Source organism: Equus asinus, chromosome 5, assembly GCF_041296235.1.
Source record: "Equus asinus isolate D_3611 breed Donkey chromosome 5, EquAss-T2T_v2, whole genome shotgun sequence".
NCBI classification, from domain to species: domain Eukaryota; kingdom Metazoa; phylum Chordata; class Mammalia; order Perissodactyla; family Equidae; genus Equus; species Equus asinus.
Window position 1 is genome coordinate 92,476,277 of NC_091794.1, and position 118,677 is coordinate 92,594,953.

At 42.1% G+C, this 118,677-nt stretch overlaps 3 protein-coding genes, 1 long non-coding RNA gene and 1 other non-coding gene across 19 annotated transcripts; 1 reads left to right on the forward strand and 4 right to left on the reverse strand.

Annotated features, from left to right (window-relative positions):
• Positions 1 to 2,148: 2,148 nt before the first annotated feature.
• Positions 2,149 to 33,324, reverse strand: YTHDF2 (YTH N6-methyladenosine RNA binding protein F2). 2 transcript variants are annotated; one of them, XM_014853660.3, is made up of 5 exons: positions 32,950 to 33,299; positions 32,449 to 32,473; positions 31,795 to 31,874; positions 28,759 to 28,960; positions 2,149 to 4,233 (listed from the first exon to the last, which is right to left on the reverse strand). In XM_014853660.3, exons 1-5 carry the CDS (start codon positions 32,974 to 32,976, stop codon positions 4,205 to 4,207), a joined length of 363 nt encoding a protein of 120 aa, XP_014709146.1. In that variant the 5' UTR covers positions 32,977 to 33,299; the 3' UTR covers positions 2,149 to 4,204. The 2 variants fall into 2 exon arrangements, with proteins under 2 accessions (XP_014709146.1, XP_014709145.1); XM_014853659.3 differs by lacking the exon at positions 2,149 to 4,233 and adding an exon at positions 5,363 to 6,211 and having other exon boundaries at positions 27,374 to 28,960; positions 32,950 to 33,324.
• Positions 33,325 to 45,399: 12,075 nt separating this feature from the next.
• Positions 45,400 to 72,761, reverse strand: GMEB1 (glucocorticoid modulatory element binding protein 1). 8 transcript variants are annotated; one of them, XM_070510583.1, is made up of 10 exons: positions 72,637 to 72,761; positions 66,363 to 66,517; positions 61,284 to 61,366; positions 60,185 to 60,309; positions 58,475 to 58,578; positions 56,087 to 56,244; positions 54,080 to 54,211; positions 52,953 to 53,090; positions 50,577 to 50,699; positions 45,400 to 47,715 (listed from the first exon to the last, which is right to left on the reverse strand). In XM_070510583.1, exons 2-10 carry the CDS (start codon positions 66,488 to 66,490, stop codon positions 47,015 to 47,017), a joined length of 1,692 nt encoding a protein of 563 aa, XP_070366684.1. In that variant the 5' UTR covers positions 66,491 to 66,517; positions 72,637 to 72,761; the 3' UTR covers positions 45,400 to 47,014. The 8 variants fall into 8 exon arrangements, with proteins under 8 accessions (XP_070366684.1, XP_044626131.1, XP_044626132.1 ...); XM_044770196.2 differs by having other exon boundaries at positions 61,284 to 61,396; XM_044770197.2 differs by having other exon boundaries at positions 66,363 to 66,520; positions 72,637 to 72,756.
• Positions 72,762 to 88,387: 15,626 nt separating this feature from the next.
• LOC123285768 (uncharacterized) lies at positions 88,388 to 92,532 on the reverse strand. Its single transcript, XR_006527726.2, has 2 exons — positions 92,397 to 92,532; positions 88,388 to 89,356 (listed from the first exon to the last, which is right to left on the reverse strand). It is a non-coding gene; the product is annotated as an uncharacterized lncRNA (long non-coding RNA).
• On the reverse strand, positions 88,395 to 88,528 carry LOC123286208 (U11 spliceosomal RNA). Its single transcript, XR_006528477.2, has one exon. It is a non-coding gene; the product is annotated as a U11 spliceosomal RNA (small nuclear RNA).
• A 33-nt stretch (positions 92,533 to 92,565) lies between the features above and the next one.
• Positions 92,566 to 118,282, forward strand: TAF12 (TATA-box binding protein associated factor 12). 7 transcript variants are annotated; one of them, XM_070510586.1, is made up of 8 exons: positions 92,624 to 92,736; positions 101,957 to 102,097; positions 103,324 to 103,408; positions 104,141 to 104,392; positions 106,193 to 106,270; positions 111,309 to 111,423; positions 116,213 to 116,301; positions 117,805 to 118,282. In XM_070510586.1, the coding sequence occupies exons 3-8, from the start codon at positions 103,337 to 103,339 to the stop codon at positions 117,838 to 117,840; spliced, it is 642 nt and encodes a 213-aa protein (XP_070366687.1). In that variant the 5' UTR covers positions 92,624 to 92,736; positions 101,957 to 102,097; positions 103,324 to 103,336; the 3' UTR covers positions 117,841 to 118,282. The 7 variants fall into 7 exon arrangements, with proteins under 7 accessions (XP_014709139.1, XP_070366686.1, XP_014709140.1 ...); XM_070510587.1 differs by having other exon boundaries at positions 92,643 to 92,806; XM_070510585.1 differs by lacking the exon at positions 101,957 to 102,097 and having other exon boundaries at positions 92,618 to 92,736.
• The last annotated feature ends 395 nt before the right edge of the window (positions 118,283 to 118,677 follow it).

Consider the following 118,677-nt stretch of genomic DNA (forward strand, 5'->3'; position numbering starts at 1 on the left):
CTGGGGAAGCAGAAATCTGGAAAAGTCTGGGTTCTAATGCCGAAGAGGAACAAGGCTTGTTAGAAGCTTCTGCCAAGTTGCTTTTGATAATGGAGATGCAGGCCCTTGGGGTGCTGCTCACCCTAGGATCCTAGAAAGCTATCCATATTATGTTGTCATAGAAGAACTGGGTCCTCCTTTAGTCGACTAAAATAGAAAATTCAGAGGCCAGCCCTGTGGCCGAGTGGTTAACTAAGCGCACTCCACTTCAGCAGCCCAGGGTTTCACTGGCTGGGATCCTGGGCACAGACCTGGCACCGCTCATCAGGCCATGCTGAGACGGCGTCCCACATAGCACAACCAGAAGGACCTGCAACTAGAATACACAAGTATGGACTGGGGGACTTTGGGGAAAGAAGGAAAAAAAAATTTCATGGAATAGTGACTAAGGGGGGCAGGGGAACTCTGCAGATGGTTTGGCATTATTCCATTTTTGTAAAACAACTTAAAATTATGTGGATTATATATATTTAGGAATACACAACGCTATATACGCTGATTTTATGTCATAAAGCAAAAGTTCTTTAATAAAAGGTTTAGAAGGATAGCAAATTGTTATACTATTTACTTTTATTCTATATATGTAACTGAATTTTTTTATTAGAAAAGCACTACTAGTTAAAATGAATTTAAATCTCTGCAAAAATCATACAAATGGCTTCAGACATCACTTCCTCTTTCCAATGAAGAAACGTGTGCTCAGAGCAATCCCCTGACTTGCCCAACATCACACAGCTGGTTAATGATGGAGCAGAGTAGCCAGGAGTGAGAGCTGAAGCTGTGAAGCAGATGAAGAGGCAAGGGGCTCCTGTGGTTTCCACCGAGATAAGGAAAAGCTAGGAAGGAAAATCCAATAGAGAAAGAGCAATCTTCTGGGTAGATGCCTCTCTTCTCTTCTTACAGGACCCCATGTGTATCTCCCACAACTCCAAATCGTTACAATGTAATCCTTAAACTGAATTCTGAGAGGACAAGAATCTTAGTTCCCGTTCCCCTAGTGACCAATAGCACCAACAGGGGCTCACAAAATACAGGCTGAATGACTGCATAGAAGAAACAGATGACTACACTTACATGCAAAACTGAACCAACCAACAAAATTGAGAGTTTCTTCAGGGAGCTTCACCCTTAAAGTGCAACTTTTAACTTTTTCTTTTTCGAGCACGTGAACAGCGCCTATGGCCAGTAGGTGGGGCCAGAGTAATACCCTTCGAACTTTTAGCCATTATTTTTGAGCATTATTTAAAAAGGTAGAAGCGTAAGCCATGCTTGACACTAATGGCATCTTTGCCCCGCAGCAGGGTAGCTCGAAATCCCATTTCCCCGGCCCTCAGGGGACCTAGCTCACCTGTGAGGCTAAGGGGTTTGGGACGGGCACTGGCTTTTGCGCAGGTGCAAAAGCAATGGCAGACACCATCTTGATCCAGTTTCCCGCAGTAGAATAGGCACTCGGTCAGGCCAGGGGGAAGCGTACAACAGAGGGTCTGTAGAGAGGCCCCGCAGGCTGCAGCGGGCTAGAGTTGGCAGGGTCGCGGGAGCACGGAGAGCATCAGGTTAGCAGGGAGAGCTCCTGCGGGCCACAACGCGGCAGCCAACCACGCGTCTGAGGGCCTCGCGCACGCGCCGTCAGTCCCCGAGCCCCGCGGCCGGGCGGAGCCGGGCGGGGCGGGAGGTGCCGCCCTGAGCACAGGCCCGGAAACCCGGAAGCAGAGCCCAGCAGGTTTGCGGGACCTTCTCCAATCCACTTGACCTCGCTGTGCATGGCTTATCCCATAGCCATGTCAGCTTTCCACGTTGCATGCAAACCCAGCAGCTGTAATGAGTATTACAGTTCCAAGGAAAGGCTTCTCAGGGTTTCACCAGCTGCTCAGAAACCACTAGCAATGAGTGACAGTCATAGGAAAGTGGTATTACTTTACAACGAAAAAAAAAAACATTGTAAACCCTGTCAGATCTGAACCCTAGGGACACTTACTCTCAGTCTCATTTTCAGAACGAAGGGTCCTACATTCGTGACAGACATTTCAAATAAATCATTTTTCAATTAAAGATCAAAATAAGCAATACTCAAGTGCTATATTAGCTCTATAATAAACAACAGAAAACTTTAGTATATGACCATTTATTTTCTCACAGGTAGAAAAAGCTCTGAACCTCTAAAATAGTTGTGGGGTAGAAACTAGGACTTCCAACACCTTGGCTCTCTATTCACAAGGCTAAAGGTAGAAATTATGGAAGGGTGCAAACCAGGCCACATTCTTTGGGCCTCACTCTAGGTGAAGGAGTATGTCAAGTGAACGCCCTCTCCATGACTCCAGAAGATTCATACATGGCACTAGGAAACGGAGGAAGAACTGAAGTGGTTAGGTGCTCTGATTAGGCTAAATAATTCTGCACGCACATCAGTGATAAAAACCTCACTTTACAATCTGTTGCTACTTAAAGAATTGCTTTAAAAAAAAAAAAATCAAAGATGGTTCCTAAATATTCTCCCAAAAAAGGAACCTTTGTTTCTTGGAAAAATAAGGCTGGGGCAGGGAAAATATAAGACTAGCTAGGAAGAGAAAGTAAGGAAGGGCTCCAAAAAACACTGGGGGCATGTCAAAAAGACACAGGAGCCACCTTGCAGGAGCTCCCAATGGCCAAAGCTGGGACAAATTTGAGGAAAAAAATAAGTAACACTGTCCCCTGGAATAAAATATCCCTAAGTAAACACTGATATAACTGAATAAATAAAATGGGGAGAAGGGACAGCTCCTCCTCATAGTAGGATTCTAATTCTTATAAATGTAGAATAACAACATACACAGTGAATTAACATTTGGCAAACACCATGGTAATACTTGTTGCAGGCAATAACAATCCAAAGATGTCAAAATTAGAGAACCAAAGACTGATAGTTTTAAAGTATCTCTCGCCACGAGTTACTTATTAATTACAAAGGGAAAATCAGAAACTTTACAGTGGAGAAATTTGGCAAACACTACCTTAACCAATGATCAAAGTTAACACCACCAGTAAGAAGACATATGGACATCATGTATCCTGATATAATGCAGACAAGGGTACATGACTTTTGCGGTATTCTAGTCAAAAAATAATCTCAATCAATAGTATGAAATGTGAGACGAATCCAGTTCTGCAGTCTATAAAATAACTGGCTAGTACTCTGTAAAAGTGTCAAAATCATAAAAGGTAAAGACTGAAGAACTCACAGGTTAGAGGCTAAGGACAATTACATACAATGTGGGATCCTGGATTGGACGCTGAGCCAGAAAAAAAGACATTCCTTGGACAACTGGCACAATCCAGATAAGATCTGTTGATTAGTTAATGGTACTGTATCAATATTTACCGTTTTTGATAACCACATTAAGGTTATATAAAATGTTGACATTTGGGGGAAGCTGAGGAAAGGGTACATGAGAACTCCCCATACTATTTTCATAACGGTCTAAAATTATTCCAAAATAATTTTTAAAAAATGGAACATGTTGAGGGAAGATGGCCAGTCAAATATAACTAAGATTAAATTGAGTGAATGTAAGATTTATACATTTTGGGGCCGGGCCCGTGGCTGAGCAGTTAAGCTCACACGCTCTGATTTGGCGGCCCAGGGTTTCACTGGTTCGGATCCTGGTCACGGACATGGCGCTGCTCATCAGGCCACGCTAGAAGGACCCACAACTAAAATATACAACTATGTACCGGGGGTTTTGGGGAGAAAAACGAAAAACAGAACCTTTAAAAAAAAAGATTTATACATTTTGTTCATATTAAAGGTTTAAAATGCTTTGAATTGACACTAACGGTATGTGGTGAGATTATTCAGGTTCCCCTCATCTTTAACAAAGGAGAAAAATAAACAAACATGGCTATCCAAAGTCTTACATTCACAAATGACAGAAGTATTGAGTGCAAATAGTCAAAAGTCAACAATTTCCACTAGCAAAGCTGTCATTAGTAAATAAAAAAATTAGTTTAGCTGCATTTTGGGGTCTTCACCAAACCAACTTTTAGAACAAACTCTTTTTTATACTAAAGGCCAATATGTTCGGGTTTTTTGTTTTGTTTTTTTAACACACAAATCCAACATCCCAACCCCCTCAGCACTCAGGGAGAGCTAGACGAGCAGCCTTGTCTTGTCAGGGGCTCCAAATTCCCTTCAGTGTGCTCCCAAAGCCATACCAGAATCTGTGACATGAAAAGAAAGAGTGAGAAGCACTGACTTTAACATTCAAATTGCAAAAAAGCATCTTGAATATCTCCAACTTGAATGTCCAACTTGAATACAAGGTAGGAAAATCTAGGTAAAATTGCTTTTGAATTTGCTTTTCTCAGGATATTTTCCCTTTTGAAGGTGAAGTACTAAACAATTAAGTCCATGGGAGTCCTCTAGAAGTCACAGAAGTTTGAGTTAAAATTGAAAACACTGAATGTTACATTTCTAATTCAGAAACTGGGCATCTTCAAACTGATGAAAATACAAAGGATGCCCCTGTTTAATGGGAATCTATTTCAAAAAGCTTGGCAAATAGGAATAAAAAATTTAGGTGTACTGTACTGTGCCTCAAGCAGCAAAAAGTTCTCACCTAGACTATAATGCTAATTACAAATCAGCATTTATTACTTTTATCACACCCTTGATTTAGTAGCCTGGGATGTGTAGAATAATATGAATAAGTCATTTGAGGGCAAACACTATACAACAGTATTAAAACCCATTTTCAGAACCCCCTTTTATTATGTAAGTTCTCACACATTTAACTAACTCTCCAAAAGTGGGACATCTTAAGGGCTAAAAATCTTTAAGGCAGAGAAGCCTTAAACCTTAGAAAATAAAAAAGGATGAATCAAATACCATTACGGTTATACGGTTGGTTCACAAAGACCCAGGCCACTGCAATTTCTTATTCTTGGACCTGCATCCATGCGGAATCCTATCTAAATAAGCCGTATTTCAGATGAAACGCTTACATCCTTGATACTGGGCTCTAGCTATTTTACACATAAGCTATCTGGCCAGGCTTCCACACGGTGAGCACAGTGCCTGGCATCTAATAAACACAGTCAAATATCTGTTCAATGATTTAGCTCTACCTTCTCTGGGAAGTATCCAGAAATAAAGCATTACAAATTCTGGCCCACCTTGCTTTGCAGAGGTTATGGTTATCCAGCCTTGGGTACAAAAGCAAGTCTGAACTATTTTGTCTCAACAAACTTTCTAAAAATAGTCACCATCTCACCTCTTAAAGCTCCTTACACTCCAAATCCTTCATAAAATATAGCAAACTCAAATAATACTAAGAAATGGTACTAGAAGTGATGCTCAACAGGATCTCACGTTTATTGAGAAGTGATTAATGGTAAAAAGAAAGGCAATGCCCTTTCCTCATTGGCTGAACAAGAAACTGAAGAAACATTCACTACACGTTTTACAATATTTTTCTCTTCCAAAATGCATTTCTGTAAACAGGTTTTTACCACTGTTCTTAGCTTTGAAATCAAATTAATCCTGACTTAATCAGTATAATGTACAAGAACAGAACATTTCTTAGGACTCCTAGTACTTTACTTCGAGTAACAAAGGATCAGAGAAAATGAACCACCCTTAAAGACACAACCTTGGGTAACACTGTTAAATTCTCCAAGACAAAAATTCTTCATAAAAATGTTCTTCCAGTTCGGAAGGGAAAAACCAAATTCCCACTTTCTGGGGTGGAGGCCCAAAACCTTCGAAACTCAAGTGTTCTCCAAGTGCAAATGTCAAAATGGGGGGAGGAAAGGGTTTAAAAATTAGAGAAAACTGTATGCACTTACGGACTTTAAAATCCGGAAAAACATAGTAAAAAGACAAAAAACAAAGCATTATGCTCTGAAATCACAACCAAAGCCAAAATAAAAGGGACATTTTTCACCTAAGCTACCTAGAGGGATTTTTTGTTTAGTTTTTTTCTTTTTCTTTTTTTTTTCATTTTCCAGTTAAGTCCTATGTCTTTTGTGAAATTCCAATACTTAAACTGCAAGTCTGCAATCGTCTCTGAAGTCAATGAAATTAAGAAAAAAGTCCTAATTCTCTTGAAGGTCATTTTTTTCCTCTTAGGATATGCAGATGCAACCGTTGCTGCAGTCTGTGCGGAACTGCCTTTTATTTCCCACGACCTTGACGTTCCTACAGAGGTTAAAAAAAAAAAACCAAAGAATTAGTTAAAACTTATCTGAACAGTCTTGCTTAAGAATTAAAACTTCATAGAATAACAACAGAAATTTAACTATTTGTGCTAGACAGAATATAGTCCACAAAAATTGACTTTAACTTCTTATATTTTAAACCATAGTAGTAACACTCAAGCATCCCAATTAATATAAAACTATTTTTCTTCGACTTTAAAATTTCTTAGATGACTAAACAGAGTTGTTTTCCTATTATAGATGGTTTAGGCTAATACTTCTCAGTCCCTCAAAATATGGGCCTAATGGAAGTAATTCAAACATACATCAATAGCCTGAAGGAGGGAAGCAGCATATAAACCCTAACAGTATTACGAGAGTCTTCTCATACTAGTCCCAAGGCCTTAGATCCATAAACCTCAATGTTCTTGTTTGTAAACGAGGATCCGTATCTTACAGGGCTGTGGGAGAATTAATGAGCTGACATACAGAAAGCTTAGTCCACGACAGGAACATCATTCCCTTTCCCTAGGGAGAGGTTAAAATCCACTTAAGAGGTGGTTTTTGAAAACTGACTGCAGTACTTGTTTTCCCTGAAATAAATCTAACTGCTCATTTAAGAATCTCTTTTTTTTTTCTCCCCAAAGCCCCCCAGTACATAGTTGCATATTTTTAGCTGTGGGTCCTTCTAGTTGTGGCATGTGGGATGCCGCCTCAGCATGGCCTGATGAGCGGTACCACGTCCACACCCAGGATCTGAACCGGCGAAACCCTGGGCCGCCGAAGCAGAGCGCACAAACTTAACCAACTGGCCACGGGGCCGGCCCCTAACAATGATTCTTTATGAGCCTTTCATAAATTCATCCTAAACAGTCTTCCATTTCACACACTATCTCATGTATTGGAATTTTTAAAAATATGACTCAATTGACATGCTTTTTAAAAGCAAAAGCATTAAGTGGTTAGGAGCACACAGGCCTGAACTTACACTTGCTTCATCAATCTATTTGAGTAGAGTCATTTGCTCCCATCCACCCTATGGTAGCTATGGTTCTAAAGTTAAATATGACTCAAAATGAATGGGCTTCCATGTTCCAGGCACTGTACATAGTAATTTTTATAACCACCCTGTAAGAGCTGTATTATTCCTGCTTTAGAGATAAGAAAACTAAAGTTCAATAAAGTTACTTGAGCAAGGTTACCTAACTAAATAACAACCAAGATTCAAATGTAGAGCCATATGGCTCTTTCTCTACACCATGTTATTACAAACATTTACATAAAAGTCAACAAATTTAAGTGAGGCTTTCTGATGGACTAACTATTCTACCACTAAATTACTCCATGGACATAAAAACAGCAAATTGTTTATCCAGAAAGAACAGTCTTCTTTTTGTGATGTCCCACTTCATGTACCTAGAATTCAGGGATAAACTCACCAACACACCAAGATCTGGGATATTATTTTTTAAGTAAGCCATTTTGAAATTTCAAATTTAATAAAATAACTCACCCATACACTCCTATCTCTGGAAATCAAACTCAATTCAAGAAAAAAAATTCAGGGGCTGGCCCCATGGCCGAGTGGTTAAGTTCGTGCACTCTGCTTCGGCAGCCCAGGGTTTGGATCCTGGGCACAGACATGGCACCGCTCATTAGGCCATGTTGAGGCAGCGTCCCACATGCCACAACTAGAAGGACCCACAACTAAAATATACAACTATGTACTGGGAGGATTTGGGGAGGAAAAAAAAAAAGCAGGAAAAAAATTAAGAAAAGAAAAAAAAAAAATTCAGTCCAACATAAAAGAGATGTCAAAAATTTTAAAGTTCCTGGGCTGCGGTACTGATGCCCTCACCCTTTTTTTGCCCTTTCTATATACATTCCCAAAGTTTTGATAATGAATATATCATTTGTAATAGAAAAAAACATAATTTTAAAAAAATCTCTGGGGGCCTGGTCCCGTGGCCAAGTGGTTAACTCTGCGCACTCCACTCCAGCAGCCCAGAGTTTCACTGGTTTGGATCCTGGGTGCGGGCGTGGCACCGCTCATCAGGCCATGCTGAAGCAGCGTCCCACATGCCACAACTAGAAGGACCAACTAAAACTACACAATTATGTACCAGGGGGCTTTGGGGAGAAAAAGGAAAAAGCATAAAATAAAATCTTTAGAATGCTTCCAGCATTCTTAAAAATAAATAAAAAAATTAAAAAAACTGGAAAAAAAAATTCTGCCTATTATCACTTATTTTAATGTACTGTAACCCCAGGAATACAAATAAACTTACGTGCCCCAAATTTACCACTAAATTAAAAAACCCAGACTTTGCGAAATCCGTTTTTCCCTAAGCAACACACTTATATGTAAGTTCATTAGCATGCTTAATAATGATATTTAAAATATTTAGTCAGAATAAATTCAAAACAGCATTGTGGGGGCCAGTCCCGTGACTGAGTGGTTAAGTTCACGCACTCCACTTTGGCAGCCCAGAGTTTCATCTGTTCGCATCCTGGGCGCAGACATGGCACTGCTCATCGAGCCATATTGAGGCAGCATCCTACATAGCAGAACTAGAAGGACCAACAACTAGAATATAGAACTATGTACTGAGGGGCTTTGGGGAGAAGAAGGGAAAAGAAAAGACTGGCAACATGTTAGCTCAGGTGCCGATCTTAAAAAAAAAAAAAAAAAAGCATTGTGTAACTGCACTTACTGCGTCATCTTATTTTTTAAACAGAAAGTTTGTTCCTCTTTATAATGTGCTACTATGCCCCACAAATGCCTCTCTGTTCAATTTTGCCCCAAACATAACGTAAAACTATTCCTGAATCTTAAATACACAATGATACCAAGAAGGCAAGTACAACCTGCATCATAATGTACAGCCATATGCCATAAAGTTTCTTTTAAATTATGGAAATTATACAAGTGACATTAGCTGCCTTAATCTCCTGATCAACAACAAGAAAACATCACTGATAGAATTCAGCAAGCTGAATTGCTCTTCTCTTTCCAAATACAGTTTTGCTGTGTACATAAAAAATAAGCTTATATATTTACAAATAATAAAGATAACATCCATCTTCTGAGAGATTACAAAGATACTTAAGCATTTACATCCTTGGTTGTTAGTGCCATCGAGTTGATTCTGACTGCTAGCGACCCTGTGTACAGCAGAGGGGACCTCTTTTTGGGCCATCCTCTCACCTTCCGGCTCTATATCAGACAATGTTCCACTGCAATTCATAGGGTTTTCATGGACAAGTTTTTCAGAAGTGGGTGGTCAGGTCCTTTTTCCTAGTCTGTCTAGTTTGGAGGCTTTGCTGAAACCTGTCCACTATGGGTGACCCTGGTATTTGAAATACTGGTGGCATAGCTTTCAGCATCACAGCAACACATGGCTTTCAGAATATGACAACCAACAAACAGGTGGTTTGGTTCCCTGAAACAAACTTGGGATGATGAGGTGGTGAGAACACCGAATCTTAACCACTAGACCACCAATTCACATCACACTATCTTGAAAAATAAAATAAATTAATTTGGCATGAATAAAAAAAAAAACGGTAAATGACTCACAAGATTTTAAATATCAGATTAGGTTTTTTAAACATTAGTCTCATTAAAAGTATAGATTAGGGCCAGCCCCAGTGGCCTAGTGGTTAAGTTTGGCGCGCCCCACTTTGGCAGCCCAGGTTTGGTTCCCAGGTGTGGACCTCACCACTTATCTGTCAGCAGCCATGCTGTGGTGGCAGCTCATACACAAAAAGAGGAAAACTGGCAGTGGATGTTAGCTCAAGGCAAATCTTCCTCAGCAAAAAAAAAACAAGTACAGATTATAAACAGGATCCTCCCACTGCCCAAATGTGTGACAATTTGAGCATTATATAACTTTAAGGATAAGTAAGTAACAGCATAGTAATATCTGAACTAGGCTAGAATTAGCAATGGATGCTAAAACTGAAGGGTGAAAATTTGATGAAGAATAAGATATTTATACACTCTCTATTTTCCCACTTACTAAAAGGAAATAGCTTTACAGTGGAGAACCTGATGAACACCTTAAATAAGTGATCAAAGTTAACTGTCCCAATAACGGCATAAACAGACATCTTATACCTGCTAATGTGATGCAATGAGGACACAAAGTCGCTTATGTAGTATTCCTGCCAAAGCAGCATAATCTGAATGTACATAGTGAGGAAACCTTAGACAAACTGAGGGACATTTTACAAAAATAAACAGCATATACACTCATAAAACTTATATAATATTACAAACCAATGTTACCTGAATAAAAATAAATAAATAGCATACACTCTTCAGAAATGTCAGTGACATAAAGCGAAACAGGTGGTTGGGTGGGGTATGGGTGCATATAATCTTTGCAGATAAAGAGACATTGAAAACTAAAAGATCCTGTACTGGACCACAAAAAACCTGCTATCAAGGACATTACAACTACTGGTAAAATATGAGTAAGACCTGTAGATTATAGTATTGTGTCAATGTTAAACTTCCTGATTTTGATAACTGCACTGTGATTATCAGTGCATGTTCTTGTTCTCAGGAACTACACAGCAAAATATTTAGATGAAAGGGGTATGATGTCTAGAACTTGCTCTCAAATGGTTCAGAAAAAAAATTACACATAACAAAAAGAATGATAAAGCAAATGTGGCAAAGTATTACATTGGTAAATCTGGGTGAAGAGTATGTCAGACTTCTTTGTACTATTCTTGAAATTTCTCTAAGATTGAAATTATTTCAAAATAAAAAAAGTAGAAGGAAAAATGACAGTTTTTACTTAATTTTTCTGCAAAAATCAGCTGCACAAAATGTTTAACAATTCATAAAACTTTGAAATGTGTTTATTTTCTCAGACCTACACTAAAAGTCATCAAACACAAGGGTATTCTGGCAAAAATGAAAATAAAGCCTGCCTAGCAGCTTTTTACAAGTCTTTTAGAATGAGAAAAGATGACAGGGAGAAGGTTCTAACACAAGGATCAATATTTTTTTAACCACTTTTGGCTACTAAAAATCTTTTAGTTTCTTTTCTTTGTCCTCCTTCTTTCCAAAGCCCCCCAGCACTCAGCTGTATACTCTAATTGTAGGTCCTTCTTCTTGTGTTATATGAGACACCACCTGAACAAGGCCTGATGAGCGGTGCCACGTCCGCACCCAGGATCTGAACCAGCAAGATCCTGGGCCACCAGAGCTGGAGCACACAAACTTAACCACTCGGCCACAGGGCTGGCTCCATAAAACCTTTCAGTTTCTTTTTTCTTTTTCTTTTTTTTGAGGAAGGTTAGCCCTCAGCTAACTACTCCCAATCTTCCTCTTTTTGCTGAGGAAGACTAGCCCTGAGCTAACATCCATGCCCATCTTCCTCTATTCTATACGTGGGACGCCTACCACAGCACGGCTTGCCAAGCGGTGCCACGTCCGCACCCAGGATCCGAAGTGGCAAACCCCAGGCCGCCGAGAAGTGGAACGTGCGCACTGGCCCCAAAACCTTTTAATTTCTATAAAAATTTCTCTTACAGGTTTTCTTTCACTTTTGTGACTACTTCCTATCACCACTGAGAACAACTCCACTAAATGCTCTGACCATATTTATGGTCAAAGGGCTTCACTTATAGGTCAGCTGTATTAACTGACATTTCTAATCAACCAGTCGTACTCTGGTAATATTCAATAAAGAAACGGTAAGGGGCAGGAGAATGATGATGGATACACAACAAAGGGAAAAGAACAGAACAACACATAAAAGAAAACTTGGATCTCCAAAGAGTACAAGTCCCAGCCAGAACTGCCATAAGCACAACATACATTTGTGTCTTGTTGGACACTCCATAAAAATATTTGAAGATGCTACTAAGCCCCTGTAGCAGGGCAAGTGGTATGGCAAGTTGGTTTTCCCCATGGTGTTGTCACATGAAGCCTGCCTAACACTTTCTTAACCTAGTGCCCCTACAGCCAGGTACAAGGCAGCTACAGTGAGACCTGTGGTAGGAACAGGCTGGACTGGCCAGTCCAGATTAAGCTCCTACTACAGAGTGGCTATCCAGAGGAGCAAAGAGGTAAACATAAGATCCTCAAGCACAAACACGAAATTAATTACAAAGTCCCAGTTAACCAGAAAACAGCTCAAATGCTAAAGCGAAGGGAAGATGCATTCCTAGAGCTCAAGGATACCATGACGGTAATAAGCAAAGAGTAGAGGAAAACAGCAAAGCCAAGATTTTCCTGAATTCACAACCCACCCCAAAATTCCCACTAGGACATTCATCCAAATCTTCAAATCAGTCGACAATCTCAAAAAAGAAAGAAAATTAAAGTAAGTATAAACTAGGGTAAGAAGTTTTTAGCCTTCAATATCTGGTTTGTCACTTAAATAACTAGAGGCAAAACTCACACTATCCACCCTCCTCACCTCAGCCCCTCTCGACTTCACATCTATGATTATAAAATACTTCATCTCTAGAAGAAATATCCTAAAAGCCACAAGGTGGCAATGTTACTTAAAGTCTGCACATTTGAAATCTTTTCCTTTAATACATACAGTAGATCTCTCTGCTTATTTACTTTTCCTCTATTTAGCTTATGATCCTTTCTCATTTCTACTACCACCCCTCTCCCTCCACTTTTAAGTGGACCATAAAACACAACTGGAGCATATTTCTATTTATCTGTTGGGGATAATTTTATTAACTTTAAAACCTGATGATTAACCCCCCAAATTTAAATTTACTTATATAGCCCTCAACTAATTTTTCCTATGTCCCCATGGGCTTTGTTAGAAAAGAACACAAATTTTAGCGCCTCTGGCTAAAAATAAGAAAATGCTTAGATAGGCTAACATGAAAAAATGTGCTTATACTAAAATCACTCTCAGTGCTTTATATGGTTTATCAGATTATCTTTATAGTCTCCGACACTGTGAATAAAAGCTAAATGAGTATAATAGCAGAAAGACTGAACATATATACTATTCTGCCTTCTACAGCTGAGAGAACAAAAACATTTTCCATCAGTTCTCCAACTTAAAGTAGGACTGTGATATTTTATTCAAAATATCTTCTACCTTCTCATCCCCTTTTGAGTTTCCTAGGTGCAGAAATAAACATTCAACTGGAACAAATTTCTGGAACTGAAGTAGGAGCACCAAGATGAAGTAAATGCATTAATTAAGAACCTTTCCTACCATAAAATTGTTCTCCAAGACTGTTAATTAGTAGCTGAACTCGAGTATACATTTCACCAAAGAATCAGAAGTAAAAAGCCTGAATAATCCATTATTATCAGTACCTGAATAATAAATCTGACTAGTAACAGAACAAAGGGTAAGATAAACAGATACATTAACATTTTTCAGCTTAACTAAAAGTAAAATGAGAAAACACCAGTTCTAAACCAAATGAAATACTCTGACAGGCTGGACTATTCTCTGAATCACTCCTTGGCTCCCCGATAAGAACATGTGAACCAAAACTAATTTCACAAATAACACCAATTTCTCACAACACTTCAGGTAAATAAGGTTTTTAATAGCTTGTCAAATCCCCTACTCCCAGCATAAGCATATTCTGCATGTGACAGATAAGTTCAGAAAGAAACAATCAATCATTAGAACATGCTTTCCAGCTACCTGATAAATGATACTCTCTTTCAGCTCCACCTTCAAAAATTTCCAAAGGAACCCTCCTCAACACCTCCATTAATACCTCTCTAGTCCAAGCTAGTCATCTCTCACCTGGACTTTCCCTCAGATTCTTAACTGACCTCCCTTTCACTCTTGTGCCTTCGAGTCTATTCCAAGGATTGAACCCCAAAACGGAAACCCAGTAGCACTATTAAGTACCATGCCAAAAGTTACTGAAGAATTTGATGACTGATTCAAAGTAAATAAAGGTGTGTATATTTATGCATATATAAAAATACACATATATATGCCTTACGGATCATAATAATCATTCAGAAAAGACTTGTATGCAAACACTTCATTTATATATTTAATCCTCCTAAGAAACTGATAAGGTATTCTCCCTATTTTTAAAAAAATGCTAAGACTCAGAGAAGTTTACTTGTTCAAATCAGTGATAGTGGAGATAAGACACCAGGTCTTCTGGGGCTGGCCCAGTGGCCGAATGGTTAGGTTCGCGTGCTCCGCTGCAGTGGCCCAGTGTTTTGCCGGTTCAGTTCAAATCCTGGGCGTGGACATGGCACCACTCATCAAGCCATGCTGAGGCAGCATCCCACACGCCACAACTAGAAGGACCCACAACTAAGAATATACAACTATGTACCGGGGGACTTTGGGGAGAAAAAGGAAAATCTTAAAAAAAAAAAAAAAAAGACACCAGGTCTTCTAGAGCCCCGAGAGCCTTTCCGCTACTATACATGATATGTTAATAAGATCACAGAATCTAGGATTCATGCTCTATTGATAATATCAACCTAATATATACATACACCTACATATTTTTTAAACACCCATCATATGTAATATCCTTAATAGATTCCCTTCTCACATGCCAAAGAACTGACTACCTTTAAAAATCAGCCTTTAACATCTCAGTTTGAGCAACCTAAAGACAGCTAGCAGCCACTAAATCTTTTTTTTTTTTAAGATTGGCACCTGAGCTAACGACTGTTGCCAATCTTTTTTTTTTTCCCTGCTTTTTTCCTCCCCAAATCCCAATACATAGTTGTATATTTTAGTTGTGGATCCTTCTAGTTGTGGCATGTGGGACGCCGCCTCGACATGGCCTAATGAGCAGTGCCATGTCCGCGCCCAGGATCCGAAACCTGGGCCACTGAAGCAGAGCACAAAAACTCAACCACTTGGCCACGGGGCTGGCCCCAAAATTGAATTTACTGATGAATTTTTTTTTTTTTTTTGAGGAAGATCAGCCCTGAGCTAACATCTGCTGCCAATCCTCTTCTTTTTGCTGAGGAAGACTGGCCCTGAGCCAACATCTGTGCCCATCTTCCTCTATTTTATATGTGGGACACCTGCCACAGCATGGCTTGATAAACAGTGCCATGTCTGCACCCGGGATCCGAACTGGCGGACCCGAGGCCACCAAAGCAGAACGTGCAAGCTTAACTGCCGCACCACCAGGCCAGCCCCATCCACTAAATCTTATAGCTTAAAATTATCTAACCACTCTCTCAAATATTAATATGTTCATAAAAAGGAAGATACAATAAAAAGAAGACTAAATAGGGTTTGCCCAGTGGCGCAGTGGTTAAGTTCATGTGCTCTGCTTTGCCAGCCCAGCCCAGGGTTCACTGGCTCAGATCCTGGGCGTGGACCGATGCACCGCTCGTTAACCCATGCTGTGGTGGCATCCCACACAGAACAGCTAGAAGGACTTACAACTAGGATACACAACTACGTACTGGGGCTTGGGGAGGAAAAAAAGAAAAACACTAAATAATGTAAAACTTCAAACATTAATGCCTCTTAGAAGTAGCCATAATGCCTCTAAAAGAGTAGCTGATAACATGAAGTTACACGTGTAGGATATTAAGCCAAAGACAAGGCCACCTTTTAATGGACAAAAGTGCAGACAATTCACTGGAAGCTCATAACATTGACAGCTGATGGAAAGTAGGCAAACTATTCAAAGAACTCTTTTAGCCTTTATATAAGACACAGTACTGAAATGCACAGCCAGGCTTATCAGACACATGGTGAATTCTAACACTGTTTCTAAAGATTCAGTCCTGAGTCTAGTAGGTAACAGAAACTTGGCATGGGGGGGGAGGCTGGACTACAGTACAAAGGAAGAAATTTTAGAAAGAAAACTTAGAGGTAAAATAAGCATGAAAAATTGGAGGTGGGGGGCACACAAAACACTAATGACACACATAATCTAAGAGTTCTCAAACTTTAAATACAAGAGATCATCTACAAAGCTGATAAAATGCAGATTGAAAAGCCTCACCTCCAAAGATGCTCCTTTAGTAGGTGAGGGAGCACAAGAATCTGTAGTGTAAGTACTCTCAGATGGTAACTCGCACAAACTGAGGAACTTCTCGTCAAGCATTTCTAATCCTGTAAAAAATACCTAGGGAGCCTACTAAACAAAATTTCTAGTTTAGTAAGTCTGGGAGTAGAGCCTAGTTATCAGTAATTTTGTAAATACTTTCCAGATGACTCAAAGTTTGTTTTAAATCATTGTTACCATTTTTTTGGAGTTTATGCTCTGAAGCTCTCACTCAGGTCCACCCTACTCCCCCCTCCCATCCCTCTGCAGGTTCACGGACTCCAAGCAAAGCAACATTTGTCATAAATGACTTGGAATTACTCAAGAACTTGTCTGGGTTCTAGTTCTAGCTCTGCCACTAAAGTGGGTAATCTTGCAGTTTGTGTACAAAATAAGAGTGGGGTAGACTAAAACTTTCTCAATTTTATAATCTTTCAGAGTACATTATCCATTCTCCTTTACTTCTGCTGCCCGGCACTGGCAGCAACTTTCACAAGGTTAGGTAGAGCAGATCCAATTCACTCCATATTGATGCTTGTGATGAGGGAAGATTCAACCTGAGTGCTTAAATAAAGGTTTAAATTTCAATTAATTATGTTCTCATATACCCACAGAGACAACTGGCTACAGGCATCAGCAGATAACAGAACATTGTTGGTAGCTATTTTAAATGATAAATGTGAAGATGCAGCAAGGATAAGAACAAAAAAAGCTTTGGGGAAAAACAAATTCCAGCTCTTCCACACTTCTATAACCTAGCTAGTGATCTTGAGAAAGTTACTCCTTTTTGAATCTCCGTTCCCTAAGTGTAAAATAAAGATACTGCAAGGGATCAAAGATATGAAAAGTGCCTAGATGTCAAAAAAAACGGCTAAATACGGGCCAGCCAGGTGGTACAGCAGTTCATGCGCCCTGCTTCAGCAGCCTAGGGTTCGCCGGTTTGGATCCTTGGCACGGACCTATGCACTGCTTATCAAGCTATGCTGTGGCAGGCTTATAAAACAGAGGAAAATGAGGGGGAAGGCCCTGTTGTGGAATGGTTGGCAGAATGGTTGGGTTGACATGCTCCGCTGCAGCGGCCTGCAGTTTCACCAGTTCAGGTCCTGGGTGCAGATGTGGCACCACTCGTTAGGCCATGTTGGGGTGGCATCCCACACACCACAACTAGAGGGACCCGCAACTAAAATATACAACTATGTACTGGGGGGAATTTGGGGAGGAAAAAAAGCAGAAAAATAAACAGAGGAAAATGAACACAAACGTTAGCTCAGGGCCAATCTTCTGCAGCAAAAAAAAAAAGGGGGGGCGGCTAAATATGGGTAAATGCCTGAAATATTAAGGGGAAAAAGCAGGATAAAATAAATACTATATAGAATGATTGTAACTGTATAAACTACCTGTGTAGGTAAAAGATGACAAGGAAAAATGCCAAAATGATTAAGTTTTGTTAGAGGAGAGGAATTATGGATGATTTTTCTTTCATTTCCTACACTTTCTGTAATTTGGCTATATTTTACAGGGAAACAAATGCAAGGGCAAAATCTGCAAATATTAATATAAAATTTGCACATTGTAAATTTCTTACATGCACTTTAAAAATTCTACATGCTATCCACACCCTGATTACCAAAAAAAGTTCACATGAAGTCAAAAGGTTATAAAAGTCTACCCTTTTCTAAATGGCTTCATGTATTATTACACTAGTGTAATACATAGCCAACTTTTTAACTTTGACATACATAGCAGAGTACCAAATATCTCCTAAGACCCATCAGATATTAGAATAGCAGTAAGTGCAAATGAGTTGGAAAGAAAAGCAACTGCCCGCCTCTTCCCTTTCCCCTCCATATCCAACAGCTCAAACTTGGGGATTTAGCCATTTTCTTCCTTCATCTCTCCACTACCTTTTCCTATCTATCCTTCCAGACCCAACTCAAATCCAGTCTTCCAAAAAATGTCTTGACTCTAGTCATAACTGGTCTTGCTATTCTGTACTTGGTCTCATAGTATAACAGCCCATAATAACTAAATGAAAGCTGGTCTTACTTCACTAAATCTCTTTAAGGCTTGGAAGATTTTGTGGGTGGGAAGGGGCTAGAACAATAAAGAAACAAATACAGAGTCTGTTGAATGATGTGCGGAGACCAAAACCTTCAAACCCCTAACAACAAAGCACTCATGTTACTTTTATTCCACAGATAGCTGTTGGCATTTGCAATCCTCATCTGCTACCTCTCCGCAGTCTCTGAATAAACTGATTATACCCCACTGCCTGAAATTCTATTCAAAATATAGCCCTTTCCTTGTTCTTTCTAAAGCTCAGACTATGCCCTCTCAAACTCTCACTTGCTCCCTCTTTAACCCATGCTTTAAATTTTACTTCTGGGAGTTCTTTGTTAGGCCCTCTTCTCTCACTGTGTGTTGGCTCTAGAAACTCACTACAAAAGTAGGAATACCAGCTCTGCTTTCTTAGCTTGTGTGACTACTCTGCAAAGTTATTTACCCTTTTCTGTGCTTCAATGTCTTCATCCATAACATTGAGAGTTGCACATACTTCACAACGAGAATTAAAGGAAAACTTATGTACAAATATGTAAAGTATTCAGGACGGCTGTGTGATAGACACTGTACAGAATATTGAATAATATCAGCCATTTTTTATTACCAATACTCTTGAATAATCTTAAATTCTCCCATAACATTACCTATTTTGAGGGCTGAAAACTCCCAAATTTCTATCAACAGATCTCTCTCCTGAGCTCCAGATCTGTCACCTTACTACCTACTTTCACCTTACTGCCCCACAGGCACCCCAAACGGTATTTCCAAAAGCCAACATATTTCCACCCCTAACCATAACCTGCTGCTCTTCCCATATTCTCTAAAATTTTTCTAAAATAACTAATCAACAAATATGTGTACCACATTCTTCAAACCCAACTTCCCCATCCCCATTGTCTTGGTTCAGGTTCTCAATGTCTTTTTCTCCCACTATTGTAAAAGCCTCTCATTTTGTCTTTGAGCCATCTACACCTATCTCTCTTTATCAGATGAGTTTAGGTAAGTTGCTAACTTGAGTTTCCATTTACCTATCTGTAAATATAGAATATTGCCTCCCAGGATTGGTGTGAGGGTTAAAGAAAGACTATAAAAGCACCTAACAAAGTCAGTGCTCAGTAAATGTTTCATCCTTCTATCTTCCAAACTGTCACTCCACACTAACCACCCTCTCTTACAATCCAACTAAAATAAAAGTATAGGATAAAAATCCAAAGCCCTTCATATACTGGACCCAACCAACCTCTCCAGCTTTATCACTTACCATTCTTTTCCACATTAAAACTTCTCATTATTCTAAAAACACAAGTATTCACAAGACCATGTTTCTGAACATGCTGTCTCCTTTTCCCAGAACGCCCTTCTCCACACTGTTCTACCTGACAGACTCCATATACCACAACAGAAGTCCATGGGCTTTAGGGTGAGAGACTCTGTGGCTCTTTGGGTGTAGTTCCAACACACTTTCATTTGTCACTTACTTATTAAGACAAAAGTGAAACAACAAATACATATGTCAGAACTTCACTGGTTCATCAATGATTTTGAGCAACTTCTCTGCTAAAATGGATAATAAATTTTCAAATTCTAGAAGACTATTTCCTCAAATTTTTGTGTTATTCAAAATATGTCAGAGCTACAGACATGACACACTGAGTTTAACCTGCATTCATATTTTCTCCGTCACTTTAAGTCTAGAAAATAAACAAAAATCAAGTCCTGATTTGTATATAACATTTACCAATTCCTATTGTGTAAATAATATGGCTGAGCTCAAGCTACCAATGTGATGTTACTGAATGTGGGGTTGAGAAGAGATGTGCAATAGCACAGTTACTATATATTGATACAATAGATGTAAATAACCTCGAGTGATGATTTTGAATATTTATTAGTTTAATGGTAATAACAATGGTAGCCTAAGTTTATGTAGTTTAATTGTAATTTATAATGTTACAGACTGTAGTTTATAACATAAATTAACGTAAATAGAAAAGCATTTAAAACTTTTTACTACAATGTATTTGTTTATGTAATTTGTTAATAATGACTGTTAACAACCAGCTTGCTAAAATTCTTGAAAGCTCAACAGTTGGCTCCCACTTAGCCAGCTCCAGCACATCACCACACCTACAATGAAATACCAACTTCACCGCTTACTGTAAGACCTTGTATAAATAAGCTCTTTGAGCCTGCTTCCTCATCTGAGATATGAGAATAATATATTAGATGATAGCTAAACATTTTTGTGCACTATGTGCCAAGCACTGTGCCATCATCTGAGTGCTTCTTACTTATTCTATTTGGCACGGCTCAAATGTTATTTACTCCATGAAGCCTTTCTTAATTTTTCCAAATTTATCACTCTTCTCCATAAAGCCAAAACATTTCTTCATTCTCCTATTACAATTCTTACCCCATATTTTATCCATTTTGTTGTCCTCCTAACAAGAGTGCCTGGTCCTAGAGCAAAGATGGTGCTGTGTTGACCTGTTCTATCCCAGCAATTAACACAACATTTGTTGAAAGATGGATACAAAGGGTATGGTTCAAAGAGATTCAAATTCAGTGTCATCTACTCTCTTCTAGTCCTCCTTTAAGGAGGCTCAGAAAGACATTTTATCTATCCACAAAGCAAAGCAGGTAATGAGTAACACAAACTGAATTCCCTCGACATTTTGGCAGAGAGACAAGTACATTTGTCTGCAAGACAGAAGCAGACATAGCCTTAAAATTTTACGAAAAGTTCAGGTTTGCCATGCTAATTAAAACAGGATGCCCATTCACTAGTTCTGAAGAAGCAATTTAAAACAGCAATGGAGTGGGGAAATGCTAAATGGAAAGGAAAAACACCCCATGGTTATTTATTTCCTAAGGATTTAATAATAAGAAAACAATATATTTAACTCAAGTGATGTTTTCTTCCTGATATCTCTCTCTATATATTTATTTTTTTTAGTTTTTGGTGAGGAAGATCGGCCCCGAGTTAACATCTGTTGCCAATCTTCCTCCTTTTGCTTGAGGAAGATTGGCACAGATGGCAGCTCAGCAACAAACTTCCTCCATTTTCTAAGTAGGATGCCTGCACAATGTGGTTTGATGAGCAATATGCAGGTCCATGCCCAAGATCCGAACCCACAAACCCTGGGCCACTGAGGTGGAGCACGCTAACTTAACCCTATGCCACCGGGCCGCCCCCTTCCTTTCTGACTTTTCTATCACTAAACTTGGATATTTTAAATTTTTTCTATTGTAGAAAATAGAGCCAAGGTGATTACCTCAAATATTTCTCAACAAGGGACTAAATGTTCAAATTAAAGGGTTAAAGAAGAGCGCCAGCCCTAGTGGCCTAGTGGTCCAAGTTCAGCATACTCTGCTTCGGGCGGCCCAAGTTCAGTTCCTGGGTGCAGAACATCAGTCATCTGTCGGTAGTCATGCTGTGGTGGCAGCTCACATAGAAGAACTAGAAGGATACAACTAGAACACAACTGTGTAGTGGTGCGTTGGGGAGACAAAATAAAAAAGAGAGGAAGATTGGCAACAGATGTTAGCTCAGGGCGAATCCTTCCCACTGAAAAAAAGGGGGGGCTTAGGAGGAAAAAGATGGTTGTAGGAAAAAAAAAAAAACTTCCTTATAAAGAGAAACATTACTCGTGCCAACACTGTAGGAAAACTACATTGAAAAAAAAAGGAAACATTTCTCTTAAATAATCACTTCTATGTTCCTTTGACAAGTAAATCTCTAAACATCCTTGGTAACAATTTTCTCATTAATACACAGTAAATACATTAAAAAATAACTACCCATATATCTAACCTATACTAATATTCACTGGGAATCCACCAATCCTTTCTGTCACCCACGTCCTTCTAGCCTCAAGTCCTTTCTTATTTTTTATAAGTATTTAGGTCAGAAATTATAGAATAGAAACAATAACCTTCCTAAAAAAGACCTGTTTAGTAACATCAATTCCTCTCCATGAACCTCAAATATTCTGTTGGGCCAGCTAACTCTTCTCTTATCCTTGGTTTCTCTGGTCTACACTACCCCATATAAGAATCTTCTCTAGAACTTTTTTTTTTTTTTGAGGAAGATTAGCCCTGAGCTAACATCTGCTGCCAATCCTCCTCTTTTTGCTGAGGAAGACTGGCCCTGAGCTAACATCCATGCCCATCTTCCTCCACTTTTTATATGTGGGACGCCTGCCACAGCACGGCTCGCCAAGCAGTGCCATGTCCGCCCCCGGGATCTGATCCAGTGAACCCCAGGCTGCCGAAGCACAACGTGTGAACCTAACTGCTGCACCACCAGGCTGGCCCTCTAGAACATATTTTAATAAAAGTTCTTTCAGTCTCTTCTTGAAATTCTCCTGTGACTAAGAACTCCATTTTTAGAAAGTTCTCCTTTTCATTTACAAAAATCTTCCTCCTTATAACATCTACCCATTGGTTCTAGCAGTGTATTTTGGTAAGGAGAATAAACCTATCAGAATTTTAGAAGCATCTGATAACAGCTATCATATTCCCCTTCTAAATTCATCTCTTCTATGCTAAATACTCTGCTAAACACTAAGGCATATTATGATGAGAAATAAGACGGCTCCTCCATCCTGATTCAAATTACACCTTACTCCTCATTCTTTTAAAATCTAGTCCTTTTTTCTTAAAGCCAACTTTGTACCTGTCTCAGTAGATTCCTTCCACATCAAACTACATAAACTTTCCATTCAACTCCCTTTTCCTAATGTAATCTCCAAAGTTCCCTTTTGGGAAACCCATTCCACAAATACCAATTACACTTGTTCTTGAATTGTACAGAAATTCCTGTTCCAAGTTATCATCTATACAGTGTCACAGATTTGGGCTGTTCTGAACCTATCTTCACTCTTTCCAAAACACCTCTGGCTATCTTCTATACATCTTTCAAGGCTCAGCTCAGAGATCACTTCTTCCAGGATTCTTCTACAACCAATCCACCCATGCCCCAGGCTGGGTTAGGCAATCTTCAAGCTTCCAAATTGGTACCCTGTGCATACCTTGAGAAAACACTTTCTGTTTTGTACTGTTACCTGTCACTAATGTAAGGCTCCCTGACAATACACTCCTGGTTTCTCTGTAGTGTCTAGCACTCAGTAAAGTTGTTTGAAGAAAAGATGAATAGCTTCATCTCAATTCTTAACATAAAGCATAAATTTTAAGCATACCCAAACACACTCCAAGTCACTACTTTTAGATCTTCTGCCTGAAAACAGGAATAATTCCAGAGGTTATTTAAGAAATCCTGCTATTCTCACTTAATAGCAATGAAATTTTTAAAAATATATGCCTTAAGCTATTGTCACTATAATCATATCTTATCTAGATCTCACTCTCTCTCCCTACTCTCCCATTAGCTTTCCAATTATTCAGAAAAATCATTTACCCAAGTGCCTGACTGAGTCTAACATTGGGCCAACCTTTAAGAGAATTATACAGTCCTTAGTTCCCTCTACTACGTTCTTCTTATTTTTACCTATAGTTAAAAGGCTAGAAATGAAAGACAAAAATTAAACCAATATTAGTAGATTTATAAAAAGCCTATCATTAATGGAGGCAATAACTCTCCCTTTATGCCAGACTATTCCAAAGTTGAGACAAAGGGAAAACTCACTTTTCTGAAGAGCTGACAGTAATTCTCTCAAAAAATTTTTCAGTAAGAAAAAGGCCTATATGGCAATATTTAGCACAGCCAAGACCTTCTAAAAGCACACATCCCTTGACCCAGCAATAACACTAAAGGACAGATGTGAATCAATATTTATATCAAAGAATTTCACTGTACTGTTACTTTACCTAGAAAAATTAAAAAGTAGCTGATATATTCAACAACGGACTGGTAAATTATAATAAATCTATGATAGAATACTATGAAGCCATCAAAAGTGATGTCACAGAAGAACATTTAACCTTTAGGGAAAGGTTCTAAACAAAAGCAGAAAGCAGGTTGCAAAATAGTATCTGAAGTATACAATAGAGTAACCAAATATGGAAGATGTCACTAAATTTTGCTGGAAGTTTCAAGCCAGGCAGATCCAATGCTTGAAGGTTCTATGATATTGAATTAGATCAGGTGACAGAAGAAATCAGTAATACTAGGCAAAAACGGCTTTAGTTCCGGTTCAGGGTCTTCTGCCAAATACATGCCCATACACAGAACTTTAGAATAGCTGTGACGTTTTCAGGACGACGTTTAAGTTATTTCCGTACTTATCGTGTTACTATGCTCATTTGGCATTAAGATTTTTTGCAATATTATAAATACAAAAGAACACAAACACCCCACCTAAGGGAGTCTACTGCCTCAAAGAGCTATCAGTCCGTTCTCATGAAACTTGTTTTGTCTTGAAAGCCTAATAAAGACTGGAAGAACAGTTTACAGTCAGTTACGTAAGGATGTTAAGGATAATAGTGGGCAAACATAGGAGTTAAGGCAATACTGACTGAAACGGTAACTGGGTCTAGAAGCAATCGTAGGGACCTTCCTGAAACCTCAGCAAGCTCTTCTTACAGAAGGTAAACTAAAAAGTAATCTGACACAAGTAAAAATCGAAGTTTTTTTTATTTCTGTTTTTGGTGGTCTGTTTACCAGCCTCAGAACAATGAGGATATTCATTCATCAAAAGTCTTTATGGAATGGTGTTAAGAAAGATCCATTAGTTAGCTTAACAAAGACGCTAAACCTTGATTATTATCACAGTCTACGAAAACACCACAAGGCTGGTCAATTCCAACATATGAATCTTACACCTACTTATTAAGTTCAATTACCATTCAATGAACCACTCAAGCGAATTTAATACAAATACATACCTGATTAAAAGTTTACATAAATTAACAGTCCTCAAATGTGCTACTTGTTTTTCTTTTTTTTTTTTAAGGAAGATTACCCCTGAGCTAACATCTGCTGTCAATCCTCCTCTTTTTGCTGAGGAAGACTGGCCCTGAGCTAACATCTGTACCCGTCTTCCTCCACTACTATATGGGGGACATCTGTTACAGCATGGCTTGATAAGCGGTGCTAGGCCCACACCCAGGATCCGAATCAGCAAACTCCGGGCCACCAAAGCAGAGTGTGCAAACTTAATTGCTATGCCACCAGGCTGGCCCCTGCTACTTCATTTTTAAACCCAAGTTTCCTCACTAGTTCTAATACACCCAAGTTTATCTTAGTATCTATGCTGTGCATTCTTAAAAATATTCCTCTCTGCCTTTCTGCTTTTAATCACAAGATGCAGGACAAAACTTTGCAGATGAAAGCAAGCAGATTCTTAACATGGGATAGATATTATGCACGGTTCAAGTGGTTAAACCAAGCACTAGAATGCCCCTCACACCCGTTAATAATCTGTCATGCCACTACATGATGCCTAAAGGATCATGGCCTCCTTCCCTGTTCCCCTAGAAAGAGGAGCCTGTGAAGACATCTTTAGAGCCTTTCAGATGTCTGGTAAAAACAATCAGTAAACTAGCTTTTTCTGCAAGATTATGGCAGATTTCAGGTTAAACTGTTAAACTTTGGGGAAAGGAAGAAGAGAATTTAAAAGACAAAAAAGGACAAAGTTTTTTCTGACAGCCAACTTTTCAGTAATCTGGCTCCATATCCCCAATACTTTTGGCATCACTGACAAGCATATCTTCATTTCTCAATCATCTACACACACTAGAAGACAAGATGGAAACCATCCTACTTTAGTTAAACGACTATGCACCTGATTTTCTGTTCTGGAGGTGCAGACTCTACCAAAGAGCCCTCCTACTGCTCAAAGGAACACACGTTTATAGAGGCATAACAAGTGCTTCGGATCCTAAAGCAAAGATGTAAGATCCCTAGGAACTCATGACAAATTTAAGGAAAACATATTTATATAAGCTTGTTAGCTTTTGGTTTTTACTTTAGATTTGAAGCTAACTGCTCAGGATTCTCTCAACCACTAATATACAGATTTTTTTTTTTTTTAAGATTTTATTTTTCCTTTTCCTTCCCAAAGACCCCTGGTACATAGTTGTATATTTTTAGTTGTGGGTCCTTCTAGTTGTGGCATGTGGGATGCCGCCTCAGCATGGCTTGATGAGCAGTGCCATGTCTGCGCCCAGGATCCAAACCCGCAAAACCCTGGGCTGCCGAAGCAGAGTGCGCAAATTTCACCACTCAGCCATGGGGCCGGCCCCTATATGTAGATCTTTTAAAAAAATTTTCTCCTTGCCCATAATCTTTTCACCTACTTCCTACATTTAAATACAGCTAAGTCCTAGATAACATATGGTCTGCCCCAATATTTTACCATTCTCTAAATGGTAAAAGTTTACATTCACTCAATACTCAAGGACCCAGCATTACTAACTTTCAAAATAAGTTCAACTCTCTAGTTTGGACCTATTTTCCATCACTCCGCCCAAGATTACCACTTGTACAGAGGAAACAAAAGAGAGTGAGTCTTCAGGAATACAACAAAATGTTAAGAGCAAGAGGCCAGCTTTTTCTGATTATCTTGTTTTCCAAGTTTTATATAATAAACATTAATGGGAAAAAGGTTTTGAAAAAAGTAATTAAGCAGAACACTAGGAAGGATAGGAGCAAGGAAGAAAGTTCTGAAAAACATCCCCATAACACTGCCCGTCGTCAGAAAGCAGGCTCAAAAAGCTATGTCAGGACTTGGTGACACAACTCCTCTTGAAAATAACCACAGTACTCTAGGTCAAACGTTAATTCCAACAACACTTTCATCTTTTTCTATGCTATTTTACAGTCTCAATCTTTTCCTACTTTAATTTTCATTATTCTGTCACTTCGATTATTCCCTCTGCATTTCTTTCAGGCTCATTCTTCACCAACATTGTTTCTGCTTTCCTTTAAGCCCACATTTCTGTCCTCCATTAATGTTCCCACATTCCTTCACACTAAGGTTCAAACAGTTAAGACCAACTATACTTCCATAAAGGGTTCAACTGTTAAGTGATAGGTGTGTTGTTTACAGAGCTCTTATTAATGGTTCAGTATAATACCTCTCCTGTTCTCTCTAGTTCCTTCTCCTTCCCTAAGTCTTAAGAATGGTAAGCTGGTTACCTTTTTAACACTTTCTTCCTCCTCTTGGCGTTTCTCATAGTGTGAGAAGTCATCAAAAATGGAAGTGGTGTGCTTGTAGCTGGCTATGATTTTCAACACCTGCTTAGCCTTTTCCAGAGGCACTTCCTGAGTGTCCCTGGAGTTGGTCACTGGTTTATTCTCGTTGTTCTCTAGGCGAATATGTCGCAGTTGGCTATTGGGAACGTCCTTCACAAAAATCCATCTGACATCAAAACGACCCTTCCATTTGTCCTGGGACCACACACCTGCACATGTGTTGTAGTCCACAGCAGATTTCATTTCTGCAACGCCACAGAAGTGTCCACTGCCGTTGACACTGAAAAGTAAGTAAACGGGGCCTTTCCCGTTCATGGAGCGATAAGCAGCATCCAGTCTCTTGTTACCATGCTCTGTGCTGCACCAGATATTATACTTAATGGAACGGTGGATATCGTCCTCAGAGTAGCTCTTAATGATGAAAACCCGGCCATGTTTCAGATTCCAGTCAAAATCCTTGGGGTTATAGTTATTAATGGATCGCAGCTTCTCCAACACTGGGTGAGGTTCTGAAGGAGTAGATCCAGATCCGGCCTGAGACTGTCCTACTCCATTACCATCCACCCCATTATGACCGAACCCACTGCCACGGTTCCGAGGTGCTACCCAGCGGGTTGGCTGAGCTGCCTGTTGCTGAACTGAGAGCTGGGCAGGCTGTGGTGGAGGTGGGGGCAATGGCTGTGTCTGTTGCCCTACTGATGCCTGAGCCACTGGTGGGCTATTGTTAGCCTGCTGACCTACAGGCTGGGGAGACCCCTGGGTTGACTGCTGACCTATATTCTGAACCAAAGCCTGTGAGGGGGCTTTTGCCACAGGACCCTTGTTATCCCAAGTTCCAATATCCATGTTATGTTTTATTGGGGGTGGTGGAAGACTTGACCCTGCAATGCCATTCTTGGTCTTCAACTTAGGTTGCTGTTTTGCAGGCTTGCTAGCAATATCAGCCCAAGATGCTGGTTTTGGAGGAGCAATGGTAGCTGGAGGCAAACTATTGGAAGCCACGATGTTACTAGTAATGGACCCACTACCAACAGCAGAGCCTACAACTTTTGGAACATTGCTTGCAACTTCTGTGCTACCCAACTTCAGTGCTGCCATCCCTTGGTCTATGGTATTCATGCCAGGAGCCTTATTGAGGGTCTCACTAGCAAAAGCTGACTGTCCATCAATCATGGCTCCACCTAAGGAGCTAGGTGCATAAGCATAATTGCTACTATATCCAGAGCTCTGAGTAGACTGTCCCTGAGAACTGTTATTTCCCCAAGCTGAGAAGTCAATCCCACTGGGAAAGAAATTAAAACCATGCTGACCAAGAAATGGAGTGCTACCTAGGGCTCCTGGCTGTCCAAACATTGCATCTGGTAGGAAGTGAGGCTCTCCGTTGCTCAGCTGTCCATAAGAAGTTAGATAGGGCATGGCTGTGTCACCCCCAGTAGACCAAGCAGCTTCGCCCAAAGAATAGGGGAAGCCGATGGAGGGACTGTAGTAGCTGGGTAAGTAGGAATCTGACATGGCAGTATACGCGTTATTCTGTGGAGGAAAAAAAAAAAAACGGTAAATCAAAACTAAACACAAAAATAAATGAAACAATAACCAGGACATTTCCTCTCCCAATTATTTACACAACTCAAAGGTTTAAGCCACTAATATAAACAAGGAGAGTGACCATTTCAAACGGTCTCTTCCCATGAACTTGCTGGTATTTTTATATCATAAGACATTTTGGCTTAATAACTGAAACGTTTAAACATTTAAAGTTAAAATGACATACAAATGAATATGGGCCTTAACTTTAGCACAATTTGGAAAAGGGAAAAGCCATTATCTCACCAACAGAGTAAGTCTTGCTCTATAGAAGTGCTGAGATGAGGCTTTTAATAAAACCAGCATCTCTGGATTGAAGGAATGGGAATTTTGGCATAATGGAGGAGTGTTCAAAAGAGCTTCCTACCAAAACCATACTATACTAAGGAAGACAACAAAATGAAAAGAAAAGAACTGGAAGTTTCAAATTCTATCCCAAAAAACTGTGCAACCATTCCTCAACCATAAACCAAAATGCAAGGTTCACTGTATCTAGTTTAGCGTTAGCCTCTTGCCAAACCATCTGGGAACATCAGTAGATGACATTATTTAATTATAACCTGGAAAGGAAATGCACCATGGCTTCCAGAGGATTTAAAATGTTACTCACTGTTCTGCTTCACCTATGAAATTAATGACTGTAAGCTGAAATGTACTTAAAAATAGGAGTATAATTCTAAAGACACCATACAATCCGTATCTTTAAAAAAGGAATCATCCTAAAGAATAACAACCAGAAATATAAACTTACACCAACTAGTCTTTACATTAGAAGACATTACACTGCAAAACCCCCAATCATTCTTGATCTTTAGTTTGTGCTGAAAAGTATTTTAACTTTTTTAAAGCTTTATAGCTCAAAGAACAGTCCCTAAACAAGAAGTGAGAGGTACATAAAACTGGCCCCTATAGATGTAGATACAGCTCAACTCAAAAAAGAGAGTACTTTATCGTAACTTCAAAACAGCTCTGGTATAAAAGAATCCACTGACTAATCAATAGGGAATTCTGCTCTTAAGAGACTTGGATGACCATAACTATGTCAGGTCTTAAATCTGTACTGTCAAAGCCAACAGTACTTCTCCCTAGCCACTAAAACACATCTCTTGAAGACTGAGTGTTTCAACTGATGTGGTTTGATAAAACGGTGCTTTTCTCTGCTAATTTAAAATTTTCCTTAAACAAAGAAAAGTCTTTTCACACACTCTGAAGTTTAAGAGAAGTTATTTCTTGAAGATAATGCTAAAACTTTAACAGACCCAAACTCATTATGTAGAGAAAAGCAGTCTATAATCAATGGATTAAATCTAAAGGATTATTCCAACACAAGGCAATGAAAAATTGGTTAAAAAGTAGATGAAATACTCTTGACAATAAACTACAATGGACAAAGATTCTCAAGTTATTCATCTATTCAACCAAGATCTGTATTTTCCCCTCAAATTTTCAAAAGACATGTAAGCTTTAGCTTGAGAAATAAAAAACAAACACTTAATATCACAGGTTATGCCACTATATTCCTGAATGCCTACACCTTAACTGGCAGGTTCCCACATGCCCCTGAGCTCACAAATCTGAATTAATTACACAATGTTTCACAAGAACTACCTAGAATTCTGTTTCCAAATGCTCCCACTCTCCCTGTTATAACGATTATGTAAGCAAACTACTTCAATAGCAGGAAGCTATTAATAGTTCATTCCTTTACTTCCTTTCCTACTTTTCCTGATTAACTGGTTGTCTTCTGTGAAAACTTTTCTCCTATCACTTGCTTAAGCGGTTTCTGTACTTTCAGTGCAAAAAATTTTACATAGAGAATGTGAAAACTTTATGTAAGAATTAGGTCCAAAAATGGGCATGCACTATCATGTGAACTTATTCAAGACTATTATACATGTCAGACAGCATCTGTTCAGAATTTACACAAATGTTCCATAAGCTTCTTCACCTTTTAGAATATTTTGGATAAGTTATTGTCAATTTTCCTTTTGGTTTATTAGTCTGGAGAGTTCTATTTATTAGCTAAAACTTTGTGACCACGTCTTTGGGATCCAAGATGTTAATATGAAAGAACTGCCAAATCAAACAAGTTTCCACATGCACAGGTCACATCAACATATGAACTTATATGCAACTAATCTACACGTTGGACGACTGATTGCACTGCAAAAATCTCAATCTTAGTTTGTGCTAAAGTATTCTGTGCTTAGTATTTCATCTTCCTTTAACTCCATTTCGTAAGTCCTATAGTTCTCTTAAGTGAGAAGCCAGAGGTTTACAAAGTTGGTCTCTATAGATACAGCTCAACTCTACAACGAGCACCTAACTCCAAAATAGTTCTGATAATCTAAGAACCCGCTAACTAGTTCTGCAGCACCGAATAAAGTTCAGGTGATTTTATATCAGTTTTCCCAACACACACGAATCCAATTTTCCTAAAAGAAAAAGGGTTAGGGGATAAAAATTCAGAACACCTAACACTGGGAAGTATTTGTAAGTTTTGCACTCTTCTATTCTTGGTAAGGAGGAAGAATTACTCAAACAAGTGTTACTGTTACTACGCTGTAAAATGTTATCAATATTAGTCTCAGGATACAATGTCTGCTGACAACAGACGTGGGGATCTTAAAAGTCTATTAACATTTGTAACAACTGTTTTTACAACACATTGACTGGAATTAAGAAAGTCACCCCCGGAAATGAGATTTACTGACAGGGCGGAGAAGGTATAACGGTATACTAGACCCTTTGATCAGGCATGTAAATGGTTAACTACTCACTGGCCTTGCCTGCGGACTCAAGTAAGGTTCAAAATCATCATCGTTTAATCCATCCTTTTGATGTACAGATCCATTTTGTACTAAAGGAAAAAAACTCAAATTAGGAGTGTCTCCATCGCACAACCTCCCCCCCAAATTAATCAAACATATTCTAACCAGAGAAAAAAACCTTACTAAACAGAGCAAATCAGTTTGAATTTCAGAACGATAAAGACGAGAGCGAATGCTGAGCAACATCCGTCACTGAAAATGTCTCCCTCCACCCAGAGCAAGTTGATCTAAAAAGGTCATTTTATTGGCTCCTCTCGATTTCAATTCCCTCCCGCTTCCCCTCCCCCATCACATGTGAGTACTTCCAGAGTGCGATCCACGAGGATGAAAAACAAAGGCCTTCTAAGACCTACAGGAAACTAAGGACCTGGGACATTTCAAAACCGCATCCACCCCCACCCTTAATGAATTACTCCTTGTTCACTAAAAAGCTGTTGGCCAGCTGCAAGAACACACCAAAAGGGTCAAATACTTAAGTGGCAGGCACCTGCGAACTAAGCGGCTTCCGAAAGGTCCTCTCCCCGGGGCGCTTCCCGGAGACCCCGCCCCCACCACTCGGGGGCCCCCCTCCCGGCCCGGGGCCACCGGCGGAGCTGGGCTCACCTTTGTTTCCTTGACCTTTTGGTCTCTGCGGGCGAAGGAAACGTCGCCGAGCAGCAAGTCGTCCGAGGAAGAAATCGAAAAGGGAAGACAAATTAAAGCCGGGCCCGAAAGGAGATAAAGGAGCAGGCCTGAGGGGAGGCGTCAGGGATGGGGGCAAGGGGGAGGCTGGAAGCGGGAGGCGGGGGAACGCGCCAGGCCGGCGGGCCCGCGGAGGACGCGCCAGAAGCGCCGCGAGGAAACCGGCGCTTCAAGGAAGGGGAAGGAAACAAGGAAGAAAACGCGGCCCGCTGAGAGGAGGGAGCGCGGCGCGGCCGGGGGCCCGGAGACGCGGGCAGAGGCGGCTGAGCGCGAGGCGCTGGGTGCGGCCAGCCTGCGAGGCCCGAAACCCGGCCCGCCAGAGGCGCCGCCTGGGCTCGGCCCGACCGGGGGCGGCGGGCCCGGGCCTAGTCAGGCTCCCTCTCGCCTCACACAATGGCCGAGGCATGCGGGCCGGGCCTGTACCTGCTCCAAGAGGCTGCTGGCCGACATGGCTCTCGGATCCTCACGGGTGGCGACGGCGGCGGACTCTCCTCAGGGCTGCGGCGGCGGCGGCGGATGAGCCCCGGCGGCGGGAGCAGGCGGCGCGGCGGCGGCTTTTGTCCCTGACACTCGGGGGCCTCGGCGGACGCAGCGGAGACACAGCGCGCGGCTCGGGCTCCGGCTCCGATTCGGCGACGCTCTAGCCCGACAGCTCAACGCCCGTCTCTATGCCTTTACGCGCGCGCCCGCCCCTCGCAGCCGAAATAAGGGCGCCGAGCGGCGGAGGCGGGCGGCGCGCGCGGCGCGACGCTGACTCTCACATTCACTCACCCACGCGGAAGGGGCCCGGCGCGAAGCACCCCGGGAATGAAGAGGCGGGGCCGCAGCGCCCTCTGCTGGGCTGGAGGAGCGGAAGCGGCGTGCGCTGCCTCCCCGCCCCCACAGCCTCGGGATTGGGGCCTAGGAGGGTGGGGGCGTTCGGGGTCGCGCCGCGAGGTTTTGACTAACACCAAGAGAGGGTAGCTTTAGCCTGAGGAAACACACAAAAGCCGGTTTTTCAGTGAGGAAGCAATTCCCGAAGTCTGAGAGACCTTAAAATAAACCTTCCCAGCTACAGATGGCACCCCACCCCCATCTGGGGGGGAACCCAAAGAGGGGTCACAGAGCCCCTAGGGAAACGTAATGGGGACCCTGCCCCGAGAAAGACATGGTTGGGGGGCCCAGGGGCCTGATTATCTTCTTCTGTTAGCAGACTGCAAAAAGAGTGCCCAGAGAACAAAAACATCCACAAAAAATCTTGTCCCTTGAAAAGGAGATTCACCCTTTGGCATTGCACGGAGGAGAATCTACAATTCTTTCTTAGCCAAGTCACTGGCCTCCGTGATAATCTGTTAAACTGTGGGCTTTTTTTCCAAGAAAAACACACTTCATACATCTACACAAAATTTTACATGTACTTTCAGTCCTGAGAACCTATAAATCTATGGACATCAAGAGGGAATGTCCTTATTTGGGAAGGAGGAAATTTAACGCTATTTGAATACCTGCTGTGAGTTAGGCTTCCTTGTTAGGTGCTTTCAAACAGAGGCTTTCCGCATCTTCAAAGTAGCTAACAGTTTCTCCATTTAAAACTGGGGAAACAGGTTAAGTAATGTGCCCAAGGTCACAAAGCTTTTAAATAGCCGGTGTATCTGACACGAAGAGGAACACAACAGTGTCCCTCCACCCCCGAGAGACATCCTGTTTTCAGGACCCAGAATCCAGAGATCCAAAGGATGGGCAAAAGCATTGTTAATCAGAGGCAAACCCAAGTGAGGCAGGGATATTTGATATGAGGACAGCGCATCTCCTGGTAGCTTTTGTTATTGCAAATAGTAGTAAGCAGATAAATAATGCACTATTCAGGGTCAACCTGATACCATCCACTCCCTGGATACAGGAGGCTTTGGTGGACTCACTAGTAAAATAAATAACATAGCATCTTGGATTTTGCAACATAATTTTGCTCAAAGCGCTCAAAGCATTTTCTCTGCCCATGATCACATTTATGGTTGGAATGAATAAGGTCAGGCATCAAATGTGATGGACTTCTGGCAGACAGTAAAATGTCAAATTTCAGAACATAGATGCCACCAAGGGAATTAAAAAAAAAACCTAGTAATCCTTTTTTTTGTTAAGATACTCAGCCAGTTAACCCCACGGCCAAGATTTATGTATAAACTGGAAGCAGTTGCGTACACTTACCCTTGAAAGCAGCATGGTATGGGAAAAAAGAGGATTAGACCAGGAGTCATATCCTCGGAGGGGGAGGAATAAATAGTGGCCTCCCCACCAGATTTACAATACTAGGTAAATTATTAAACCGTCCAGAGATTCCCTCACTTGATAAAGGGGTAATAAAATCTACCTAACAGATTTGTTATGAAGGTAAATTTTTTAAAAACATAAAACAACACAGACATTAAAGTAAGTCTGGTACACTGAAGTTCCTTTCGTATAATCTCATTAAGGGATGATGGTGAACATTCCCTCCTTCCAATGATATCTTCATAGTGCCTGAAATTTCTATTCCTTTGGGATTACTCTCTGTCCTCCAGGAGCTCCCAGTTAAAATGCAAATATGCTTGGGAAAGGATAATTTCTAAACCTGGATTAGTTTACCAGACTGGCTTTAACAGGCTCCTGAACAGAACGCACGTAACTCATATATTTAATCACTGGGAGAGAAGAGGGAGAGGAAGTCTGGAGAGTAGGGTATCAGTTTATGGGGACAGACCCTTAATGGTTTGAGAAAAGAATACGATGCTGGAAATGGTTTTGGGTTTGAGTTTCAGCTCTGCCACTGGGTAGATACAGCATTCAATCCATCTTTTAACATGTGTTTACTGAGGGCCACGCAATGTGCTGGACAGAGTCTTAAGAGTTCACATCCCCTTGAAGCTTATAGACTAGTCAGAAAAACTGACAGTAAGCAAATAGTTATTCAAATAGTTATTCAATTACACTTGTGCAAAGTGCAAGGAGAAGGCATAGGTGGACCTGCCCTATGGCGGGGGGGGGGGGTGGGGGGGGGGGCAAGGAAGTTTTCCCTAAGGTCATGAGCTTCAGCTAAAACCTGAAGGATGACCAGAAATTGACCAGACAATGAGGGAAAGGAAATGCGAGAGCAATGTGTGCAAAGGCCCCAAGCAGGGAAGGAACTTGGCACTCATGAGGAACTGAAAGAAGGCCAGCATGACTGATGCATAATGAGAGACAGGGTGGCAGCAGGTAAGACTGGAGAATTGGGCAGAAAGGAGAAAAATACGAACGTTAGTCGTTAGCTGCAAATGATGATCAGCTAGTAAAGGGTTGATAGGAGCATAGCATTCCCAGGTTTATGTTTTAAGAATTTCACTCTCGTTGCAGTGCAGAAAATACATTTAGGGATAAAAGAGTAGATTAGGAGTTAGAAGAGCATTGCAGTAAGTCCAGGCAAAAGATAATGGTGTAATATAGTGGTACTGAAGACAGTGAGAAATGGACAAACCAGACATTTTAGGGGGTAAAATAAGAGGTCTTGGTGATTGGATTTGGGGGAGGACACTAAAGGAGAAAAAGGTATCAAGGATGATACCTGATTTGATTTGAGCTAATTGGGTGGATGAGGTGCCATTTTCTTTTTTTTTCTTTCTTTCTTTCTTTTTTTTTGGTGAGGAAGATTTGCCCTGAGCTAACATCTGTACCAGACTTCCTCTATTTTGTATGTGGGTTGCCTCCACAGCGTGGCTGATGAATGGAATAGGACTGTGCCCAGGATCCAAACCCATGAACCCAGGCCACCAAAGCAGAGCGCCTGGAACTTTAACCACTCTGCCATGGGGCTGGCCCCAAGGTGCCATTTTCTAATGTGGGGAACACCAGAGGAGATTCGTAGGAGTGGAGAAAGATTTACCTTTGGACATGCTGAGTTTCAGGAGAACATAAAACATCAGATAGAAACGTTCTGTAGACAAAGGGTTTGGGGCTTAGAGAGAAAAAATAGGGCTGGGAATACAAATCTTGGAGTCTTTGGTACAGGGATACTAGTTGAAGCCAAAGGAGTCCATGAGATTTCCTGAGAAGAGAGAGAGAAGAGCAAAAGACCCCACACCAAGCCAGAGATAGAAGGGGAGACACGGAGAGTAAATCATTTCCTCACTCAGAATCTATTTCCAAGACTGTAAAATAAGGAAGTTGGACCAAAATAACTCCTAAGTCCCTTATAGTTCCACCATTTTAGACCTCTGGAAGATGGAAACCAAAGAGATCCTGGGCATACGAAGGGCGAGGAAGGGATAGGAGAGAGAAAAGAAGTAGGAAAAGATGGCAGATTTTACATATTCTTCAGAATTTTGCCATGGGCTGGGCTGGGTCCTAGAGCTCTGGTTCTCCAACTTTTCCAGCCTTCAGGAACAGTAGACCTCATTGCCCAAGTCACCTGCTTAGTAAGGCAGGAAGAGAAGAGATCTCGTTAGAAATGTTTATATACTTCACACAACTGCCAGTGTAAAAACCTATTTTTAAAGATTTCTCCTGGCTCTCTACAGTCCACACAGTGTACAAAGCTTGCCGGTCTCTGGCCCTGTATATTTCTCACTGCGTACTCGTGCTCCTCAACTTTTTCCCAAATACTCTTTTTTTTTTTTCGAGAACCCATTATTTTGCATATGTAGTTCTTTCTGCCTGAGATGCCCTTGCCATCTGTGCCACTCAAGTCTTATCTGTTCTTCAAGACCCTGACCAACAAAGCCTTCCTCCAAGCAGAAAGAAGGTGCTCTATTCTTTGTTTACCCATAATATTGGTCATATCTCATTATTGTAACATTTTAGTGTATTAAAACTATCTGCTTACATCAATATTTGTTTTTCTTTTGGAAGTCTTGAGTTGATAATCTAATGAGAGTAATGAATCTTCGCAGAAAAATGCACATACATCCAAATTTCTGCCAATGATCTCATTAAGTAGCCCCTTCCCCAAGTCCATCCAGCCCATGGACCCCAGGTTAAGAGGACCATCCCCTAGCTTACATATTGCCTCTCCAATCAATCTATGACTGCTTGCTGGACAAAGAACATTTTTATTAATCTTTATAATCCAAAGCTAAGTAAATGTTGAATTAATTTGTCGCACTCATTTTCAAAATTCTCCCTAGTAATGTCAATCCCCATTTTATTAATGAAAACCTGGTGGGGGCCAGCCTGGTGGTGTAGCAGCTAAGTTCACACGTTCTGCTTCAGGGGCCTGGGGTTTGCTGCTTCAGATCTGGGGGGGCGGACCTATGCACCACTTGTCAAGCCATGCTGTGGAAGGCATCCCACATATAAAGTAGAGGAAAATGGGCACGGATGTTAGCTCAGGGCCAGTCTTCCTCAGCAAAAAGAGGAGGATTGGTGGCAGATGTTAGCTCAGGGCTAATCTTCCTCAAAAAAGAAAACTTGGTAGGGCCAACATTTGTGTTAAAAAGTTAAAAGCGCAGACTTAACTAGCTTAATTGAATGTTAAAGGAAAGGCACTGTGGAAATCCCTAGAGAAGTTGATGATTGGCTTTGTCATGTGCAGGTGTGTTTTATGAATTGCTGAATGGAGGTATCAAGAGAGCAATGTGAGAATGAGGCTAAAGGAAGAAAAGGCCTACAGCTGGGCCAGATGGCCTTAAGACACTAGGAATTCACAGCTGTGTGTAACCAAGGGAAGCTGTTAGAGACATCATGGGCAGGAAAGAACAAGAACCAAGAAAGACCCAGCAGTAAAGGAGCCTTGAAGATTCAATTCAGAGTCTAGGGGTGAGAGCAGAAATTTTCATCGGTCCTCCAGGAAGTGAGAAAGGTGATAACAATGTAATGTGTTTTTTTTTTTTTTGAGGAAGATTAGCCCTGAACTAACTACCACCAATCCTCCTCTTTTTGCTGAGGAAGACTGGCCCTGAGCTAACATCCATGCCCATCTTCCTCTACTTTATACGTGGGATGCCTACCACAGTATGGCATTTGCCAAGCGGTGCCAGCTCCACACCCAGGATCCGAACCGGTGAACCCCGGGCTGCAGAGAAGCAGAATGTGTGAACTTAACTGCTGTGCCACCAGGCTGGGCCCTATAATGAGCTTTTTATAAAGCTAAACTTATTCAATGTAAAGGACTGTTCTTTATTCTGACGTTATTTCTCTTTTTGATATAAAAATGCCTTTTCTTTTCAAATGATGCCAATATGGGTTGACCACTAAAAAAATCCTTATGGGCAAGCTCGTGGTGTAGTGGTTAAGTTCGTGTGCTCCACTTCAGCAGCCTGGGGTTTGCTAGTTCAGTGCAGACTTAACACACTTGTCAAGCTGTGCTGTGGTGGCGTCCCACACACAAAATAGAGGAAGATTGGCAACAGATGTTAGCTGAGGGCCAATCTTCCTCACCAAAAAATAAATAAATAAAATCCTTCTTTGTTAAAACATAATGTTGGGAACTCCATGTTGGTTCCTCTCTTTATTAATACATGGAATCTAAAAGTCCGAGTAGCACTGTGGTAGGGAACACCTTACAGTCTCAATCTAAGACAGAAGGCTAGAGAGAAGAAAGAAGGGCAAACCAAATTTCTGGAGATAACACCAAGGGGAAATGAAGCCAGGAAACCCCTAGAAGGACTGGTTCAATTATATGTCTGTGCCAAGAAAAAAGTAGTTAAACCAATGAATGTGTGTCTGAACTATTTGTGACAATGTTTTACACATAAATCCTTCCCCTTTGATCCTTGGGTGGTAACTGCAGAGAACTTAAACAAGGCAAGAATATGAGAGCTGTGTTCAGTTTGCTCAGAAAGGCTAACCAGAATGTCTCAGTCAGTGGAAGTGTCAGCTTAGCATTTCTGAGGCATAGTAGATACATTTTTGTCCCTGGAGCAGGGAATATTTGCTTTTTGCTCAGTTGGCACAGGCTTTGCAGTACTACCAACGTTCTATGGAGTAGGTTCCTTGTGTAACAGCTGGCATGTGGGGTTGGGCTCTGCACAGTAGGAGCTTAGCAAAGAAATGAAGGAGTTCTAACCAGGGACTGTGACATCAGCATCATCTCAAACAGGGTTATTAACAAAGTGATAAATCAGAGCTTCTTGTGACAGACAGATGATCTGGGTTCTAAAATCCTTCATCAGGTAAGTGGACTTTCCCTCCCTCCACTACTCCCTCTCCAGAACTCGTGAGAGATGGTCGACAAGACTTGCTGCCCATCACAGATAGCAGAATCTGATCAGTTAACACTGCCCCAGATCTCTGAAATCCCAGCTAAGTTGCGTCCTGATCTAGGCCCAGTCCTATAACTGAAAATTTTAATATACTAAAAGTTGAGGGCCGGCCCAGTGGCGCAGCAGTTAAGTTCACATGCTCAGCTTCTGTGGCCCAGGGTTCGCCATTTCAGATCCTGGGTGTAGACCTACACACTGCTTATCAAGCCATGCTGGGCAGGCGTCCCACATATAAAGTAGAGGAAGATGGGCACGGATGTTAGCTCAGGGCCAGGCTTCCTCAGCAAAAAAAGGAGGATTAGCAGTAGATGTTAGCTCAGGGCTAATCTTCCTCAAAAAAAAAAAAAGTTAGGGGGCCGGCCCCGTGGCCGAGCGGTTAAGTTCGTGCCCTCTGCTTCAGCGGCCCAGGGTTTCACAGGGTCAGATCCTGGGCGCGGACATGGCACCACTCCTCATCAGGCCACGCTGAGGCGGCATCCCACATGCCACAACTAGAAGGACCCACAGCTAAAAATACACAACTATGTACCGGGGGTCTTTGGGGAGAAAAAGGAAAAATAAAATCTTTAAAAAAAAAAGTTGAATGTAAACAAAACAACTTAAGTAATGACTAAACATGTTATCAATAAAATACCATCATTATGAAATGATTTGTTGAAGGGTTCCTTTTAGGTATTAAGCTTCTCTAGTACATTTAAAGACACTGTTTAATAAATTTGATTGGTATACAATGCTTCAAATGTATCTATTGTTTAAAGTAGAATATAAATGTTAGTTTCTTCATTGTATTGTTTCGTTTTTTTAAAGATAGGCACCTGCACTAACATCTGTTGCCAATCTTCTTTTTCTTTTTTCTTCTTCTCCCCAAAGCCCCCCGGTACATAGTTGTATACTCTAGTTGTGAGTGCCTCTGGTTGTGGCATGTGGGATGCCGCCTCAGCGTGGCCTGATGAGGAGTGGTGCCATGTCCGCGCCCAGGATCTGACCCTGTGAAACCCTGGGCCGCTGAAGCAGAGAGTGCAAACTTAACTGCTCGGCCACAGGGCCGGCCCCTCGTTTCCTCATTGTAAAATGAAGTAAATAATGCTATCCACCACAAAGGATGGTTGTGAGAACCAAATGGATTAACATGTATAAAGTGCTCAGAACAATGCTTGGTACACCGTTACCCTTCAATAAGTATTGGCTGTTAGTAGCATTATTATTCATGCACCGGATATCTACTGAGTTTCCACTACATGCCAAGCACCATTCCAGAGACTGTAGAAACAGCAGTGACTAAGACACAAGAAAGGTCCCTGCTCTCATAGAGCTTCCATTCTAGTTGGGGAAGAAAAAATAAATGTACGTCAGATGATAAGTAAAAAGGAGAAAAATAAAGCTGGGTAAAAGGAAAAAAGGAAGCACAGTGCAGGGGGAAGTTGCCATTTTTATAGGGTGGGTGGTCAGGGAAGTCCTCTCTGATAAGGTAACGTGAACAGAGACTTGAAGGAAGTGAGGAAATAAGCTTTGCAGTTATCTGGGGGAAGAGTGTCCTAAGAGATTATTGAATCAAAAAAATAAATTACCTGAATAAGTAGGTCTAGGTTTGTAATAGGGAGTGACAGGGTCCGTGAAGAAGCCATGCCCCACCTAAGACGGGCCTCAGTTCCAGTCAAGTGTGGCTATGAGGAAATGTGGACCCAATGTTGTCAGATCTTCTGGGTTTCTGTGGGGTTTTTTTTTTGTTTTTTGTTTTTTTTAAAGATTTTATTTTTCCTTTTTCTCCCCAAAGCCCCCCGGTACATAGTTGTATATTCTTCGTTGTGGGTCCTTCTAGTTGTGGCATGTGGGATGCTGCCTCAGCGTGGTCTGAGGAGCAGTGCCATGTCCGCGCCCAGGATTCGAACCAACGAAACACTGGGTTGCCTGCAGTGGAGCGCGCGAACTTAACCACTCGGCCACGGGGCCAGCCCCCTGGTTTTTGTTTTTTGAAGAAAAACTGTATCTTGAACTTTTCACATGGACTGTCCAACTGTTTGAAACTCTGTGCAGGCATAAATGCATATACCTGTATATGCTCATCAAAAGACATGTACGAGAATCTTTGGAGGCATTATTCACAATAGCCCCAAACTGGAAACTACCCAAGCGCCCATCATTAGAATGGGTCAGCTGCGGCATAGTCACTGTTTCTACACAGCAACGAGAAGGAACCAACTACAACTTCAGACAATATTATGGGTGAATCTCAAACACAATGTTGACTGAAAAACAGCTAGCTACAGAAGAGTTCAAAAATAGGTAAAACTAAGCTATGGAGTTAAAGAACTAGGTAGTGGTTACCCTGGCTGGGTGAGATGCTGGTAATATTTTTTTTCTTGATTTGGAAGCTGATTCCAGGGGTGGGTTCAGTTCATTAAATTTACCAAAATGAACAGTGATTTGTGAACTTTCCTGTATGCATTTATACTTCAATAAAAAGTTAAAACAAAACAAAACAAAAAAAATGTGGGCCAGAGTAGGTATTCAGGCTGGATTAGGGCTGTGGGCTTCCAGTTTGCTCTCTAATTCATAGATTTCTTTAGAGAAAATAGCAGAGATGTTTTAAAAAACCAAATTTATACTTTGAAATACAGGTAAATCCCCCTGTGTATGCTTCCCTTAGAGAAGCTCCTACAAAGCCCCATGAGGAACTCGTCCTTCCTTCTGGGTTATTACCCAGCCTCACATTTACCCTTATATGTGATCCAATACTATTGTTCCTTCTTGTTCTCAAATCAGAAAAATAAATCCATATATACTACATTATAAGCCATAACTTTCAGTAAAGCTACAGAATTGGAAACCACAGATGCAGGAGGAGAACTCAGAAGCAATTTCCAAGTAGGGCGTGGCCTCCTTTACGCTGAGAAGGTATCAGGACTCTTTAGACTGAGAGGCTCATAAGATGTAACAGAAATTTCAGGCAGTTGTGAAGACGTAGCAGGAATCATACTGGGCTGAAATAATTTATCCAAGAAACAGGCATGTCTTAGCCTGGGCCACAGACCATAGGTCGAGAATGAATTGGGTGTAAAAGAGAGGTTTTTGATTCTAGATGTTCTGGGGAAGTTGCCTATAAGTCACTGCACAAGCACATCCCAAAGGTGCTTTCAATTCAGGTGATTGATAGAGTTAGGAAGGGTGTTTTAGGTGGTGAAGCCTGCGATCTATGGTTGTATGCTGAGGTTTGGGTCTTGGCAGTGCCTTGAGTAGAAATGATTGTCTTGAGTTGAATGTGTTACTGACACAGCACTAAGGTACTTACTAACATGGCAGAATTTGGTAACCAAATAACGTTTGGTTCCCAAAAGCAAGGGCTAGAGATGTAGGATTATGGATAAGGAAGTTTGAGCAATGTAGAACCTTCTAGAGGAAGTCAAACTGCATAGCTCAGGACTAAGAAAGGTGTTCCAGGATTGGGAAGGAGACCTGGAGCAAAGAGAGTCCAAATCTGGCAGAACTGGTCCCTTGGAATCCCTTGTCTAGTACAACAACTTTGGTTGTTATTGGAGGACATTACGAGAATTTGTCTCTGAGAGGACTGTTTCCTCTGGAGTATTGCCCAAAGTGAATCACAACCTCACGCCTATTTTGAGAATTCAAACTTTTCTTTGTCCTTTCCACCCCCTTGATAGTACTAAACCCTGGACCAGTTACAACTCAATGAACTAGTAATTCCATATTTCATGCTCGATTTTACAATCTTTCTAATCAAATTTTACCAATACCAATACTTCCCACTATACAGACTTACCTTTAGAGCCTTTCACGAAATGGGATAAAATGCCACCATTAAAGGGTGTCAGACCACCGGAACTGAATATTAATTTCCATGGTATTTGGATTAACATTGGTCCTCCTTCCCTAATATGGGCAGAGGTGTGAAAAAAACTTCACATGAAGTGGTTTTGAAGCTTGAATATTCAAGTCTGTTGTCCATTTCCAGAATGACTGGGAGTTTTTTTGTTTTGTTTTGGTTGTTTGAGGCGGGAGGGGCAGGAAGGAAAAGAGAACAAGGCAGGGGCCAAGCAGGGACATGGCCAAGGCGAGGCAGTGGTACAGTTGACTCTGAGGGCTTTGTGGAAACCATGTGGCAGGAAGGTTTGGGGCATTTACCTTCTATAAGCTAAACTCCAGTTCTGCACTGGATTCATCTGGTGGAAACCCAGAGAAGCCAACACATGGCTTGGCTTTCTCTAGTGGGGTACTCTCAGGAGAGACTGCCCATACTGCTGACTCTGCCTAGCTCTGGAGGCAGAAGCAGCAAGAGACTAAGGAGTATTTTTTCTTATATAAATAAGAGAAATAAATTAAATTTCAACTACTTGAAAATGGAGTACAGAAAAACTAGCTAAAAATGGTCTCTCCTAACTCAGCTTAGGTATACACCTTCTCCAGGGAGTGCTCCCATCTTTGCTGACCCCTGCCCTAAGCTAGGTTAGGTGCTCAATCCTTTGTTCTCACAGCTTCCAGCCAATAGCTCTATCTCCATACTTACCCCAATATGATGATCTGTTTCAGTCTCTCACTAGAGAAGGCCTTAACTTTTTGTGCCTTTGGTAGTCCTCTGAAACCTATGGACCAATTCTCAGAATGTTTTTCAATGCATGAAATAAAATATATAGAATTACAAAGGAAACCAATTATATTGAAATATAGTTCTTAACTCCAGATAACCTCCGGAGTACGAATTCCTTGAGTGCAGGGACTATGTCTTCATCTCTGTACTGCCAGTGCCTAGCACAAAGCCTGGCACATAGATGGTACTTACAAATGTTTATTTAATGAATGAACAGAAAGATAGATGGCTACTGCCAAGTTAGCCTGAGGAATGATTCATTGCAACTGCTTGCGCACATACCAATGGCTTGCATATGTCTCACCCGGTCTGAGATCATCTAGACCAGGGCTGTGAGGGAACCCACACTCAACAACAAGTGCCATAGCATCTAGCAATAATGACAGGCTATTGGAAGACCAGGAAAACAACAAGGCTCATGTATTTCCACCAGTCAGAATATTCAGATAGTGAAAGTAAACACGCTGTCTTTAGGAGGAGGAGCTCTCTTGACTTTGGAAGCATGTTGTTCGTACTACTTTAAAACACTGCCAACAGCTCTGACGGAGGAAAGAAAGGGACCTGAGCTAGCATGTAGGTGTTCTCCAGGGCTCCTGCTCTGTCCTGAATTGGGCCTCTTGTCTCTGCGAAAGAGAAGTGTCCCTAAAAACCACAATAGGGATTACCTGCGCCTTTCTAGGTTCAAGTAGTAGTTTTAGGCTTAGTCAGAAATTTTGTTTTTGTTTATGTACCAAGAGAAAATGTAAAGAAGCAAGAAATAAAAGCCACTTCCCTCACTAAAGATACATAAATGGCCAAAGGTTTGTTCTAAGCTGGTTGCTATGTCTGTTGAATGTTTCAAGGAAAATAAAACCCCAGATAATTTTAAAGCTGAAAACCACAACTGAATGGGGTTCAGAAATCTCATACTTAAGGCTTTCAAGATTGTCCCTCCCAAATTAGAGGGCTTCTCTAACTATATAGAGCCATCTGAAGGATGGCAGAATGCGGTTTTCACGTGTTTGACGACAGGGTTTCCAACATCTGTTGGAAGAAACATGGCTTCAGGTGGCTGCCCTCTTTAAAAAAAAAAAAGGAAACTACAGGTCAAAGTTTTGCTTTTAATTAAAAAAAAAACACAAAAATCCTCCCACTCCTAAGGTGTGTGCTTTCTTTTTTGACCTATTTTTCCTTTAAATTGTCTGCAGTTTCCCTATGTTTTTCCTAGTGCAGTAAACAATGCAATCAAAGAAATAAAAACCAGGGTCCACTCTTGCCCCCAAACACTGACGATGGTCAAAGAGAAGGAATCACAGCACGGAAAATGGCCCAGCTCTAAATACACAAACAACATAAAAAAATCCCCCCAAAGACATCATTATTGACATTGCTGTACATTTCCTACAATGTAACGTGGCAGACAATGCTTCTTTCCCAGGGAGTCCAGCTCGCTCAGGAGGAGACATCTACTCAGTGCCTCAGGATAGGCTGGGGGTGTTGAGTCTTCCCTGCCAAGCCTAAGGTTTTTTTATGAGCTCAATATCTCACAGAAACATCTGTGGTATAAATGGTATAAATGAATCTAAAAGGGGATGAAGGCAGGCAGGCACCTGTCACTGTTCTCAGAATCAGCCAAAAAGCTGAAGAGCGTGGGATCCAGAAGACAGATGCCATTAACAGTTGAAGGATGGAGGGCTGAACAAGAGGAAGCACCAAATGAGTGGCTGCTTTTGGTTCCAAAGCCAAAACATGGCCCCACCAAAGAGGGCAGCTGGTCTGGATGAGGAACTCCCCCGCTCCTGGGGTCATGCAGTAAAAATGATGGCCTTGGAGCCCCACCCCCATGACAGCCACAGTCCAAGAACCAGAGCAATTTACACCACAAAACACATGTTGCAAAGGAATGGACTGATCCTAGTTTAGAAGGGTTAAGTGCTTTGACAAAGTCAGGGGCAAGGTGAGCTTCAATCCCAAAGCACAGCTGTGACATCCCTGGATTGCTATTTCTGTAAAGCCGCAGGCCCCTGATGCTGCTTGTTCCATGGAGACGTACCCTTCCACTTATCACTGCCCTCTCCTCAAAACGGCACCCATGGTGGTAACCCTCAGAGATATCAAGAGGCATCAGTTGCACTTCTGGAAGTAAGATAATTTCCTTGCCCCATCCTGGCCAAAGCACTTCCCTTTTTAAGCCGCTGCTGGCATGCCACCTTCCCCTCCAAGCAGAGTTCAACTTCCTTTTGTTTCAGTTTTGCACTGGCCTCTGAGGCCCTTTCCAAGATACAAAATAAAGTATCCTTCTGCATCCATGTGTGAGTGGGTTGCCTTCCAGTGTCAGATCTCTGTTCCAGAGTTTGGTCAATGCATCTTTATGAGAATAAAAACACATGCGTACACAGATAGACTAGTCTGGAAAGAGCTTTCTGGATAGGGTTTCCGGTTATCTTGATGCCTCCCCTAAAAGAAATAACTTTCTTGGTGTAAGAGGCTTAGGACATTGAGTGACCTACTCTCAAATTCTGGAAAGGCAGCTTGTTTTTGTCCATTTTTCAATGAGGGTGTGGGAGGGACCCAACATTTTCAATTATAACAACGAGATTTTGTTTTAAAAAAAAGGATCCTATGTGGAAATGAGTGGGACAATGATAAAAAAAAAAAAAACACAAATAATTAAAATTTGAAACCAAAACATATCTCCTGGCCCCAAGATCCCCAGTTAATCCTCTAAGACTACAATCTCCACGTTGTGAACTTGATGCTGGTGTTCTTCCATCTCAGCTACAACTTTCTCCTCAGTCCTCAGTTCTGTCTCCAAAATGACTGCTTTGCCCTCAGTATCCTCAGCCTCTGGGTCTGGGGCTGGGTCAATCTCAATGATGGTCTGCCCATCCTCTGAGGTGCTTTCAACAGCCTGGATTGCCGAGGTCAGGCCAGACTCCATGGCCACCAATTCCACAGGGCTCACCATAGTGGTCATGTTGCCCAGGGTACTCCCATCCTGCATGGCGGTGGAGCTTAGCAGTGCCAAGCTAGATGAAGGGTGGATGGTCACTGTTTCTGGTGAGCTGCTCTTGGCAGAGGAGACCACTGTGGCATAGCGGAAGAGCTGAGGGCCAGAAGGCAGTGTGTGGACAGTCACAGGACTGGAGCCCTGGCTGAGGGTAGCCACTGGAATATTGCCCATGGAAAACGACTGACCCACTGGGGTGATGGTGATGGGTGAGATGACTGTGAACTGAGGCTGCTGGACAGGAGGAGAAGGGCTCAGGACAGTGGTGGAGGCTGGCCGCTGCAGCCGGGGCCTTTTTGGAGGCTTAGGAGTGCTCACAGGCATCAGTACCACATTTTGAACCGTCTGGGACTTCAGCCTGTGATCCTGAGCTTGCTTCTTCTGCTCTTCCAACTGGCGTTCCAAGTCTATGGAAAAAAAGACAGACTTTGTGTGGAGGGAAGTCTAATCTTGGGAACAGTAAACTTGGAGTGAGGAGACCTGGAGCCTTGTCCTGGTTTTGCCACTATGTAGCCTCAGGCAAGTCACTTGATTGTTTTCAAGAAGAAACTAGACTGGATGAATTTTTTTTGTTTCTTTTGCTGAGGAAGATTGGCCCTGAGCTAACATCTGTGCCAATCTTCCTCTATTTTGTATGTGGGATGCTGCCACAGCATGGCTTGATGAGTGGTGTGTAGGTCCGAGCCTGGGATCCAAACCTGTGAACCCCAGGCCGTCAAAGTGGAGCGTGCAAACTTAACCACTACACCACTGGGCTGGCCCCTGGATGATTTTTAAAATCCCTCCAGTAATTACATTTAATTGTGTGATTATAGGCAGGGCAACAATTCAGAATCTTTTTAAGCTGTGATCCTACTATAGCTCAACTCCAGGAGCTCCTGTGGCATTTTATCACCTGTCACCAAAATGCAAACCAAAGAAGCCTCCAGTTGATCTAGCAGCTTATATACACCTTGCCTGGTCTACAGATGAAAATAAGGAACATCTGCATAATCCCTTTGTATCTGCCGTGGACCGACAAAGGAGCTACAATGGTCACTCTGAAAAACAGTGATTTCCAAAATGTCCTTCAAGGCAGGTTCACCTTGCTGGTGATCCAAATGGCCTTAGCCTACCATTAGCCCCCAGAGAAGTCTACATAAAGTTACAGAAGAAATCCCTAAGAATTACAGAACTGAAGGAAGTCTTGGAGTTCTAGCACATTCATTTCAACAGATTCAGAGAGGTAAAGTGACTTACTTGAGGTCACAAATCTTGGGCCAAGACAAAAGTCTCCTGATGGCCAACTTGGTGGCTTTTCCACCACAATACACCTGTCACTATCCCTCTCCCAAGTGTCCAATCTAACCTTGGTGACCACTGGTGAGTCTGGTTCTACAACAGAACTTCTCTACTGCTTAGTACCTGATAAGCATCCAATAAGTAGTCAGTTTCACCTGCAGAGCACTTTGCTTCCTATTGAACACCAAAAGCAAGTTAATTCCTTGCTTGGAATAAAAGGAATAGGCAGGGATTAAGAACATGTTAAAAAATTTTAAAATACTGCCCTTTAAGGTTACAAAATACTCCATTTTTTCCCTGTTCAGTAGTAATCAAAGAAATGTGAACCTAAACAAGATACAGATTAAATCTATAATTTAAAAAAAAGCTAAATCAGAGAATATTATAAATAACAGCGCCCAATTTTGGTAAGTTCAAACTGGTGACATAAATTGGTATAATCACCTTGGAAATTTGACAATAGGTCACAAAAATCCATAAAAAAATTATCAATACCATTTAACCTCAAGCTTAGTCCTCGGAAGTAGTTTAAAAGGACATAAAAAGAAAAAGTAGGGCCAGCCCTGTGGCCTAGTGGTTAAGTTTGACACGCTCTACTTTGGTGGCCCAGGTTCAGTTCCTGGGCACAGACCTACACTGCTCATCAGCAGCCATGCTGTGGCAGCAACCCACATACAAAATAGAAGACTGGCACAGATGTTAGCTCAGGGCCAATCTTCTTCAGCAAAAAAAAAAAAAGAAAGAAAAGAAAAGAAAGAAAGAAAGAAAAAGAAAAAGTTACATACATACAAGCTCACAGCAATAATATAAGCTACTGAGGAAAATTTTGAAAATTCAAATGTCTCCTAATAGCATGTCTATGTGAAGTACTGTGTAGCTAACTCAGAAAAATATTAATATGTCATAGTGAAAAAAGCAGAAAACAAAACTTCATGTATACTATAATTAAAACTATCTAAAAAAATAATATGGACAAGTAACCAGAAGCCTACATTTCTAACAAAAACCATTTTTCAGATGGTGTAAAGTTTCAAGGTGGAAGATAGCACTGGGTTGGGAATAAGAAGACAGAGTTCTACTCCAGGCTTCACTGTCAAGTAGTGGTGTGGCCCCAGGCAAATCATTTATCCTCTCTGTGCCTCTATTGGGTCATTTGTAAAATAGGGATTACAGCCTATAACATCCTCAGGAGGATCACATGAAAAAGGGCATCTCTAAGAGTACTTGGTAAACTGAGTTTAAAATATAAACTAGGCATAAAAATAAGTTTAAGACAACATAAATTGTTCTTCTCTTACCAAATGATCTTTGCCTTTTGGCTTCATGACTGACTATAATACATCCTGCATCATTCAAAGGCTGAGAGTCCAAACCTCTGACTTGTTTGATATCTTTCATCTGCCTTACCCCCCCCAAAAGCGCCTCTTGATTCTCTCCAGGTATAAGTGCCAACTCCCTCTGTTCTTCTACCATACCCACTGCTATACGCCTCTGTCACAAAACTGAACTACTCTTTGGACTTATTTCTATGTCTGCTTTTCCCTTGAGTTCCTTGAAGACCATGAAGAAATGGAGCCTGTCTTATTCAACATTATATTTCTAAAACCTAGTGTGGAGACAGCACAAAGTAAATACTTGATAAAAAGAGTTAAATTATCCATGTCTTCATAATTTCTGATTACCACGAATAATAGAGAGGGTGCTAAATTTATATCTATCAAAAGATGCAGTATCAATAATATAAAAAAAGACAAAGGCAAATTTGTTTCTTCTGCTACCAATATTACTGGATTAATGGAGCATTCTAGCCAACCTCTTAATCCTCCAAAAGATATAGAAGGAGGACTATGATGAAGAAGAAATGAAAGAAAGAAGGAAGGGAGGGAGGGAGGGAGGAAGCCAGTCCTAACAGAAGTCAACAAAGAAATGGCAAGACTCAAGGATATTAGCACAGTATCACCTAAGAAGAGAGAGAAGCTAAACACACCTGTCAGAGTATAGAGAAACTGCTCTTCCCCCTGCTCCACTTGGTTCTTTCTGTTGTCCAAAACCTTCTTGACTGTGTCCATCAGGCCAAATGTATGTGCTACATTGTTGAGAACAGCGGCATCTATTGGAAACAAAAGACATGCCTGTTGAGCTAAAACAGAAATGCTCCACCAAATCCCTGTTTTGCTGCTTATAAACGTGAAACAACCCAGAAATGGCAGGATGATTCTAATCGCATTTTTTAAAAATTTTAACAAAGATTTATCACATGTATAACTAATTTTGATTTAATTGTTATATTTTTATACATCTCTCCATATAAATAAATACAAACATAAGGAAAAAAATCTTGCATCTGGTTATAGGTTCTGACTTTTGTTTTAGAAAACATGGTCATAGAATCTCAGTTTTGCTGTTTCCTCCTATCTGTGTGACCTTGGATAAGTCATTTCATGCCTCAGTTTTCTCATTTGAAAAAAAGTGGGACTAATAATACTTACTCTGCAAGATAGATATGAAGATAATGAAAAATTATCATATTTTATTTATTTATTTTTTTTGAGGAAGATTAGCCCTGAGCTAACATCTGTGCCCATCTTCCTCTACTTTATATGTGGGACACCTGCCACAGCATGGCTTGACAAGGGTCCACACCTGGGATCCGAACCGGCAAACCCAGGCCACCAAAGCAGAACATGCAAACTTAACTGCTGTGCCACCAGGCCGGCCCCAGAAATATCATATTTTAACATGGGGACTGGCATACAATATTATTAATAGTATTATCTGTCTCCCTTTATACAAAACTTCTTGAAAGAGTTGTCAGTAACTGTGGTCCTTACTTCCTTAAATCGGATCACTTCTCCACCTATAACTCTTCCACAATCTTCTCATCCAGTTCCATGCTTTTAAATAACATGTACAAGCTGAGAACTCCCACATGGAGATCTCCAGCCCTGACCTCTTTCCTGCGTTCCAGATTCATACTTCCCCGGATTCATACTTTCATCTAGCTGAGTGACAGCTCCATTTGAAGGCCTCATAAGCATTTCAATTTAACAAGTCAAAAACTAATTTTGATTTCTTCTCCCAGTGGTCTTCATCTCAGGAAATGATATCACCATTCACAGCTCAGGCCAAAACTGTATGAGTCATCCTGGATTTCTTTCTCTTTCACCCTACATCCAATCCAAGATTTGTCAGTTCCACATTCAAAACATATCCCCAGTATGATCACTTCTTCCCAGGTCTACCATTACCCACTCTAATCCATGCCACCATCATCTCCTGCCTGGAGTAATTCCTTCAAGAGTTCCCCAATCAATCTTCTTGTTTCCATTCTTGCCCCATATAGCCTATTCTCCACACAGAGTGTGGATCTTTTAAAAGTGTGAGTGATCTTTTAAAAATATGAATAAATCTGATAACTTCATTCCCCTACTCAAAATCACTATGATGGCTTACCATCACCTTAAAATAAAGCCCAAAGTTCACCAAAGCTTATCTAAACTGTCCGCTCTGTTCCTCCCCAACTTCATCACCTATCACGCTCCCCAACCTTACTACCTGCCACGTCGATGCTTCTGTAACTCTTTTAACCCATCAGGCTCATTGCAACTTTAAGGTCTTTGTTCCTTCTGCCTGGAATGTTCCTTCTCCCAGCTTGTCACATGGCTAGCTTCTTCAATTCAGATCTCTGCTCAAATTCCACCTCCTTAAAGAGGCCTTTCTTGACTACACTATCTAAAATAGCCACCCCCATTCTCCATATTATTTGCCTTTTTTTTACTTCAAGCATGTAAAAAAAGATTTTTCTGTAAAGTTTGTTTAGGTGTATTTACATTATGTATGAGTTATAAAGAGGTGATAAGATACAACCAACAAATCTAAGAACTCAATGAACACACAACCTTATGAGATCTCATCATGACCCCTTTTGGTATCAGATGATTAGAACATCCTTTTTACATTGTGCACAGCAGCAAGCACTCTGTGAATATTCAGAAACAGCTATAAGTACACACAATAGTTCTGTAGTTCTGGAGCCTTTAAACTAATAGAATATGAGAATTATCTAAAACCAGGTAGATTTCTCCAATTTTCAGACCATTTATATAGAGACAGAGAGAGGTTGCTTCCTGGCACCATTTACAAAGGCAAAAATTACCTTTGCAAAAAGCATGGCCAGATCTGACTTCAAAACCTAGTTATGAACTTTGAACAAGTAAATTAACTTTTATGAGCCTTAGTTTCCTAATCTGTAAAATGGGGATAATAACACCTATACCTCACTGTTTTCACGAGGCTAACAGGATCTGCCTACAGTTGTTAGTGTTTAATAAATGACTACTATTGTTAGGATTAATACACTTACCTGTGACCTGGAAGGGAGCCTGGATGAGCCGCTGTTGAACTCCCCTCAGTAGCTCCTCTATTTCCTTCTGTATATTGCAGACAACCTCTTCCATCAGTCCTACATCAGCTATTCCTTTCCAGAACATCAAAGTGTCCTCTGGTACAAGAGGGATAAGACAGAGGGTAAACAAAGGATACTATATATTCTTAGGCACATGTCTACAACATATTAAATTCAAAATTATTTCAATTCAAAATGATTTCTTGTTGGGCCATTTCTGGGAAAAGGGAAGAAGCTTTTGAAAAACTAGCTGCCTCCCTGAATTGGTACCTAATTATTTGGCCTCTTCAGCAACTAAAGGGATTTGGGATAATTGCCTCAATTTGTCATGGCTCTGGCTATAACGAGCAGGTATCGTCCTAATAAAGATATTAAATTAAATATTGTTTATTTAAATAATTTAATTTAAAATTAAATACTATTTAATATTTTAAAAGTTAAATAATAAAGATATTAAACTAAAGATATATTCGTCCTAGTCCTCTACTTAAAAAAATAACAAACAAAACAGTTGCATAGATGAGGTGATAAGCTCCCCGAGGGCAGAGGCTACATCTTTTCATCTATTTATCTAGCCTCTAGCAACAGTGCCAACCACAAACAGGCAGCAATAAATATTTTTTAAATGAATTAATGAACGGAGGATAATGTGAGGCCTCTCCTGGTCCCCTCTAAGTGAATCATCATTAATCACCATCCTCTACACAACCTGCTACCTAATTTTTCCTTCTAACATCTTGCAGCTTGGTTTAGCCAAGAAATGTGCCAAAGTTGGAGGCAGTTTGATTGGATGAAAAGCATGGGCTACAGAGTCAAACAGCTGAACTCAGCTCTGACACTTATTGGTTGTGTGACTGGTCTTTGGCAAGTTGCTGCACCTTTCTGAATCTCAATTTCTTCACGTGTAAAATGTGACTTTGCAGGGCTGTTGCATGGATTAAAATAAGATGTTTGCAGCTATAAGTAGTATTAATATGCATGAGAAAAACCAGCAAAAGTAATTAAGATGCCTTCTGTGTCCATAATCATAATAGTGATAAGGATTACAAAATCCCGCAAGGTATCTGAGCCCTATAGAAAAGTACCTGAAATTTCCTCTGAGTCTTTTTTCACGCCCTCTTCTGTGGCCATGGTGACAGCAGCAGTGAGAGCCGAGTTCCATTCCAGCCCTGCCTCTTCCATGCTCTCTTCTGAGATGGCAATCTGTGTGATGCTACCTAAAAGCAGTCCATTGGAGGTAAGGCCAGTGAACTTTATGGAAAAATCATAGCTATTCTCTGTCTCATACTCACAGTCAAAGAGACCCTGTTATTTTAACCTTCTGACCTTTTGCCTGCAGGTCCATATATTAAAAACTAGAATCCTAAGTAAGCCAGGATGAATATTGGATTTTCTAAAGAAAACTTGCCTTGCAAAAGAAAATGCTCTCTTCTTACTCTGAATAGAAAGTGAAAGATAACTTATAAAATCACAAAAGAGCAATCTGCTTCCTGAGCAGGGATGTTTTTGAAAGAGACTGAATGAAGGTGGGTATGATTGCCGGGCTGCCTACCCGAGACTTAGTGAGGATGAAGAGGACCTAAAAAAATATAAGAGAAGAGAATGGTGCTTAACCAAGAACCCTACTACAAGCATGTTTGTTACTAAGTATCTAGAACATCTGAAGTTGCTATAGCTTATTTATCAGCCTATGTAAAAGAAAGCAAGAGATATGAGACCAAAGAAAAATCAGATAAGAAGAGATCCATGAATAGCAGATTCACAGAGAAAAAAACCCTTTGTTATCAATTGTATATTAAGATTTTTAAAAAAATTTTTCCTTCTTCTCCCCAAAGCCCCCTAGTACATAGTTGTATATTTTAGTTGTGGCTCCTTCTAGTTGTGCCATGTGGGACAACTCAGCATAGCTTGAAGAGTGGTGCTAGGTCCGCGCCCAGGATCCAAACTGGCGAAACCCTGGGCTGCCGAAGCAGAATGCGCGCACTCAACCACTTGGCCATGGGGCCGGCCCCCTAAGATTTTAAACAAAGAGAATTGAGAAAAATCAAACTGATCCAGACAGACAAGTGTGGACTCTACATGCTGGAGGATATCAATAATCAAGCAAAAAAGTAGTATCAATATGGATAATCATGTAAAGGAGTTTTAGCCAAATAAAAAGGAAGTAAATAATGACAGCATTTTCCATTTTTCCAGTGAGTCACATGACCAAAAATCCAAGCTGCCAGATATTTTATACTTTCCTGGAAAGGACTTGGGTTCCAAGACAGTTGGCTTCTACTCACCCAGTGGTTACTCACAGAATATTAGGGCTGATCAAAAGAAACCTCAAAAACTTTAAAGCACAGTACTTCCCTTACATCCTTTAGGGTTCTTGCAACTCTGTCAGGCATACTTATAAGTCTTCTGGATAGAAGTTGAGACTACTTCTATCCAACTGTGCTAAGTCTCCAGTTGGACTAAGTGAATGCTTAATAGTAACAATTTCACACAGCTACATCATTCGTGGAGATGGGCAGGGAGCCCCAGTCCTAAGCTCAACAATACTGAAGTTAAGTGTGTGCCCATCCTGCCTTATTTGAGAGGAAGCCTCAGCTGGGTTATCTGGATCCCTTCCAGGCAGAGCTCTTTGATCCTTACAGCACAGTCTCCAGAGTCCAGCCCAGTCAACAATTCATCATCTTTGATACATCTCAGTTCAACAATTGAAAACCATCCACCATTCTAATCCACCTTCCTGCTTTGACCACTAATAGAGCAAAGGATTTTCAAAACAGTCTAATTTCAACCTAGATATGCCAAGTGGCACCAAAGTGAAACAGCTGAATAAGTATTAGAATTACCAAACCATCCTTCTAATGCTTACCATGCATTGTAACAAAGAAACAAGGAAGGCGGTCTGGCCAATAGGAACCATTTGGGAGAAAATGAAGAGGTCTGTTTCTAAAGCATGGAATCCCACCCAAGATTCTCATACTTTACAGAGACATCAATGCTCATGAGAATCAAAATTAAGAAACACAAAGAAGAAATGAGAGGGAAAGTGCTATTGAAAAACATAGCGGGTTTTCAGGTGGTTTCCTACCCCCTACCATCGGCCGAAGTGGGTGTCTGCACCACACTTGTCTGCTGTCCTGGCACTGGAGCTCTTGCACTGCTGATCAGAAGATCAAATTTGGTGCTTCTGCAGGTATTGGAGCAAACCTTGTCATGTTGGTAAAAATCAATCTGCCCAGAGTCCATCATTTTCCTGTGCAAAGGGAGATAAGAAGGACCAGTTCAGTCTGCACTTCTAGAGGGAATTAGGCCTCGGGGACAAACTTGCTGAGTCTACTCTGCAGATTAGCAAAACCTCAAAAGTCATTAGGTTGCAAAAGTTCTAACTGGGGCTATAAAATTTTCATTGGTCCTGCCCACATTTACAAGTATTCCTCTGCCTTCCCCAGTCTACACATTTTGAGTACTCTTTTATTTCCCCTTATCACTAAGCTTTAGGTAAACACTCCTGACAATAGCTATTTCCCCATAGAATTTCACTAAAACCAAACCCTAAAGGCAAAAAAACTAGCTCATACCCCAGAACAACTGAGAAATGCCACAGGGGAATTAGAATTTTATGATGAGATTCTGATGTATTAGTATTTATAGATCAGCAAGATCTGTTTCCACTTTTGGAGACATAAAACTTCAGCATATTTTCTTCCTTAAAAAAAAAAATTGATAACATCTCTCCTATAAATACAGAGCAAAGTTGCTTATACTAAACCCCCACTATAAAATGTCCTTCTAAGTGGATCCACAAGACATTGTTATTATAGGTCATGTGCAAAACCGTGGAGTATTTTAATTATAGGAAACTCTATGTTATAACGTTACTTGGCTTTCACTAAAGGTTTTTTAGGCGTTCTGATTCCTTTTTACATTTGCAGAAAGTAGGCATATGCTTGTGTTTCTGGGCAAATAAAACGGGCCAAGAACCATGAAAATGAAAGTTAAAGGTATTCCTCCCCAATTTTATTCAACTACTGATTTCTGTACACAAATCATCTGGGGTGAATTTTTTTTAAATTGTCTGTGACTATAAAAATAATATGTGAATAAAAAATTAACATTTTCTGTGGAAAATACAGAAAGCTGTACAGAAAATAACTAACCTTTAAAAAAAATCCCACAACTCAGAGATAACATCAACATTTTGGCATATTTTCTTCTACTAAATTTTACTTACATATGTGTATTTTTTAACACAGCTAAAATCACACTGTTTAATCGACTTTATCTTTTGTTTTCTTTCTTCACATTATATCATAAGCATGTTTCCATGTAAAAGCTCTTTCTTAAAGATTGACACTTGAGCTAACAACTGTTGTCAATCTTTTTTTTTTTCCTGCTTTTTCTCCCCAAATCCCCCCGGTACATAGTTGTATATTTTAGTTGTGGGTCCTTCTAGTTGTGGCATGTGGGACACCGCCTCAGCATGGCCTGACCAGTGGTGCCATGTCCGCGCCCAGGATCCGAACTGGTGAAACCCTGGGCTGTTGAAGCAGAGCACGTGAACTTAACCACTCGGCCACAGGGCCAGCCCCTAAAAACTCTTTAGAAATATTTTAATAACTGCATTATATCCCATAGTATATACTCATACCTATTTAGACTAGCCATAACTTACTTTAAATATACCTTGACTGTATATTAAAGCAGACTGTAATTTTCCCCATAATAAATAATGTTGCAATGAACATTTATGCGTGAATCTCTACAAGCACTATAGATTTTTAAGACAAGTTCCTTGAAAGGAATTAAAGACAAAGGGTAAAATGTTTTTAAGGCTCTTGATACAGTTTTGTGGGGAACTTTTAATTCTTGACCATATTTTAAAATTTTCTATCAATAGGCAAGTGCTCAAGGAACCAACTAAGGTCAATCTTCATCAGAGGGAAAAAATTACAATAGTAAACTTGTTGCAAAAAAGGAGTGGGGGAGGGAATATTACACTTCTCTAAGTTTATTTCTGTGATACAATGATGGCAAAAATTACATTCCCTGTGCATAACTGTTACTTATCAACAGCACCCTTCTACTTTATCAGATTATCCCAGGATTTGTCAGTCAGCTTACACTTGTCTGTGGTTGTCACATTTTCTCAGCACCAGTCTTAGCTCTGCCTAGGCTTGGTGATGTCAGGCAGGACTGTCATCTACTCCTGAGCTCCTCTGCCCAAAGAGGATCCTACCCACCATCCTGACATCAGAAAAATTTGCCCCAGATGCTGAGAAGAGTTAATTAATTCAATATTCCTTCTCTCCCAGGGATTTTAAGAACAGGTTGATGAAAGTCCAATAATGCATGGATTGCTCAAAACAATCCTTCAGAAAGAATAAAATTTGAAATTACAGAGCAAAGACTGGATTCTCTGGATTCTACCATGATTAAGTGTCTCAAGGTCTGTTGAAAGGTATGTGCTTGCCATTAGAGCTCACCTGAGCATGATTCCACCCAGACGAATGGCTCTCTTCCAGTCCTTTAGGGTGGACTTGCCAGCCAGGTGAACAAAATGCTTGGGGCTGATCAACTGATCATTGAACTAAAGTGAAAAGAAAAGTCTAAAATAATCCAATGTCAACTTAGACAGGACGAGAAAGAGGGAAAAGAAGGAGATGATAACTACTTGTTATATACAAAAAATACCCAGACAACCTCTTAAGTCATAGCCTAATTATCCAGCCTCCTGTCCTATTGTGCCAGAGATGATCCTTCTCTGAGCACAGTGCCCTGTCCCTGATACAAAGCTACAGAAGACACAAGGAGGATCAGACATCAATATATTGCTTAGCATTTAAAATCTATTCATGCCCTTAATCAGGCAGTTGGGTCCAATGTTGCAAAGGCTGTTTAAATAAACCCAAGTAATCTATCCAGCTTTTTTTTTTTTTTTTTTGAGGAAGATTAGCCCTGAGCTAACTACTGCCAATCCTCCTCTTTTTGCTGAGGAAGACCGGCCCCAAGCCAACATCCATGCCCATCTTCCTCCACCTTATAAGTGGGACACCTACCACAGCATGGCTTTTGCCAAGCGGTGCCATGTCTGCACCCAGAATCCGAACCAGCAAACCCCAGGCTGCCAAGAAGCGGAACGTGTGAACTTAACCGCTGTGCCACAGGGCCGGCCCTCTATCCAGCTTTAATGATAAGATTCACGATGTGGCAGAAAGAATAAGCATGGTTATAACCATATTTACTTCCACCAATAGCAGTGCGGAGCCTCAAAACTCTGTAGTCCTTAATGATGCTAGGATGATGCCACTGAGGGTGATTACTATCAATGGGTACAGCTGTGGCTACCAATGGAGTTAGAATAAGCAATTATTTCCACATTGTGCTCTCGTGAAGATTATTTACTTATTTAGTGAGGAAGAGTGGCCCTGAGCTAACATCTGTTGCCAATCTTCCTCTTTTTTGCTTGAGTAAGATCATCCCTGAGCTAATATCTGCACCAATCTTCCTCTATTTTGTATGTGGCATGCCACCACAGCACGGCTTGATGAGCAGTGTGTAGATCCACGCCCAGGATCTGAACCCACAAACCCCAGGATGCCAAAGCGGAGCATGCAAAATTAACCACTATGCCATGGGGCTGGTCCCCAAGATTATTTAATTCATCATTAATAATTTCCAATACACTCTACCACTATGCACACCAATGTAAGGGATTTTACATATATTATCTCATTCATCTCCTAGCAACCTTATAGTGTGTATATATCATTATTTGTATTTTAACATACTCTGAAACATCTGAAATGAAACATCTGAAGCTCTGAAACATCAAATGACTTGTTTAAGATCACCCAGCTAGTCAGTGATAGAGATGAGACTCGATTCATTCATTCATTCAATAAATATCTATTAATCATCTACTATAAGCCAAGCACTATTCTAGGTGCTCGGAATACAATGGTGAACAAGACAGACAAGTTCCTTGCTCTCATAGAACTTGTATTCTAGTGGGACTTAAATCCAGGTCTATTTGACTCCAAAGTCCTTGTTTTTTCTACTGTGACACAATGGGACTATAGGCACAAAATCAAAAAACATTGATATGGTGGAAGAGAGACAGGAGGCATCAAAAACATGCCCTTTGAAAACAAGGAACCCCAAAATAGGCCATGGTAAGGAGAGAAGACAATTACCTTGACACATTTCACATTTATTCCTGGACATACAAACTTCTTCCAGAGGAGGATGGCTTTGCTCTCCCCACAAGTTATGGGGTAAGCAATTTCCATATCCTCATTTGCTTCTATAGTGCTTGCATCTGAAAATGGAAAAAATATCAGTTATTTATCAAACACTCTTCCCCAAAGCTTAAATTCAAAATCTCTAGTCTTCTGGTTCCTCTGACGGTCTAGCAGTTCACACTGGCTGGTATTGTTTCAGAATCCTCTGGAAGAAGTTTGGCATAACAGCTCTCTTACTGAGCTCCCACTATATGCCAGGCACTGAGCTATATGCTTTTACATGTTTAATCTTATTCAGTTCTTACAACAATCATGAAGCAGCAATTGTTTCCTGTATTTTACATATACATTTGTGGGACTCAGAAAGGTGAAGGGACTTTCCCAAGCACATACAGCTAAGAAGTGAGAAAGTGGGAGTCAAACTCAGGTTTGTCTAATTTCATTTTTCTTTTTTTTTTTAACTGGGAAATATTCACCCTGAGTTAACTTCTGTGCCAGTCTTCCTCTCTCTTTTTTTCCCTCCCCAAAGCCTCTGTACATAGCTGCATATTCTAGTTGTAAGGCCTTCTAGTTCTATGTGAGCCACTGCCACAGCACAGCTACTAACAGACGAGTGGTGTGATTCCGCGTGGGGAACTGAACCCAGGCTGCCCAAGCGGAGCTCAGCGAACTTTAACCGCTAGGCCATCACGGCTGGCTCAAGTTTGTCTAATTTCAAAGTTTCTTTCCACTGACTGCCTTCTAGTCAACACCTCATCAGTCTTCATCAATAACTTCCCTAATAACAGGATCAAACTTGAGGCTCCAATTTCTCTGTGGGATTTTTACAGATGAAAAATATTCTCAGCAACTATAGCAAACTGATGTTAAACAATCAACTGACAGCCCTAGCATCTCAGTCAGTGGTGTTTCTAGATGTGCCACCATCAAATTGATGGCTGCAGCACTGGTAGGGCACACCAGGTATGGGGAAAAAAACAAAGCACGAAAGGCAAGAAATCTCAACCAAAGAAGCTAATGTCAAAGGTACTAGAATAACAAAAAGACTTACCAATCCCTTCTTCAATTTTGTGTATTGTGTGTGTTTCTACTGCCACAACTGCTGTGTTGTTCTCCGACCCGGCTTCATAAATCCTGTTGTAAAAGTGTCCATCGATAAACAAACTACATAAATCATGAAAAAATTAATATTCACAGCATGGGGTTAAGAAATTTGTTTTAATCTATCTCAAAAGGACTAACATAAATATACTTCACAACTTTATGTTAATGCTGTGACTAGTTCCCCATTGTATTTAAACTCTAAGCTCTCCAGGTCTGCTTAGCAGCTACTACCATGGAAATGAATCAACAACTTTCCTCACCTCAAAGGAAAGTTCCACTTGCCACCGTTTTACTCCAGAATTTTCCCTTCATAACTTTAAAAGCTCATAACACAAAGTGTTGCTTCAAGTATAAGATTAAGTCATATTATAGAATTATCCTAACAAGACTACAAAGTAATACTGCTGGACAGTTCGAGACAGGAATAACCTGTTGACCACAGAAGTTATTGTTCCTTGTTGAAATCCAGGCACTTTAGCATTTTTTAGCACTTTAGCATATTTTAAGGCACCATAACCAAACTATTGACATGAGCAAAGCCTAGTGAAAAAAAAGCGAGAGAAAGACTATGCCCAAAGTACCTAGCAGTAACTAGAGGTCCCACTTAGGGAAAGTGTCTCTCTAAAATGTTTCTACCTTCTAAGAAATGAGTTCAGATAACCTAATATGACACACTGATGTCCTTTGTTTAAATTCTATAGTAAACAATGTGTTAATTATTGCATCTTGTTACTTGAAAGCACTGCCTGAATAATCTCCTTTGCATCAGTGATTACCCATCCCCACCGGTGACAGCTCTAGCACAGACCTCCTTTCTGAATTTCACACCAGGACAGAGTTAACTGCTAAATGAATAACTACATTTGCACGTCCGATAACACTCTGTGGAATACATTATGTCTAAAATAACCAAGTTCTCTTCCCTCTCCCACCTCCCAAACTACTCTTCTTCCTATACTCGCCATCCCCGACTCTATTTCCACTGCTACTGCCTTAATTCAGGCTGCATCACCTCTAGTCTGAACTAGTCTCTATGCATCTACCTGATCTTCTATATCACATAAATCCCTCCTTAAAACCCTTCAAGAACCCTCTCTTTGCTGTTCAAATAAAGCCCCAAATCCTTAATGTGAGTAATATTAAGGAGGACTAAGTTCCTCCAAGATCTGACCCCTGGTTTCAACTCTCCCCAAACCCCACCTTATAATCCAAGCCCTCATCATACCACACTATTTGTGGTTCCCAAAACTGCTATCTTCTTTTATACCTTCTTTCTTTGCTCTTACTTCTCCCTCTTCCCAGAAAATTCTTCCCAATCTATTCATTTTTTTAATGAGTAGCCTCTATGATGCTTTTCCTTCCATCTCATTCCTTCCAGTATAATCACCCATGTCCTCCTTTGTGACCCAACTTTACTCTAGGCTTTTGTCACAACACCTAAAACACTTAATTCTATACACTTGTTTACGTGTCTGTCTCCCCTGGGGCATAATCTACGAGGTCCCTGAGAGCAGAGATTATGTCTTATTCATTTATTCTATTTTGTATGCCTGGAACATAGTATACTAACTGGAACGTGGCAAAGCACTCAAATGGCTGGTCGATGAACGAGGATGGTAATAAATATGAGAAACCACTGCTTAAGGTAAGATTAGTAAACTCATTCTAAACTGGCCAATATCTGCAAAATCCCTTAAAAGAATAAACTCTTATTTATACCTAAGTTCAACAACCAGTAATTGCACATGGAGTGGGAAGTAGAGGGCATAGTCTATATTTTTATGAGTAAACAAGGTTTTATCAGGGAAAAATTTTCTAAAGCAACTCAGGGTAGGAATGGATTTAGCCTAATTCTCTATACCTACTACAGCTATAGTAAAAAATCATAAAATACGTTCAAAATGTTAAGGCATTTTAAGATACTAACATTCCTTATAAATCATTAAAGGAAGGTAAAATTATGCTCACTAGAGCTTTAAAGTAAAGTCTACCTTATTGTATTCTAATTCTCTGAAAACTGAAAATCCACATATAGTTAAGTTCTTTTTATCCAGAATGTCGAGGAAAGATATTCTGATTAATTGAATGTTGGATTAAGATTATGATATAAACTAAGGGGTACCCTACTAATCTGAAAGAGTTTATATATGTTCTTAAGACTTAAACTTTCTACTAGGGAGGGATATGAGCATGAAAGGGAAAGGAGGGCTCCTATACCTCAACCTGAACTATTCCACTCCGTTTGGACCCCAGTCCTCCACAGAAGAATGAAGTCAGTCAGCACACTCAGTAAACTTACGTAGTACGAAAATCACCAGTCCCTGATCTCATTGTGTTGAAAACTTTATTATGAATCCAAAATGAACTGGAAAGCCAAGAACAGTGACAGAACCCTAGTACCTTCTCTCCTCCGAGAACTTTTTGAGTATGTTATAAAAGACTTCACTTGAAAAAGTTAATAACTATTCTTTCTTTTCTTTTTTTAAACAAAGTATATGCTAAACATCTCTTCTATGTTGACAAGCTCCCAGAATTAAAAGCCTTCTAGATACCTTAGTAACTATGTTTAAGAAAAAAAAGTTAAACGTGGACAGATTTTAAAGCTGATCTGGTGTTACTATGACAGCATCATCTTATACAATGTGTCAGGTTCTATGTATTCATATCAGGAGACTGTTACCAGACACTCTACTTTTGCTTCACAATGTATTCTTGAAAACATGTACATAATGAATATTTTAAAAAGTATAAAATGTCATATATATAAAAGCTAAAGACATATAAGAGGAGTTTTATATATTGAAATCCAAAAGTCTGTATCTAAAATCTCCAATTATTTCTGGCCTTTGGATACAGTCTTTACCAATATGTTCCTAGTAATTCATACATGCTCTTTGACTGTTTCTTTCCTTCATACTTGAACCTACAGCCAATCAGGTTAAGTGTGACTGAGGCTGAAGACTGACACCTGCTGACTTCCATCTTTGTTTCAAGTATATTAAACTTATAAGACCTGTACTTCTTGTCACTAGTATCAATGTTTTTGTTCCCTGCTCCTTTTTATAAAATGAGGCTAAAATGCAATAAAATATTATATAATTAAATAATACAACAAGAGAAATCAATTGAGCATCAGATTGGCAGGCATCTCAGAATGCAGTACCTCAAAATGATTATTCACTAGCTCATATACTAAATTCAGGGCAAACAGTGGACTGGGGGAGTCAACACATGTTGTAGAAAGATGCCTATATCTAATCAAGCAATGAGAGGTTTCCAGAAAAGGCAGTATCATTTGTAAAATAAAGAGACAAAAGAAAAATAAGGGAAACTAAATCTTCAAAAGAATTAAGTCTCTAAGTAGCAAAGAAATTTTTTCTCTCTCTACAGGGCATATGACAAGTGACAACTGAGTGCTTTAGGAAAGACAGAGAAATAATGACTCCATAAGAAAACAAAGCTGCTGAGGACTACACAACCTACCCTTTACTCCTTCCTCTTGTACCAAAGGGTAATGACTAAAGTTGTTGTACGTGTAACAAATGAAATTCCCAAGGAAGCGAATGTGAATAAGCATGGATATTCTTTTGGTCCCTATAAAAATTTAAATCATTCTATTGACTATATGTCAGGAATTATTTATATCAACTTTCCCTTATAGATGTTAGAATATTTTCTTCATGCTTAACAATATTCAGAAATGTCAGCAAACTATGAGATATTTTAAAAACTAAAAAGAGAAAGTCCTTATCTTTTACAGATACATGCTAATGTCTGGAGTTTGCTTCAGAAAAATTCAGGAGTGGGTGGATTTAGAGATGAAATAAGACTGGCCCTGTGTTGATAATTATTGAAGCTGGTTGATGGGTGCTTACATGGGAGTTTATTATAGTATCTTCTTCATTTTTGTGTATATTTGAAGTTTTCTATATTAAAAAGTTTTAAAAATTACCAAGAAGTTGATTGTCTTTCTCCAGAAGTGTTAAGACAAGGTACATTACTTAGTAGATTGGGATTGGATTACGTTTGCCCAAGAACATTTCTAATCATATGAAGAATCTTTTTTTTTTTTTTAGGAAGATTAGCCCTGAGCTAACATACACCACCAATCCTCCTCTTTTTCCTGAGGAAGATTGGCCCTGAGCTAATGTCTGTGCCCATCTTCCTCTACTTTATATGTGGGACGCCTGCCACAGCATGGCTTGATAAGCAGTGCATAAGTCTGTGCCCAGGAGCTGAACCAGCAAATCCCAGGCCACCGAAGCAGACTGCATGAACTTAACCGCTATGCCCCTGAACCGCGGGCCCCTGAAGAATCTTTTATACATTCCCCAAGATAAAACAGCTACCCCTCCTTTGCCCCAGTAGATCTAATTCTTATTTAACCTTCCAGACCATTTTTTAAAACTTATCTCCTTTCAAATTCATAGTAATCCTCTGACATCAAAGCACTTCCTAGCCATGCCACTTAGCACTTCTTAGATTTTTGCCATGTAAGTGATCTCTTTATTTACATATATGTATTTTTTGGTTTGTACAACTAGATTGCAAGCTCCATGACTTTGGGAACCATGTGCTATATTTCTTCTGACACCTTTGTAACTCATTATATAATAGTAGGTGGTTGATATATATTTTTGATAGACTAAGCTTGATAATTTGTCCATCCATGAGGGTGAAGAGAGCTTCTGGTAGGAAAGCTTTTATAGCTGCCTTGCCTAATCTCCTCTGACTCTAACTTCACTGTCTTTGCTAACTAGTGTGGATAAATAAGATGAGGGAGCTGCGTAACTACCCCTCAAGGAGATCACGGTGGAGAAGAGGGAGAGAAAGGAAACAGCTGATTGTTGTAATAAGTATTAAAATGATGAATATAGCACAAACTACATTATGGAGATGAAAACTTAGCCAGCTCTGAGAGATTGATGGTGAATGTTTCACTGTGCTAAGCAACCATAAAGTTATAATTTCCCCACTCTTTAAACCTCCCAAATTTTTCAGAATATCCACATCTCGAGTCACTTACCCTTGTTGCACAGGCTGTAACTGCAAGATCACTTGGGTTTTAGTGTCTTCAGGGTTCTCCCCCTCATTTCCTTCAGTGGGTACCACAACCACATCCCCCACGGGGACACTCACTTCAGCATTAGCCATCTTTCACATGAAGTCAGATAGCTGAGGCTGCTGTCAGAAAAAAGAAGCACCAGTAATTTTGTCTGGCTTGAAAAGATGGCAACCATAGGAAGGGAACACCAAGATAATGACTACCAACTCCAAGGGCACCCTGGAGATCATGGTCTTCTGAAAAGGATGGGGAACTGTGAGAAGGGGCTCACATAGGCTCTGATCTTTCCAGAAATGCCTTCGTACCCACTTGCTGTTGTAGGTTTTCTTCGTATGTGTGATTCATCCAGTAGTGTGCTGGAGCCAACTCTACCAGCTCCTAAGAACCAACTGTGCACATCTATTCCCAACTCTGAGTTTAGCGACATCAAGTTGGTAGCTTGAAATCAGTGGTGCTGGTAGTATATACACCACAGAAATTGGCAAGCACTACAAATCAGGGTATTTTTTTTTTCTGGAGAGCTGGTTTACAGTACAAAACTAGTTCTATCCCGAACAGTAAGCTCCTAGAAAGTAGGAATCATCTATTTTCTTTGCAACCAGCCATTACACCTCATCGAGCACTCTGTCCTTTGTGAGTACTTAATAAGTATCTGCTGACTAACTGAATTAAGCTGTATGGAAAGAGAAAGATGACTTGCATCATGTGGTTGTTTAATAAATGCTGAATCCAATTGTATACCTGTTTGCCTGAGACTGAAAGGAGAGATGATCCACCTGACATCTCCCTTGCAGGGTTGTTGAAGAAACCATCCACGACACATGCTCCTTGACTCTAAAGTAACTCAAAGCATTGTCCCAATCGTAATGAAAACTCAGAGGGCCCCAGGATATTCTCCAGTTGGTAGTCTTCACAGTTGAAAAGAAAGGAGTCACTTAAGAGAGTATAGGTAAGAGCACTGTATTCACTTAGATATGTGAGACGGTGCTGAACAGAGTAGGCACACGACGGATGTAGGTTTGAGTATGTGACTGATAGTCGGACAACTGAATCCACATCTCAGCTCTGCCACAGCACTTGTTTGCCTATGATACACATACTTAAGCATAGCACTCAAAGTCTCCCTCATTTGGCCTCAAAATACTTTTCCAGTTACCTGCAACTATAATACCCCAAGAACCTTAAGCTCCAGACATACCGACCACCCACTGTATTCTGAATACGTAATATGTGCTTTCTGTACCCTTGTTATTCCTTAAGCCCCAAACTCCTTTCTCCCTCAGCTCCTTCTCCTTTCAAGGCCCAACTCAAAACCCACTCCTCCACAAAACACTGCCAAACCATTTTCTTTTCTGCAGTCCCCCGACACGTGGTCTGTAGCTCTCCTCTAGTGTTCATCACTGTGATGAACCTATACTATAGTTATACTATAGTATACTGTAGTTAACTGAACAGATATCTATCTTCATAACCGCACTGTACTGTCTGTGAGGACAGGTACTGCTTATCTCAAACTCTTTTTGTCTCCCATAGCCCTGCTCATCATAGGCACTGACATATGTTGATTCAATCAATTTTTGTTTGTATTTGACCTAGTTAAAATTCCCACATCTGACTTATACTTCTGCCCTTTATGAGTCTCACGTTCAAAATTTTTCCTGAATTCTACACCTCCTCTTATCCAAAAGCCTCTTAAAATATCTTGTAGTCACCTTAAACCGAACTCATGTTCCCTCTCAAAACTGCTCCTGTGTTTCCTGCCTCAGTAAATGGTGCTATCCTCCACTCATTTTCTCAGTCCAGAAACTGAGTTATTTTTGACTCCTCTTTCTAAATCCAATCAACCACCAAATCTTATCCATTCTATCACCTATATCTTTCTTCTGACTATTCCCCATTCTCCATCTGTGCTGCCACCACATTCTGAGCCACTACACTGTTACCTGCATTTTTCCAGCTGCTTCTCATCAGTATCCTAATCTCTGGTCTTGCTCTCCAATCTATTATTTACAGAGCAGACAAAGTGATCTTACTAAAGGCCACAGGTCATTTTCCTACTTAAAAATTCTTCAGTGGATTCTCTTTGCTGTTAGAATAAAGTGCAAACACCTTAACATGGCTTACAAAATCCTCCCAATCTGTCCCCTGCCCACCCTGCTAGTCTCATTTCTCATAGTTTTCCTCTCACATTGTGGGCTCCTGTCATTGAATTTTTTCCAATTTCTCAAACATGTCATATTTCTTCAGCGGAGCCTTCACACTTGTTTCCTCTACCTGGAATTCTCTTTTCCTTCCTCTTGGACTAGTCGGTGCTAAACTTTTGTGACTTATTTAAAACATCACTTCCTCGGGGAGGCCTTCTGTGACTTCCTGGATCAGATGTGAGCTTGTGTTCTTGCTTCCTCAGTGCCTGCAGTACCCCATCACAACCAACAGCCTCTCCCCACCAGACTGCATCCTGGGAGAGCAAGGATTGCTTTTCTTTTTCAACAGCTCCCCTGCCCAGGACACAGGAGTGTAAGAGTTTTCAAGTATCAGACTCCATCTCCAAAACTGCCTACCTAAACCTTTCTAAGGAAATCTAACACATAGCAGGCATGTAATTAAATTTTTGTGCGATGAATGACCCAATTTACCCTAAAAGACTTCTAGAATTTTCTACTCTTCTAATTTAGGGGATATAAATTTGCTTAGGCAGCTAGGCTAAGCTGCCTTACTTATTGCCCATCACTATTCCCAGTTCAACAAATATTTACTGAGTCTCTACTCTACATGAGGCACAGAGTTAGCCTCCCCTTCTTGGAAAGGAGACAGTATCTGCTCTTAAGGAACTACAGAAAGGAAAGACATGCATGGCACTGTCACATACTACAGGGAAAAAGTAATTATAAGATATTGCAGTACACAATATGACTTCTTTAGGATAAAGGTTTAAACCTAGAGAAGAAAAACAGAGCCAGCCCTGGTGATCTAACGGTTAAGATTTGGCGCTCTTACCACTGTGGCCTGGGTTCATTTCCCAGTCGTGGAACCACACCACCCGTCTGTCATACTGTGGTGGCAGCATACAGAGAGCACTAAACTAACAACTAGGATGTACAACCATGCACTGAAGCATTACAAAAAATAAAAAAAAAAAAAGAATCGATAGGCTGGTTCGGCTCAGTGCCAGCAGTAGAACCAAAACAACTAGCACCCTGAAGTCTAGAAAAAGAAAAAAAGGGATATGATGAAGCATACAAATGCCATCAATCCTAGAATAATTGAACCAATAGATATCTTCAAAGTGTGAAACACAAAAGTGTAGGGTGAATTAAAATAATCATCACAGCTAACATTTGTTGGCCACTCATTTATGGTCGAGCACTGTTCTGTTACTATTACATATTTAACTAATTAAAAAGATGTAATACTTTAGCAGGTAACAAATTTATGGAATTTATTATTCCAAAAGGCGGAATTTATTACTCCAAAAAGATGTTGAATTTTTTAAAAATTAACAGATTAGGTAAATTAATGGGTTTTAGAAAAGCAGAATTAGGAGGATGATTCTAGTTTCAACCTTCTACTCTAAGGTTGAGGTCTCTCTACAACACTCTGAATAAGTGGTTGACTAAGCACTTGATTAATACTTTACTCAATAGGAACTCTTATTTTACTCCTTACCCCTCCCACACCTCGGAACCCAAGTTGAATGTTCTAGCTGCTTCTCCAACCTTCTGAGTTTATCAGAGAAGATAATTGTAATCATCTACAATATGTCTCTCAGTGTCAGTCAGAAACACAGGTCTGATCCAACATGGCAATTCTTACATTCTTTAGAGAAGCAAGTTTGGGTTGAATATTTCTTATTACCCTAAATACCATATTTCTAACAAGTAACCAGCTACCAGCTCCACAGACTACACTGGCTAATTGCAAGGCCATCTCTTTGAGCTGAGTGTAAACTGAAAAGCAGCTCTTGTTTATAGCAACAAAAACTCCTAAGGCAAGATGAGTGAACTGATCCTTCGGGTATTTCATGGAAGAGGCCTTAGAGAATTCATGGTGGCATCACACTACACTATCTATAATTCTAGGGCAACACATGTAAAGGCAGTATGTCATATTTATGTGAAAAGCAAAAATTATTTTGCAGTTACTTTCAAAGACACCCCAAAAGTAAGCACATGACTGCTCACATAAGCAAGTGGAAAGCTAAACAATGACATCTGACCTACTCAGGATTAAATTTTTTTTGTGTCCTGAAAACTAATGTTTAAAACATGGCAAGATGTAAGCACAAGTGTCACATGATCACAGGGACATCAGAGCTGATGCTGAAAAGGAATAACAGAAATACCAGATATCTTTAAATTTCCTAACCCCCAAAATGTATTTATTCCACACTGTAATTTTTGTAGACTGTTTTGCAGTCTATTCTCAAGAAACTTCCAAGTTAAAACTTTATTATTACTTGAGGCCAAAACTCCTTGATTTTTTTCCTTCTTTATTCCTTCTCGTGTATTTAGTAGGTGATTCAGAGTGCTACCAGATGTAATGAAGCCAACAGGAAGGCCACCCAGGACCACTGTGAGGGAACAGCCAGAGCAAACCAAGTTCAGGGTAAGTCACACATCGGAGACTACGATGCAGGTGTTTGGGGAAGCAGTGGGACAAGAGGGTTCTTTGAAGGGTCATCCCACTAGAGTCTAGGGTACTTGTGCTTAGTACAAGACCAAAACAGGGCCCAAACTAACCCAGCTGAAGTATAAGACAGCTATTCAATACATGCTTGCTGAGGGAAATGTAAGTGGTCGTTGACTGATGAAACAGTCATCAAGTCAGTAGATACTAAACACGCATAACGGATGAAAAGCTGACAAATCGGGGTCAGCAGTCCAGACATTTAATGAAGAAGTCCCCCCACAGCACTTTGGTAATCATCAGAGGCAAGGGGGGCAAAAGGAATCCCTCCGTGAGGACAGAATGATCTGGTCGTCCCTTTCCCGAATCCTCGAGGTTACGCAGGAAACCCCACTTCTTGGTTCTCCTAAACAGACACCATTCCAGGCCCCTTCTGGGTCTGCCAGGAAGTGGCTTTGAGATTTCTCTCATCTTGAGAGGAGAATTCAGGCCTCCTCCTGCTCCTTGGGCAGCCGAGCCTTCCCCTGAACCCCGGGGCAAGACTCGACAAGCCTCAGTCTGGAGGGTCAGTGTCCAGGACCCCGAGGGAGGATTCTGCCCCTCCATCAGGAGACACCTAATTTCAGAGAGTGAGGGTGCTCTACGCTTCCTGCCCTCAATTATCTCCTCTCGGGCCCTCAAAAACATGGCCCTCCCCACCCGTGACACACCAGATCACCCCGTTCTCTACCAGCAGGTACTCAACCCCCGCCCCATCCCGACTTTGGGAGCCTCTGAGGTGTCCTCCTCCCGGCCCCTCACGACGGAAAGGCAGGGGCCCCTCGCTTCCCCGGGAGCTCTCCCTCCGCGTCCCCTGCTCCCACTACCCGGACTGCCACCACGCCTGCCTGGGGAAAAACACCTGCCTCTTTGGCCGGACTGCAGGGCCGAGGCCTCCACTGCGCCCCTCAGGTGAAGCCTGGCCTCGGCTGTCCCCAGCAGAACCCACCCTCCGCTCTTGCGCGCGCGCCAAGGCTCCGGGGGGCTCCTCCCGGCAGCCACCCAGGCCCCCCTCCCCTTTCGCCCCCTCCCTCCCCCGCGAGCGCGACCCAGGCCTCTCCTCAGCCCCTCAGCGACGGGCCCAGCGCGCCCCGGACCCCGCCTCTGGGGATACCCCAGGGTCCCCGGACCCTCGCCGGGGTCCTGGACGTCCGGGCCTCTCGGTCCGGAGGCGCTCCGGCCCCTCCTGGCCCCTCGCCCGAGGACTTCCGGGCCCCCCGGTCCGGGGGCGCCAGGGCCCCCCCCAGTCCCGGGCTCGCCGGCCCCCGCCGCTCTCGGCCGGGGGCCGAGCCCGAGCGGCGCGGCCGGCCGCGCTGGGGGCGGCCCGGCTGCTCGGGCGGACCCAGCGGCAGCGTCCCCCCACCCCCCCGCGGCGCCGCGACGTCCGCTCGCTCCCCGGCGGCGGCGGCGGCACGCACAGGGCGTGGGGAGGCGCCCGCGGAGGCAGCAGCCCCCCGCCCCCTGCGCGCCCGCCCGCCCTCGCCGGCCGCCGCGCGGCCCCCGCGCCCGCCCCCCCGCCCCCACCCCACCCCGCGCCCGCGCCCGCGCGCCCACCCCTCCCCCTCCTCACCGTCTCCGTCGGGCGGGCGGGCGGCGAGCGGCCAGGGCGGGCGGGCGACGGAGCATGCGCAGAGGCCGCCACGGCCGCTACCGCCACCGCCGCCGCCAGGCCCGGCTTCCACACTTCCGGCCGCCGCCGAGGGCGAGCTGGCGCCTTAAAGGGGACGCGTCCCTATTGCCGGTCCCTCGGAGGATGAGCCTCGGCCGGAGGGATCTGAGTGAGCCTTTCCCTGAGCAGGGGTCTTCTGGTCTGGAAAGTCAGTGTTGAGAAGGACGCCAGGGACTGCAGGAACTCTCCTTCTCCCACTTCATGGATGAGGAAGATGAGGCCTAAATTAAAGATGCACCTCATCCACAAACGGGGGCAAAGGCAGGTCTCTCGACTCCACTGGAGGACTCTGCCCCTCCTGCCTTCCCCAGTCCTGTTTTGTGAAGCTTACATCTTATCAGACCTTCAGAAGTTATGACCCAAGTATCAATTTGGATTAAAAGATCTGGCCTAGTATAGAGTCAGTAACCGGTCGCGAGTCCTTGAGCAGGCTGCTCAAATGCTCTATCAAAGCACGTTTGTCAAGCCTTTCCTGGTTGTGAGGCTCTGGGTTCAAGTCTTCACCTCTTTTGGGGCAGTTGTCTAACAGCTCTAAGCCTCACTTTCCCCTGAGGAATAAGGTTGTTGTGAGTATTAAAAGAAGTGATACATAAGAAGTACTTAGGAAAATTCCTGGGGCCAGTAATGGAAATTACCAAGTATTAAGACCTTTCTATATGGTCAGGCTTTGAGGAGATGCTTTTGTCTTATATAATCCTCAAAGCAACCCTACTAAGTAGCTTCTTTCCACTTTCTTTCCAAAAAAAAAAAAGTAAACCAGGAGGGCCAGAGAAGTGAACTAATTCCTCAAGGTCACAAAACCTGTAAATGGTGTAGCCAGGATTTAATCTCAGGCCCTTCTTTCTCCAGAGTCCATGGTTATGCCCACCCACTAAGATGGTTGCTGTCCTTATTAAGAACAAATGAGGTGGTGGTATGGTAGCACTTTTTTGAGGGGGAAGGAGAATTGCTTCCCCGTCTTGCCTTCTCCTCTGAGTCGTGTCTCTGCTCTCTATCCCCTCCCTCATAAAGAGGTGAAGGGAAGTTTTACAAGATCTTAATTCAAGGACAGATGAGGCAGCCCCGGGGTAAACCATAGAAGTGAATTCTGGGGGTCAACCATCGTGGATTCTAGGCTTGGCTTTAGTAGCTTGGGGATCTTGGCCAAGTCACACCTCCCTTAAGCCTTGATTTCCTCATCTGTAAAATAGGAATGATTTTCCCACTGTGGCCACCTCTCAGGGCTGTTTCCAGGATCAAATGAGGACACTTAGTACCCATGGTAGTATCTGTTCTTATGACCAAGGACTTACACATTAGCAGATGATTCTGAATATAATGGGGACTCGTCATGACTGGACTCTTGACCTGTGTGAACTGTTCCATAGTGGGACCATCTATATCTTTTGATTATGCATCCAAACACTCATTGAAAATTTACCAAAAACCTGTCACTGCCTTCCAGAAGCTCTTGGTCCACCTTCTTCAGAGACAGGATTGTAAACATACAGGACAGGACAGTGTGACAGGTGTTATTCTAGAGATATAAACAAAGCACTGAAAAATGCAAAGGACTCTCCCTGGAGAATTCCTGAAAGACTTCACAGGGGAGGGGGTATTTGAGTCTGGTCTCAAGGATGAATAGGAGTTCATCAGAGGGAAAGGTGGGGAAGAGAATTCCTAAAAGACAACATGTGCAAAGACAAAGAAGTAAGAAATGATGGGACATGGGGCTGAAGAGGAAGGCTGGAACCAGATGGTTGTCAAGAAATAAGAAGCTGTCCTGCAGGGCGTGGGGACCCAAGGGAAGTTTAATTCCTCTCCAACTGCACTGCTAACACCGAGCCTCAGCCCACAGGACTTGCCTGGACCACTGAAGTAATTTCTTAGTACTCAGGAACCCTATCACCCCACCCCCAAATGCTGTCTGCCCTAGGCACCTAGATGGAGTAATCTTTTAAAGAGAGAAAATCAGATGTGACTTCCTGTTAAAAACTTTTCCATAGCCTCCCAATCCACTTAGAGTAAAACTTAGAGCCCCCCACCAGTGCCACCATGCATGATCTCCTTCCTGCCCTCCTCTTCTCTGCCCCTCCGTCATTGTGCTCCAGACACCCTGGGCTGCTTTGTGTGCCCAGGGCCTTGTGAACCCGCTCCGGACCAGTCACTGGCTCTTCCCTTTAGCTGGACAGCTCCTTCCTCTGGTCTTCAGAACTCATCCTCATCCTTCATTCTTCACAGGCCTTCCCTGGCTCCCAACCTAAAGTAGGGGCCCCAGCCACAATTTGCTCTATCATTGTTGCACCCAGTTCCATCAGGGCACCTGTCATGTTCATTTGGGTGACTATTTCAGGGCAAAGACCACGTCTGAGAGAACTCCCCTCTCCACGCCCTAGTTCTTTTCTCTCAATCCCCTTGCTTACCCTCATAGCAATCCCTACAATTTGAAATCCCCTAGATTGTTTATTTACCTATTTTGTGTCAATCTTTATCATTTACCCCACAAAGTATTTGGAGCAGAGGTTGGTGCATGGCAAATATTTGTTTATTGAATGAATGAATAATCAGGAAAATTATAAAATATGGACTGGAAAGGGGAACAACTGGGAAAAGGAAACTAGTATGTGGGCGAGACTGCTATGATAATGTGAGCTGATGTGCTCCAGACACAGTTCCAAATTGGAACCAACAGGCATTAGTGACCAACCAGATGTTGGGGGTGAGGGAGAGAAAGGGACAAGGATGACCCAGTGAAGGAACAAAGCAGGAAGAGTTGGTTGGGGATTGAGGGAAAGTAGAAATGACGAGTCCATTTGGACTTGTTGAATCTGAGGTGTTTAAGGGACATCCAAATGAAAGTGTTCAGAAGGAAATTGGATTGACTTGTCCCAGGCAAGAGGCCAGGGCTGGAATTTGGGACCTCTCGTGTAGATGTGACCACAGAGGCCAAGAGTGGATGAGGTCACCCACAAAGAGTGTGTGGAGAGGGAGGGGGCTAGAGGCCCAAACCTGGGCAACATTAAGCTTTGAGGAACCTGCAGGGACCAAAGAGAAGTGGTTGGAAAGGTTAGGTCCCTGAACAGAGGGGAGAGAGGAGGCTTGGAGAGCAGGCAGGGGACTTCCAGAAGGAGGGGATGGCACCACCAACGTCAGATACCACAGAGAGCTCTGGTAAGGAAAAATGAGGAGCTACTGGATTTGGCGACTAAGAGGTCATTGCTGATCCTTCCAGGGTAGGGTCACCTCTGAGGTGGGGGAGGAAGCCAGATTGTAGTGGATCAAGTAGTAAATGGAAAGAGAAGTGGCAGAAACAGAGAGTGGAGACAATTCTTTAAAATTTATTGATAGAAAGGAGGAACTAAGACATATGGCAATAAGATGACTATTTTAAGAAGAGAGAAAGTCATGTGAAGGCTTTTCTTTTTAATTTTTTTCACTTTATTTTTTCTATAATTACATGTTCACTGTAGAAAATTGTAAAGTGCATAAAGAATGGAGAAGCAGAGAAAAAAACTTCTATTTAATATCTGGCCTGTTTCCTTCCAGTCTTTTTTCTATGTCTTTTTTTCCTTTACCTGGATAAATTATGTTGAATGTACAATTTCATGTTATACTTTTTCCCCCTCTAAACACCGTTTCCTAAGCATTGAAGATAATTTTTCTCCTCCTCCCTCCTCCTCCGCTCCCCCACCCCACACTTGAATGGCCAGTCTCTCCTGGTTCTATCCTCTCCTCTAACATTCTTGGGGTTCTTTGGTTTCTAACCAGACAATTTTGTTTGGGAGATAATTCTGTTCAGTTTGGGTGAATAAACTGAACAGTGGAAGGGCCAAAAATAACTTCGGGGGCAGCTGGCAGGGTTAGGAGAGGCCCAGGTGTGGGATGTTTAAGGCACCCAAGCCCCCCTTGAGGAGATTGTGGCTGTGAGCTGGACATAGGCCCACAGTGGTTGCGACCAGTTTGGAAACAGCAGGGAAACTGAGGCGTGGTGATGCCCAGGCCTACTGAGGGCTTGCTAGCTGCAGGGCACTGCTCTGAGCACTTTAGATCCAGACAACCTCCCAAGTCCTGTTTAACCTGATAGATTAAGAACTTTCCCAAGCTCACACACCTGTTGATCAGCTGGGTTGGATTTGAACAGTTGCGCTCCAGAGCCCAGGCTCCTTATTACCCCTCCACTGCAGAGCTCCTATCCCTGGCTGCACGTGGAATCTTTGGGGGAGTTTGGAGGTTTTTTGCTGAGGAAGATTTGCCCTGAGCTAACATCTATGCCACTCTTCCTCTATTTTGTATGTGGGTGGCCTCCGCAGCATGGCTGCCGACAAGTTGTGTAGGTCCACAACCAGGAAGCAAACCCAGGCCACCGAAGTGGAACGTGCTGAACTTAACCACTAAACCATGGAGCTGGCTCCTGGGGAGATTTTATAATATACCCATATGAGGACCCCACCCCAGGTGAATTCAGGTGGGATCTCTGAGGGTAGAGCCCAGACATGAATATTTTCTAAAATGTCCCCAGATGACTCTCACAGTCAGCCAGGTGGCAGAACCACAGCTGGCTCTTGCGTATATTTATTCCATACCAAGTAACAATAACAGCAACAACAGTAATAATGGGTAATGCTTACTGAGTGCTGTGCCATTTTAAACACCTTGTATTAGCTTGTTTAATCCCCACAAGGTAGGTACCACCAGTGTCCCTATCTTACAGATAGGAAAACTGAGGTTGCATACTTGATAAGTGGTAGAGCCAGAATCTGGGCTCTTTACCTCAGCCTGTGCTATGGCCTAATCATTCTGATTCCCTTGAGACTAGCTGCTCATCAGATTGAAAGGAAAAGAAACTGACATTGCTTGAGCACCTTCTCTTTGTCTGCCACCGTGCTGGGAGCTTTCCCATAGATGAAATTCCAGGTAGGAATTTCCTCTCCAGGTAGAGAATGTTACCCCCATTTGCCAGAAGAGGCAAGAGAGACTCAGTGAAATAAATGGCACACCCTGGGTTACAAGGCTGAGAAGCGGCAGAGCTGCCGTTCCCAGTGGGTCTGTCCAAAATCCAGGCCTGTGACAGAGCTTGAAACTGCAGTGCTGCCAGGACCAGGCCTTGAATGGAATCTGCAGCAGGCCTGCTGGGGGGTGGGACCAGCCAGAGAGTTCACGCCCTGTCTGGAGGGTCTGCAGCTCCTCTACCAGCCTGCTGTGGCCTTTCCAGAATGTGGCCCCAGTGTGGCCAGAGCATCCAACTTGGAAGAGGAGGTGGAAATCCTGAGTTTTATTTGATATTTCTGGATTTGTAAATGTTGATAACCAATTAAAAAGAAAAAAAACTTAAAGCATCCTCTGGGCTCTACATTACCATCTGTGAAGAAGTGTGGCCTATGGGTCCCGAGTGGCAGCCTCTGGTCTCTCCTCTCAGGTGTCTACTTCTAGCCCAGAACAGTGTCTCTAGCTGCCTGGCCAGCCACTAACTCTGCAAATTCAACAGGTCCACAACTGAATTCAAAATTTCTTCCCACCTTTCCTTAGGTCCTCCTGCATTCCAGACTTGCTTCTCCTCTTGTCTCCTCCATCTCAGAGAATGGCATCTCCATCACTCAGCCACCTCCCAGAGACCCCTCTAATACCACCTTCTCTCTGAATCCCGTCTTGGTCCAGACCACCATCATCCCCTGCCTCTCTTACATTACAGCCAGAACCTCCTAATTGGTCTCCCCACTTCCTGTCATGCTGCCTTCCAGTCTTCATTCTTAACTCCTCCGATGGCCTGCCTTCCCCTTAGAATTAACCTTGAACTCCTCCTTATGGTCTACAAGACCCTACATGAACTGGCATTGGGATCTTCTCTTGACTCCTTTTCTTTCTGTCACTGCTTCAGCCTCACTGGCCTTCTCCAAGTTCCTCCAACCCATGGATTTCATGACCTTTGCCCATGCTGTTTCCCTATCCTGGAACACTCTTCTTCAGATCTTTAACTGGCTCCTCCTCATCCTCCAGGTCTCAGCAACTGAGCCAGGCCTTCCCTGTTCTCATTGTCTCCAGTTATCTCCCCTCCCTAGTCTATCCCTCTCATGTATCCTCTGTAGTCCTTACTGACACCTGACATATCTTGTTCTTTGTCTGTACCCACTCTCCTCCCCTCTCCCCCACTCTCCCTCCCTTTCTACCCCAGCCCCCTCTTTATCCCTCACCATCCCCTCAACACACACATACACCCTGCAATGGACTCTCCGCGAGAGCTGGGACAAGGTCTGTTTTATTCACGGCAGGACTCCCAGCCCCTAGAACGTTGCCTGGTACATAGAGAGCATAAAAAATATTTGTTTATTAAGGACTGGCTGCATTCTCCCTCCCACTCCCCACAGCTTACCCCACCCTCTGCACCCACATTCTCAGAAACCATAACAGATGGGGAGTGAATCAGAAAACGAGGCAGAGAGAGAAAAGGAGGAAGTTCTGCCAGTGGGTACAAGAAAAAAAAAGTCTGGGATGAATCTGGATACAGCCAAGTGAATCACTTCCTCCCCTGCCCTCACCCCACCCTCACCCACTGCCCACCACCACGACCAAGGCGAAAGGCGGACTTCCTGGTTTTGGAGTCAGAGAGGACAAGTTCAGCATTTGCTGCCTCTGTGACCTTGGATCAATCTCTGTCTTGGCCTCAGTTTCCGCATCTGTAAAAGGGAGATGGTAATGCTACCTCGCTCACAATCACAGGGGGGTTGTGGAGAGTAAATGAGGTAATCCACACTTACAGCAGGACTTAGAATAATGCCTGGAATGTAGTCAGCACTCAAGAAATGCCAGCTGGTATTATTACTAACACTCCAACTGGCACTCACCATACACCTGCCTTACAGAACTCAGAGCCCAGTTAGCTGCCTCCAGTGGCTCCAGGACCTTAGTTAAGGCCCTCTCTGGGCCTCAGTCTCCTCATCTGTGATTGGGACCATTAGTAGCACATTGGGACATTTATGAGCACACACTCTTTACTAGGCACTTGGCACTTGCCTGGTTTTGTCCACCAGAGTATAAGCTCCCTGAGCTGTGACCAGCTTCCAGCCCAGTGCCAGGGACATCAAACATGCCCCAAACCTTGTTCTTTACCATCTTTTCTTTTCTTTTCTTTTCTTTTTTTTTTTTTTGAGGAAGATTAGCCCTGAGCCAACATCCACTGCCAATCCTCCTCTTTTTGCTGAGGAAGACTGGCCCTGAGCTAACATCTGTGCCCATCTTCCTCTACTTTATATGTGGGATGCCTATCACACCAGGCTTGCTGAGCAGTGCCATGTCTGCACCTGGGATCCAAACTGGCAAACCTCGGGCTGCAGAAGCAGAACATGTGCACCCAATCGCCATGCCACCAAGCTGGCCCCTTCTTTTCTTTTTTTTGAGGAAGATTAGGTCTGAGTTAACATCTGCTGCAAGTCCTCCTCTTTTTGCTAAGGAAGACTGGCCCTGAGCTAACATCTGTGCCCATCTTCCTCTACTTTATATGTGGGATGCCAGCATGGCTTGACAAGTGGTGTGAAGGTCTGCACCCGGGATCCGAACTGGCAAACCCCAGGCTGCCACAGCAGAACATGCGAATGTAGCTGCTGCACCACTGGGCTGGCCCCCATCTTTTCTTTTCTTAAAAATTATTTTAGGGGGCCAGCTCCATGGCCGAGTGGTTAAGTTCACGCGCTCCGCTGCAGGCGGCCCAGTGTTTCATTGGTTCGAATCCTGGGCGCGGACATGGCACTGCTCATAGAGGCACGCTGAGGCAGCGTCTCGCATGCCACAACTAGAAGGACCCACAACTAAGAACATACAACTATGTCCCGGGGGGCTTTGGGGAGAAAAAGGAAAAAATAAAATCTTAAAAAAAAAAAATTATTTTAGGGGGCTGGCCCCATGGCCTAATGGTTAAGTTGAGCATGCTTTATTTCAGTGGCCCAGATTCAGTTCCTGGGCACAGACCTGCACCACTCATCAGTGGACATGCTGTGGCTGTGACCCACATGCAAAATAGAGGAAGACTGGCACAGATGTGAGCTCAGGGTGAATCTTCCCAAGCAAAAAAGTTATTTTATTGTATACATTTTTTATTTTTTTTTAAATCATGGTAAAATATACATATAAAACTTATCATTTTAACTATTGGTTTTGTTTTTTTTCCTTTGGTGAGGAAGATTGGCCCTGAGCTGACATCTGCTGCCAATCTTTCTCTTTTGCTTGAGGAAGATTGCTGCTGAGCTAACATCTGTAGCAGTCGTCCTCTATTTTTTGTAAGTAGGATGCTGCCACAGTATGGCTTGATGAGCAGTGTGTAGGTCCATGTCCTGGATCCAAAACCACGAACCCTGGGCTGCTGAAGCACAGCATGTGAACTTAATCACTACGCCACTGGGCTGGCCCCTCATTTTAACTATTTTTAAGTGTACAGTTCAGTGGCATTAAGTACATTTGCATTGTTGTACAACCATCACCACTGTCCATTTCAATAACTTTTTTTATCATCCTCACCTGAAACTCTGTATCCATTAAACAATGACTTCTCATACCTCCCTCCTCCCAGCCCTTGGGGACCACTATTCCACTTTCTGTCTCTCTGAATTTGACTATTCTAGATACCTCAAATAAATGGAATCGTACAATATTTGTCCTTTTTTTTTTTTAAAGATTTTATTTTTTTCCTTTTTCTCCCCAAAGCCCCCCAGTACATAGTTGTATATTCTTCGTTGAGGGTCCTTCTGGTTGTGGCATGTGGGACGCTGCCTCAGCGTAGTTTGATGAGCAGTGCCATGTCCGCGCCCAGGATTCGAACCAATGAAACACTGGGCCGCCTGCAGCGGAGCGCGCGAACTTAACCACTCAGCCACGGGGCCAGCCCTATATTTGTCCTTTTAAGTCTGGCTTATTTCACTCAGCATAGTGTCTTCAAGGTTCACTCATGTTATAGCATGTGTCAGCACTTCATGCACTTCTATGGCTGAATAATATTCCATTGTATAGATATTCATTCATTTTGTTTATCCATTCATCCTTTGATGGACGTTTGGGTTGTTTCCTCCTTTTGGCTATTGTGAGCAATGCTGCTATGAATGTGGATGTACAAATATCTCTTTGAGACTCTGCTTTCAATTCTTTTGGGTATTTACCCAGAAGTGCAATTGCTGGATCATATGGAAAGTCTATTTTCAATTTTTTGAGGAATTGCCATACTGTTTTCCACAGCACTGTACCATTTTACATTTCCACCAACAGGGCATAAGGGTTTCAAATTCTCCACATCCTTGCCAACATTTGCTTTTTTTTTTTTTTTTATAGTAGCCATCCTAATAAGTGTTAAGTGGTATCTCACTCTGGTTTTATTTTGCATTTCCCTAATGATTAATGATGTTGAGCATCTTTTCATGTGTTTACTGACCATTTGTGTATCTTTAGAGAAATGTCTATCCAAGTCTTTTTCCCATTGTTTTATTGCTTTTTTATTGTTGAGTTGTAGGAGTTCTTTATATATTCTGGATATTAACCCCTTATCAGATATGTGATTTGCAAATATTTTCTCCCATTCTGTGGGTGGCCTTTCCTGTGATAGCATCCTGTGACGCACAGAAGTTTTAAATATTGATCAAGTCCAATTTACTTATTTTTTCTTTTGTTGCCTGTGGTTTTGGTGTCATGTTCAAGAAATCATCACCAAATCCAATGTCATGAAGGTTTTCTCCTGTTTTTTTCCAGAGCTTTATAGTTTTAGCTCTTATGTTTAGGTCTTTGATCCATTTTGAGTTAATTTTTGTATGTGGTGTAAGGTAAGAATGCAACTTTATTCTTTTGTGTGTGAATATCCAGTTTTTCCAGCACCATTTGCTGAAAAGACTGTCCTTTCCCCATTGAATGATCTTGGAACTCTGACCAAAAATCATTTGATGCCAGGGTTTAGTTCTGGACTCTCTATTACATTGGTCTATATGTCTGTCTATCTAACAGTACTACACTGTTTTACTTATTGTAGCTTTGTAGTAAGTTTTGAAATCAGGAAGTGTAGTCTTCCAACTTTGTTCCTTTTCAAGAGTGTTTTGGCTATTCAGAGTCCCATGAGATTCCATATGAATTTTATGATGGGCTTTTCTATTTCAAAAAAAAAAAATGTGATTAGCATTTTTTTAGGGATTGCATTGAATCCACAGATCACTTTGGCTAGTACTGATATCTTAACAACATTAAGTCTTCCAATCTGTGAACATGGGATATCTTACCGATTATTTATGTCTTATTTCATTTCTTTTTCTTCTTCTTCTTTTTTTTTTTTTGGCTGAGGAAGATTTGCCCTGAGCTAACATCTGTTGCCAATCTTCCTCTTTTTGCTTGAGGAATATTTGTGCTGAGCTAACATCCGTGCCTAACTTCCTCTATTTTGTATGTGGGTCACCACCACAGCACGGCTGCCGATGAGTGGCGTAGGTCTGCGCCCAGGAAATGAACCCAGGCCACCAAAGAGAAGTGTGTCAAACTTAGCCACTCGGCCACAGGGCTGACCCCTTCTTTCATTTCTTTAAGCAATGTTGGTAGTTTTCAGTGTACAAGTTACACTCCTCCTTGGTTAAGTTTCATTTCCTTGATTAAATTTATTCATAAGGGTTTTTTTTTCTGTTATTGTAAATGCAATATTTTTCTTAATTTCCTTTCTGGATTGTTCACTGTTAGTGTATAGAAACACAATTTTTGCATGACCATCGTTTCTTATCAGTGCTCACTGATCCCAACATCCCAGATATGGACCAATAATAGGTGAGCTCAGGGACCAAGTATGGTTGGTTTTAAGAGAGGAGCCATGCTTGTATCCACCCACCTGAAGGATGGAAACTTCCTCTTCTCCTCTGACAAACTGACACCCTCTTCCTCTCCACCCTTCAAAATGCTAAAGCTTCATGTTCTCTAAAAACCCATCTCCCTCAGCCACCTCCCCTCCCCTCCCCTCATCCACCTGCAGTAAACTCATCCTGTTGGGAGTCTATGATCTTACTAGAAGGAGTTCCATTTTAGTTTCAGAAAGTTCTGCTACTGCCTTACAAGTGGTGTAAGCGTAGGCTACTTGTAAATTGGGAAGATTGTTCTTATCCTCCTTAGGAGAATACAGTCAACCCTCTAGAATGGACAGGAGCTGGCTGTCTTGTTTATTCCTATATCCTAAGACCCAGCATATAGTAGATGCTTAATAAATAGTGGCCAATGTAATTGTATATATACAAGTACTTCGTGGATTGTGAAGTGCTCCACGTATATGTATTGAATGCTTGCTATGTGCCAGGTACTGCACCAGACACCAAGGATGCAAGTGGCATCCAAGACCTAGTCAGGTTCCCTGCCCTCACATAGGTGACATTCTGACTTGGGAATATAAATATTGAACAACTAACTTTACAACTAATGCACTAATAACCATCACAATAATGTTCTGCAGAGAAGCACATGGTGCTGTGAAAGAATGTCACAGAGGGTGGGGGAGCTAACCTAGTGAAGGGTGGGGAGGTCAAGGAGTGCCTCCTTGAGGAAGTGACATTTGAGCTGAGATATGAACAATGAAGAGGAGTTAGCCACTTTGGCAGAGGGGGAGAGGAGAGGGGGCTGTTGAGAAAGAGCTAGAGGTGAGAACTTTCTGGAGGCCCTGAGGAGAGGAGAGTAGTGGCTTCGGAGATACAGAGAAAAGATAGGTGTGGCTGGAGCCCTGAGAACAAAGAATGGTGGTGGGTCACTCGAGACTTACAGGATGCTAACCCAAGCTAGTTAGGCACCACTGAAGGGTTTTAAATGAGGGAGTGAGTGACATGACCAGCTAACACACAATCAGTGAACATTTCCTTTACCCCAAAAACACCCCTCTTTTTTTTTTAAGATTTTATTTTTCCTTTTTCTCCCCAAAGACCCCTGGTACATAGTTGTGTATTTTTAGTTGTGGGTCCTGCTAGTTGTGGCATGTGGGATGCTGCCTCAGCATGGCTTGATGAGTGGTGCCACGTCCATGCCCAGGATTCAAACTGGCGCAACCCTGGGCCACCGAAGTGGAGTGCACGAACTTAACCACTCAGACATGGGGCCGGCCCCTAAAAATATCCCTCATGTTTATTTGTAGTCAATCCCTGCTCCCACCTCCAGCTCCAGAAGCTCAGCATGCAGGAAATGCACTAAGGTCAAGTTTCTAAATTAGAGAATTTATTCCATAAACTGACTATAGATTCTCAGGCTCCTAGCTGGGTGAACTTTTCTCCTTCCAGCCCTTGATTTTTTTTTTGTAAACAGCTTTATTAAAGTATAATTTACACCTCACTCTGGTCAGAATGGCTATAATTAACAAGACAGGAAACAACAAATGTTGGAGAGGATGTGGAGAGAAGGGAACCCTTGTACACTGCTGGTGGGAGTGCAAACTGGTGCAGCCACTTGGAAAGCAGTATGGAGTACCCTCAGAAAATTAAGGATAGATCTACCATATGATCCAGCTATCCCACTGCTGGGTATTTATCCAAAGAACTTGAAAACTCAGAGGCATAAAGATCCCTGCACCCCTATGTTCATTGCAGCATTATACACGATAGCCAAGACTTGGAAGCAACCTAGGTGCCCATCAAGGGACGAATGGATAAAGAAGATGTGGTATATATACACGATGGAATACTACTCAGCCATAAGAAATGATGAAATCTGGCCATTTGTGACAACATGGATGGACCTTAAGGGTATTATGCTGAGTGAAATAAGTCAGAGGAAGAAAGTCGAATACCATATGATCTCACTCATAAGTAGAAGATAAAAACAACGACAAACAAACACATAGCATTGGAGATTGGATTGGTGGTTACCATAGGGGAAGGAGGGGAGGGCAAAAGGGGTGATTAGGCTCACATGTGAGGGGATGGACTATAATTAGTCTTTGGGTGGTGAACATGGTGTAATCTACACAGAATTTGAAATATATTATGATGTACATCCGAAAGCTATATAATGTTATAATCCTATGTTACTGCAATTAAAAAAATAAATAAATAAATTTTTTAAAAGTATAATTTACATACCATAAACTTCGCCCATTTTAGGTGTACAATTGAATGATTTTTAGTAAATTTATAGAGTCGTGCAACTCTCCATTATCCAGTTTTAGAACATTTCCTTCACCCCCAAAAGATCCCTCCTATTTGTAGTCAATCCCTGCTCCCCCCCCCCCAAGCCCCATGCTTCCTGTCTCTATAGATTTGCCATTTCTGGACGCTTCCTATGAAAGGAATCATGTGATATGTGGCCTTCTGTGACTGACTTCTTTGTGAGTCTGATTTTATTTGTCATCATTTGTATTCCAGTGACCATGTGTCCTCATTATTTCTCTGACCTTTTCATGTACTCCATATTTTCTTAGAAAATAGGAAATTATGGATAAGCAAAAGGAAACCAGCTTCACTTTCCCAATAAATCTTCGCTCTCTGAGAGAGCCCACTGCAGTTGGCCTTCCCTTTGGGCGTTCTGTGTGGTCAGAGCAACTGATTCCTGTCAGAAGACCAGGGCTCACCTCTTGACTCTGCTACTTTCTAGCTATGTGATCTGGGCCTCTTGGAGCTTCTGTTTTCTCATCTGTAAAGCAAGCATAATAATACTACCTACCTCATTGGTTTATGTGATGGTTAATAAGAGCTAAAGCATACTAAGTGCTTAATACAGGGCCTGGCGCTTGAAAAGTGCTGCACAGAGATGAACCATTATCACGAAGGATCGTATTTCAACATTTTAGTGAATGCTTAGTATTCCACTGTGTGGATACCTTGTAGCTGGTTTGACCAGGCTCTTATTGCTCTTGAACACGTGGGCCAGGAGTTGGTAAACTACAGCTTCCTGGGTATTGCCTGGGAACCTAAGAATGCTTTTCACATTTTAAAATGGTTGGCAGGAAAAAAAAAAAAAAATCAAAAGAATATTATTTCATAACGCATGAAAATTATATGAAATTCAAATTTCAGTGTCCATAAATAAAGTTTTATTGGAACACAGCCATGCCTATTTGTTTACACATTGTCTGTTGCTGCTTTGCAACAGCAAGAGTTGAGTAGCTAGCAAAGACCATATGGCCACAAAGCCTAAAATATGCACTATCTGGCCCTTTACAGGAAAGATTTGTTGATGCCCGGTGTAGGTAGATTTTCATTTCTTCTGCTTTATAAAAAACACTGCAATGAACATCCAAGGCCTGTGAGACCAGGCCTCAGCCGTCTCTTCAGGCTTCCCGTGTTGGGACACCTGAATGTTTCACTGGGGCCATCCAGGCCTTTCAGCTCTTGGATCGCAGCACATTCTCTCCACCCTCAAGGCTTTGCCTCTACGTAAACATCTCCCCACCCCCCAACTTTGCCTGATTGTCTTCTACTTATTCTTTAGGTTTTAGCTTCAAAGTTTTTGCCTCAGGAAAGCTTTCCCAGATCTTCCCCTCCCCCCAGATGTGCTCAATTTCCTGTTCTCTCCCCTCACTAAACTGTAAGCCTTGTGAAGTCAGGCACTGGGTCTATTGTGTTTGGCACTATACTGGGGCACATTACATATTTGTTGTTAGAATTAATGAACCCTGGGGCTGGCCCGGTGGCACAGCAGTTAGGTACACACGTTCCGCTTTGGTGGCCCAGGTTTGCCGGTCCGGATCCCGGGTGTGGACATGGCACCACTTAGCAAGAGCCATGCTGTGGTAGCTGTCCCACATGTAAAGTAGAGAAAGATGGGCACAGATGTTAGCTCTAGGCCAGTCTTCCTCAGCAAAAAGGAGGATTGGCAGCAGTTAGCTCAAGGCTAATCTTCCTCAAAAAAAAAAAAAAAAAGAATTAATGAATGCTTATTGCTAAATCTCCTCTTAAACATAATTTTACATATGAGGATACATTCTTAGGAGAGGAATTTTTGGAAAGTTTTAGATCTTTATGTCTGTTGCTGAATTGCTCTTCACAAAGGTTGCTATCAGCAGTGAGAAAGTGCTACTTAGCTGGAGTTTTAAACTGTTGCCTCTATGTTTTTAAAGGATAAAAACCACAGAATGAACATCAATGCAGCTTTAGAAAAGGATGTGTGTGCCCGGTAAAAGGGGCGGATTTTTTACAAAATCAAAGTTTTGCATGATGATTCCATCACTCCCGCAGGCAGGCACCTGGGCGGAATACGGATATCTTTCTTCTGCATAACTGCAGTGTGTCTTTGGACAAACCTACGACTTGCTTTGCTGAAATCTCAATTTCCTAATCTGTGAAACGGGAAAAATAATACCTCCTCTTTCTATTTCAGGAGAGAACCAGTTGCTTCGCTATGAAAGTGGTCCCTTGCGTCCTGCGCAGTTGGGAAAAAGTTTATAACCACATCAGTTCTTCCACGCTTCTCACAAGCAGTTAATTTGGCAAATGGCTTATTGCCAAAAAGTGTCTTACAGAAATGGCATTTCAAGGACTCAACAGGTTTTAGAAAGCAGCACGTTGGCAAACACCCGTGAAACTCCAACCTATGTTTCAGGTTACACAGCAATACTGACAGAAGCCTAGGAAACACCAACGCTGGACTCGCAAAAAATCGCTCACAGTTACACTTTAACATGGGAACTTGAAACTCAAAAGCACGTTACCTACTACTCTTACAGAACCCAACCAAAACTCGTTTATTCTTTTCGTACCCATCCGAACAGGGGCGCCGGGACCAACGATCACCAGCTGCCCAAGTACCAAAAAATTATGCTTCCGAAATCTCTTGATGTCGATTCCGCACGAAGAGCAATTGAGTTGCCCCACGTGTGCCACTCACGACAGAAGCCCTTTTTAAAAACAAAAAATTAGAAGCAGAGGGGCGCTGTTGCCGAACCTCTCTTTTGGTAAAGGTGAAAACAAAGCCGATGCCATTTCCTACTCCCTGTTCCTGAGTTTGAGAGAGGAACTGCAACATCTTCTGAAGCAAAGGGACGTCTTCACAAGAAGACTCTTTCATTTGTCATTTCTGTTTTTTGAAGTGAAGCAAGGACGCGAATTGCTATGCAAATATGTGCAGTGCTTGCTGGGAAGGTCTCGGCGGGAGCCGAGGGAGGGGCGGGGAAGAGCGGCTGCGCTAGGGCAGCCGTGGAGCCCCGGGCGGCGGCTATGAGCGGGGTCGGTCTGATCGTCCGGTGCGCCGCCGACCCGCTTCTGGGTGGCTCAGGGTGCCTATCTGGGGAAGACGCGAGTCCTATCCTGTTAAAATTGAAAGTGCACAAACTGTGCCACTCCTAGCCATCCACCCTGAAGCGGCCCAGCACGCGAGCACGGTAGGCAGGGGATCACTGTAAGAGCGAAAAACTGGGAGCCAGCTAATCACCTACACAACGGATTAACAGAATGCGGTGTGTTCGTGAAGTGGAATGCTATCTGCTGCACTTCCAGCGAGTGAATTAGACATCAAAAAACAGTGATGAGTTGCAGAATAAGGTACAGCATGATACCATGATCGTAAACAAACAAAAAATTTAATCCTGCACTTGGAGTGATGGAAGTAGATCTTTATCAACAGATACATAAAAAAGAAAAAGCGAGGAGCCGGCTGGTGGCGTATTGGTTAAATTCCTGCACCGGGCTTCACGGCTGTCCTGACGCCGACCTACACACTGCTCATCACGCTGCTGGGGAAGCATCCCACATAGAAAATAGAGAAAGATTGGCACGGTTGTTAGCTCAGGGACAATCTTCCTCAAGCAAAAACAATAAGATTGGCAACAGATGTTAGCTCAGAGCCAATCTTCCTCACCAAAAAGAAAAAAACAGTGAAAAAGTTATTGATTAGGGTACCGTGTGATACCATTAATGTAATAAAGAGCACGCACGTGTCCACAGAAAACCCAGTGCTATACATTTTCTACAACCACATATTTGTATGTTTTAACTTTTTAAAAAATGTGGAAGAACACACATCAGTGTTCACCCCCGGGAAGGAAGGAGGGGATCAGAATGGGGACCTGACACACAAGACTTTAGATTCACCTGTAATGTTCTAATTTTTAAAATGCACAACGGATTATTTATTTATTGTGTAATTTTATTACTTGCATAATTTAAAATATTTTTAGAGTTTTTATGTAGGCTGCCAGCACAGCATGGCTGCTAACAGAGCAGTGTAGGTCATGCCTAGGGAACTGAACCCAGGGTCACCAAAGGGAGCGAGCTGAACTTAACCACTAGGTCACAGGGGCTGGCCCTAAAATTATTTTAAAAATATAGTCCTTGGGGTCAGCCTGGTGGCTCTGTAATTGAGTTGGCACATTCTGCTTTGGCAGCTCAGGGTTCTCGGGTTTGGATCCTGGGTGCAGACCTATGCACCACTTGTCAAGCCATGGTGAGGCAGGCGTCCCACATATAAAAAGTAGAGGAAGATGGGCACAGATGTTAGCTCAGGGCCAGTCTTCCTCAGCAAAAAAGAGGAGGATGGGCAGCAGATGTTAGCTTAGGGCAAATCTTCCTCAAAAGAAAATAAAATATCATCCTTGCTGTCTATATTTTCTCTGTACATTTCACTTTTAAAAGTCAGGTTTATTGAGGTATACTTTATATACAGTAAAGTCACCTTTTTTATCATCCAGTTCTGTGAATTTTAACAAACTCATACAGACATGTATCTGTTACCACAATTCATCAAAATATCAAACATTTCTCTTACCCCAAAAAGTCCCTTTGTCCCCTTCTCTAGTCAACTCCTCCCCTATTCCCAAACCTGGCAACCAGTGCTTTTCCTTGGCCCTGTAGTTTTGCCTTTTCCAGAATGGCATAAAAATGGAACCATTCACGTATATTTCATTTTTAATATAAAAAAATATGTGCTAATGGTAAAGAAATTGAGAGTACAGGAATGTAAGAATGCTTTCCCGACACTACTATTAACAGTTTAGTGTTTATCTTGCCAGACTGTTTTCTATGTACATATATATATATATATATAATATACTTAGATTTTTTTAAACAAAAAATATAGACTCAGGCATTTTACTTTCCTTAATATATTTTAATAATATACGGAGGTCCCTGACCTCTATAAAGTAGAAGCTGCAAGAGAAGGGAGTCACATAAACAGCTTACATTATAATAGGAAGCAGCTGTGTGGTATAAACTGGTGGGAAGCCTAGATATGGACACTGTCAATTGTCTGTTGAGGGCTCCTCCTAAAATGCACCAGTCATCTTCTTTAAAAAAATCATCATTTCACACCTCCACTCAACCCTCCAATGCCTTCCCACTGCACCATAAATAAAATGCCACATGCCCACCATAGCCTACAAGGTCCTGCCTGCCTCTCTAACCTCATCACCTGCCACTCTCCCCATCACCTATTAAGCGTTGCCACCTTGGCCATCTTGGTCCTTGAATAAGCTCACTCCTAGCTCAGGGCCCTTCATCACCCAGCTAGTTTCTTCTGGTATTCTAATTTATTCTGGTATTCCCTCCTCTCACACTTTGTGTGCATGTGTGTGTGAGGAAGATTGGCCCTGAGCTAACATCTGTTGCTAATCTTCCTTTACTTTATGCGGGATGCCGCCACAGCATGGCTTGACGAGTGGTGCTAGGTCTGCACCTGGGATCCAAATCAGAACCCTGGCCACCAAAGCAGAGTGCATGCACTTAACCACTACGCCACCAGGCTGGCCCCTCCTCTTAGGCTTTTGTGTACTTGCTAGTGGTCTTTTTCCCACTTAGATTGTAAACTCTCTAAGGACAGAGATATTGCCTGTCTTATTTACTAGTGTATATACCTAGCACCTAGCAAAACTCTTGGCACACAATGAGCACTCTATTTGTTTAATGAATGAATGTACATTTGAACCAGGTCTTAAAAAGATGGATAGGAGGGCAAACACAAAAAGTGGTATGCCAGAACCTTAGGAGAATGAAGATAGCAGTGGCAGGGAAAAAAGACTAGGAAGATGGCTTGGAGCCTAATGGTGAATGGGCCTCAAATCTGTGAATCTGGATCTGGTGCAGGCAGTCTAAGGGGATTGGAAATTTACTGGGATGAGGATGGGAAGATATAAACAGGGAGGGCAGGTTGCTGCTCCAATCCAGGTGGGAGGCAGCTCTTCCTGATTCCTGCTGGCAGTTACTGTCGCTTCCACTGGGCTGTCACAGCCCTTTGTACATTCCTTTACGTTTGTGGGGTATTATCCATCCTAGTGTGGGGAACCTGGCTCCAGACGGGACTTAGGCTGGAACCAGGGCTTGTTTACATGCCTAGCATCTAGCATAGGGTAAATACAGCAGTTCTCACCAAGCATTTGCTAGATGAAATAACCGAAAGCATCAGTTTAATTGGTACAGGGCAGGGTCAGGCTTTGGAGTGAGAATTCTGAGTTCAAGTTGAAACTCTGCACTTACTAGCTAGAACCTTGCTTAATCTCTCAGAAGTTTCCTTTAAATCATTAAATGATTTATCAGAGGTAAGGGGCTTAGCAAAGTTCCTGGTAGACAGTAAGCGGTCAATTATTATTATTAATTCCGAATTCACAGACACAACCGGTCTCTCTTGTCCCCATGTTCTTGTGATGCCAACTTCCCTGTTGGAGTCCCACAAGAAATCCATGGGATGCTGTCGTCCCAGGTGATATCCCAGTCCTGAGATCACCACAAAGTCACCAACCAAAAATGGCGACCTCTAAGCCGTCAAAGGGCGTCAATTACCTGTCATGCTAGCCATAGATACGACAGGCGGAGTCGGGAAGTAACGCCAGGGTAGCAGGCGCGGAGCTCGCCCACGCTGCCAGTCAACCACAAGCAGGAAAAAGCCTAACCGCCAGAGCCGAGCAACAGCCCAGGACGGCGACCACGTGTCGGAAGGCCGTCTGCGCCTGCGCAAGCCAGGCGCGCGCCCGCCAGCCGGAAGAGCCGCGCGTTTCCGGGTTGGAGGCGGGGAGCGGTGCCGGAAGTACTCGGGGAGGGCCGAGCAGTCGGACCGGCTGCTGAGACGATCGCTTCACTGGGGCAGTCTCCGCATATCATGGGGAGATAGACGCTGCTGCCTGTGAGTCTTGGGCCCTGGCAGTCGAGGAAGAAGAGCGGGAGGAGGGAGTCAGGATCCAGACCCACAGCGGGTCAGTGTTTGAAGAGCCAGGTTGTGGAGGAGACGGGGCTGTGAGGAATCAGGCTCTTGGGACGGGAGTGAGGGGCTCGGGGCTCGGAGAAGACGCGGCTGTGGGGACCCGGGCTCCAGACGGGACTCGGGGAACGGGGACGGATGTGAGTTCTCCAGCACCTGAGGGAAAGCGGTCAGAGAGGGACAGGATGGTGAGGACCCGCGCTTCTAAGAGGAGAGGGTCGGAGCGGAACGGGGCGTGAAGGCACGGGCTCCTGAGAGGTAAAAGCGGAGCTGAGAGGACTTGGGCTCCTGAGAGGCAGAAGCGGGACAGTGAAGACCCAGGATCCCAAGGATTCAGAAACAGGGCACGAAGACTTCGGTTCCTGAGGGGCTGGAGCAGTAGGAGAGCACTTGGGTTTGGGAAGGAGCAGGAGCGGGCAGTGAAGACCGGCTTCTGTGGGGACGGGATCTGGGCTTGGAGACTCCGAAGTACTTGCGGGAACAGGGCTGTGAGGACCCGAGCTCCCGCAAGCGGAGAGGATCAGGGGCCATGGCCGTGAGGAGATCAGCCTCCAGGGGGAAGGGAGAGAGTTCGGGAAAGAGATAGTGATCCATTTTTCTCGTGTGCTCTGAACCCGAAGTGGTAAAGGATGTCTTCAGGGGAAGACGGCTCCTCCTGCGCGCTGCCTCCTTGGCTGTTGGCAGGCGTTTCTTGTGTCAGATACTTAATCTAGGAAGCCCACCTGCAAGCATCTTCGTTTTCAGCTTCATACTTGCGAAGCTCTGACGTGAAGTTGAAGCAGTTTGAACTCAGTTGTATACTGGATAAGTGCTTTAAATTCCATTCCACTCCACCCCGATGGAGCACAGATCTCTGCATCTCCAATAAAAGAATGTCAGAAATGGAAGGGCCGGGAAAGAGAATCTGTCTTAAACTCTTATTTTACCCGAAAGTAGGCTGAGGTCCAACGAGGGCTTCGCATCACAGGCTGACAGTGATTGATTAGATCATAATTGAGATACAGCGCCCTGCTGTGCATAGCAATAGGAGACGCTTGGTTAATATTCCTTGAAAACATGCTTCTAGAATCTTTGCTCTAACTTCGAACTCAAGAGGGGAGTTTTCACAGATTCTAGTACTTTATTTTGAGTCATATTGATATTGATACAGTGAATGTCACCTACCAGTTAGGAAACCTTTAAATGAAGCCCCTTAACCCCCACCCACCAAATATAGTAAGCGGTTTAGAAAGTTGCAGATGAGTCCGTTGTAGCCTTTATTTTTAGCATAAGCATTTACTGGAGATGGCTGGTTTGGGATAAGGATAAGGACAGCTGGGAGCGTTGGACCAGTCGCTTCCCTTCCTCAGTAATATCTTTTGCTGAAATTTGCTTCGACTACCCAGGCATCATCATAAATAGTTTCAAGTATTATATCATTTAAATATCACTTGCAGCCCCACACATTAGATACTGTTAATCCCATTGTACGGAAAAGGAGATTGGTTCAGAGAGGTTAAGCACCTTGCCTGAAATCACATGGTACTAAGTGGCCCAGCCCCAGGCAAACCCAGTTATATGTTTGACTAAAACTTTTTTCTACTTTTCTAAGTGGATTCCTCACCATGTTTTGCATATCAGCAAAATAGGATAGTTCTATAAAGCATATCATTGAATGAAACACCCCCTCCTTCTTAAGACTCCTCTTAATGTCAAATACTGTAACTTATTGGGGTACTTAAGTTAGTGTGGTATTTGAGGAGAACTAAATTAAATATGTTTTTGAAGAAGCATAGACACTCAAGAAATAAAAATAGGACCTAAATACAACTTTTCCTCACAATGGAGTAGAATATATTTCCTTTTAGATTTAGGAGGCCAAAAAAGACCAATTTGAAGAACCAGGACTTAACTTGGATTAACTCTACAGTTAATTGTAGCATGAACTACATGGTTGGGGAAATTAGGCTAACTTAGTTGAAACTACTATTTTTTCCCAATGGGTTATATTATTTGCAAGTACCTATTCTGTATGCAAGTGACCAAAACTTAAACCAGATTGTGAGGTAAAGCATGCCCATGTCACCATTTCAAAGTACTTGATGGTTTAATTTATGATAATTTATTCCTGAGTTAACATCCTCATCTACATTTGCAAAAGATATTTGTTTCACTCATTTGTGGCTCTAGCATTGATTGAGTTATTATAGTAGGATTTCAAAGTATCTGATCAGAAAATCATTGTCTTAGAGCAGATATGAACATAGGACACATTACTTTTGACCCAAGGTCTTCATGAAAAGCCCCAAAATACCCTGGAGGCAATACATCAGCAGTGTTTACAGTCTGCACTGTGAAACAGATGTGTTGGAGGCAGAAGACAGACTTTGAAATGTGTACATATAGACTTAATTTAAAAATCTTACACTGGTTGTTAGAGCTAGAAGGGACTTTACAATTTGCCTGGTCCTGCTCCTAATTATAGTTGTGGAAACTGGTCAAAGAGAGCTCACATAACTCAATATCAGAGGTAGGATGGCACCCAGCCCTCCTGACTTGGGTCTTCCCTCCACCACAGTACCTCTCACCAGCCTCCTGCTGACCATTTGACACTGAACATTTTTTTTTTCAATCCACTGTTCTTTTAATGTCCTTAGTCATAAGAATAGTTATAGGGTGCTGCCAAAACATAGCAGGATAGGTGCAACCTTTTAATTTTAATACACTGATTTTTGGGGGGAGAGGGTGAGGAAGCTTGTTGCTAAGCTAACATCTGTGCCAGTCTTCCTCTATTTTGTGTGTGGGACACCACCACAGCATGGCTTGATGAGCAGTGTGTAGGTCTGCACCGAGGGTGTGAACTCGCGAATCCCAGGCCACTGAAGCAGAGAGCGCAATCTTAACCACTATGTCACTGGGTGGGCCTCATACACTGATTTTTATAACTAAGATTTAGAAGAGGAGAACACATAAATAACATTAGCAGGGCCAGCGGTGCTGCAGCGGTTAAGTGTGCATGTTCTGCTTCGGCGCCTGGGGTTTGACAGTTCGGATCCTGGGTGTGGACATGGCACCACTTGGCAAGCCATGCTGTTGTAGGCGTCCCACATAGAAAGTAGAGGAAGATGGGCATGGATGTTGGCTCAGGGCAAGTCTTCCTCAGCAAAAAGAGGAGGATTGACAGCAGATGTTAGTTTAGGGCTAATCTTCCTAAAATAAATAAATAATATTAGCACACATTTATTTGTACTTAACGTGTGCCACACACTCTTCTAAGTGCTTTACCTATATAAACTCTGAATTGTCACAACAATCCCATGAGATACACTGTATGATTAACTCGATTTTTCAGATGAGGAAATCGAAGCATAAAGAGATTAGGTAACTTGCTCAAGGACATAAAGCTACTAAGTGGCAGAGTTGGTACTTGAACCCAGACTGCCACCACAGTCCACGTGCCTGACCGCTATACTGTACTACCTTTCTCAGTCAAAACTACCTAAACAGGATCAAACTAGTCAAAAAACTAGTGGAAAAAAATCTTATGTTTCTGTTGCTTTCAAGTCTCACAGACTGCAATTAATTGATTCCTTTTGGTTTATTTAGGCTGGGAAATAGGAGCTTATTTAGTTACCTGCAGAAGCCAGTGAGGAGAGAAACAGCCAGGTGGAAAACCCAGTCAAGCCATGCACCACAGTGATAGGGCTTTCATACAACCAGGCTGGTTGACTCCTCTCCAGGATTTTGTTTAAATAATAAATTCCTAAACATTTCCGAGGTAAAGGGTGTCAAAGACAATCTGGTCTTCTATTCCCCTATTCTCTTCACTTAAAAAAAAACTAATCTGTTAATGAAACACATGCCCAGAGAAGGCCAGGGTGCTATAGCTACTGCAAGGTCTCCCCGAGTTTCCTACCCTCTGAAAAGTCAGATCCTCTTAATACAGTGATAGGGTTGCAAGTGGACATCTGCTTGAGGTACACATTGTTAAAAGGAAAAGCAGTTAGGGCTTGTCCTCCTCAGCCTATCAACCACAGTTTAAATATGACACATGGCGGGAGGAAGGATCGACTTCGTTGATTAATTGAACTCTCAGCCACATAATCTTGTTTTGATAGATTCTTAAGTATTTTCAACTATAGATCACTAGGGCGTGGACTTTCGGGACTTACTTTGTGAATCCCATTGCACGTGACTTCCACATAGCAGGTGATGGCAAGAGTTTACTATCGTAATTGTTCTCTCAAACTGTCCCACAGCTAACGCCTCTGTTTTTACACAGTAGTCCATCCCTATCTCTTGGCATTCTAAGGAAGTGAGAATAACAAATTTGAGTAGCCCAAAGGCAACTATGGTACATTACATATCGGAATCCAGGTTATTTACAGTCACTTCATTTCATTGTGCTTGCTCAGCATCATCCACAATGTGGCTTAATGAAAGTTGTCAGTAAGCAGGTAACTGGACTGGGAGCCATTGACCATTCTGATCAGGTTGTGATGTTGTGTTTTTTAAATTTACATACCTCGAAATTCACCCTTTCATGGGTACAGTTCTGTGAGTGGTGACAAATGCATACTGTCATGTAAGCACCATAACACTCAGGTTACCAAACAGTTCCATGCCCCCGTCTCCCCGCCAACATTTCTTTCATGCTGCTCCTTTGCAGTCAAACCTCCCCACCCCAATCCCCTGGCAACCACTGATCTGTTCTCCATCCGTATGGCTTTGCCCTTTCCAGAGTGCCGTGTTAATGGAGTCGTACAGTAAGTAGCCTTTTGAGTCTTGCCTCTTTCACTTAGCGTGACACATTTGAGATTCTCCATGTTGTTGCATGTCTCAGTAGTCCTTCCTTCCTGTTGCTGAGTAGTATTCCACTGTATGGATAAACTCAGTTTGTTTATACATTCACTAGCTGAAGGACATCTGGATTGTTTCTAGTTTGGGGCAATTATGAATAATGTTGCTATAAACATTCATGTACCAATTTTTGTGTGAATATAAGTTTTCATTCCTTTAGGGTAAAATACCTAGGAGTAAGATTGCTGGGTCCTCTGATAAGTGTATATTTACCTTTATAAGAAACTGCCACGGGGCCAGCCCAGTGGTGCAGCAGTTTAGTGCACACGTTCCGCTTTGGCAGCCCAGGGTTTGCGAGTTCGGATCCTGGGTGTGGACATGGCACCACATGGCAAGTCATGCTGTGGCAGGTGTCCCACATATAAAGTAGAGGAAGATTGTCACGGTTGTTAGCTCAGGGCCAGTCTTCCTCAGCAAAAAGAGGAGGATTGGCAGCAGATGTTAGCTCAGGGCCGATCTTTCTCAAAAAAAAAAAAAAAAAAAGGAATAAATTTATAGGAATAAAATTGTTTAAAAAAAAAAAAGAAAGAAACTGCCAAACTGTTTCCCAAAGAGACTGCATCATTTTACATTCACATCAGAAGTGTATGAGGGTTTCATTTGCTCCACAACCTCTCTAGCACTTTTTTTTTTTTATTTTAGCTGTTCTAATAGTGGTATCTCATTGTGGTTTTAATTTACATTTCCCTGATGACTAATGATATTGGGCATCTTTTCTAATGATATTTGCCATCTATATCTTCTTTGGTGAAGGGTTTGTTCAGATCTTTTGCTCATTTTTTTATTGGATTGTTTGTTTTCTTATTGTTTAATTTTGAGAGTTCTTTATATATCCTGGATGCAAGTTCTTTGTCAGCTATGTGATTTGTAAATATTTTCTCTTAGTCTGTGACTTACCTTTTTATTTTCTTTTGTAGAGTAGAAATTTTACATTTTGGTTTAAGTCCACTTTATCAATTTCTTTCTCTTGTGGATTGTGCTTTTGGGGTTGTATCTAAGAACTCTGCCTGACCCAAAGTCATGGAGAGTTTCTCCTAAGTTTTCTTCTAAAAGTTTTATAATCTTATATTTTTACTTTTAGTCTATTATCAATTTTGAATTTATTTTTGTATAAGATGTGAGATATAGGTCAAGGTTCATTTTTGTTGTTACTGCTCTATTTTTTTTGTTATGATTTTAAAACAGGGATCAGTATTATCTATTTCTTCAGAGGAAACCAACCAAAAATAGTAGTTTATTTTAATTTTTTTTCATAGGTAACATATGCACATAATAGAGAATTTAGGGTACACAATGAAAAGTAAGTCTTCTCTTTCCTTAGTCCCATAGGCCACTCAGATACTACCAAGACACCCCCTGTTATCAGGTTCTTATGTATCTTTCCAGGAATAACTTATGCATTTACAGTTGCGTGTCTGTGTGTTTTAGTAAATGACAGCAAATTATTCTCACTATTCTGTAGCTTGCATTTTCACTGGACAATGTCTTGTTCTTGGAGACCATTATATCTCCATTGTATCTTGGAGATCGTTTAGTGAGCTTCCTCTTTTTAAAAACAGCTTTATTGAGATATCATTCACACATCATACAATTCACCAATTTAAAGTATACAATTCAGTGTTTGTTTATGCATTCAGGGTTGTGTGACCATCACCACAATCTAATTTTCGGTTATTTTTGTCCGCCCTAAGAGAAACCCCATGCCCATTAGCAATCAATCTCTGTTCTCTCCCCTACCTCCCAGCCCTAGGCAACCACTAATCTACTTTCTGTCTCTGTAGATTTGGAATCACATAATATGTGTCTTTTGGGGACTGGTTTCTTTCCTTTAGCATAATATTTTCATGAGTCTCATTCTTTTTCACTGTATTCTATTATATAGTTGTACCCTAATTTGTTTAACTCTATCACTTTTGATGGACATTTAGGTTTTAATTCCTTGTATGTATAGCATTCTATCCACATACAAGTTCAACTATAATATAAATCACTAAAAATGGAACTGTGACATCAAAACAATATATACTTTTTTAATTTGGGTAGATACTGCCGAGTAGCCGTTTATAGAGACCTCTAGCTAATTTATCTTCTTTCTACCCCAACATGAAATGACTCTTCCTAAAATTTTCAAACACAGTATGTATAAAACTTTTTCATCATTGCCCAATGGGGAATAAGTAGTAGCTTGTAGTTTTAATTTGCATTTTTATTATGAATGAGAATAAGGATCATTTCATTTTTTTTAAATAAACCCATTTTTTAATTTTTTTTTTTTTTTTGAGGAAGATTAGCCCTGAGCTAACTTCTGCCAATCCTCCTCTTTTTGCCGAGGAAGACTGGCCCTGAGCTAACATCCCTGCCCATCTTCCTCTATATGTGTGACACCTACCACAGCATGGTGTGCCAAGCGGTGCCATGTCCACACCTGGGATCCAAACTGGCGAACCCAGGCCACCGAAGCAGAATGTGCGAACTTAACCACTGCGCCACCAGGCTGGCCCCTATCTCCTTGTAGTTTTAATTTGCCTTTCTTTAGTGACTGATGATGTTGCGCATCTTTTCATGTGCTTATTTGCCATCTATATATCTTGTTTGGTAAAGTGTCTGGTCATGCCTTTTGTCCGTTTTCTAATTGAATTACCTTTCTTATCTCTTTAACTATTGAGTTTTGAGAGTTCTTTGTACGTTCTAGATACTGGTCTTTGTTGGATATGTAGATTGTGAATATTTTCTCCAAGTCTATAGCTTGTCTTTTCGTCTTTTCCACATGGGCTTTCACAGAGGGAACTCTTTTAATTTGATGAGGGCCAATCTATCAGTTTTTCCTTTTATTGATTTTTGGTGTCAAGTCTAGGAACTTTTTGCCTAGCTAGAAAGGTTTTACACTTGTACATTTTACGTTTAAGTCTGTGATCCATTTTGAGTTGAATTTTGTATAAAGTTTGAGGTTTAGGTTTCAGAATATTGTTAAAAACTCCTGTATTTTTCTAGTACATGATTTTATATTTAAAATTTAAATATTTGAGCCCTCTGGGATAGAGGAGTGTATGAAAGGAGGAATGTATATTATACTCCTCCTCCTCATTCCAGATGGATCAAATATGTAAATTTTAAACATTAAACCAGATGTTTTCCAGATGTACTCAGTTATATACCATCATTTATTCAAGAATCTGTCTTTTCCATGTTGATATATGCTATGAACATTAGCAAACAGGTTTGTGTGGCAACATAAGTTTTCATTTTTCTAGGATAAATGCCTAGGAGTGCAATCCTTTACCTAGTGGAGGGGATTTGATTTCTTGTTCTTAATCGTGGTATAATTTACATACAATAAAATGCACAGATCTTAAATGTTCAGTGTGATGTGTTTGATAGTTGTGTAAACTCTTGTAATAATCACCCCACCCAAACATGTTATGAATTTTTTTTTTAAAGATTTTATTTTTTTCCTTTTTCTCCCCAAAGCTCCCCGGTACCTAGTTGTATATTCTTTGTTGCGGGTCCTTCTAGGTGTGGCATGTGGGACGCTACCTCAGCGTGGTTTGATGAGTAGTGCCATGTCCGCCCCCAGGATTCGAACCAATGAAACACTGGGCCGCCTGCAGCGGAGCACACGAACTTAACCACTCAGCCACGGGGCCAGCCCCTGTTATGATGTTTTAAATCCACCCAAATAAAGGAGCAGTCTAGGAAACTAAGGGCAGTGTCAGTCTAGCAATGGGTGTCTGGTTATCATCTGCTTTGTTTCGTTTTAATGAAGAAGTAGCTCATTTACCCAGAATTATTGAAAATTCAGAAGTATTGTTTGCTTCTCAACAAGATCAATGAGTACAGTAAATTGCAGTGTAGTTTCTTAGGGAGAAACTTTGATTTTTCTCACATTTTAGAGATTCCACTTATTTCATCAAAGCGACTTGTTTCATTAATAGCCATTGGAGCTATTCCTTAAAGTTAATCCCTGGGGCCGACCCCATGGCCAAGTAGTTAAGTTTGTGGCCTTCACTTTGGTGGCCCAGGGTTTCACCAGTTCGGATCCTGGGCTCGGACATGGCACCGCTCATCAGGCCATGCTGAGGAGGCATCCCACATAGCAGAGCCAGAAGGACCTAGAACAAGAATATACAACTATGTACTGGGGGGCTTTGAAGAAAAGAAAAAAAAAGATTAAAAGGAAAGAAGATTGGCAACAGATGTTAGCTCAGGTGCCAATCTTTTTTTTTTTTTTAAGATTTTATTTTTTTCCTTTTTCTCCCCAAAGCCCCCCAGTACATAGTTGTATATTGTTTGTTGTGGTTCCTTCTAGTTGTGGCATGTGGGATGCTGCCTCAGCGTGGTTTGATGAGCAGTGCCATGTCCGCGCCCAGGACTTGAACCAACGAAACACTGGGCCGCCTGCAGCGGAGTGCGCAAACTTAACCACTCAGCCACAGGGCCAGCCCCTCAGGTGCCAATCTTTAAAAAAATTTTTTTAAAAAGTTTTAAAAATTAATTCCTAATTTGATCTGTGATTAGCAGATAGGCTATATTTTTTGTCTTCAGGTCTTATTATAGAAATCCCCCCCAAAAGTGAAAAATTGCCATTATACAGAAATCTCTATTATGAAAAAGTCTCCATTTATTTTGAGCAGTACTGTTTGGGAAGTTCCTTGAAAGTCGTGGGACTGTTATTTGAGAGGTAGACTATGTTCAGTGTGGTAAACATACTGATAATCTTTAATAAGGCTTTTTCATGAAATTTGCTCTGGGAAAATTGTTTGCTTTTATAAACTTAGAACGACTGTTACCATGTTAGCAATCTTTTGCTATCCTGATTCTTCCATTGGTAACATTTGTAAGGGAAAAGGCATGGACCACATATGGTTAAAAAAAAGAAAGGTGATCTTGATGCTCTGCTGTCCCCCTCAGCTGGCTCTTAGCCAACAAGTTTCTCTTGATCATTTAACCAGAGCACAGTTAGTTGCTTTTACTAAGGGAAAACTAGCAGAAGATGATTTCTCATATTAGAAAGTTAGTGTGTTGGCGAGGAACTCAGCAATAAGGGCAAGAGTAGAAGAGATGCAGGTTCTCATTCAGGTTGCCAAGTTTTACCAAGTTCTGAAAACTATTGCATGATTCCTGCAAGTTAAAATTCCACAATTTTGGCCAATAAAGTGTTTCATATGCTGCCCATTTGTCCCTAATAATAGAACATTTATTTATTTATTTATTTGAGGAAGATTAGCCCTGAGCTAACATCTGCCACCAATCCTCGTCTTTTTGCTGAGGAAGACTGGCCCTGAGCTAACATCCATGCCCATCTTCCTCTACTGTATACATGGGACATCTGCCACAGCATGGCTTGACAAGCAGTATGTAGGTCCACACCTGGGATCTGAACCAGCAAACCCCGGGCCAAAGTAGAACTTGCAAACTTAACTGCTGTGCCACCGGGCCAGCCCCAGAAGATTTATTTTATAGGAAGAGAGTCTTTGTTACTATAATTATCATTAAGTAATTTTATAAGTTGTATGTGAAAGAGATGGAGATACTTTTCTTGCCCAGTGGGGCTAAGGAGATATGTGTCTCTGCATTCAGTTTGCCTGGAGCCTGGTTGGTGAAGATGCGCCAGGCCGCGCAGCTGAAATGGATCTCTGGCGAGGGTGGTGCTTGATGCTAGTTGTTCATTTACAGGTAGCTTTTGAAAATGGCTGCCTCTCATTTCACCGGGCTCACAGCCGTTGCTGATGTAATTAAAGATCTAGACACTCAGATAGCTGTAAGTAAGCTCCTTGAGGCTACTGTGGGCCGAACTTGGTGAATGTGCTTCTGATCTTGGTGACACCAAAGCTGATGTCCACAGAGTCAACCTCATGGCTCTAAAATTTAGGAGTCTCGGCTACTCCAGGCTAGGGACTCTGCATGTACTTAAAGATTGCTAACACTCAGAGAAAATGTGCTCTTGATGACAAAGAAGATCTTACGTTTAACAATTGCTAAAAATTGTATTAGGCATAGTCCTGACATAGCCATAGACTTAAGCATGTTTTGAAATGCCAAAATGAACTAATCTGTTTTCTGAAGTTTTGTGTTTGAGTTTTAAATATGTGATTGTGCCATAATTTATTTGACTTTAACCTTATTTGATGCTCAGAAATAATGCATGTAGTACTTAACCAAGTATTCTATTTTTACAAAGTCTTCAGAAATGTCTTGCTTATTCTAGTTTATTTTTGTACATAAGATCCCTCATTTCATTTACTTTCTTCCTTATTTCAATTTGTGAACTATTTCGTTTTGCTTTTGGAGAAGAGATGGTTTCTAAATATCAGGTGAGAGCAATGAATATTCTTCATTCCCTCCATTTTTAGTGTGCAGGTCTCAAATGGTCACTACCCCAGATATACTGAAGACGCTTCAAAGTCAGACAGACCTCATATAATTTTACTTTCACAACTCATCCTTTATTACAGGTGCTTCTGGAGCTAATTCTCATGTTTTCCTTCTACAGTTGATTGGCCTTGGTCCTCACAGCTCCAAAAAGAAGCAGGATCTGGATAAGCTCTATGATCTGAAGTCCAAAGCTCGGCACATTATGAACCAGTTTGGCCCCTCAGCCCTAATTAACCTCTCCAATTTCTCATCCATAAAACCGGAACCAGCCAGCACCCCTCCACAAGCCTCCATGGCCAATAGCACTACAGTGGTAAAGATACCAGGCACTCCTGGGACAGGGGGGCGTCTCAGCCCTGAAAACAATCAGGTATCCTCCTCTTTTTGTTCTCTGTAAGGCATCTCTTATCTATTCTTTGAACCAGTAATGCTCTGAGAGATGTCCATCTCATATGCTACCTCTTTCTCTCAGCAGAAAAAGAAGGTCTTTTCCCTCGTTTGGACTTATAAAATTCTTTATTGAATTATCCTGTACAACATTTACCAGTTTTTATCCTGTAGTATTTATGTGTGTGTGTATGCACATATACATAGATCCATATACACACACACACTAACAAATACCTTGCCTATGATAGGTTTTTATATATTTATATATATAAATATATATGCTATATAATTGTTAAATAAAATGCAATAGTTAAATAAAATGATAAAATAATTAATGGATTCATTATTCATTGTTCCTATAATAAAAGTACTCTTGCCTCAAGTCTTTTCTCCTTGTAGTTCATCCAGCTGCTGCCATTATTAATTTTCTGCAGTGATTCTAAAATCTGCCCCTCTCTTTCTCCTCATGATCCTGATTCTGTCCTCCAGAGCCACACGAAATAGAAATCAGCATAGTCTCTTGACTTAGGCCTTGTAGGCTGGATAGAACAGGATGAGGGGACAACATTTCAAGAGAATGGGGGGGGGGACTAGCAAAGGTGAATGGGGAGGGTTAGGCAGATAGTCGGGGGCCAACCTGTGTTGTTGAATGTGGAGTTTATTGGAGAAGAGCAAGAGATGAAACTGGATAGGATAACGGCTGAACTTACTGGGCCTATACTAGTCAATTTCCATTGGAACTTTTAGTCAATAAACAATCTTTGCAAATATTTAATAGAGGAGTAAGAGTAACCTGATCAAAGTAATATGTCTTAGGGGGATTTACTTGGCAATAAAAGGACAAAAAAGGTAGGAAAGGGAGTAGACTGGGAGGAAGACCAAGTCTAAGACTTCTGCACTAAATCAAGACATGCGGTAAAGGCTTTTTTAAGTGATTAAGTGATAATCATCAAATGGAAAAGAATGGCTAGATCTGAGACATCATGAGCAAATATTTATTTAAAACATTAATTTTTCCTTGTTTCCAAAGTTATACATGTTTATCACAAAAAGTTTAGAAAAACACAAAAAATAAATAGCCCATAATTCTACTACCACCCAAAAATAACTATGATTAGTACTTTAGTGTATGTCTTTTGATCACTTTTTAATGGCATATATATGTGATGACATTTCCTTTATGAAAGAGGGATCATAGTTGTACATACTTATACAAATATTTAGTTATAAAGAGATGAATACTAGTTCCCTGCCCTGAGGGAGCTTTCAGCCTATTAAGTCAGAAACGGGCAAGTTTATAAATATATACAATGATAGAAGGGTGGACAGGGTACAGTAGAGGCCAAAGGACGAAGCGGTTGTTTTTAGCTGGGTGGGCTACGAAAAGCATCAGAAGGGAGGCACCACGAGCTGAGCAGGTAGGAAGAAGGGTAGAAGAGCATGTCCAAAGGCACAGAGGCACAGTGCAATTTATGGTGGGCAGAAGATTGCAAATTATTTAATGTAGAGGGAAGGTGAGACAGTGAGAAAAAGAAGAGGCTGAAATAAACGGCCTGATAGATGCTGGCGTCTTTTCCAAACTGCTTTTTCTGCCTTTCCCTAAGCTACTTCTGTCTTGAGAGTGTAGTCTTATAGCAAATACTCAGGTAGGCCAGACTGTTAACTCTTTGGAAAGTAGCAACTAAACCCAACAAATTGACAGCCTTTCTTCATTACAGGGTAATGAGTTGTTTTGTTTCCTTGATACCTGGCTGAAAAGTCTTCTCCCAATTAACTTTAGGTATTGACCAAGAAGAAATTACAAGATTTAGTAAGAGAAGTGGATCCTAATGAGCAATTGGATGAAGATGTGGAGGAGGTAAGGCGGGGTTGGGTACCCCTGAGAGCTAGTATAGAATAGCGGTTAAAAGCACACACTTCAGAAGCAGACAAATCTGAATTTGAATCTTGGCTCTGCCACTTACCAGCTTCATAGCTGTGGATGAGTCACTTAAGCTTTCTGAGACTCAATTCCTCCTGTGTTGGTAGGGTATGACATTATTTATCTACAGAGTTCTTGTGAAGGTCCCATGGAATAACTTATACAAATCACCTAGAATGCCCAGCACTTTATACTCAACAGCTGCTACTACTTTTACCTGTCAAAAAGGTCTGTTGCTCATAAGCACTTGCAACAGTTTTGTTTCTAGAATATTCCTCTGTATTTCTAAGTAGTATACTTAAACAGATACTCTTTGATTCATGAATTTTATAATAGTCTGTACACTTCCTGTTAAGGTAGATGAGAATTTTGTTAAGCCACTCATACACGTGCCATACACGCCTTCTTTCCCTCTTTTCCAATAGAGTTTTCTCACAATTTTTGGATAACTCAGAACTCAGTATTTACATTACTCTGACTACATAAGTATTGTTCACCATTGAGCCAAGTCATGTCCATGATTACCTTTCGTTTCTTCTACAACTTATTTTCTTGAAGTTGATAACTGACCCAATTTTATTTACTTAGTTTTCTTTGTGCCTTTTTTATTCTGCTTCGGCTATCAGCTCTGTTATACACCTATTAACACTGTTTTCCAAATGTAAAATAATCTATTGGTTCGGGTCATCCCGCCTCCCCAGGAGATTTCACTCAGAAACCTCCATCCTCTTCTGGTCTGATTAATTTTAGGTGACTTGCACAAACCCCTCCTGGACCCTCCTTTTGCTCTTTTTCTCTTTGGATCTCTTGTTTCCTAGATCTCACGTCCTCTTCTTACTTGACTCCCTTTTTGTTAGAGCAGATTTTTTGTTACTTCCTATGAAAAGATAGATGAGAAGTAAATGTCTGAAAATATCTACATTCTAACCTCACACTTAATTTTTAGTTGGGCTGGATTTAGAATTCTATTTTGGAAGTTGCTTTTGCCTTTCGATTGTGAAGGCATTGCTCCATTGTCTTCTAAAATCTCCTATTAAGAAATCTTATGCTATTCTAGTCCCCATCCTTTTCGTGTCTTAACTTTTTCCTGCTCTGAATTTTCACATGAGCCTTAATATGTATCTTTTTTCATTTGTCGCGCTAAATTCTGAGAGACTTCTTTGATTCTGGAGACTTGCGTACCTTGATTCTGGGGTGATTTTGTATGTTTTTGGTTGTTTTTTTTTGCTTTTGCTGAGGAATATGTCATGATAGGGAAAGGAAATGCAGGTTACAAAAACAGTATAACTCCACTGTTCTTTTTGTTTTCTGGGTTTTTTTTTTTTGGTGAGGAAGATTGGCCCTGAGCTAACATCTGTTGCCAATCTTTCCCTTTTTGCTTGAGGAAGATTGTCCCTGAGTTAACATCCATGCCACTCTTCCTCTATTTTGTATATGGGACGCTGCTACAGCGTGGCTTGACGAGGGGTGTGTAGGTCCGTGCCCGGGATCCCAGCCTGCGAATCCCAGGCTGCCGAAGTGGAGTGCGTGAACTTAACCACTACGCCACCAGGCTGACCCCTCCACTGTTATTTTTATTTTTATTTTTTTAACCAGAGGGAAAATATTTGCCCTTTGTGTGTATGTGTTTTTTTTTTGAGTAGTAGTTTATTGAGATATAATTCGTACCATAAAATTTACCCATTTCAATATACACTTCAGTGGTTTTTAGTATATTCACAGAGTTGTGCAACTATCAGTGCAATCAATTTTAGAACATTTTCATCACCCCAAAAAGAAACCCAAACCCACTAGCAGTGACTCTCCATTTCTCCCCAACCCCCACAGCCCTAGGCAACCACTAATCTACTTTCTATTTCTCTAGATTTGCCTATTCTGGACATTTCAAATACATGGAATCATATAATATTTGGTCTTTTGTGACTGGCTTATTTCACTTAGCATAATGTTTTTAAAATTTATCCATGCTGTAGCAGGTATCAGTACTTCCATTTTTGGCTGAATAACATTCCATTGTATGGGTATATCACATATTATTTATCCATTCGTCAGTTGATGGACGTGTGTGTTGCAAGTTGTTTGTTTTTGCTTTCTTTTTTTTATTCGTGTACAAGTTTTGTGTGGACATATGTTTTCATTTCTCGTGGGATATGCCTAGGAAAGGAACTGCTGAGTCATATGGTAACTTTCTGCTTTCCTTTGAGGAAATTCCTGACTGTTTTTCCAAAGTGCTGCACCCTTTTGCACCTCACCAGCAGTGTCTGAGGGTTCTCTTCTCTTATCTAAGTTTTTTGATAATTTCTTCTCTATTTTTGCTCTTTTTTTTCTGGAATGGCAGTTGGATATTGGCTCTTCTGCATTGATCTTCCTAGGTTTTTTGGTCTTTTCTCTCCTACTTTTCATTTCTTTGTAATTCTAAGTTCTACTTACAGAGGAGATTTTCCTTTGTTTATCTTTTAAAGCTTTTAACTTTTTTTTTTTGAGGAAGATTAGCCCTGAGCTAACATCTGCCACCAATCCTCCTCTTTTTGCTGAGGAAGACTGGCCCTGAGCTAATGTCCATACCCATCTTCCTCTACTTTATATGTAGGGTGCCTACCACAGCATGGTGTGCCAAGTGATGCCATGTTCACACATGGGATCTGAACTCGCGAACTCCGGGCCTCTGAAGCAGAACGTGCAAACTTAACTGCTGCACCACCGGGCCGGCCCCAACGTTTTTTTATATATAAAATTTTTAATTTTCACAAGCTTTTTCTTGTTGACTGATTGGTTATTATTTTTTTTTCTTAAACCATTCATTTTGTGGTTGTAATGTCTTTTTTTCCTTTCTCTCTGAGGATATTAATTAAATTATCTTACTTTCTTCTTTTCTCTGCATGTCTTTGTTTCCTCTGGGTCCCTTTTTTGCTCTTTTGTTTGTTTATTTTCTTTTTGGTGTTGGAGACTTTCTTCAAATGTCTGGTGATACCGGCTATCTATTCTTAAAGAAGCAGCTACTAAAAAGCTGGTTTGAAGCAGAACTTAATGACTGATGGGCTTTGCCCAGTAAAGTGCTGGTAAATGTTTAACAACCAACTGTGTGGAGAAAAAGGCCCTGATTTTCAGAATTTCCTGATGTCTGTGTTGTAAATATTCCCACTATGCCCTATTTTAAGCTATCAACATACTGACACTGAATGCACAATTGGGAAGAAATGCATATAATTGGCTTTCATGAGCTCATCTCAGCTGGCTCCAGCACACCACTGGCTTCCCTTCAGAATAATTTCTTCACAAGTCAACCTTCTTACTGAGGAGTTCCCTAAATGTCTGTATCTGTGTTTGTCTGGAGTCATTTAGAATCTCCAGAGAAAAATCCTCCAGTCTCCTATCTGGAGGGTTTATCCCTAGCTTCTAACATTCTGGAAGCAAGGCAAGAGAAAGGGGCTATGTCTCTCCCCTCCCTCTGCCGTATCTGGTGTATTCTGATCCAGAGCTCACTCGCATTCCCTTTCTCTAGAGAATAGACCTACTGTGTTCTGGGTCAGGTATGTGTGGGGAGAGGTCACTTGGCTGCTTTTGGAGTGTGGGGCTGGGGAGACTACTCTGTATGCAGACATGAGGTAGTCCCCCAGTTTTCAGTTCCATGCCTCAGCCCAATCTTCTATGATAAACGGCACCTCCAAATCTTGGATCTCTTAGGGGTTACAAAGGGCAAATCAGTTCACTCCTCATTGATGGCCCCTCTCCAGGTACTTGTGTTGTACCTTTTGTCAGCTAGGTTAATTCCTACTCTTCCTCTATCTCTTTAGCGAATATTTACTTTAAAAGTTTATTAGGGGCCGGCCTGGTGGCACAGCCGTTAAGTGCACATGTTCTGCTTTGGCAGTCCAGGGTTTGCCAGTTTGGATCCTGGGTACAGAAATGGCACCGCTTGGGACGCCATACTGTGGTAGGCATCCCACATACAAAGTAGAGGAAGATGGGCACGGATGTTAGCTCAGGGCCAGTCTTCCTCGGCAAAAAGAGGAGGATTGGCAGCAGTTAGCTCAGGGCTAATCTTCCTCAAGACAAAAAAAAGTTTATTGGAATGTCTTGTCCATTAAAGTTGTCTCTCCTGTTCTTGTGTCTTTCTTGATTTATGTTTCTCTTTTTTTCCTTTACTGTTACTTTAGTGCATTTAGGGAAGGAGAGGAGGTCATTTTTGGAGTGGATCTGCCATGTATAATCAGAAATCTTTCCATTAGGTGGAATCCATTTGGCGCCATAGGAAAGAGGACAATGTGTTAATGCTCCAGCTGAAGAAGCAATGTCTGTATCTATGGATGTAATTTTATTTTATATTTTGGTCAGCAGCGGAAGCCATGGGGAATGTATTGACTGATCGAATTTTTTATTTAGATTTTTAGCTTCAGAATTCTGATTTTGGTCTTTACACAATCCAGGAATAATTGGTAATGAAGTGAAAAAAACCCAGAATTTGGACTTAGAACCTTGAGGTTGAATCCTGGTTCCACTGCTGAGTAGTGACATGGCCGTGAGCAAGTTAGTCTCCTTGAATCTTAGCATCCTTCTCTGTAGAATAAGGATGAAATTGATGCCACATTTTTTTCACAGGACTTATAATAATCAGGACTAGGTGAGAAATAAAAATGCTTTATGAGACTATGAGTAAGGAATTATAATGATTCATTTTTGTTTTCCTACCTAATTCAGAAGAAAATAAAGGGGTAAGGGGTTGAACTAATTGCTCCCTCCTTGGGAAAATGCAGAAGGTATGTCCTCGGGTGTGAGTTGCACTCTGCCTGGTTAAGGAATTGATGTGTTTCTGTTGTCCTCACTCCTCCTCCCGACCTTAGCCCAAATGCTGATTCCAGGCCTTGTAACCGAAAGTCTGACTAAATGTGGGACTCGGGCAGATAGAGTTGTCCCAGCAGCAGGAGCCTGCCCTGCCAGTGTTATGGTTACTCTCCCTTACTTTTGTCTTCCCCAGATGCTGCTGCAGATTGCTGATGATTTTATCGAGAGTGTGGTGACAGCAGCCTGCCAGCTTGCTCGGCATCGCAAGTCCAGCACTCTGGAGGTGAAAGATGTCCAGCTGCATCTAGGTACGTGGTCTCTCCTCCCTAAGGGATCCCCACTACTGCTCCTTCAGGACTGCCAGGGAAAGTGAGTCAGAGGAACCTTCATGCCGGCGTCAGACCTTTGGGCTCTGGGATTTATGTATTCATTCAATAGTAGCATTAAATAGAAAAGAGAAGGCCATCCACAGTAGGGGGAATGAGCCCGGGCGTTGTTTTTGCCACTTTCCTACTGTATCAACTTATCTTTCCTACTTACTTTCTCTTAGAGCCTGTTTCCTCATTTGTAAAGTGGGGATCATAATAGCCTCCGTACAGGGTAACTGTGAGAATTATGGAGTGTTTGTAAATTAGCTGGCATAGGACCTGGCACAAAGTAAGAGCTTAGTAAATGTAGCTACTATATCTCTACCATTCAAATAATGGCATTTCCCTTCCAGTTTCTAGCCTATTTATGCATTTTTCCCAAGAAAATTACAATCATAATGTACATGTACCTTTGTATTCTGCTTTTCTGCTTAACAGACACTAAATTCGAGCTTGAATTTTTCTAGGAGATATTCATCTAACATTGATAACCATGATCACTTGGAAATGCTAAGCCCCTCTCTGCAGTGGTTACAGTGTGATCCAAAGAAAGGGCACAATCCCTAACTACAGACAGTCAGGCCAAGTGAATGAGGCGGAAGACATTAAGGGATGCAGTGCAGCTCAGCCCGCGACTGATCACTGAAAGGCTTCCTCCCAGTGTCGGGAAGATACTGCTTGGGGAGGCGCTGGTCGTCTAGGTGGAGTAAACCACGCACTTCTGGTTAACGTTGCTGGTATTAATAGCAGGGGACAGATATTCCGATTGTCTATTATTGTGTTACCAACCACCCCAAAACAGTGGCTTAAAACAATTACAGTTGTTTATTTTGTTCCTGAGTCTGAGGCTTGACTGGGTTTAGCTGGGCAGTTTTGCTAGGAGTCTCTCATGTGATTCAAGTCAGGTGGTGGCTGGGGCTGAGATGGTTTTGAACGAAGGTGTGGTAGTCTCCTAGGGCTGCTGTGACAAAGTTCTACAAACTAGGTAGTTTAAAACAACACAGTTATTCTCTCACAGCCTGGAGGCCAAGGTCTGAAATCAAGGTGTCAGCAGGCTGTGCTCTCTCCAGTGCCTTAACTTCAGAATCCTTCCTGGCCTCTGCCCAGCTTCTGGTGGTGGCCAGCAGTCCTGACAGTCTCTGGTTTGCAGCTGCATCGCTCCAGTCTGTGTCTCCATCTTCACGTGGGCTTCTCCCCTGTGTGTCTCTGTCTCTGTCTCCCTTCTCTGCTCATAGGACACCAGTCATTCTGGATTAAAGCCCTACCCTACTTCAGTATGACCTCATCTTAACTAATTATATCTGTAACAACCCTCTTTCCAGTACATTCTGAGGTACTGGGGGTGAGGACTTCAACACTCCTTTTTGGAGAACACAATTTAAGCCATAACAGAGTTTCCTCATGTCCCTGTGTGATGCCTGGGCTAGGAACACTCAAGAAGCTGGGACTCCACAGGTCTCTCTCTCTGTGTCTGTGGCCTCATCATATGCAGTCTCAGGATATCTGGACTTCTCACATGGCAGCTGAAGGCTCCCAGAACAAGTGTCCTATAACCACCTGGCAGAAACTGCATGGCCTTTTTTAACCCAGTCTCTGAAGTCACATGGCATCACTTCAGCTGAATTCTTTTCCTTGAGGCAATCACAAAGCCTGTCCAGGTTCAAGGGGAGGCAACACTGATTCCACTTCTTCTTCTTTTTTTTTTTGAGGAAGATTAGCCCTGAGCTAACATCTGCCAGTCCTCCTCTTTTTGCTGAGGAAAACTGGCCCTGAGCTAACGATCCGAACCGGTGAACCCCGGGCCACCAAAGCGGAACATGCACAGTTAACCACTGCGCCACCGGGCCGGCCCTCTGATTCCACTTCTTGATGGGAGGAGTGTCAAAGAATTTGCAGACATATTTTAAAGTCACCACAACACAAATTCGTAGAGACAGAAAGTAGAATGGTGGTTACCAGGAGCTGGGTGGGGGCGGGGAGGAATGGGGAGTTAGTGTTTGATGGGTACAGAGTTTTAGTTTGGGAAGATGAAAGGGTTTTGGAGATGGATAGTGGCAATGGTTGCGCAGTGTAAATGTGCTTAATGCCACTCAACTGTACACTGAAAATGGTTAAAATGGTGGATTTTGTGTTATGTATATTTTACCACACACAGAAAAACACCCCGCCACAACACATTATATTACCTTGAGAGTTTAGCATTCCTATTTTTAAAAATATTTTGTATTCTAATTATTGAAAATAAAATTGGAATGTCAGTTTATTCATTAAAGGTAAGAAATCATTATCACGGAGACTGGAAGACTCCAAAGTCTGCGTGGCCAGACACGCTTCTGCGGCAGGCCCTAGTGGACGCTAAACCCTCTTCAGAAGGCGGCCTGGAGAGGCTGGAGCCGAATCAGAGTTGGGGCCTTAGGGAACTTGGGGTTCAATGGCACCAGCCTGGCTGGGTCTGCTGCACACGTGCCCCACACCCCTCAACAAAGATAAGCTTGCCACTGGGCTGTAACCCTCGAGGCCTGTCTTCTGGCTGGGCTCGGCTGGGTGCTGCCAGTGTTTGCTTCTGCCCAGCTTTCTATACTTGCGGAGTTGACTAACCTCCCTTCTGATTCACGGAGATTTTCTTTCGAAATGTTAATGTTAAACGAGATAATGTACATAGAATGCTTTGCACATTGCTGCTTTGTACCAGGCATTTTCCTACATATTTTATTCACTAAATGGTTGTTGTTGCTATTATATTAATATTATGTAAAATATAAATACACACATTTAAATATATAGCTACACATACTTACATGTGAGCATTCATGCCTGGTAGCTGCCCTCTTTCTTTGAAGTGACTTTGCATATCCATAAACTTACCCACTTGGTGTTGATTGCAAAGTTTAACTCTCAGAGAATAATCTTAGTGTCACTTTCTTTCCTTCGTTCTTTTTTTAAAATTTTTCCTTCCTCCCAGCCCCTCAGTTCATAGTTGTATATTTTAGTTGTGGGTCCTTCTAGTTGTGCAGTGTCACTTTCTTTCTTTCTTTCTTTCTTTTTTTTCTTTTGAGAAAGTTTAGCTCTGAGCTAACATCCACTACTAATCCTCCTCTTTTTGCTGAGGAAGACTGGCCCTGAGCTAACACCCGTGCCCATCTTCCTCTACTTTATATGTGGGACGCCTACCACAGCATGGCTTTTTGCCAAGCGGTGCCATGTCCGCACTTGGGATCCAAACTGGTGAACCCTGGGCCGCTGAGAAATGGAACGTGTGAACTTAACCACTCCGCCACCGGGCCGGCCCAAAGCCACTAATATTTCATTTGATTTAAGTATGTGCCTGCTGGGGCAAACAAATTTGCAAAACTGATGTTTTCACTGCCGTAGGGGAGTGGTGATGAAGGAGTCCCCATGTAATTCCTTTTGAGTAGAGACTTACTCCCTAAATAATCTCCTGTAAGTATAATTTTTTTATATTGGGTATGTTTAAAGTGCAGTATTTTTTTGAAGAAGATGATTAGCCCTGAGCTAACTACTGCCAGTCCTCCTCTTTTTTTGCTGAGGAAGCCTGGCCCTGAGCTAACATCCATGCCCATCTTCCTCCACTTTATATGTGGGACACCTGGCACAGCATGACTTGCCAAGTGGTGCCATGTCCTCACCCGGGATCCGAACTGGCAAACCCCGGGCTGCCAAGAAGTGGAACATGTGAACTTAACCACTGCGCCACCGGGCCGGCCCCTAAAGTGCAGTATATTTTTATTTTGGGGTTTTAGGGGCCATGTAACTATGCCAGTTACTGGCAAAGTGGAATAAACAAAATCTCTGCCCTCTGGGATCTTCTAGTGACAGTCTTAAAGGAATGATCATATCTGGTGGCACGAGGACATGAAGCTGTGGCATGGACGTATCTATATCCATAGCTCCATGTACTTATCCCAGGCTCTGGGATTGCATTGTGTCATTGAATGCTCTCAGTCAGCCTATCAGGCGGTGCTTACTGTTGTTACTGCCATGTGAAAGATGAGGAAACTGAGGCCGATGTCATGCAGCTCCACGGTGAAGCAGGAGAGCTAGGACTTGGCCGTTAACTCCAGAGTGCTAGGAATAGCAATACCTTTCTGTTCCTCCTCTTCCTTTTGGTTGAGAGGGGTTACTTTGCACATCGGAGTAAGACAACTGAAGAAACAGATGACTTTCCTTTTCTGTGGAGCCGCCCGGAAGCCTTAGAGCTCAGCGTTCACAGCTTTGACTCATTTACCCCTTTTTTCTTTGCAAGACAGTCTAATGCTGCCCCTTAAAACCTTGGAGGTGGGGCTGGCCCTGTGGCCGAGTGGTTAAGTTCGCTCGTTCCGCTTTGGCGGCCCAGGATTTCGCCGGTTGGGATCCTGGGCGCGGACATGGCACCGCTCATTAGGCCACGTTGAGGCGGCGTCCCACATGCCACAACTAGAAGGACCCACAACTAAAATATACAACTATGTACTGTGGGGAGTCAGGGAGAAAAAAGCAGGAAAAAAAAAAGATTGGCAACGGTTGTTAGCTCAGGTGCCAATCTTTAAAAAAAAAAACCTTGGAGGTGTCACATGCGATTCTCCCATTTGTATAGGATCTTGCCACAGTATTAGTGTGAATACAGGTGATGGCTCAGATTAGTCCTCCTTGACCCATGTCTGAGGGTTACATTGCGCCCTGCCGCCGCCCTGCCAGTCCCCTCATCTCTGTGCTGGCCTCTTCCTTGCAGAGCGCCAGTGGAACATGTGGATCCCAGGATTCGGCTCTGAAGAAATCCGACCCTACAAAAAAGCTTGCACCACAGAAGCTCACAAACAGGTGAGGAGCAGCCAGAGCCGCAGGGCAGCCACAGCTGATCCCTTGAGCTGTGTCTCAGAGGGGGTGCACACAGCCACCGTCACTGCAGTTGTCACTTCCCCACATGGCCAGCTTCACTCTGCCCCAACGGTCAGAGAGGGCAGAGGCAGCTGGGCTCCGCGGGAGATCAATCAGATATTTGCGTGGTGCTTTGCTGTTCCCATACGGGGTCTCGGTTTTTTCTGTCAGCTCTCATGGGCATCACTTAAAGCTGTTGATTCCAGGTTCTTTTATTATGGGTGGAACTTGGCGCCTGCACATCCTTTTAATGACATCCTCCTCCATCGTTGCTCATTTGCACGTCATATACGGCCCTATGACTAGAGGGCCGGTTAATGAAAGCAGAAATGTGCTTGTGGTGGGAGCCAGCACCCGCGCTGCTCTGCCTCGCCATCTGGCCTTCTGGCCTCTGTCCCAGCTTAACCGACCTTTGTTCTCTGACGCTCTTACTGTGGAACTGAGGGGTCAGCGTGAGAACCCAACACCACTTCTGCTCTGGAGCCAGTTGTCCCTGTCATTGGTCAGTCTCATAACAATGTTGGCCTCCCTTGACAAGGCTGTTACCCTTCTGTCTTAATTTAACTGGCTACTCTGATTTGAAAAGTGAGCTTTTTCCAAGCTTGACAGGCACAACTGGGCAGTCCTGGCTGCGTGGCCCTTGCTTTTCCGTAGCTTGGGCTCTCTGGAGTGGGTACGTTTACAGAGCTCACAGAGGAAACCCTACCAGGAAGCTGCCAAGAGCTTGAATCAAAGGGCCGAAACATTATCCAGAAGGGAGCCCCTCCAGATAATGGACAGTCATTTTGGCTCAGCTCCCAAATTACCCACTTTTCAGCCCTATTTATTTATTTACTTATCAACCAATATCGTAATGTTGGGACAATCTCTTGGTCAAAAAGGGTGAGCAAATCAAGTTAGCAATTTGCCCAGCGGCTGGTAATAGTAAATTGGAAACCCACGATCTGACTGTTTCCCTGTTGGGTTGTGGTGGAAGTTGTCAGCGTCAGTTTCCTTCATTGTAGGTCATCAAGCGTGAAATGTCTGCTCCCTTTATGTGTGGCAAGAGACTTGGAATAGAGGCCCTTCCCTACTGTCTCCATCATCAGGGAAAGAGACGGGGTGGGAGGGGACGGGCACCTACAAAACACATGCTTTGATGGCCTGTCCCAGGTCCTCAAAAGGCAAGAGCTGTCACCTTTTCCTGCTTTTAACTTTTTCGCCATCCTGCTGGCCTAGAGCAGTTTGGGTCTTTGGCCGATGCAATGGGTCCCCTGGCTTATCTGCTAAGCATCCGGGGCCTGCAGACTGCTCTCGGGTTAGAAGCAGCCTGCCGAGCTGCCCTGTGCTGGTAGGTTCCCGAGGGCGCCAGCCTGTGGTGTAGACCGGGTTGCACGTCCACACATGGAACACCCAGAAAGTTCCTGACTCTAGCCCATGTAACTGCCTGTTTCTCTCTCCTTTCAGAGAATGGCATTGATCCGGAAAACAACCAAGAAATAACACACGGACAGGTCAGGGAATGGACAACAATGTACTTGGAGATACTTGAGCTGAGACCTCAGCCATCTCATCCTTGGATTTTTTTTTTAATGCTTTACAGAGAAGCATATATTTTTTATTAACAGTGCAGCAATATCTATAATGACTGAGAGGATCTGCCAAAAGAATAAAGCCTCCTGCCCCAACTTCCGGTCCCTTTTCCCTGCCGTCTCAAAGAGGAGCGATGTATCTTCCAGAGAAGATTTTATTTGTGGTTAATTATATAAGTGATTGAATATGGGACAAAGCATTATGGTCTTGTTCGGTGAGACAGTATTAGCAGGATTTGTAGAGGTTTTTGTTTCCTTCTCCCTTCCCCTTTTCCCTGTACTTTGTAATGTCAGTGTTTATATGAATATGACTTTGGTTTGCTTTTCCAGAATAAAGAAGTTATTAATCGAAAGACACAGGGTGCATGGCTTACAGCCTTTGAGATGCCAGAGGGAGTTAGGACAAGCAGGGCTGGATGTAGCTCTCTAGTCAGCAGGTGGCAGCACATTATTAATTTCTGTGATTGAGAAAAAACCCAGGGATTTTTCCATTGTTTTACTCCAAGGAAGACCAAACCATCAGTAGAAGTTTGTGTCCAGTTTCTCTGCCATAAGTATTGGGCAGGGTGACCTTCTCTCATGAGGCCCAAACTGAAGAAGCACCTTTGTTTTGGCAAAGCCTTTTTTGCCCTGCTCTTCTGAAAGTCCCGGAGAAAGTTGTGTTCCCCCCTCACCCTAAGGAAGGATGGCAGTGGCCTTGGGCAAAGGCCTGTCTGTGTAGGTGCCTGTCTGTTCTTACTTGTTGGTA

Coding starts and splice junctions, on each gene's coding strand:
- YTHDF2 (XM_014853659.3), bottom strand. CDS start 32,976: ATGTCGGCCAGCAGCCTCTTGGAGCAG. Junction 28,961..31,794: donor TGAGTCCGCAGGCAAGGCCA/GTGAGTAGTTAA, acceptor TTTCCTCCACAG/AATAACGCGTATACTGCCAT. Junction 6,212..27,373: donor AGGAAGAAAGTGTTAAAAAG/GTAACCAGCTTA, acceptor TAACCTCTGTAG/GAACGTCAAGGTCGTGGGAA.
- GMEB1 (XM_044770196.2), bottom strand. CDS start 66,490: ATGGCTAATGCTGAAGTGAGTGTCCCCGTGGGGGATGTGGTTGTGGTA. Junction 58,579..60,184: donor TAAATGTGAAATGTGTCAAG/GTAATTGTCTTC, acceptor TTTTCACTTTAG/TTCAATGATCAGTTGATCAG. Junction 47,716..50,576: donor GTTTCTCTATACTCTGACAG/GTGTGTTTAGCT, acceptor TTTTTTCCATAG/ACTTGGAACGCCAGTTGGAA.
- TAF12 (XM_070510585.1), top strand. CDS start 103,337: ATGGCTGCCTCTCATTTCACCGGGCTCACAGCCGTTGCTGATGTAATT. Junction 103,409..104,140: donor ATCTAGACACTCAGATAGCT/GTAAGTAAGCTC, acceptor TTCCTTCTACAG/TTGATTGGCCTTGGTCCTCA. Junction 116,302..117,804: donor CCACAGAAGCTCACAAACAG/GTGAGGAGCAGC, acceptor CTCTCCTTTCAG/AGAATGGCATTGATCCGGAA.